The sequence below is a fragment of the Aedes albopictus genome, chromosome 2 (genome assembly GCF_035046485.1).
Source record: "Aedes albopictus strain Foshan chromosome 2, AalbF5, whole genome shotgun sequence".
NCBI lineage: Eukaryota > Metazoa > Arthropoda > Insecta > Diptera > Culicidae > Aedes > Aedes albopictus.
This window is the reverse complement of record NC_085137.1, coordinates 282,030,241-282,153,832: the sequence shown is the minus strand read 5'-3', so window position 1 is coordinate 282,153,832 and position 123,592 is coordinate 282,030,241. Positions and strand designations below refer to the sequence as shown.

Sequence of the window (123,592 nt, the reverse complement as noted above, 5' to 3'; positions counted from 1 at the left end):
ATTCTTGGGAAAAAATAAAAATTTTCAATGTTGTACGTTATATCGAAGCAAAATGTACGTTATATCGAATTCGCTATATCGAGGGTACGCTATATCGAGGGTACGTTATATCGAAGAATACCTGTAATATGCTCAACAGACACCCGGACAGAAGGTCCTGGTAGTGTGGGGTTAAAATCGTCTTTAACAAATAAAAGAAGTGAAAGCGTGAAAGCCAGGGCTACTTTTTTATCGACTCACTGAACTTAACGTCCTTGCATATTTTGCGCACTCAATTCTTCAATTTTTTTCAAATTTTTGATGAAAATTTGACAAAACAACCGGAAATTACTATACCGTTTTATAGAATGCACGGGTTGGTCAAGTTGGGTGACCAGTTCCGGATTTATACGGAAACCCCGTGGGGAAGTCGGTTGGCCAAAATTGACGCTACCTACTGGCTTACTGGGTAGATCGATCTTGTTAGAATCAAAATATGGTCTTGAATCTCTTAACGAAGCGTGTAAATGTATGCAATGTCTTGTAATTACCGGTCTTATTAGCGTTTTGTATATGGTGCATATGGTGCGTGGGTGAATCTTTTTCAACCGCAGTTTCTTCTGGAGCCCGTAGTAGGCCCGACTTCCGCTGATGATGCGCCTCCGGATTTCACGGCTCACGTTGTTGTCAGCCGCACAGTGGGAAAAATCGACCGAAAAAACGGATCTTTTAACGCCGCTGGTTTCAGTACGTGAAGTTGACCATTTCTGACGTAAAAAAATACGAGAAATCGATTGGTGCTAAATTCATTCACCGCACGGCACGGGAAGTGGTCCATTTTGCCCTATTTTCCCCTTTTTTCATACAAAAAGAGAATCAAAATGTATTTTTAAACAGCTAACGCAACTGTAGATCATTGAAAATAGCTGCAGGTGTAATTAGAGGTTAATAGAAATCATAAACATACATGAAAGATTCTTTTAAATGCTTATTTTGCCCCAACACCTGCTGGAAATTCTGAATTTTACATGATTATGAATGGATTTTTAATGTTACTGATTTGAATTTCATTTTTGTTGCATTAACAAAAAGCGCTAGATCTATTATCACCATAATCATCTTCGGGAGTTGTCCAATTTGCCCCATTGTGCCCTATTATCATAGAAAAATGAGATTTAAAATGTATTTATAAGAAACAGATACTGTAATGGAACGTTGAAATTAGTTTTAGTTGCAATTGGAAGCTAACAGCTATCATGCGCATAAATGAAAGATATTTTCCCTATTTTGCCTTACATGCCCCTAAAATTGCTGGATGATAACATTTTTCTATTGTTTTGCAATGTCACTGGTTGCAATACATGAAGTCCTAGATCATTTTTTATATGTACAAATACGGTTTATCGATAAGCTTTAGAATCATCCACGGGAGGGTATAAATAGCTGTCCATTTTACCCCAATTTGCCCTGATTTGTTGTCGCCTCATGAATGAATCGATTTCCGCCATTTGCTTATGTCCGAATTGATGGACTTTTGTTACCAATCGGAATCGAAAGGACAGTTAAAACATATGACTCTGGTGGGGAATGAAGGGTGTAATAAGCATTAACCTTTATCTTAATTTGTGGCAAATATGCACGCAACTGATTAAATGAGGCATCTTAAATATCAATAATTTGATGCTTTGAGACGCCCTATTTAGTTAGTTTAGCGCATATTTGACATATTTTATAAAATGCTTATTATGCCCTTAATTCCCCATCAAAAGCTGAAATTATAGAAAAAGTCATATATATGTCTTTTTGATAACATTGGTTTCAGTACCAATGCTAATAAGGGAAATTTATTTATTCATTACTTGACAAAAAATCAGGGCAAATTGATTTGTTCATTACATGACAAAAATCAGGGCGAATTCTGGTGAAATGGACAGCTATTTATACCATTCCGAGAATGATTGTAGTATTAATCGATAAACCGCATTTGTATACATCAAAAATGGACCAGGGCTTCGTGTTTTGCATCCAGCGACATTACAAAACCATACAAAATATGTTATTATCCAGCAGTTTTTGGGGAATGTGGGGTAAAATAGGGAAACTATATTTCTTATATGCGCATGATAACTGTTAGTTTTCAATTGCACCTAAAACTAATTTCAACGTTCCATAGCAATATATAGCTTTCATAAATACATGTCGGATGAAAATTTATAATGAACAACCCTACACACTAAGATTCAGATGTTCCAGCTCAGTAATTTTTTCACCGAATTCAGTAATTTTTCCACCTTTTTACTGAGTTTTCAACAGCAGATTTATCTCGGTACACTCGGTAATCGTATTTACCGTTCACCAGTAACGTTATTTACCGTGTTTCAGTAATTTTTGACAGTTTCTTAGCTGAGCTCGGTAACACATTTACAGAATATCCGCAAAATAAACAACCGAGCGTACCGAGTTAAATCTGCTGTTGAGAACTCAGTAAAAAGATGGGGAAAATACCGAGCTGATCTTAGTGTGTAGTGTATTTTTTTGAATCCTCTCTCTTGAATTCTCATATAGAATTCTCATATAGATTTAACGAAGTTAGTGCCCATTTGATACTGTAAGAGATCGGTTGTTACGGCGCGATCGCGATACACTTGAATTACAGTTAATTGAATTTGTATAAACCGCCTTTTTTGTCGATAGCCAGATCCGAAAAGTGTTCGATGGTGGTCAATTGTGGTTCGCGGTAGAAATCCTTCGAAAACTCACAAAATTGGGGGCTCAACCGGGATCCGCAACGCACATGATCCACATGTGGCCGAAGTAGTGCATGGCCAACGTAGCTTAGTGATTGTGAAAGCATTCTTTATAACAGCAGATGGGTTACCATTGAAGTGAAAAGTGATAACTATTGTCGAAACCATGGTGACAATCACCGCTATATTTTTGTCGTAGTTAAGAAAAGATACGGCAAAGCAAGTTAATTCGCATTGGGTTGAGTCGAGTCTAGTGAAAAGTACATGCAACTCCAACAAGTGCTGATCGCATAAAAACAAAGAAGACCAGTGGTGTGATCAAATCTAAACTACAATAGTGGGTTCGGTGAGCTTGTTTGTGCTTCGACCGTTGTGGCTGTATTGAATTGATCGAAAACCAATACTTCCTGCTAGAAAACATCGCAGAGAGATCCACACGTCTACAATCTCGTTTTACAACAACTAGCAATAATGAATCCCCCTCACAGTAATACTCCTCCTCCCAATACTCAACCACAGTATGTTAACCCAAACGATAATACTTTCGCGCGATTAGTGGATCAACTCAATTTCTCCAATATGTCATTGGTGAACGTCACTACTCAATTGGAGGGAATGCGGAGTGAAATGAATTTGTTGCGAGCGGAAAACTATAGACTTCGTAGTGTAATTGGCGAACTTCAGGCCCATCCTCCACACGTTTCGAGCACACCGCATCGTAATGCTCCTACGCACGGAGATGGTTCGCGCGGTCACCGGTATAGTGAAACCGAGAACTTTGAGAACAGTAATGAACGTGAATCGATCGTACAATATCGTAGTACCCCACCTCGCGGAGACGGGATACGAGGTCATCGCTTCGATGAAGTCGAAGATCATTTGGATGGTGTCAGTGAACATAGTCTAGAAGCGACCCGATATCGTCGGGGCCAAGGACGGGGCAGTGATGTTGGAAGTGTCCGTGGTGAAGCGAATATGTTGGGAACAACTAATCTAACAGTTTCTGAGGTTGAATCGGCATTCAATGAGTTCTCCGGAACTGACTTTTATCCGGTCTTAAAGTGGGTACATGAAGAGATATGTTCCTGGCGAAGATGACGAGTACATCGAAGAGGCGGAAGACGTCGGTATGGACTCATCCGGATCGTATGATTGTCAGGGAGGCCGAATGTCGGATGAAAATTTATAATGAACAACCCTAGTGTATTTTTTTGAATCCTCTCTCTTGAATTCTCATATAGAATTCTCATATAGATTTAACGAAGTTAGTGCCCATTTGATACTGTAAGAGATCGGTTGTTACGGCGCGATCGCGATACACTTGAATTACAGTTAATTGAATTTGTATAAACCGCCTTTTTTGTCGATAGCCAGATCCGAAAAGTGTTCGATGGTGGTCAATTGTGGTTCGCGGTAGAAATCCTTCGAAAACTCACATACATTTTAAATCTCATTTTTCATAAAAATAGGGCAAAATGGGGCAAATTGGACAACCCCCGAAGATGATTCTGGTGATGAAAGCTCTAGCGCTTTTTGTTTATGCCAAACAAATCAACTTCAAGTCAGTAACATTAAAAATCCATTCATAATTAGGAAAATTGTGAATATCCGAAAGTTGTTGGGGCATATGGGGCAAAATAAGCATTTAAAAGGATCTTTCATGTATGTTTATGATTTCTATTAACCTCTAATTACACCTGCAGCTATTTTCAATGATCTACAGTCGCGTAAGCTGTTTAAAAGTACATTTTGATTCTCTTTTTGTATGAAAAAAGGGGAAAATAGGGCAAAATGGACCACTTCCCGTGCCGTGCGGTGAATGAATTTAGCACCAATCGATTTCTCGTAATTTTTTACGTCAGAAATGGTCAACTTCACGTACCGAAACCAGCGGCGTTAAAAGATCCGTTTTTTGGGTCGATTTTTCCCACTGTGCAGTGAGTGTGTTGCTGCCTCATTGAGGAGTGGAGCTTTGGCGGAGCCAGTCGCCTGTATTGCGAGGTCCCGTATCATGCCAAGTGATTCTACTGCAGTTTGCTAAGAATGTCGGAAACGGATTGTTATAGTAAGTTGCGTAATATTCACACTTCAGACGATAAGTAGGTTTTTATAACTTTTGTCACAAGACTCGGATCGCTTCGCGGTCCTCGACAAAGTTTCTAAGGGCATCCTAGGCTATACTTTAACTTTAAGCTGGAAGATCTGATTACACCCTATGTACTCTATATTGTTATATCACTATATACATATAAGTTGAAAATTCGCTATTTTCAACATCCTTTCATCTATTGGAAGCTGCTTCAGTTCTGGGCTCTTACTAAGTTGTTGAAACGATTTATAAAAGGTTGCAAAGACTTGGCCAGGTTTGTGGAGCTGAGTGGGTCTATGACATTGCAGATAGTAGCGACATAAGCAATGTCAATGGATATATTCAACTTTGCAACTTCATCCAAGATTTGTGCAAGTATTCATGCTATACTATGCTATGCTATCCTAGGCTATATACTTTAACACTCCAAATACCGTGATAAAAAAACTCCACGGAATACCGTGATAGGAAAAAAGTTGGAACTTTTACTTTGAGCAGCTTGATCCCAGCTGTCTGTGGTCCGATTCAAAAAAAAATCAGGGATCTTCTACCCAACTCTTCTATTTTTGTGTTCTGTAAAAAATATGTTTCTAGGGATGCTCATTTTTTCCCCACACTTGCGTGAGTAAGGAACATTTTTAAAAAACTTCGCTATTTTTGATTAGCGTTCCAAATCTTGAGAGTGATCACGAAAAATGACTAGAAATCGGTATACTTGGCAAAATGGCATGATATAGAGGTAGTAAACTATTTGCGTAGCTATCTTGAACATCCCTAGCTACAAATGATCACGGCTCCCGACCGGCAAGTATTCTAGTGCTCTTGATAAGCATCCTAGAAGGTTCGAGTCTTCAGCAAAGTGTTTTATATTGATTGGTACTACACTTTCACGTATTCTATATTGATCTAGATCCGCTATAACTGATCTAGATAAGTTTAATTATTTATATGACTCTCTAGAATACTCGATATGCATTCTGGAAAGTTGCAGTCTTCGGCAAAGTTCTTTGGATTGGTTAGTACTTCACTTTGACGTCTTCAGTTTTGATCTAGATCTGCTGTAATTGATCTAGATAGGTTTTTTTTCTGCATTAACGAGATTTTTGAGCCCTTGGCTAGTTCATCTCGGGACCCACGCTTTACTTCCCTTCCGAAGGAAAAACTCACATTTTCATTGTGAGTTTGTCGGGAGTGGGATTCGATCCCAGGTCCTCGGCGTGATAGTCACGTGCTTTAACCATCACACCAGGTCCGCTCCACACCAGATAGGTTTTATTTTTCTATATGATTTTCTAGAATCCTCGACAGGCATCTTATAGAGTTGCAGTCTTCGGCAAAGTTCTTTGGATTGGTTATTACTTCATGTTTTCATCTGTTCAACCTAACCGCAGAATTTCCACTATAATCACACAACCATTTATTTTACCAAACATGTTCTAGCCGGGTACCGTAGTTCCACCGATCAAATTAAATTATACAGGACAACATCTAAAACACGCAACTCGAAAAGTTCTTGCTATCAACCACGTGTGCGCATCCTGCTATGATTCTCTGACACTTCTCTGAAGACTCTGAACTTCCAGGATGCATGTTTAGAGCCTCATAGTATCGTATTGAAAGATAAAATTGATCTAGATCAAATATTTCAGATCAATATCAAAACTATACCATACTTCTAGATACCAGCCAATTTAGTGCTGAATTTGTGCATGATTGCAACCCTTGGCATACCGTCAAGTCGCCATTCGCAGTGGGCCTTCGAATATTATTTCATTATTTCTATATTACAATGGAATGGTATGACAATTTCACTTTAATTTCACCAATACAACACTAATGGATTGTTACCACGTCAAAACGCGGGTTAGAAACATTTTACAGTACCATTTTGACACTAAAATGTGTTTACATGAAGCCATATTTTGTTCAGTCACTGCATTCGTAGTAAAAAAACAAAAACTGCGCTTACGTGATTTAAGCGATTAACTAAATTTAGTAACGAAAATATTTCACCAAGAAGCAATTAAATTTATCTCTCAGGTATCTATTTAACATTATCGAAGCAAGTTTACCAAGAAAGTACGATTCCACTTATTATTTTATTGAAACAAAAGGGCACGGTAAATGGGTACCCTAAAAATTAATGGTCTCCATTCACCCATATAAGTAGAAAAAATTGAAAATTGAAAAAAAAATCGTTTTTCTAAATAAATCTTGCAAGTTATTACTTAAAATGAACATAAACGAAGAAAATTGATTTTGCTAGGTGGTTTTGATCATTTTAAAACAAAAGAATAAAAATCTTCTGATACACGGTGAATGGGTACCTACAGGGGATAGACAAAATGATCGGGACAGGCAAAATTTTCACTTTTCAAAAAATGTTCAACTAGCTGTAACTTTTCGATAAGTTTGATGCACTCTCAAATTTTTACTGTTCATCAACTAGTTGTGTATCAGTGGTCTAAATTTGGAATAGATCGGGCCATTCTCCACGAAGTTATAAATATTCTTGAAAAAGGTAAAATTATTCGATAGCCAACTTTGAGCTGTTATATCTCCGGATTCAATGAAGCAAATGCAATGAAATTTTGACCATTTATGACTTATATAACGAGCTATGAAAAACCGTTGACTTAACTTTAAATTCTTAACACGGAAGAAAATTATAACGATTAGATTAGTTTTCTAATAAAACTCCAAATTATCCAAAACTTCAACATCGATTCAAAATTCAAGATGCAAATTATAGTTCAATTAATTTCCCTCTAAATGACTAATATATAAATATGTTTTGAAGTAACAACATAGCCGCCAACAAATTGAAAAAGTAATGGAATACATATTAAAAATAGACCAATTTGCTAAAAAATCGGGAAAAAAATAAATCGCTATAACTTTTTCTCATGTTGAAAAGTTCAAAAATGATCGGGACAGGCAAAATTTTCACTTTTCAAAAAATGTTCAACTAGCTGTAACTTTTCGATAAGTTTGATGCACTCTCAAATTTTTACTGTAAGTTCATCAACTAGTTGTGTATCAGTGGTTTAAATTTGGAATAGATCGGGCCATTCTCCACGAAGTTATAAATATTCTTGAAAAAGGTAAAATTATTCGATAGCCAACTTTGAGCTGTTATATCTCCGGATTCAATGAAGCAAATGCAATGAAATTTTGACCATTTATGACTTATATAACGAGCTATGAAAAACCGTTGACTTAACTTTAAATTCTTAACACGGAAGAAAATTATAACGATTAGATTAGTTTTCTAATAAAACTCCAAATTATCCAAAACTTCAACATCGATTCAAAATTCAAGATGCAAATTATAGTTCAATTAATTTCCCTCTAAATGACTAATATATAAATATGTTTTGAAGTAACAACATAGCCGCCAACAAATTGAAAAAGTAATGGAATACATATTAAAAATAGACCAATTTGCTAAAAAATCGTGAAAAAAATAAATCGCTATAACTTTTTCTCATGTTGAAAAGTTCAAGTGGAGTCAAATGTTTTCTAGAGTTCATAATATAAGTCATGAATGGTCAAAATTTCATTGCAATCGGTTCATTAAATCCGGAGATATAACAGCTCAAAGTTGGCTATCGGATAATTTTACCTTTTACAAGAATCCTTATAACTTCGTGGAAAATGGCCCAAATTTGGACCACTGATACATAACTAGTTGATGAACTTACGGTAAAAATTTGAGAATATTCGATGCACTTTTTGAAAAGTTACAGCTAGTTAAACATTTTATGAAAAGCGAAAATTTTGCCTGTCCCGATCATTTTGTCTATCCCCTGTACTACCACGGTGAATGATGACCTACCACGGAATCAGGCGACCTTCCCAACCTTTACTAAATGTACTATATCATCATTTTTTGTGAAATTTTGTCTACTTTTGTGGTTATAACTTTAATTCTAACCTATAATGAAGGCAATTAACAGCGGTACCAACAATGTTTATAAGATTGGTGTAAAACGACAGCCTTTATTCGCCTCAGATTTTCTTAGATCCACGGTGAATGGTGACTTGGCGGTATAAAGAATTCTAGAAAATCATATAGAAAAATAACATATTTTCTTCGATTATAGCAGATCTAGATCAAAATCGAATGCGTGAAACTTTTGTACCAACCAATCAAGTGAACTTTTTCGATTGGATGGTTCTAGGATGCATATCGAGAATTTCAGAGAGTCATAATCGAAAATTAAACTTATCTAGATCATTAACAGCAGATCTAGACCAAAACAGGAGACGTGAAAGTATAGTAACAATCGGTCACGAAAACTTTGCCGAAGACAGAAACTCTCTAGGATGCATGTAGAGAATTGTAGAAGATGAGTTAAAAAAATATTACTTATCTAGTTAAAATACAGCAGATCTAGATCAAAACCGATGAGGTAAAAGTGAAGTACTAACCAATGTAGAGGACTTTGCCGAAGACTGCAACCCTCTAGGATGCATAGCTAGAACTCCAGAAAGTCATGTAAACAAAAATTTCTAGATAAATTATAGCAAATCTAGGTCAAAACCACAGAGGAAAAAAATGAAGTAATAATCAATCCAGAAACTTTGCCGAAGACTGCAGCTCTATAGGATGCATATCAAGGATTCTAGAATGTCATATAGAAAAATAAAACTTATCTAGCTCAATTACAGCAGATCTAGATCAACACTGAAGACGTAAAAGTGAAGTTCTAACCAATTCAAAGAACTTTGCCGAAGACTGCAACCTTTTGGATGCATTTCGAGTATTCTAGAGAGTCATACATATAATTAAACTTATCTAGATCAGTTACAGCAGATCTAGATAAGTTTAATTATATCGTGAAAGTGCAATACCAATCAATATAAAACACTTTGCTGAAAACTCGAACCTTCTAGGATGCTTATCAAGAGCACTAGCATACTTGCCGGTCGGGAACCGAGTTAATTTGTAACTAGGGAGGTTCAAGATAGCTACACAAATCATATACTACCTCTACAGTAGGCATTTCAATCAAATATACCGATTTCTAGTCATTTTTGGTGGCCTAGCATACTAGCATACTTGCCGATCGGGAACCGAGTTAATTTGTAACTAGGGATGTTCAAGATAGCTACACAAATCATATACTACCTCTAAAGTAGGCATTTTAATCTAATATACCGATTCCTAGTCATTTTTGGTGGCCATCACTAAAACTAGGCATGCAAATAAAAATACGGTTAAAAAAAACGTTCTTGACTCACGCTAGTCTGGGGGAAAATGGGCATCCCTAAAAATATTTTTTTTTGCACAACATAAAAGTAGAAGAGTTGGGCAGAAGATCCCTGAAAAAAAAAATTAAATCGGATTACAGACGGCTGAGAACGAGCTGTTCAAACTTTTAGTTCCCACTTTTTTTCCTATCACGGTATTTGGAGTGTTAACATAATCGGTTATGATCTTTCAGAATGATTTTAACCTAACACAAGAAAAATTCAAAGTCAGTTTTCCCATATACAATCTCATACAAACAAAACAAAATTTTATTTAAATTGTAAATGGTCGCGTTTATGCCATTCATGCGTTGGGCTGGAAATGCTCAATAGCAAGATTCACTATAAAATTTGGTATCTATTATTTTTTAAGGTAACCAAATGAAACATAGAAACAAAACTTGAAATACATATGTTGGCATCATAAATAACGTTAATAATAAAAAGCACAAATAGCACAGAAAATGTTGACTCCGTGGATATAAAATGCAAATTCGCATATATGTCACACATGGAGCGCATATGTATGGCAGTCCGGAAATCTGTTCGCCTCTCATGTAAGCATTGAAATCTTTTGAATGGACTCGAAGAAAGCAGTCAATTGGTGTGAACATTTTTCCACAACTGCTCAGAATGCTGGAAATTAGGTTAATGAAAATGATGTCAATGACAGGTGATCTTTTCTATTGTAACGTTTATTCCACATCCAACCGACCGTGCATGACCGGAAAAAAAGTGATAGCCGAGCTCTCTGAATTTGATTGGGAATCTTACGCTTTAAATCTGTTGATGTTCTAGTCATTAGCGTGGCAATAATCGGTCCTCTAAATATTTCACGAGAGGGTGCTGGGTGCTGCTGAGCAAACTTAACAGTTGCTACTTCTTAAGCTATACGGTAAAATTATAAGAAATTGAGACTGCAGTGGCCGACGAGAAACGAGAACTCTTGGAGTGAATTTAACCATTTCTCTTCTCTCCACCTCGTTTAGCGTATCTTCCTTCGCCGGTGTTGGTGTTGACTGCAGAGGAAAGAGAAAAGAAATGCTGGAAGTGGGTCATCATATATAAAGACAAGTTCAAGGCAAATACGGTTTCAGATATTTCTTATTAGCCGAGTGGATAACAGGTACCTGTGCATCGTATCAATTTAAAGAAATTGTAGGATACTATTAGTAAAACAGGTGAGAAGGATATTTTTTTGGAAATGTAATATTTAAGGTGTAATCAGATTACTGGAGATCATCTAGAATCATAAGAAAAGCGGCAAATAGTTCAAGATTCAGAATATGTAAAATACTACTGCAGTAGTTCAAGCGTGAAAAATTATCGATTTCAAACTCAAAGTTCGATCGAACAATAGACAGTGCATGGAAACGAACGAAGATTGCAATGAAAAGTGAATTGATCAAATCATCATTGAGTGATAGCTGTTGAAACTAACGAATTGCGTGCGGTGGCATTGATTGAGCGCAACGTGACACTTTTGAATCGACGGGGAAAGTAATGTACAGTTAGCGCGAGATTTGGGTTAAAAATCGAAGCAGTGAAGCGATGTGTGTGCTGTTAACGTTATAATAACCTACATCAACGTTTCTCGCTTGCATATGGAAAAGATTTTCGATCCGGCATTCCTTGCGTTTGTGAATTGATCCCGTTCGCAGCTTACAGTGTGTATGTGTCGGTTTCATCTCCCTTGTGATAGTGAATCTCTATGGTGGTGAGATGAAAAACCTGATTTACAGCATTGCTGAACCAAAAAGAAAGGACGCAAAATTCTAAGAAAGGTGAAATGAAAGCTGAACTTTTACTTTTACCCAAAGTGACGTAAACTTGACTCACGCAGAGCGGATTTTGGAGCGGTGGGCGAATGATACTGCATGTGTATTAATGCAAAAATGCAACAACTTCTCAAAATAGGCCAAGGAACCCGTTAATTGCAGATTAGCTAGTTTTGAACACGGGTAACGACCCTCTAATTGCTCTAATGATTGCTTTTTTATATTTTCACGTGTTTTTTTTTTACTTTACATGACACGTGTAGTGTAATGCCTGATCGTTTTGGTATGACATTATTTTTTCCGTCTGTCAAATATATTTCGATAGAAGGCAACTTTTCTTTATTTCTATATTTTTTTAATTACATGTTCTTACTTGTTTTATTTGCGATCAAATGTGAGGTTAGGTAGAAAGAATTTCCAATTTTGGAAGTAAAAATAACATATTTCTGGTCAATTCATTGTATGACACTTATCAGAATCTGCAATAATTGCACTTTTCTTCCGTTTGCATCATTAGTAATTGATTCTAGGTAGCATGAATGACTTTTATAGGAAAGCGCTTTCGCAGCTTCTTAGGTTTTCGTAAGATTGTCAATATTTCTTTCTGTCCTACTTATAGGGGAGACTGAGGAGACTTGATCCCTGGGGAGACTTGTTCCCCCCATATTTGCTCGGAATCAAAAACATTTTTCTTCTAGCATAATTTTTCCAAAACTACTCCTGGACAAACGACTATGTTTTAACTATAAGTGATTTCGATTGTACATTGCATTATTTTCTAACGGCTGATGGTTTGTTTTCAGTCCTTTAGAATTTTTTTAGGCGATTCCGAAAAATCTCAATAACTTTGTGAAAATTGAACCAAATCGTGTCAAAATTTCACAGTACATAGCTTGAATAAAATACTTTCAAACTTATTTATCCAAATGAGGCTGTTGTTAACACATTTCAATTCTTTCAGCTTAGTATACACAACAGTGACATGGAGAGACTTGATCCCTCGTGGATTACACACACATTATACATGTGAAAAATAAAATTCTATTCGGAAGCCTCTATTTAATTGGAATTCTGGTCTATTCAACGATAAAATGTGTAAGATAATTATAACTTTAGTACAAACCAAGAAAAGGGGGATCAAGTCTCCCCATTTTGAAAATACGGCATGTCCCTAAAAATTTAAGGAAGTATTACAATTTCAAACACTCCATATTCGTCGAAAATACAAGAAAACTCGAATAGAAAATGAATAGGAAGACTCTGGGATTATTTTCCCTTTAAATAAACCATGTGCTCAAAGGGGGATCAAGTGTCACCCATTTTTGAAAAATGCATCATAAGACATGCCTTCATAAAAACACAGTTTTGAAAACTTTAACAATAATTTAAAGGCCTTCTGTTGTGTATTAACTTGCAATAGATGTTTACCTGCCATTTTGTACGGAAATCGGATCTAGTTTTGTGTTTTTCTTAAAGTTTCAGGTAAGTTAAGAAAAAGGGATCAAGTCTCCCCAGTCTCCCCTATTGAGTAAAGCGCATTGACTCATCACATTTCGAAACAAATACCTCTTAATCTCAATGAATGACTCACAGAAATACAATGTTTGCAATCATTTATTGATAATAGTACTTTAAAAATATCTTTAAAGTGAATAATTAGTTTAATAGTGGATAACTGACACTGAGGAAGATTACAAGTGGTAGTCGAAATACGCGTATCTGTCAAAGGATAAGCAACATAGGGCGGAATTAAAAGGTACGAAACTGATTACACTCATTCAAAGAGGGTATTGTGCTTAGAGGGTTCGAAAAGTCGGAGCACCCCCCCCCCACCCACCGGAAAAGTCTATGAGCGGCCCCAAAGTGGTGTAAGTGACAATTTTGTCGATTTTGAGCTGAGTATTTCAAAATTATTCAGATTTCAAGCTTCCAGGAACTTTTTAAGATTGTTTCAACGATGATTGAAAAAGTTGCAATAAATCAGAGAAAATTGGGTTGATTTTGAAACTCCATACATTTTGTATGGGACGAAAAATCGGTCAAAAACCTCATTTACTCGAAAGTGGGTTTTTGTCACTTACATCCCTTTGCTTCTGACCCTCTCAATTCATTTCCAAAATTTACTTGTTTATTTAACTTTATGTCTTTATTGACTTGAGCATGAGCATGAGCATGAGATGACCGTACAATTCGTAGTTGCTACTCCGTTACTGACCAGAACAGTCAACATTGCACAGGGAACCAAATGGATGGGGCCTGGGTGTAGCTTTCCATCCTCAATGTGCAATTTTGAAGATTCAAAACTTTATATTGTCAGTACCGGCGCCGGCCACGTCCTTACGGTCATCGGGGAAGGGAAGGAATGTTGGTGTGACATCCGTTGCTACTAGAGACCGTGTGTACCTCCGCATCCCCACGGTTGTCACAGGAAGGAAGTTTGTTACAAAGGAAGGGAAGGGATAGAAAGTTACATAGATCTGGATTCACATTGGTAAATGATGTGAGCTATGCAACCCTTGATATGGTTTAGTCTTCCGCCAGCCGGCTGTCGGAAGAATACAATAATTTTATTGTATGTTTGTGTATTAAATTTAATTGTATACCGGGTATGAATATTTTTTAAACCACGCTTATGTCGGATCCACTCGTAATAACGCACGTTTTAAGCTTATCGTTTCTCAGTCAGAAAATAAACTGTATGCAACTCCGTTTAGTGTTACTGCCAATGCTGAAAAACCAAAACCCGCGCCGTAGCTTTACGAGTAAACTGGACAACTAAACAACTAGAATCCTTGATTTTGAGTTTTATCTATGTTCTTGTATTACTTTTTTCGCGTTCCCGTGTTAATAAGATTGGGGATAATAAAACCGTTGTACATATTTATTATCCGCGAATGTTCGCAACGCGTAATATAAGTTGAAGGTGTGATGAACAGAAATACATTATCGTAAATGTTCGAAAAAGATATCGAAATTATGGAACTCGGCACGAATAAATCGACGCGGAAAACGTGGTCTACTTGTCACTGTATCATACGGTAATCTTGACCTTTCTAAAGAAAGAGATACTTCGCCGTTTTGATCGCTGATTGCCTGCTTGTAAATCTGAAATAGAAAAAAAGTATTAAATTGTGATACGTTCTCCACTGTTATATTTTTGTAAATTGTTATTTATATATAGTTTAAATTTACCTCCATCCCTCTGAAACAAACAGTATATTAGCAATGAAAAATAAATAGAATAAAATAAATAAATAAATAAATAAATAAATAGTGTAAAAAAGTACACCAAATCTTGATCCTGGAATGTTCCTGCATTTAAATAAACCAGGCTGGAAAATAGCAAGATCAAAACTTGAAATGGTAGATCTTACACCGTAACGCACCATTCCAAGGTGATCTACCCACGTTACGGGTTCTAACTTTATGTCTTTATTGACTTTTATCTAAACTGGAACAGTAGAACTGTTTTGATCAGTGACGGCAATTGTCAAATTACGGTCGTCTGCACCGACGCCCAGCGGCGCCAGCGTCGTTGATTTGTTTTTGTTTATATAGTCGTCTTGACAACCCGAGCGGAATTCTCAGAAATGTATGCTTTCGAAATTCTATTGACCGCTGTCTGCTGAACTTCAACCACCTACTGATACTCAAAATCAGTATTTTCAATTTCAACTGATTGGTTTTAATTAAGCACGATGCAGAAGCAAAATATGCAGTTGTTTTGCATCACTCACCAAAAGTAACTATAATGCATTGAATTAAGGTAACATATCGGTATTTGCATGCCTAAAACCATAATAAATCAATTACAAATTGAAATATTCATATTCGAATTCGTCGAGCTGAAGTTCAGCTGAACTGAACTTCAACTGCAGTGCATGACACCACAAGACGCCGCTTTCATTGTCTCGTCTCTTCATTGTCATGTTCATTCTCGGCCTCGTGTCAATGGGTAACTGTGTTTGTTTATTTGTGTTCGTTTTCGCACAAATTGAACATCTTTGTGCTGATTTTTTTCGACACTGGTTTTGATAGTATCGGTAAACGATTGTAGAGAGTTTCGGTACAATGGATCATTGAAGCTGACTGTTCCGCTACTCACCGCATCAAAACAAAAGCGCCACCGTATATGGACGGTAACACAGTGACAGCAGTCGAGTTACGTCAAACACACAAGGCTACGGTGGCGCTATCTGTTCATTTCATAGCGGCCGTTTTAGTTATTTTAGTGATCCATTGGCTTCTTTAGCGGTGTTGAGATAATTCCATATTCGGAATCTGCATGCCAAACTGAGCCGAAATCCAAATTTTCATGAATTTTGGTACCCGGGAACCTATTTAAAAATCAATTTGAAGTTTGTATGGGAGCGATTTGTCGGATCACCCCTCGTCGCATTCTGTACTGGGCGGAGCTGTCAAGCAGTTGCCCAGCTGTCAAAAGCTGTCAAACTCTCTTTGAAATTGATTTTAGGCACCAAAACAAAGTTCTAAAAATCTGAAAAAAAATCATAGTGACTCAGAAAAAGATGCTCTTTCGTATAAAATCGAAAAAACAATACATTTTTCTAAATTTAAAAACCCAATTGTCAAAAATGAGTGGAAAAGGTAAACAATTCATTGTTTCTAAACAAGTTCGCTGTTTAGCTCTTATGTATAATATCGTTTGCGGGTTCGACTGTTTTACGAAGCTGTTTCGTGGTGGCTATGCCAGTCTTGACAAAAATAAAATACTATTTATTTCATTTTGTCCCAATAATGTTTTATTTTTGTCAAGACTGGCAAGCCACCACGAAACACTTATGTATAATTTCTTCAGAAAATTCGGTAGTGGAGTCCGGGTAGACTTGATATTAGTAGGTTTTTACAATAACCTTATTCAAGCAAATCTGTTTGATATTATTTTCTACAAGCTATGTGCTGCGAAATTTTGACATTGTTTGGGACAGTTTTCACAAAATTATTAGGATTTTTTGGACTCGCCTAAAAGATTTCTGAAGGATAGAAAACAAACCATTAGCCGTTAAAAAATGCAATGCACAATTGTAGACTCAACGTAGTCGTTCGTCCAAATTGGATAAATATGCTTGAGGAGTTGCTTAGGATATTAGTTGCTAGAGAATATGCTTCGGAGTTATATTTTTTTTTATAAAATAGATTACCTGAAAAATCAGTTTTTTTTCATATGTTCACCGCGTGCTTAGAAAAATCTACTTTACACCGCTAAGAGGCCATTCATTTACCACTTGGTCTCTTAGAGGGGGGGGTTATTGGTTTAGTCAAAGAGCATGGGTCCATTCAATTTTTTGTATGAACAAAAGACCATCCAGGGAGAGGGGGGTTTCGCAATATCCAGAAAAATGACCACGTGGTTTATAGACTAATTCGATTCGTAACCAAGGTTGCAACCATTCATTTGCAAAAATTTACATTCATTTGCTATTATCTCAGTTCAGAAGCATGCTATCGAAAAACAATGTATGGATGAATTTAACCTTGTAGTTTTATCTGAAAGTTTGCCGAATAACATTGGGGTCGCACACGCATTCCAAAGTCGTGAGCGAGCTGTGAAGGCAACTTTCCACAGCGTGAATGAAATTTATATTCACCGCGTGGAGAGTTGCCTTCACAGCTCGCTCACGACTTGGGTATACGTTTGCGACCCCAATGTTATTCGGCAAACTTTCAGATAAAACTACAAGGTTAAATTCATCCATACATTGTTTTTCGATAGCATGCTTCTGAACTGAGATAATAGCAAATGAATGTAATTTTTTGCAAATGAATGGTTGCAACCTTGTTCGTAACCAGAATCTACGCCTTCTCATAGTAGCCATGATTTCTGTGTGCTATCTTTGGCGCCATATGCAATGTTGACTGCTGAGAAGCTGATGGATCACTGTTAAAGCACAGACAAACAGACGTAACACTTTGAACATTTTTCGATTCAAATCATAGTCACGGAAACACATTCGCCCAATACTAAAATCACTGAGTTTGGCCGACCATGAACTAGATGGCGGTAGTGGGCAAACGTCAAACTCGAACAAAAACGATGCGAGCGCCACGGATGGACAGTTGGCCAACTATATTTTTTGAAATAGCCCGTTAAATCGGTGTAGGATGGGAATTATTAGAGTGTTACGTCTGTTTGTCTGTGGTTAAAGTTTCTTCAGTTGGATAAAAATCGATAACTAAATAATAAGACGTCCAATTTGAATGCGGTCTGCGGTGAAGTTGCAGCTGATAGAGTAAGTCTAGAAGTACTAAGGGTCAACAAATCCTTCAGGGCGGTTAGGGAAATGATACGGTTGATTGAATGAAAATCAACGTTTTCACAATTGATTCCCATAAAAACATTGTACAGTCTCAATTTTAAACCAAATAAGCTCACATTTTTATAGAAAGCGGTATAGAGAAAAAATTTTTTTTTGAAGTTAGTCAAGGATTGAATAAACGTCCTTAACATACTATGGTTTGGAATTAGTTTGTTAACGTTCGTTAAAGTGGAGAAATTGAGCTACGTAAAAAAGAAATTGAAAACAGAGTCCAACAGACGACTCGCTCAATTCACTTCCCATCGTTCCTCTTTTAACGGTCAGTTCAATGATTATGTAGTTCGCAAATCGCTTGCTCACAACAAGGATGTTTTCGATCACCTGGCAATCGTTTGGCTCATTTGTCCATAACTCAGTTCAGAAACCTAATATTGAAATGTTGTGTTTGGCAAAGTTGTAGATTAGTGTTTTTTCTACATTTATCACCAAGAACGCCATTTTCTAACTCTGATGTTTACGTCGTAAAAGTGTGAGTACCACCTACTCATACTAAACGATCGGAGTTTTCGATCGTTTAGTATGAGTAGGTGATAGGGTATCGGGATGCTTCGTTGGCATAGTCCCCTCGTTCGGCCTATCTTAACGTTAACCAAAAACTCAAACAAACACGCATAACTGGAGATCGGAAAAGCTATGCGCCAAACAACTGTAACATTTCGTTTCAATTTTAACACTTTGGAGCATTAAAATTGAATGAAAATGTCACTTTGTTTAGCTTTTGTAGACGCCATGATTCTTCGGCTTAGTGCGTAGTCTATACACATGATCATAAATGGCATGATTCTGGAACATTTCGAATAGACTTTTCGATAACTGAACATTTGATGCGACGGTCAAAGACACTATTTTGAATGTGTATATTTGTTTTCAACGAAAACTAACTATTTTACAAATTCAATGTGGGCCGAATATTGAGGACATTTTTTTCACTATGTACCCAAATCTTGGCCCATCAGTAAAGTGACGTCAAAAACACCAAAAAGAGACGTCAATAACATTTCTTGCGAATTAACCAGAAAGAACGAACAGGAAGAAAGATTTTATGTGCGGTGATTATAAAAATATAACACATTAATAGGGTTGTGATGTTTTCGTTACTAAATTAAGAAAGAACTTAAGTTTAGATGATTTATTTATAGTTATGTGAAAATTTGGCTCCGAAAATGTAATTTGAAAGCAAGATTGGTGAACAAACAGTGATAATACTTCAGCAGAAATATTAAAAAATGAGATAAATAGTGGTTTTAGCGCTTGGGAAGCAATAGGCCAACGTTGTATCCACTAATAGGCCAATTTTTGTACCGTAGACCAACGTTGCATACCATCGCATCGAATCTTTTCAATGTTATTAAGTAAGTTCTTGAATATTTATGCTAGTTTACTTCCAATTTGAGAAACATGCACTGCCTAGAGTGCGTGATAGGGTCAACACATCATTTCTAGTGCTATTAATTCACGAGTTATGGTCAAAATTGTAAAGGTAGCTGGCATATTAGGCCAAGGAATGGTACACATACCCTACTAGCGCTCTAGCGCTGTATATATAAGAGGTAGAATATGACATTCTTACACTGAGGATACTGTTCGTATGCTTTTCATAGTTTGCATCTTATGAATCAGTAATTTTTATTTTTTTCATCATTTCATAGTTCTCGTATGCTTTTCATACATTGAAAAGCGAAATCCATAAGACTTGTCGTATGAAAAATCTCATAAGAAGCATCGTATGAAAATCATAAGATGTGTTATGAAACACCATTGCTAAAAAACAACAAAACCTTTTATTGGCTTCTAACCACTTCTACTTCCGAAGCGTCGATGGGCGTATGAGTAAAGCACGCACTCGCCAACCTTGACGTTCCTGGTTCGATTCCAGGTTGCGATTTTTTTTAATTTGGGCAAAATATTTCATAAAAGTATGTATGATAGTCATACGAAATAATTTCAGATTTTATACGTTATCGGTATGGTTTTCATACGTGAGTGTTATGAAATTTATACAGTAACAGTATGACAATAATAGTTGGCGCTTTGAATCCAAAATCATAGTTCGTAACTATGATTTTCGCAAGAAATTCTTGTGGCAAAAAATCATAGTTAATTCGTATGATTTTCGGAGTTGCAGTATCCTCAGTGTAGTGATAATTGTAGGAAAAACTCTAATCTACAACTTTGTCGAACACCACATTTCAATATTAGATTTCTGAACTGAGTTATGGACAAATGAGTCAAACGATTGGCAGGTGATCGAAAACATCTCTAGCTCACAACGCTCGCATCACAGAGAACAGACATTTAAGGACAGACTTGTTAGAATCCCAAGATGGCCGCCACAATGGCCGACTTTGGCACCTACTCACGTTTTCGAGGGCACAAATCTCTTCGTAAACAAAACCACCGCATTTGATCTTCTTATTTTAAGCTTATTACGAGTGAGCAAGAACAGAATAATAAAATGCACTGTTGTTTGAAGCTTACTTCTTGAGATTTGTGCGTTTTAAGTTCTCATGCACTCTTGAAGCGGGATTTCAAGACGTTTGTCCTTAAGCTCGAACAAAAATACGTCGAAATCGTGTGTAAAGGATTTAAGTGTACCTCAACGCCACCAACGGAGACTGCCCCACTTATAAAGTTGATTTGACCTCACGATGGCAGTGTTCATCGTTAAAATACACTAGCCCACAAAGCTACACGAGCGCCAAACGGCCAAAAACGGCGAGCACTGGAAACAAATTTGACAACACAACAGTGTAAGTGATGGGACGCTAGCGCCGCGCAACGGGGGCATAACCACATACTCTGAAATGACCGTTACAAAGTTTTACACAAGGCAGAAAGCGAAGATAGACGTCTGTTCTCTGTGCTCGCATTGTTTTTGCCAGGGGGATGACAAAGGGCCAGAATCAGCATCCCAGCAATCGATTCAACATGGCGTCCAATGTTTTTGTTTTTATTGCTTTGTTCATGGCAAAAATGCGCTTAAAACATCGACACTGATTCTCTGCTACATATAATATCGTGCAAAGTGATATACAAAGAGAAACAATCATGAAAACCAAAAGCAACAGTTTCGTTTTGAATGTGTAGTTACTGAAATAAACCCTAGCAACACACGAGCCACACACCTGAAATCAGGAGCTAGTTAGGGTAAACCGAACCGAAAGTGGGTAGGTACCAAGGCGCGTCATACCTAAAACGATGATGGTTAGGGCAGCGATGTACCTAGTTTGATAGCTATGTCATCCCACTGGTCTTTGCCCTGTTTGACGTTTGCTTACTACCTTACTACTGACACCAGGCTTGTGGTTTACGAAATACAGTGTGATTGGCATTGGGGTGATTGTACCGTCTACCCCCGTTGGTTTGAACGACACCTCATGCAACCCGTTCCATAAGCAGAATGACGTTTGAACCACAGACAAACAGACGTAACACTCTAATAATTCCCATCGTACACCGATTTAACGGACTATTTAAAAAAATATAGTTGGCCAACTGTCCATCCGTGGCGCTCGCATCGTTTTTGTTCGAGTTTGACGTTTGCCCACTACCGCCATCTAGTTCATGGCCGGCCAAACTCAGTGATTTTAGTATTGGGCGAATGTGTTTCCGTGACTATGATTTGAATCGAAAAATGTTCAAAGTGTTACGTCTGTTTGTCTGTGTTTGAACCATTTTTAGTTTGAACGATGTGCAGATAAAAGGGAGTCAAATTAAAAAGTGTTCAGATTAGATGAGGTCAAACCAACGGGGGTAGACGGTATTTTCGTGTCGATGGGTTGAATCACAATTCCTGCCCTAGCAACCTTTTCTTGCAAAAACTAGCTATTCCCAAATAGTTCGGATCTGATCCTCGTCAGCCATTTATGATGGGCCACATCCATCTATTCTTCTAATCCTTTCAGTCTGCCATCCCTGCTGATTTTTTGTTGCTCCCGTTTCGTTACAAAGTTGTTTATACGGCTGGCTCGTAGAGCCTGACACCAACAGCCCACTTTCCGAATAACCAAATTGCACAGTTGCGCTTAAAGTCCTTCCTGGAATCGGACGTCGATCAGCCTCCCCTAACATCCCTACTAGGAATAGTCATATCTACCACACAAAGTTATAGCGGAAAGTAGTCAAAATAAGACTCCTTTCCAAATGGTCCCACACCCTATGTGTGCCAATAGATAAAGAAAAACGTAAGTGCTGTGAATTTGTGATACATTTCGTCGAACGACATGTGCGATTTACATAATCACGGTCGAAAACCGCGCGGTCGACGCAGGTGACTACGATTGCATATAAAATCCCGCTTCACCGAAATGCGTGACACATGCTTCGATCTCAAATACTTACTCAAAGCATTCGATTTTAGTGACCTACTTGGATCAACGAACTCTTCAAGCTAAAGAAGATTATTGGATGAAGTGCAATGACTGTACCATTTTTGTCGCTTGCAAGTTAGATTAGAAATGTTTGCATATATTTGTTGATATTTATACAAAAAAATATAAAATATTATTTTCAACCTAATTTAAGTTCGATATCTATGCAACGTCAAGGAAATTTACAACGCTACTAAAATCTGGTTACCAATCTTCGATTGCGATTTTCGTTGGAAACCGAAAGGACCTATAAGCATACATAAAGCTTAAAAATAAGGTCGAATGGCAAAACTTTAGCCGGTTATTCCCAAAGAGTGAATGCGGTCGTTGTGCTTTTATCCGCGTATTTTGCGCTCAAAACCGGATTTCCATCATGCTGCTGCGTCAGTCGTTGTGCGCCGATATGATGATATTTCAACTGCAGGTTGAATCATCCTGACTCGCGTCCGGCAAGAGAAAGTCGTCGGCCACTGTTTTGGTTATACCTATTGATGCTCGGGGTCTATTAAATGCGGTTTATCGCTGGTGATCACAGAAAGCCTTAGATAGACATAATGTGTGATGTCGGTTATGATTTTGTTTTTTTTTTTTATAAAATATCATGTTGCAGCTGAACAATTTTGAAGATATTTACTTAAATATACAGCAATTAATGGTATAATGAGTTCTAATGACATATTTATCGTAATATGAAAATTACTTTAAAGTAAAAAAAAAATCAAGTACTTTTCACTGCAAATGATTCCCTCGGGCTCACATAGTCAAATTGGTAAAGGTGCGATATTTAGCAAGACAATGCTAAGGGTGACGGGTTCGATTCTCAGCAAATTCTCAGATTCTCAATTAATTACTGTGAATAGAATGCTAAACAAAGAAGGAGGCTTTGTCGTTTCTGAGACGTTACACCAAGAATAAGGAAATTCTTTAAAAAAACGTCACTATTCAAGCAAAATAGCAATCTTAAGCACAGCAATTACGAGATCAGTCGCCCACATTTCTTACTGGTTTTCTCCTCGTTATTGCAATTCACTATGCTTCATCCGTAGCAGACGTTCCACCGCTTGCTGTCCGTTATCAAGCTTTAGCAGAATTTAAATAGGCATTGTTTGAAAGCAATTATGCTATTCTTAGCCTGGAGAGCTCTGCTTTTTTTTTTCTGACATGTTAAGTATCTCACGCAAAGTAACGGAGTCTGCATTCTTTTGGTCTCATAGCTAGACAGATCGTTCCCTACTGAACCCACTCCACAATTACATAATTTTAAAGTGCAGATCAATTAGAGAACTGATAAATGCAACCGCAACCATTCCAGAGCCGTATTTATGTGGGGTAAACAGGTATAATGTGTCCCCTCCTAAGTAAAAACCACAATATCTAAGTTCTAAAAGTTAGTGAGTATGTTTCATTCAGATTAGAAATCAATACATTACACCTACAGATCTGTTAGAGAATTGGGTTCTTTAGGGGTATCCAGATTATTAAATAATCATAATCTCCGTCCAAAAATTAGTCGTAATACAAAATTTCATCATTTTTGGTGCCCGGGAACTATTTTAAAAATGCATTTAAAGTTATGGTTTTTTTTTTGTTCGGGGTGAACTGTCATTTTATCGATTGAACTGTCATCACAGACAAACAGACATTTTTTTTTTCCTTGTTGGGTACATTTCCACTGCGACCAATTGTTGATCTATTGTGGCGGGCCCCTATTTAATATATATGCCATATGCCAGTTTGTAATATCACTATGAGTTAAGTGATTCCACTTGCTGACTGTAGGCATTATCCCAGTAAGGTATTACAGATCGAATAAAATGTATAACCTTGCTAGGAGAAGTCATCCATACGTCTGATGGTTGTATTACGCTCTTATCAAAATATATGCACTAGTATGGGACACGCTTGTATGGAAAAAATAAATTCTCGCTCCGGTCGACTTTTTCGATTCCATTTAGGTCCCATATGAACTGTGCAAAATTTTAGCGCAATCGGTGAAACTATAATTTAGCGCAAGCGGTTCAAAGTTTTCATAGGATTTACTATGGGAAAAGTTACACTTTCAAACAAAAAATCCCAGAGGTCGCCCCTTGTCTCCTTAATTCAAATCGATCAACGCTTCTTGTAGAAAAAGCATTTATGAAACTTTTCTTCGAAGACCGCAAAACGATTGGATGCTTGTGAAAAAAGTTATTGATTTATTACCGATTAGTGATCCAACGAACGGCTTTTTGTTTTGTCTTATCAGCAGCACTGCTGCTGCTGTTATAGCATGAGGTGGCGGGTAGCATCACCACCCCCAGAAACAGCAGCAGCCAAGGCAGCAGCTACAGTGCTGCTAATAAAACAAAACAAAAAGCCGTTCGTTGGATTACTAATCGGTAATAAATCAATAACTTTTTCCACAAGCATCCAATCGTTTTGCGGTCTTCGAAGAAAAGTTTCATAAATGCTTTTTCTACAAGAAGCGTTGATCGATTTGAATTAAGGAGACAAGGGGCGATCTCTGGGATTTTTTGTTTGAAAGTGTAACTTTTCCCATAGTAAATCCTATGAAAACTTTGAACCACTTGCGCTAAATTATAGTTTCACCGATTGCGCTGAAATTTTGCACAGTTCATATGGGACCTAAATGGAATCGAAAAAGTCGACTGGAGCGAGAATTTGATGTTTGTCCCATACTAATATGCACCTCTTATGGAAAAGTGCATCACAGTTACACAATAAATGCTCCGAATCTTCCTTGCAACTTCTACAGAATCGACAAGTGACATCTTCCAATATTCCTAGTAGTTTTAAAAAGTATTTGCTTGAGCAGTGACCTGTTACTAAACCACAAAAAGTATTCAGATCTTTTTTAGACAAACTCAGAAGGTTTCGAGTAATGTTTTTGTTTGGAGATATAAATCTTTTAGATTGTCGTGCTATTACCGTGTTTTTCCAAACTTCTTCTATCATATTCTTTTCCCAGTTTTCAGTTCCAGTTTGAGGGTACATTCTGAGGCCCCACAAATTGGTTCTGGACCTAGGAAAGGTTTTGAAGATCCAAGTCTTGCTAACAAATCCGCCTTTTCGTTTCCTTGAATCCCACAGTGCCCAGGTACCCAGAATAGATTAACTGTGCTATTTTTAGCCACCTCGTGTAGTGATTGAATGCACAAACAGACATACTACTTAGAAGAAATTTGTTTCAAAATCATCGTTTGGCATCTCACTAGCACCCTCTATAATGCTCAATCCGAAGCATTCATTTGCAGGTGTTGTTTCCCTCGGTTCGATGTAACAATTTAGCAGGTGATGACTCCCTCGTGGCGTTACCCATTCATAAAACATGAATGAAGGTTCATGATTGAGTCATTTTATGTAAACATTGCACTAAGGGCCAGAATCGCAATCTAGCGGAACAAAATTAATTACTCCAAAACGAAGCATTTCCGACACATGGTGTATTCGACAAAGTTGTTTGACATTAGCAGGGGCATCTATTGCTATGAACGTAGTAGTTCGCAACTCGTCCGCATAGGTGGCGCCACCATCTAACTTCTTTGTTTTACGTCCTAGAGATTTGGCGTCTTCGGTAAAGTTGTTTATTTTTGCAAAATAAACAACTCTTTCTCAGACGTCAAAATTCCACAGCCTACTGTTTTCGAGTTATTTAAAAAATAAAAACCAATCAATGAAAAAACAGTTTTTTAAGCTTATTTTGACATTTTTACTAGAAACCATGTGAGTTTTTATTTTTTCCTAATGCATATGTGTCAAACCAAACACAATGTACGGGAAAATGTTGAATATTATCATTAAAAATTAAAAATAAAAATACAAATTCGAAAAAATAGTGTGAATTTCAAGGCCTAATATCTCACAAAGCGCAAAAAATCGCAACTTCAAATTTTCAGCAAATACGGAGCAATACTATGTGAACATACTGCCAAAAATTTGGAGAGGTATTTTTTGGTGTTTTTGAGATAATAGCTTTTTAGTAACAGTATAAATATAAGTATTGCCGGCATGTAACTATTTACTGTTACACATTAGAGAGTTTATGTATTCGAAAAAGTTGTTCATTTTGACTAAATAAACAACTATTTCTTAGACGTCAAAATTTCACGGCCTACTGTTTTCGAGTTATTGCATATAAACTAAATAATATTGATAAAAATGACAATAAAACACATTTTGATGCAATAGTATGAAGTATTTTTTATTGTTTTTACTTTTACGATACATAGTAAGTCATGAAAATATCAGCTTACTATTGTCAGCATGGATCAAGATATCTTTTAATCTTTTGCAAGTCATAACAATAAAAATAGTTCATACTACTGCATCAAAAGGTATTTAATTGTAATTTTTTATCAATATTATTTAGTTTATATGCAATAACTCGAAAACAGTAGGCCGTGGAATTTTGACGTCTAAGAAATAGTTGTTTATTTAGTCAAAATGAACAACTTTTTCGAATACATAAACTCTCTAATGTGTAACAGTTAATAGTTACATGCCGGCAATACTTATATTTATACTGTTACTAAAAAGCTATTATCTCAAAAACACCAAAAAATACCTCTCCAAATTTTTGGCAGTATGTTCACATAGTATTGCTCCGTATTTGCTGAAAATTTGAAGTTGCGATTTTTTTGCGCTTTGTGAGATATTAGGCCTTGAAATTCACACTATTTTTTCGAATTTGTATTTTTATTTTTAATTTTTAATGATAATATTCAACATTTTCCCGTACATTGTGTTTGGTTTGACACATATGCATTAGGAAAAAATAAAAACTCACATGGTTTCTAGTAAAAATGTCAAAATAAGCTTAAAAAACTGTTTTTTCATTGATTGGTTTTTATTTTTTAAATAACTCGAAAACAGTAGGCTGTGGAATTTTGACGTCTGAGAAAGAGTTGTTTATTTTGCAAAAATAAACAACTTTACCGAAGACGCCAAATCTCTAGGACGTAAAACAAAGAAGTTAGATGGTGGCGCCACCTATGCGGACGAGTTGCGAACTACTACATTCATAGCAATAGATGCCCCTGCTAATGTCAAACAACTTTGTCGAAGACACCATGTATCGGAAATGCTTCGTTTTGGAGTAATTAATTTTGTTCCGCTAGATTGCGATTCTGGCCCTTAGTGCATTGATTGGCGTCGCGTTCATTTCTTTCGAAAATTGAGAGGTGGTGTAGGCACAGCAGCGCCACCATGACACATGCGAGCACAGTCCGAACCACACTGCAGTTTCAAAATGACCGTTAAAACGTGCGACGATTGCGATTTGAGTAGTATGTCTGTTTGTCTGTGCTGTCATTCTCTCTCTCTCTCTTCTTGGCGTAACGTCCTCATTGGGACAAAGCCTGCTTCTCAGCTTAGTGTTCTATGAGCACTTCCACAGTTATTAACTGAGAGCTTCCTCTGCCAATGACCATTTTGCATGCGTATATCGTGTGGCAGGCACGAAGATACTCTATGCCCAAGGAAGTCAAGGAAGTGCTGTCATTATATCCACGAAAATAAAAACTGTTTTGTTTATTTAACCATCAAAACAAAGGTATTGGAACGCAATAAAATCACGTTTTACTCAGAAAAATGAGCTCTTTCTATCAGGATATAGAAAGTCGGCGTCGGTGGTGTAGTGGTAAGCGTGGTTGCCTCTCACCCCAGTCGGTCGGGGTCCAATTCCCGTCGACGCCGATGGGATTTTCTGAGACATAAAATCCGTGATCACGCCTTCCCTCGGATAGGAAGTAAAACCGTAGGTCCCGGCCCATGTGTTGATGGGGTCGATATGTAGGGTCCTCAGGTGTGGTGGCTGTCTCCCTGGGGCGTCGGAACCATGGCCGGATCTTGTCAAAAATGCATAAAATCAAAAGGTCAAAAAATGACTCTGGATTTTTTTTTACATTTTATTTACAGAATGTCATCCCAAAAGGCAGCTGGTTGGACTTTAGTGTCAATTCTAATTTGCAATTTTGTTTTGATACATGCTTATCCACAAAATCACCCCTCACATACCCAAATCCAGCCCCACCAACAACAACCATCATACTACACTAACCCGCAACTGAACAGGAAATTCGCAGAAAAACCAAATGCCATCAAGAAAGTAGCCCTGGACGACATTGACGACATCCAAACGAACCAGATTCAGGATGGCGGATTCTCGTGGTCCAACATGCTGGGAATGCTCATGCAAATGGTGTTCAACAACAACAACAACGCCCCTACCAAGTCCGATGATATTGATAACGGTGGTAGCTTTGCCCAATCGCCTTGGGCGAATGTGATTTCAGTTGGACTTAAGATTATCACTGCATTGCTTGGCGGAGGTGCCAACGACGGTATCGATAAGGTGGACAACGGTGGATCGCCAATGCAGGTAACTATCAACGGAGCATTAGGGTTACGTACGATCTAGTACAGTGTAATTACTGTTGTATACAGGTGGTTGGCTTATCAAAATGTGTAGCTTTAGTAGTGATTGTAATAATGTTTGAGCATTGTATCAAGCTTGATAGTAACGTAGTATCCCAATGTATAGTCCAGTAATGACTGCTTAAATAGAGTTTTAAAACCCCCAGTAGGAATTATTAGACCGTAGATATTGGTTATCAGCACAAACTTTTGGATTATCTTTCTTCGCAGAATGTGCTCGCAGCTGTATTCACAGCCATGTTCGGCGCAAAGGACCCTGATCAAGTGAACACTATGGCAAAACAAGCTGGTGAGGTATGTAACGAAAGCTATGATACATGAATTGCACTGAATATTTTTATGATTGGAAATGGAGACAAACAATCCCTTATATTTTATTGATTAAACATATAATTAAAATGTCCTTTATGTATCTGTGGCGCACAGTTAATCCGCAAAATTGTACTAACAGCATAATAACAGATGCAATCCTCAAAGTGAAACTAAAGCCGTAGGGCGCTGAGCATCACTGAAATATTACATGTACATAAATACACAAATCACATCTACGCTTCTATTTGCACATTTTATTTAGTTAAATAATTGCATTATAACAATATTCTAATCATACTATCGGATCAAGTTAACGCCCAATGAGAATTTCTGAAGATTTGTGTTTGATCTACAAAAGGTAAGGACGGTGATAAATTTGAGATTTTTTTTGTAATTATGCAGTCATTCTAAAATATTTTTGGTATCGCAAAGTTGAGTAACTTTGATAATGCGGAAAACCTTCCATATTTTGATTTTAATTGTTATTTCCCATTCTCATTTTTATGATACCATGATACGTTAGTGCTTTTTGGTTATAGGGTAAAAGTACTCAATATTGCTAGGTAGAGATATGCTATCTGCTATCTAACTGTAAGTGTAATAATGGTAAAATTGAGCGAAAACAGTTGGATTTGCACCCACAATTCCCCTGTAGTATACGAGCAGCACCCCCTGCCTGCAAGATCAATTGGGAATATTTTAACATATTTAAACTCTTATCATAACTCTATCAACCTGCATAGAGTACTCTCAGTTTTCATGCTTATTGGAAATTGGACTTGATAAATTGGAATTGACGGAAATTTATGGGTAATTTTTCTAATTTTGGTAAATTTCACGGTATCTCGCAGATTTTGCGTACCGTAAAAAGGGGTATCTTTGATAATGCGGGTAACTTTGATAGTGCGACAGGCATTGTATAGTTTATCTTATAACTATGATTCCTTCAACCAGTTAAGAAAAAGGCAAACGTAAATCGATACAATACATATGAAAGTTTATCTTACACGTATTTTCATTAAAACCTAGTTTATATACAACTTTTTGGACAAAAATTAAAAATTGTTGATATTTTTGTCATTTGTCAACCTTTTCAAACAATCTACGACTTCTTTTCAACTAATATTTTAATTAATGGACTCTTGTTATCGATAGATTCATCATAGTAGATTCCAAATATGGCCTTGAATCGCTTAACGAAGTGTGGTTTTACGAAATGGAAGCAATTTTGTAAATTAGGACAAAAATCTCCATACATCGATAAACGCCTAAAAGTATGCAATGTCCTTGTAATTTCATGAAGATAAATCTGTGTTGTACAAAATTTGTTAATAAAACATTCAAAAACTACAAAAAACAGAAAACTCACTCATTACTTCGCAAATACGAAGAATTTAGTAGTGCTGATATAAAAAATCTATCTGATACACTCCACAAGACTTCTCTCATCATGTTCATACTCCTAAGCTTTCAATCTGTGATTATGTTTCATGATTTGATGTGTTTTCAGGGCACTATCAAAGTTACCCCAAAATAAAAATCTGATTCTCGCTCATATGGAGAACTAAACATCACCTAAAATATTTAGGATTATAGAATTTTTCAATTGCAATTGATAACTGATACCCCAGTACTTGTTTCAAAAATATAAAACTAGGGGGAATACTTTTACATGGAAAAATATTGAGAAAAATCGCTGAAAAACTACGGTACGGTACGGTATTGACATATCGCATTGTTTCCAGTTTTTTTTTATTCCTGTTCGGGTTTGTCACTGAGACCAGTTTTTAGATCTATTGTAACATTACCCGTATCCTTAGTGTAGTGCATGTCCTCCTCCTCTTCTTGGCGTAACGTCCTCACTGGGACAAAGCCTGCTTCTCAGCTTAGTGTTCAATGAGCACTTCCACAGTTTTTAACTGAGAGCTTCCTCTGCCAATGACCATTTTGCATGTGTATATCGTGTGGCAGGCACGAAGATACTCTATGCCCAAGGAAGTCAAGGAAATTTCCTTTACGAAAAGATCCTAGACCGACCGGGAATCGAACCCGTCACCCTCAGCATGGTCATGCTGAATACCCGTGCGTTTACCGCCTCGGCTATATGGGCCCTGTAGTGCATGTCGCATTACCCAAGTAACCACGAAGCCGTATATAAGTGCATCAATTTTGCCGTATATTTATATTTAAAATTGTGTAAATAATGCTGCATTACTTTAAATACCTCATTGAAGCAATATTAAAGTCGAAAAGGGCCCCACTAAAATTAAATTAGTGCCACATATTGCTGCACGTTGACAGCCATTGCTAAAGTGACATAAATGCATGTGCTGTACATTTGCATTTGCACATGCTTAATACGTGCAACACGAAAAACCAAAACAAAAATCTATTTTTAGCACCGTTTCGTTATCGACGGTACTAATGCCCCCCACATGAATGTTTTAACCATTTTTTTTTTGTTGCCAGGTCGGGAGTCGAACCAGAAGTGTTGAAGACCGCTTGATGAGTTCCATTCGCGCTGGTGCTGTGGACCGTTTCTGCTGCTGTGATAACAGCCGATATTTCATTAACTAAAAGAAAACTGTTCTTCTGCCTCAACCATTTCAGTAGAGGGCAAAACGACTATGGCATATGTAATTACAGGAATTCGTAATCAGATTCTGATAAATCTATATATATAAAAATGAGTTTGAAGTTCCTTTGAGGCAACAAAACTCAAGAACGGGTGGACCGATCAGCATGAGTCTTGCATGGTTCGATTCGTATTCGTGCTGGCTGTGTTTATATGTACAAAAAGTTATGAAAATCAAATTAGAAGAAGAGAAATTGTAAAATTACTGAAATTCTTATGGGCGGGGAAGAAATTCGAAGCGATTGCAATAAAACCAATCTAGAGTGCGGTGCCAAAATTAGCGCACAGCAGTTGTCAAACAATCACAACCAAAATGGCAGTACAACGTCTGCTGGGACAGCTAGTCGCTGATAAATGCATAATGCATTCTATAGAAGATATTAAATCAATATAAGAAAAATAAAACACCTTTCGTACAATGCTCATAATATTATGCTAATTGTGGTTTCCAACATAATTGGCATGCGATAGCAGTCAACAGAAAAGAGAAAAGGTCATCTCTAAAAAGGGTTTTCCGAAGAAAGTCGTCGATCGGTGGTTCAAACGAGGATTAAGTTGGTCGGGAGTCGAACCAGAAGTGTTAAAGACCGCTATAGTTGACCATGAAGTTGTTAACTTTTCTTGATTTCATTTGTTTACCATTAGAGTCAAGCTTTTATAATTGTATTGTTAGAGCTGTTAGAATCCCAGCGAACGGTCTCACAACAGAATCGATCGAACTGAACCCGTCCCGGGATTATTCTTAATTCACGAAATAAATCAACTACTAGGATTGCGTTTTGGACAACATCTCTTTCTTATAACGAAGTAGTACGGACTAAAAATACAATTGTAAACAAAACACAATTCATCGGCAAAATGCCTCGTCGCTAACTCACACAAACACACTTAAACAGCCAGTCAACTGTCAGTTACCCAGGGGGTTGACACTACCTCACTTTTCCATATGCTACCAGGGGGCTGCCATTACTCAATCTCAACACTCCTCCTTAATGGCAGCCCACTGAATCTCTACATGCCACTGATTACCTCCTCCTCCATCGATACGAAAACGAAGCGTTGCACCTACTGCTGCAGGTAATACAAACCACCGCCCTTCTTACCTACAGCTATCACCGTTCTGCCATTCATGATTTGACAACTTCTTGGTCCAAAAATCACTGTATACCCATCTTCTGTAATTTTGCTAACTGACAGTACGCTCCGGGACAATCCTGGCACAAACAATAGCTCCTTTAGATGCACTTCAACTTGCGCCGGTGTCAATAATCCATTTTTCATCAAGCACATCACTCCCAGTGGCCATATTAAAGCACACTCCACGATCTTCACAATCACGTCCACGATCCGTTTGTTGCAGAGTTGTTGATCTCGCTTCCTCTCTCTTCTTCATGTTATCCCTCGTTTGCTCCAACAAAACCGGGCAATTCCTCTGGAAATGACCAATCCGTCCACAGTAGTAGCACGTTTGAACGGAAACGGAACTTCTACGGCTTTCATGCTGCACGGTTGATTTCATCACTTTATCATGCATGTCCTCCTGTTTTCGGTTTTCACTTTTCCTTCTCCATTCATCTAGCAGCTTGCCCTTCACATAATCCACTTTTAGGTCTTCTTCTGGCCGTCCTTCCAGAGCGGTCACAAGTGGACTGTAAGACTCCGGCAGGCTTGACAACAGAATCGCCACAACCAGATGCTCTTTTAGCGATTCTCCCAACCTGGCCAAACGGTGCACCAACTCCGACGCCTCCATCAGGTGATCGGACAAGTTTCCATTTTCTTCCAAGCGCATGGAGCAAAGCTTTCGAAGTACGTGAATCTTGTTGGACAATGATCCTCTCTCGTGATAAGACTTCAGCTTTTCCCACATTTCCTTTGCTGTAGTGGCTTCCATGACGTGAACCAGCTGACTGTCGTCCAAGGCCAACCCAATCACTGCTCGAGCTTTTTCATCTTTTCTAGTCCACGCTGATGTTATGTCCACTTGCTCCGGTTTCGGGTCCCTCACCATCAACCATAAATCCTCCTTCATTAACAGCAGCTCCATCCTAAACCTCCATGTCGACCAGTTGACATCGTTCAACCGATCGAACGTAATTTTCGCTTCTGCCATTTCACAACTGGTTACAATACGTCACACAATCTTTGCCTTTTGGACCACTGTGCACTACGGCTTTTCTGTTTTCACACAGGCAAGTGTTTCAATACACAACCGTTCATACAGTCAAACTGAATGTTCTGACAGGTAGGAGGAAAGACAAAATGAATCCCGCGGCAAATTGTTTTCGTTCTACTTTCGGCGCAATTGCCGGCTGCTCCTCCTCAATCAAACTCACTTGCTTCTTTTACACTGTCTGTACTACACTATTTCGTTTTAGCTGATATGCATACCCGCCAGCGGCTCTTCTCCCGACAACAGCAATTCCAAATCTGCATTAGCACTTCGACTGCAGCATTTAGACACACCCGGGGGAGGCAAAATCACTTTTCAGAACGTCCACTGAACGTTAAACTAATCATCTGAAAACGCAATTCCTTCGCGATGTCTGGGCCCAGAACCTGTTAGAATCCCAGCGAACGGTCTCACAACAGAATCGATCGAACTGAACCCGTCCCGGGATTATTCTTAATTCACGAAATAAATCAACTACTAGGATTGCGTTTTGGACAACATCTCTTTCTTATAACGAAGTAGTACGGACTAAAAATACAATTGTAAACAAAACACAATTCATCGGCAAAATGCCTCGTCGCTAACTCACACAAACACACTTAAACAGCCAGTCAACTGTCAGTTACCCAGGGGGTTGACACTACCTCACTTTTCCATATGCTACCAGGGGGCTGCCATTACTCAATCTCAACAAGAGCAACCTTTGCTAGTTTGTACATTGCATTTATACAGTTTTTGCAGTGTTGAATTATTGAATTATCGTATATCACCTTTTAATGCACCCTAATGTAAAGAAAAAATGTAATGCATCAATACATTGATAATGCCAATCTAAAGGTATATTGCATGAGAAGTGTGGAATTACTGCATTTCGCATTGCAAAGGTTGATATGCAGTCTAATTCGTGCAATGATATAATGCTTGTGGTTACTTGGGATATATACCAAGCGATATATATAAATTTATTATATATCGCTTATTTCAAAAGATAGAGCGCAAAAGTGTCTTCGGCGACATTTTTCTGCATGATATTATCTACAACTTTGTCGACGAAACCATTTAGTTTTCTTGGCTTATTTGGAAAATAGATTTTTTATCTAACTTTTGAGTAAACTTATCAAAAAACACAGTTTATTAAAAGTTGCTCCTAAAAATATGTAACAACTTTGCAGAACATCACATTATATTATTTTAACATTTTCACATTTAAAATTGAGAATCATAGGTACGGTTATAAGTTTTACTATGGAATGGGTAGTTTCGTGCACAGTTGTCGATTGTAAATCATTGATTAAATTGATCAGTGAGGTGAAATTGATTGACGAGAGGGCCTTTTTAGGGCCCATATAGCCGAGGCGGTAAACGCACGGGTATTCAGCATGACCATGCTGAGGGTGACGGGTTCGATTCCCGGTCGGTCCAGGATCTTTTCGTAAAGGAAATTTCCTTGACTTCCTTGGGCATAGAGTATCTTCGTGCCTGCCACACGATATACACATGCAAAATGGTCATTGGCAGAGGAAGCTCTCAGTTAATAACTGTGGAAGTGCTCATAGAACACTAAGCTGAGAAGCAGGCTTTGTCCCAGTGAGGACGTTACGCTAAGAAGAGAGAGAGAGGGCCATTTTTATTTGTTGAAAATAACGCTTTAAACTTAAAACAATTTGTGGAAAATGACTATCATATGGCTCAAGGGCTATTGAATGATGAGTTTACATGTTTTACAGCCAATTAGTCACATATGTATTTCTGTATTAAATTCATATTTTCCAAAACTGCGTGTTAGGCGAACTTCAAAGACACTTACAAACTTTTGTTAAGCAATGGTAACACATGTATGGGAGACTGAGGAGAATTGATCCCTGGGGAGACTTGTTCCCCCCATATTTTCTCGGAATCAAAAACAGTTTTCTTCTAGCATATTTTTTCCAAAACGACATCTGGACAGAGGACAATGTTTTGGCTACAATTGATTTTAATTGTGTATTAAGCTATTTTTTAATGGCTGATGGTTTGTTTTCAGTCTTTCAGAAATTTTTTAGGCGATTCCGAAAAATCTCAATAACTTTGTGAAAATTGAACCAAATCGTGTCAAAATTTCACAGCACTTAGTATAAATAAAGTACTATCAAACGTATTTGTCTAAATAAGGCTGTTATATAAATATTTGAATTAATGTAGCTTAGTGTATACAACAGTGACATGGGGAGACTTGATCCCTCGAGGATTACACACACATTATACAAGTGAAAAATAAAATTCTATTTGGAAGCCTCTATTTACTCAGAATTCTAGTATATTCAGCGATAAAACGTGTCATTTTGGTACAAACCATGAAAAGGGGGATCAAGTCTCCCCATTTTCAGGATACGGCATATCCCTAGGCATATCCTTAACAATTTAAGGAAATCTTATAATTTCAAATACACCGTATGGTTGATGCAAGAAAACTTGAAAAGAAAATGAATAGGAAGCTTCTGCAGCTATTTTCCCTTTAAATTAACCATGTGCTCAAAAGGGGATCAATTTTGACCCATTTTTGAAAAATACATCATAAGACATGCCTCCATAAAAACACAGTTTTGACAACTTTAACAATAATTTAAAGTCTTTCTGTTGTGTATAAAATTGCAATAGATGTTTACCTGTCATTCTGTATAAAAAATGGATCAAGTTTTGTGTTTTTTCTTAAAGTTACAGGCAAATTAAGAAAAAGGGATCAAGTCTCCCCAGTCTCCCCTAATGAATATTCGAATAAATGTTTCTAGCTGCCAAGTATTCGCTTAATCCGATTTCGTCATCAAAAGTTCTATAAATATTGAAATTTATGCATAAAATTGTACTTTTCTGGAAGTTGTAACATATTTAGTATGGAAATTGCATACTTTCAGGCGTTTTCTTGGGATTCATTAAACTTTAAACTTAAATAATTAAAAATTTAGTAAAATTGTGAAACTTTTGCATAGCTTTTTGCATTCTGGGGTGGTTATCCAGGCGAAAAAAAATATTTTCAGCATTTACAAAAGGCATTCCACTGACTGATCAATTTCACCCCGAAAGTATTTTTTTTTTATTTCGAAGGATATTTATTACAATAAAACGGTTTAGAGCAGAGGTTCCCAAACTTTTTGCTCTCGCGGCGCCCTTTAAAATTTCCAAAAATGTCGCGGCGCACCAAAGTATTTAACAAAGTTTTTTTTTTAATTTTAAACAACTTTCACTTCAAAAACTCAAAAGCAAAATCGTGAAACTCTTCTTTTAACATGTTTTCTTAGAATCCAGAAAAAAATAGGAAAACTAAATATTTTTCTAAATAAATTTCGCAAAGATAATTTAAATATTATGTTGATTTCATCATAGAAGCTTCATAAATAAGAAAAAAAATGATTTACAGGTTAAGGCTCAAGCACCCGTCATCATTTTCCGGAAACCGAAAAGCAGCTTTTTTCATTGTAAATCAAAACAATGACCATGAAAATATATTCGCTGTATTCCATTCCTCATGTGTATTCACTGCACATTTTCATGGCAAAATCTTTTGTTTTGAACGAGAAAACTGCTTTCAAATCCTTGATGATGGCAATGATTTCAATGACGAATTGTTCAATGACCAATTGTTCAACGTTGCTGATTTTTAATAGTTCAGCAAAAATTTGTAAAGCGTACAATCGAAGACTCAGGGAAAGATTTAAAAAAAATGTGAAGCGACATTAGTTTCACTGAACAAAAAAAATAAAAGTTGTTCCAAAATTCAAATAAAGAGTTTGTTCTTTTTGTTACGTCATTAGCATTAGCATTAGCATTAGCATTAAGCGAGTCGCACAAATTCGTAGGTGGTACAGTCCTAGACCGCTGTTATGAGGGTTGCCTCCTTCCCGTCCGAACCAAAGCACAAAGATTTGGGACTAATCTCTGACTCTTAGACAAGACTGACGCAACCTTCCAATGGTCGAGCACTGTCCTGGCCACGTCCTTGCGACTGCTGAGGAATGGGAAAGGATGGTTAGTTTTGGACACCTATGAAAAATGTAGACAACTCTACGATCTCTCAGGCCTAGGTGTCACGGGAATTTGGGTGTTGTTAGTGGAAGGGTAAACTCCAAAGGATACGCTTGGTTAACGTTCAAGCACACCATTGTTAGACTGCTTCGAATCAGTTGTCTGCCCAATTCATCCGTCATCTTGTTGGCATTTGGTTGAATTACTAGATTCTTCGGTTGATAATCTGAAATATAAAATAATATTAACATCGTACGTCAAATAAGCTACATATTAGTGATACGCTCGCCACAGTTACATATTTTTAAAATATTATTTATATCGTACGATACATTTACCTGAATCCTGCTGAAATTAAATGTTAATTAGCAGTACATTGAAACACAAATACTACAAAACACAACGGAAAGAGCATCAAACTTTGATCTTGAAATATTTAAAAATACGGTAAATATCAAGATCAAAATTTGATTTGGTAGATCTTACACCGCAATGCACCATTCTTAGGTGATCTACCCACATTACGGGTTAGGTTTGTTCTTTTTGTTACGTCATAACACAATAGCCTGCGGCGCACCTGGAAAAGGTTCGCGGCGCACCAGGGCGCCGCGGCGCACAGTTTAGGAAGCGCTGGTTTAGAGTAAAAGTTTTAACCACGATGACTGATGAAAACCATGGTCGTACTTGTTTTAGAGCACTGAGTTTAACCACATCGATAAATATTGCGAAAAGTGATCAATTTCACCCGAAATCACGGTACCTGACTGTGCATAAAAATCAACCACATTTCGAATTCTCTTCATCAAAAATAAAAATAATGCTGGGACTGCTATCGATCGATAAAAAAAAAACTTTCAACAGTTCAAACATTTCAATAGTAGTTCTATAGCAGGTATTAAGACTAGCCATCTAGTCTTAGTATAACCCGGAATGTTCATGTACTTTCTCGCAAAAATCTTTCAGTTTTTGAACTCTGACGCTAAAAGTATGGTCAAAGTATTGCGGAGATTCCACCTGTTTAGACTCCTGCGCGAAAATTAGTTGCGTGGATTTTTCTTGCGTGGGCCCACGGATATAAAACCAGACCTCGTACAGGTGAATATTTTACGCTGTGTTGTTAGATACACATTTGGTGATAGTTTTGCATTATAAAGAAACATTCATAACGCACCTACGCTGAAAATGAGTCTAATAATTTATTTGCGTCGGAATCTATAAATCTTCGCAACGAGCAATATTCGTCAATATGTTTGATGTGATTTGTGCTTTGTACAAAACCGGTTTGACTGTTTTAGCACTGAAGTGATTACAATAGTTTGTACGCTTATTGAGATTTTCAAACGCGGGACATTTTTACAATTTAAAACGAATGCGGGACATTTCGCAGGACATAATTTGTCGCGGGACATTAGGTCAAAATACGGGACTGTCCCGCGTAACGCCATCTGGTTCCTTTACTCCAATAGGACGCAATTAGTGAAGTACTAGATTTGACGTAGTAAGCTGGATTTTTGTATGGTAAGATGATCGATTTCCATTTCAGCACTGAAATGGTGCAAACAGCGTTGGCATTATAAGTTCTTGCATAATTTGATGCTATTTGAGCAAAAGTTTGGGTGACTGCGTTGTTGTATTATTTATACCATGCAACTTCAACAACACAGTTATTCAAACTTTGCTCAAACAGCATCAAATTAGGCAAGAAATCATAATACCCACGCTGTTTGCATCATTTCATTGCAGAAATGGATAGTCGATCATCCCGCCATACAAAAATCCACTGGCAATCTAGTACTTCACTGATTGCATCCTATTTGTACAAATCATCACAACTCCACAAAATAGTTTTAATTGAATCGGATCTCTTGTTAATACCAAGCTTATTTATCTGCACAAGGATTGAACACTTTATGTACATATTGCTATTTTATTTGATATTTCCTCCTAAAATTGATTATACTACTAACTTTGTAAATGATATTTTTATTCTTGACACCTTTAGGATGAATTTCGCAAGAGTGACGTATGGTTCAGTTCGAAAACTTGTAATACGTAAACACTTAAGGACAGACTTGTTAGAATCCCAAAATGGCCGTCACAATGGCTGACATTGGCACCTACTCACGATTTCGAACGCACAAATTTCTTCGTAAACAAAACCAGCGCACCTGAGCTTCTTATTTTAAGCTTATTACAAGTGAGCAAAAACAGAATAATAAAATGCACTTTTGTTTGAAGCCTGCTTCTTGAGATTTGTGCGTCTGAAGTTCTGATGCACTGCTAAAGCGGGATTTCAAGACGTTTGTCCTTAAATACGCTTTAAGTACACTAGAATAAATTAACATTACGCGTATGCTTGATGTTTTTTTGTAGTATGTATAAATGGGTATAATATGGTGTGTTGCATTTTAGCGAGAAACCGCAGTTTGCTGAGATATTGAGCTGCGCAGCTGTTAATGAGTGGAATAAAAAAACCGCTAAAAAGATGTTTAGTATAAATGAATAGAATGTAAAACAAAGTACAATTCAGAAAACGGTACTTCTTTAGGATACTAAATAATTAAAAAAAAAAGAAGAGAAGTTAAATAAACAAACACTTCTGAAAAATGATAAATTACAGATAGTCAACATTGAAAAATGGTTAGGCTGTTGAAAATAGAAATTTAACTATTGAAAATAAAGCAGTGAGTTGTCAAGTTTTTTTTTGCACATCTTCAATATTTTCGAATTTTTGGGAGATATAAAGTAGTCAACAAAATATGATTCATACCAAATTACGACCCATTAAAGTCAAGGTCAACCAATATTTTATTCTTAGCGTGAAGTCAATAATTTTATTTTTTTTCGGTACTTCTAACAAATAAGCCGGCAAAATTCATTAGCCTCTGGGGCCAGCCTTCGGATACCTGAAGGCCTTTCCTTATTTTTTTAAAAAAAAAAGGAAATGTTATGTGTTCTACATTGAAAAATGCTTGTTTTATCTAAAAAGGATCATGTTATAATTTGAAGTCCGTATCTCATGGCAAAGGGTTCTCGGGACCGGGGCCTAAACTTTTCGAACGGAAAAAATATCTTAGCGCTAAAACTGTTCTCAGAAATGAGATATCTTCACTCAATTTTGAGTTTTAGACAAAAAATTACCGAAAAGTTAGCTTATTTTTTACCTTTTTAACATCCTAAAGAAAGCGTACCCTATTTTCCCAATAACTTACAAACTTGTGAATATATTGTAATTTTGAGCACATTTTCTGGTCCATAACCTTTGCCTCCTGACGTATTTTGCGCACTCGAATTTTGATGTTCATTTGGCTCTATTTTTTTCAATTTTTACCCGTTTTTGATGAAAATTAGACAGACGGAACAATCGAAAATTACTGCCGTTTCATAGAATGCACCGGTTGACCAAGTTGGATGACCGGTTCCGGATGTATACGGAAACCCAGAGGGGTAAGTCGGTTGGCCAAAGGAGACAGCCTTTAAACAATCTACTCTACAATAACGTTTGGGTCTGTCCATAAACTATTGTTCGTGTAGTTAAAAATCGGAATTTTTGACACGCGAAAATTGATTTGACTCCCAAACCGTGCGTCGGACGTATGTCGGGCAAAATGCGCTGGATAGAGGACCAGATTTGCTGCCCAGCGCACTACGTCCGACGTTAGGTTTTACGTATGGATTTGGAGAAAACTCGGTTGTCGCGTGTGAGGAAACTTCGGGTTTCAACCGCAACGACAACACTTAGACAATTAGAGGGAGGGTCTGACCAAAGTCTACGCTGCATACAAATTTAAAAAAAATGTGTGAACAAAAGTCTACGAAGGGGGAGGGGAGTCTGAGATGGCCATAATAAAAGTCTACGTAGCTTATGGATAACTCCTTTTGGCTGTTTTTTTCAATTAACTCTCACGTACCCGACCCCCGACAACTCACTTTCAAAATACTGGCATTTCGTCAATTTTCATCCGATTTTTTTTGAGTCGCCCTCAATTGATCATAAATTGGTGCTAGTTTATTACCAAATTTCAAGTGACCGTGCAATATCCGGAACCGCTCCGGGGATATTCCGGATTGTGCTGGGGTCAGGTGGTTGCCAAAATGGCTAAATGGCATATTTGAATAAGCTGATCCATCCGGATCCCCGTGATAGTTTTCGGCGGGCTTCATTGGGGACACTTCTGGTTTTCAACCTAAACATGCCGTGCGACATATCAATCTTCATGATTTCGAATGACTGAGTCAGAAACGGCCACCGCGGAACAGGTTCCACGGGGGTGTCATTGGGGACATTTCTGGTTTGCAACCAAAACATGCCGTGCGACGTATAAATCGTCATTATTTCGAGAGAATGGGGCAGACAAAATCAACTGAAGTATGTATCAACTGATGTGGCCGTTCCAGAACACCTGGAACAGGTTCCACGAGGGCCTCTCAAACACAATAAATAATCACTTTTAGCCATTTGGCATAACAGACTCTTTCTCCACCTCCTGACCCCAGTACAATCCGCAATATCTCCGGAATAGTTCCGGATATTACATGACCATTTGACTATAATAATTTTTGCACCAATTTATGATCGATTGAGGGTGACTTAAAAAAAATCGGATTAAAATTGACGTAATGCCAGTAGGACCTAAATGCTCCTCAAAGAACGTTACGAAATGTAAGTTTTATTCGATCGGAGTTCCACCGCACCGATTACGGCTTAATTAGCCAATTAAGGCAATGTGTAACGTTTTCAATGTTAATTACCATTTGTTTGATTTTAATATCTCGATAAATATTTTTAAAAGTCGATATTAATATTTTTAAAAGTCGATTAATTACTTCTGGTAATATATAGTACATAAGGTTTTCTTGTAGACATAATGCTGTCCGATGGAAGTAATACAAAGACAAATTTTGAAAATGAGTTGTCGGGGGTCGGGTACGTGGTTAATGGCTTATTCTCGCTAGATCAATCATTATTGTGCGTTTAGCACTAAATTGATTTCCGAAAAAACTTCATTGACTTCCGCTGCCTTTCCGTTGCGCTAAACGTGAACGGAAGTAGTGCGCTGTACAGTAAATCTGGTTTTCTAGACAGCGCACTACTTCCGACGTAATGTTTAACGCATAGGAAAGGCAGCGGAAGTCAATGAAGTTTTTTCGGAAACCAATTTAGTGCTAACACCACAATATAGAATCTAAATATGTTCTTGAATCTATTAACGAAACGTGTTTTTACAAATTGAAATCAATTTTGAAAATTAAGACGGAAATCGGTAAACGCCTAAGTGTCTATAATGTTTTGTAATTTCATGTAGTTAGAACTCTAGTGCTCAAAATTTGTTAACGGAGCGGACCTGGTGTGATGGTTGACACTTGACTATCACGCCCGCCAAGGACCCGGGGTTTGAATCCCACTCCTGACAAACTCGCAAAATGTGAGTTCTTCCTTCGGAAGGGAAGTAAAGCGTGAGTCCCAAGATGAACTAGCCAAGGGCTAAAAATCTCGTTAATACAGATAAAAAAATGTTAATGTAAATTTCTAATACAACTCAAAAAAAGAACTCAATATGCGTAGCTAGCATATAATAATATGTTGATGTAGGGGAGATTGGGTAGACTTGATCCCTTTTTCTTAATTTGCCTGTGCTGTAACTTAAGGGTGAAGATGTGACGATGCTACTCCTCGAAATTTCAAAAGCATAAATCTGAAGAACCGAATGTAGGTTTGCGCTGAAAAGTTGATCGACGGGCCACCATCAGCGGTTGACCAAATGATCAACTTTTCAGCGCAAACCGACATTCGGTTCTTCAGATTTGTGCTTTTGAAATTTTGAGGTGTGGCTTCGTCATATCTTAACACATACAAAACTACATACAAACCGCAGATTTGTGCTTTTGATATTTCGAGGAGTGGCTTCGTCATATCTTCACCTTAAAAGGAAAATAACTCCAGAGGCTTCCTATTAATTTTCTGTTCAAGTTTTCTTGTATTTTTGATGGTTTGTAAGAATATGCTATATTAAAATAGGGAGGCTTGATCCCCCTTTTCATAATGTGTAGGTACTAAAATAGTAATTATTTGACGAATTTTATCATGGACTATAATAGAATTTCAAGCAAATAGAGGCTTTCGAATGGAATTTATTTGTCGTACATATAATGTGTGTTTAATCCTCTAGGGATCAAGTCTCCCCATGTCACTGTTGTGTACACTAAGCAGTATTAATCAAGATAACACAGCACAACACTTTTTTCTCTCAAGAGCAAACTTACAGGGGATAGACAAAATGATCGGGACAGGCAAAATTTTCACTTTTCAAAAAATGTTCAATTAGCTGTAACTTTTTGAAAAGTGCATTAAATATTCTCAAATTTTTACTGTAAGTTCTTCAACTAGTTGTGTATCAGTGGACAAAATTTGGAAAAGATCGAAAAATTCTTCACGAAGTTATAAATATTTTTGAAAATGGTAAAATTATCCGATAGCCAACTTTGAGCTGTTATATCTCCGGATTCAATGAACCGAATGTAATGAAATTTTGACCATTTATGACTTAGGCGCCGTCCACAAATTACGTAACGCTCTAGGGGGAGGGGGGGGAGTACGACCGAGCGTTACGGCCCATACAAAAATTTTGGGGTTTTCATACAAAAAAGCGTTACGGAGGGGGGAGGGGGGGTCGAAAAATGTCAATTTTAGCGTTACGTAATAAATGGATGCTGCCTATAATGAGCTACGAAAAACCATTGACTTAACTTAATATTCATAACACGGAAGAAAATTATAACGATTATATTATTTTTCTAATAAAAAACCAAATTATTCAAAACATCAACATCGTTTCAAAATTCAAGATGCAAATTATAGTTCATTTAGTTTCCCTCTAATTGACTTATATATAAATGCGTTTTGAAGGAAAGTAACAACATAGCCGTCAATAAATTGAAAAAGTAATGGGATGCATATTAAAAACAGACCAATTTACTAAAAAATCGTGAAAAAATAAAATCGCAATAACTTTCTCGCTTGTTAAAAATTTCAAGTTAAGTCAAATGTTTTTCAGAGTTCATTATATAAGTCATGAATGGTCAAAATTTCACCGCAATCGGTTCATTAAATCCGGAGGTAGAACAGCTCAAAGTTGGCTATCGGATAATTATATCTTTTTCAAAATTTTTTATAACTTCGTGAAGAATTGTCCGATCTTTTCCAAATTCTGTCCACTGATACACAATAGTTGAAGAACTTGCAGTAAAAATTTGAGAATATTCGATGCACTTTTCGAAAAGTTACAGCTAGTTGAACATTTTTTGGAAAGTGAAAATTGTGCCTGTCCCGATCATTTTGTCTATCCCCTGTATGTGTCTCTGACAGATTTTGGGCCGCTGAATCTGAATTCGGGCTCAAATTTTCTCCAGCACGTCACAATTTTGAGCTATACTCCAATTTATATTTCGTTTTACCAAATCGAAACCAGTTTTGCAAAATAAGAAACGACCTGAAGCGAATCTGAAAATGGGATAATGTGTGGCAAAACAGGGCAAAACTAGCGTTTTAACACTACAAAGTTTGAGAAAGAATCAAAACGTTCGTCATTTCAAACTACCAATACTATTTTTCTCCATGAAGCTCAGACATAAATTACAGTACAGTATGTAAGTAACCATTTTTATTTAATGTCGACTGTATCACATGTTTCTAAAACATGTTTATATGTGTTTTTAATTGATTGTATATTATTCGACCTCTTCTAATTCATTATAGTTCATCAACATCGTAGTCAACTTGCTTGATGCTCTGAAGACGTCGTTCTCGCACCGTTCTATGTCGGCAAGAAGTTTGGGCAAGAAAGACTCGTTCAGCGACGCAGCCGTTGCCGGAATCACCGTTATGAAGACTTACGCAAGGGCTTATCACAACTCGGAAGATAAATGCCTGCTGAAGTACATTTGCGAGGCGAACAATGACTGCATGAACTCAATTGGAGGATCCAGCATTTTCTGCCAAGTTGGAAAGTAAGTTTCTTTTATTCCCTAGGCAGTTAAAAGAGTTTCCATAATTAAAAGGTCTTCGACAGATTGGGAACCCGTTACTCAGTTTATCGTTTTCAAATTATTTCAAATTTGACATTATTACATTCACACATATTTTTCATTTCAGCTACGCCACCAGCTACATCCTTGAACGGCAAACCTCCAAGTCGTTTGAAACTCTATATGAAGCAGGACGAAATGGCCGATTAGGTTTGGACTGTCGGCAGCTTTATCTGGAGTGCAACGAAGTTTAGATCCTCACCGTACACATCAGAACTGTAGAATGAAATCTCAATAACTGGCATATCAACAATCTTACAAATCATGTGCCCTTAGCATTGATCTGAAATCATCAAAAGTGAAAAAAGAGCGCATTTTACCATCATCGAGATACGTTACCGTTTCGATAAAATAGAGGCCTTCTAAAAAAGAGTAAGGTCCGCAACGGCATAAGTACATCGAGCATGAAGCAAAAATTCCGATACATTTCGTATGCGGACCATGTGATTCCGTCCAACATCAGTTTTGAGTTTCAGATAGCATTTATTACATTTTCTGTCTATGATTTACTGTGCACCAAAGCAACTCTTTCCACACTTTTGCCGCAAACCACGTTTTCGCAAACTTCCGAAAATGATTTTTTTTTCTGAATCGCAGATAATTGCTGAATTGTGAAGCGGTAAATTTGATTCAATACAAAAGTAAGTTTCCGATAATCAAAATTATCACCGCGTCAAACGAATGTTAAGCAAAAACGGAAATTATTACATACATTAAGGTTCGTAACTCTGTTCCCGAAAGTGCGTTCGAATTTGTATATGTATGTTTATTTATTTATTTATGTTATTTATTAATTTATCTTTACACTTTTCTAAATAATATTTAATGATTGAACACATTTATTTGTGTTTAGGATTTTCCACTGCATGTCAATCATTTTTCTACCCTTAATAAATAAAAAAAAACACTTTATTTTGAAGACTCTTACAGTTTTTGTATCACATATGTCCCACGAATTGGTTGTCCCCGTAGTTTTCGTAAAATATCATCTTGTTTAATTCTTTTTCTCTAAACACACGCTCTTTCTCTCGAATCTTGAGCAACCCTACGGGTACATAGGACGGAAGATCACCATCATGGTGAGTGCTCGCTTTTGGTCTTGACCTGCACCAAGGATAGTCTTCCATCGACATCCGACAAACAGACGCAACATCTAGAACAGTTTTCCTTAAGGACTGTGGTACTTGTTCAGTTGACAGTTCTGATAATAATGCCCTCCAGATAAGCAAAGCCTACTCAGTTATTTACAACACATCTCCTTTTGTGTAAGAACGAAGACTACTTTATCAAGAAGACATGCAACTCTGATATTTTCCCATACTAACGGCAAGCTTCACCGACGGCACCGCCGCCTGTTGATCTAAGGTGGTACCTTTGTGAAAAATTGTAAGAGTGTATTGGTGCGACTGAAAAATTACACATAATATCATAAATATTGCCACCTTTATCCGGGGTGGCGCTGCCAGCAGTGACTCCAGATTTTCAGCAGTGCTGCAAGTCTTCTTGATAATGTGGTCTTCGGTAAGAAGTAATTAACTTTCAGTTGACATTAAATGCATTTAGAGCTCCTTCCAACGTTTACTGCAAAATTTATTCAGACACATTTCTAGAAATTGTTTTTTTTATTGTGTGATCACCGTAAAGTTCTTTCATTATTTCATACCCGTAATCTACCCTTCACTAATTCTGAAAGAATTTTAACTCGAAACACCTCCTTCTTGAAGATATGATCATTCCAAAGGCTTTCTTTCGGCTTAGAAAATTTCTACCAGGGATCGGTCAAGAAATCCATCGATCGATTCTTTCTGAACACTAATCAGGCCTAACTCGTATTAAATTTTCAATAATTATCCGAAAGTTAAGCAAATCATTATTACCTAGCCATCATCTTTTGATCCACTTCTTCGATATCGCCATCCTCTGAGAGGAGATCTTATTGCCAGCTCCGGCCGGAATTCCATCCGCCGCTTTGGCGTCTCCCTTCTTTGAGGCGAGACATTATTGCCAGCCCCGGCCGGAATTCCATCCGCCGCTTTGGCGTTTCCCTCCTTTGAGGCGAGACATTATTGCCTGCTTCGGTAGGATTTTCATCCACCGCTAAGGCATCTCCCTCTTTCGAGGCGAGATTTTTCGAATTCCCTCAAAGTCTGACCCGATCAGATGCTATTGTTCGTGCAGTTGAAAATCGGAATTTTTGACACGCGAAAATCGATGTTTCTCCTAAACCGTGTGTCGGACGTACGTCGGGCACAGTGCGCTGGATACAGGGCCAGGTCCGCTGTCCAGCGCACTACGTCCGACGTTAGCTTTCACGAACGGATTTTGAGAAAATTCGATTGTCGGGTGTGGGGAAACTTCGGGTTTCAACCGCGACGACAATATCCGTCGGAAAGTCAGACTGTTCATATTTACCTTCAACGCTTCAACTGTTTGCTCAATTTATCTTGCATTCTGTAGACTGCACCAGCAAACCTTGCACCAATTGCTTGCTTCAGATCTTCAGTTCTGAAGTGTGGAGGACTCCATTTTTCAATTCGGCTCACACCGACCATCTTTCGAATAATAATTATTGTTCATTCGTTGCTGCCACCAGGAATTTATTCCGCTTCTGAAATTCTTCGCAATGGATCCCATCCTCGTCGCCAATGTGGTACTTGTTCAGTTGACAGTTCTGATAATAATGCCCTCCAGATAAGCAAAGCCTACTCAGTTATTTACAAAACTATCACAAGGACAAACGTACATATATAACCAATCAGCATCCTTTGTGCATGGAATTTTCCTCCGTTACAAAATCCGTCACCGTCCTTCTTTCACCTCATTGAGTATGTTGAGTGCGCTCAACGCCGCCACCGAACAAGAGTCACGCCACAACACACCAAATTTTGAATTTCTCATCCAGCAAAACGTATTGCTGGAACCATATCAGCAAATTAAATTTTACTGAACAATCAGTAATGGTAACTGAAAAATCAGCAAATACTTAAATTGCTGGATAATCAGTTAAACACTTGTCAAACACTTACAATTTTCCAAAAATACTTTTGCACGTTTCCTCGCATCAACGCGAGCTAACAGGAATCAACAAGGGGTTGGTCACTCGGCACATTGTGCCCGGCACACATGCCGGCACATCTCGGCACACATGCCGGCACAATCCGGCACACATGGGCACAACGTAGAAATCCAACTTTGCGGTATGGAATCAAACTGTCATTATACTTACGATTGCAAAAAATCCCTTCATACAGATTCTAGACAAGTGTTCTGGGTGGAATTTTGTCGGTAAACACCGACTAGACCAATAACATTCGCCAAAAATAGACAGGATTATAATTAGCGCAAAAACATTCTAAGAAAATATTCCACTGGGCACATTCGGCACACCTCCGGCACGTTCGGCACACTTCGGCACACACTGAAAAACAACCGGCACAGTTTAGGCACATATTGGCACACGCTCAAAAATCACGGCACAAATGAAGTGTGCTGAATGACCAACCCCTTGGGAATCAATGAAAATTCCACCCAAAAAGGTACTCGGCCGGCAGCATCAAATGTAATGCGCCTCGTCCACGATGGACATTCCTAGCATTGTAGCGCTGCTTTGGAGCTAGATTTGGTCACACCAAATTTCGATTTTTCCATCCAGCAAAATAAACTGCTGGAAGGGTATCAGCAAACTATAGGTTGCCGTAAATGCAGCAACGATAACTGAAGAGCCAGCAAAATAAGACACTGCTGAAACACCAGCAAAAGTGCTGTCAAACACTTAACATATTCATGATCACTTTTTGCGCGTCTTTGTCCGAAACACTTCGCAAACAGAAGGACCTGAGAATTCCCCTCCAAAAAAGTTAAAAATTTCATCATATTTACCATTAAGATTCAATGAGCCACTTCTTCGATGAGCCTTCTTTCTGTTTGTGGTAAAGAAACACGTAAATCTAGTTATAAAGAACATTTTTTATCAATGTTTGTTTCAATTGAAAAGAAAAAAGAAAAAAAATCCGGCTGGACTCCACCTCGGACAAAATTGCTGAACGATCAGCAAAACAAGCTGTCAAAACGCATTGCTGAAAACTCAGCAAGAATTATTTGGTTGGTTGGTTGGATTACTGGTTTTACAGCTTGTCAAAAACCAGCAAAATATTGCTGGTTTCCAGCGAAATAAAAATAGTGTGTGGGTTTAATATTCATTATTGAACTTTGTTTTTTCTTCGAAAAGAAAAAAAAAAAACAAAAAATACGGCCGAAGTCGAGCGCGGACAAAATTACTGGCGAACCAGCAAAAAAATCGCATTACTGTTGGATAGGCAGCAAAGTTATTATTGCTGGATATGGATTGCTGGATCCTGAGACGAGACTCGCGAAGAGGAAAAAAAGCAACGTCAAATGCAGCCCAACTGAGCTGTCAGTTGTAGCCCGTTTGATTACGTTACCTAAAACGAGGAAAGTATTGCTATCCGAGATAAATTCAGAAGCCAAAATTCACTCCGAGCAGCATTTTCTTCTCCTGTACTGTCCAAAATAAATTGAAAACAAAATATTCCAATGATTACTTTGCTTGGCGATGCAAAATTTCACCTCAACATGATTTTGTGCGTGAATGGGATTCAGTCACACTGCATGTGAGGTGATGCGGTCACGTACGTGTTTGAACCACCAGCTCAAAACATAATGTCAACACAAATAGGAAGAAGAAAAAAATAACAAACTGGAGAAAAAGAAGACCGTCTTCGCGAGTCTCGTCTCATGCTGGATCCACAGCATGTCAAAAACCAGCAAAATTTTGCTGGTTTCCAGCGAAATAAAAATAGTGTGCAGGCAACATCGCGACGCGTTTAGACAAGTTTGTTTAAATAAAGTTAAGTTTAAATGTGAGCATTTCCGACCGCGATCAATCCCGAATTCCAATTATCCGCCCGACAAGAACCGTACCCCGGAAGTCCCAAAAATACAGTCTACCGATCTTTGAGTTTTTTCCGACCGAACATATTTAAATTCGCGAAATGGAACAGAGCCTCAATGGGGTTAGGTCATCTTCAAAATGAGTGTTTTTTTTTATCGTGTAGTGTTTATAAACAAATAAAGTAGTCTCACAAATGCATCGAGGCGTCGAAAAATACATCTGTCATGTCTTTTAAGTTCGATTACCAGTCTCCTGTGTGTGGATACTTGGTAGCAAAACATGATAAACGTCGTTCAAACATGGGAAGCTTTCTCAACAACATCGACTTTATATCGAGTTGAGGTGTTTCGAGGGCAAACTATTTTGCCACCTTTGCACCACTTTGCAATTCGGGATTCTTGCGCACGTGTGACGATTTTGGATCCGCTGCTTATCTGTTGACATTCTCTCCGGTGTTTTCTATTTTAATTTTACCTTATTGAATGTGCTAGCACAGAAATTGCAAATTACTTTTTTCTAACGTATATTAAAGAGGTACGTAATACCATCTCTTTAATTTTATTAGCTCACATCAGTTTTTATTTCTTAGATATTTACCGGGAATGGCGGCTTGTACGGAGATAATCGATGACATTGAAGACCTCATCCAGTCGCAGGACATCACTCCCAAAGAAAGATATGCTAACAAATCTAACGTAACCGTCCGAGCGAAACGAGTAAAAAAGGCCCTTGAAGCCAAGGAGAAGGATGCTGCATCAGTTACGGAGAAAAGCATTCTGGAGAGTGTTATTCCGGGAACTCAGTCGATCTACCTCAAGACGTGGGGCTGCGCGCACAACAATTCCGACAGTGAATACATGGCTGGTCAGCTTGCTTCCTATGGTTACAATATTACTTCCGATAAATCGAACGCGGATTTATGGCTACTGAACAGTTGCACGGTAAAGAACCCGTCGGAAGATACCTTTCGAAATGAAATTCAATCGGCCAACAAAATGGGCAAACACGTCGTCCTGGCCGGATGTGTGCCTCAAGCTGCTCCCAAGTCGGACTACATGCACGGATTAAGCATTGTAGGCGTTCACCAGATCGACCGGGTAACGGAAGTGGTGGAGGAAACATTGAAAGGACATTCCGTCCGTCTGCTGCAGGCAAAGAAGCTCAACGGAAAGAGAGTAGCAGGCCCTCAGCTAGCTCTGCCGAAAGTGAGGAAAAATCCGCTGATTGAGATAATTCCCATTAATTCCGGTTGTCTTAATGCCTGCACGTACTGCAAAACGAAATTTGCCAGGGCTGATCTGGTCAGTTATCCCGTGGAGGAAATTGTGCAAAGGGCAGCTCACGTGTTCACTGAAGGAGTTTGCGAAATTTGGCTCACTTCCGAAGATACCGGTAAGTAATGAATAATGATATTGTATGAAAGCGGGACATTTGGCGTAAAGACGTTCGATAGAACACCTTTTCGTGTTGCTTTAACCCTAGAAAATCGCAATACAAGGCATAAGAATCTCAACTAGTGGTGCACAATCTTTATCCTATTGGGTGGGTTGTGCCAACAAATGCAGACAACAGATGTAACAACGGTCTGCGAAAAAAAAGTATGGTAGGGGACTAAGGGTGTTATCGTCAGGTTTGTTCTCTTCATCATGAGGGGTTTCTGCGGGACACATTGACTGAATTTGGGTATACAGGGTGTTAGGTTCCTGAGTGCAAACTTTTTAAAGGGTGATAGAGGACCACAAATGGTGAAAACAATTGTTCTACGCATATGGTCAAATCTCAACCGTTACGTAGTTATTGAGCTTCCCGTGTTATTGACTCTTATTGCCTTAACTGGCTATAACTTGAAAATGGTCAAACTTATCGCAGTTTTCTAAACCATATTCGAAAGATTATTGAATTGTCTATCAAATGGCATCTTCGAATCGATTGGTTTAGTTAAATAATTAAGTTTTCTAGTGCAAATAACTCAAAAGTAGTGTGTTTTAATTTGTTTTTGTCAATTATCTTTGAAAAAATGCGTAATAATTTAAAGTGCTTTCTTTGGCAAAGTTGCAAAGTTTTACTCTATAATTCGTTCTTTAACATCAAACTTCTATCTCTTATCGTTTTCTTGCCATTTCGATTTAAACATCGAATTTTAGTTCATAAATTTGCAACTGTCATGGTAAGCACATTTTTGCGCACTGTGCCGCACATTTAAATTAAAATTGCAAGAAAACGATAAAAGCTGGAAGTTTGATGCCGTAGAACCAATTGTTGAGTAGAACAGGGGCCACAACTTTCCCAAAGAAAGAATTTTAATTAATTACGCATTTTTCAAAGATAATTGACAAAAAACAAATTAAAACACACTATTTTTAGCTATATTTCTGAACAAAACATACCGTGACCGGCCCTAGTTCTAATTCGGCTTCCGGTTCCTAATTCGGCGCACTTTCTCGAATATACCACAAAATCAGGGACACTAGTTCAATATTAGCTTCAAATATATTTTTTGAATATTGTTTCAATAGTAATGAAGAAAAAATTTTACCCTGTCTAAGAGTGATGGGATTGACGATGGCTTATCAAGCGTCGTCATATAGAGAAAATCTGTATTAATAGTTTGTAATTCATTCGTTAGAAGGCTTTTTCAAGTTTGAGTCTTATATAATTCTTGATAGGATAGATTAATTATAGTAATTAAAATTATTGAAATAGTAAATGGAATAGTGCTTAAACACAACTCTGATTAGAGTTAGCGCATATAGCTATTAAATTAAACTAAAATCGAATCCTAGTAATCATACCGTTGCCTATTGCATTATATATATACGCTTGATTTGCCGTGCCTCCAGCATACGTTTAGTCGCTGTCGCATGATCTAACAACAGTTGTCTACGCGCAGTGCTGGGGGAGCCGACAGGGCCCACTACCAGCCTATACTAACCCTCTAATTACTAACAAGGCTGGGAAGCTAACAATCACTCATTGCACTGTTGATTTTAATCAGTGGCAGTCACAATTTTAGCAGATGTGATCTGCTGTAGTTAATCATAAGTAGGTGTTATAGTAAGTACCAGTAGTAGTAGAAGTAGTAGTACATAGTAGTTAATACTAACAAGTAGATTTGTGCTATTCTATTTCATTTCCCTGAAACTATTTTTTTTTTTTTAACTAAGCATAAACTCAGGAGTGGATAGCATGACGACATTGATTGGAGAAGGGTCCAACTTTATTATGTAATGCAAGAGTGAGTGTGGGAGGTATAACTGCATTACACATACCGTGACATCACCTAATTCCGGCACTTTTTTTTCGGTTCCTAGTTCCGTTCACGCCATCCAAAGAAATGGGGTGAGCGGAATTGGGAGCCGAGGGGGAGTGATTGGGGTTGGGTGATGTCACGGTATGTATCTTCTAGTTTAGACAGGGCAGGGTGATAACAAATTCGCGTTAGAGAATTAATAATTTAGATGTTGAATGCTATTCTCTCAAGAGGCTTGTTGGTGAAGGTAAAAACTAATAAAAGTAGATTCCAAAACACTTTTTAATCTTTGCTACTTTGTTGTACCTATATGAATAACCTTATTAGCTAGGTGTTGACCAACAACGGTAATCTTATCCTTATAAATGTTACAAAAAAACAGAGATTCAGAAGTTATCACACATAATCTGCATGAATAATCTCTAATATTGCATTCCTAACTCTCTTTCTTCCCTTTCTGATCATGGTACGCCGAGGATCTAACCGGATAAGCGGAGAATTATCTTCGAAAACGGACGACATAGGTTGAGTATAAAACAATAAGCACTCTTCAAGTGGGTAAGTCAAACAACACAAAACAGCACGAAAAGGTTTCTGGGGGTGATAGATCGATTAGGTTCTCAGCGCCGTCTGCAAAGCAAAGATGACCGTACACATCGTGGTTGCTGCTCCGTGATTGACCGGAGTAGTCGTAATCGAGGTTTGCTACCAGTGAATAAGAGGCTTGGGACATTTGAAAGTCGATAACGGCGTCCTTGTGATCGGCGGTAGGGGAAGAGAGTGTTGGTTCGGCAACCATTGCTACTGGAAGCCGTGGAGTCTACGGCGTACCCACAGCTGTCTCGCGGGGATATACGGAAAATACGCGTCGCGATCTCTATTACAATAGCGATTTGTTTTGTCCCGCGCATCTTGTGTAGTGGTTCCGCGCGTTATAGAGGCGAACGCGATCGATAATGCTGTACGATAGTTACCCCATATAGAAGCATGTACAGCAAAGAACAACACGATAATAAACTAAACACCCGCGCATCTATTGTCTGTTTTTTTTTTCCGCGCGAGGCAATGGCGAACGCGATTGATTATGCTACGATGCTCACCACATACAGAAGCGATACAGGTACAGCAGGGAGCAACACAATACAATACAGTACACAAATTGATAGTGAAACACAATATGTACTCTCGATTAGTTTCTCAGCGCAGTTCGACATACAAAAACACATAGTGAAACGGCAACAATGGGAAACTTTTATTAAAACTATTTTTGTTCAACGCAGGCCAAAACAGTGTCGACTTGGGCCACGATATGCCTACGTACTTCTGTGTGTTGAAACAAAAATAGAGGCTCATAGAAGCAAACGTAGGGAAAGGGTGCGGTGTTAGAACATAAGCACAGTGTGCTACCGCCGTAATCACTATGAAAAAAAAAAAAAAAAAAAAAATAGTAATGAAGAAAAAATTTTCAAATCAACGACCATTATTTTGTAAAAAATAAAATGATGTTGCAAGTGCTGAAAATTGCCTGAAATCTGTGTGCGTTAGCGAAGCTGCTAAAAAGTCATGAGCTGAAGCATTTTGCGACATAAATAATGAAGAGAATGTCTGCTTTTCCATGCGCATCCTGTACATCTGTCTTCGAGGAATCAGAATCGGCAAAAAACAATTGAATTTTCTTCTTCTTTTCTTAATCTTCTTGTTCTTCTTAGGTGCGCAGAATTAGGAACCGATATTGAATAGTGGTCCTAATTCTGCGCAGACATTTCAACACTATGTTTTGAACATATAACTAGTAAACAAACATCATATAAATGCCACCAAAGTTATAACTAGGATATTCTATGTTTCTAGCAATCCGGTGAATGTAATTACGTCTCAACAAGTTAGTTTATAAACTTCGAAGGTTAATTTACGATTCTTCCATTTTTGATCTGATAGTTCGACCAGACTAACTACTTGTTTTAAACATTTGCTATCAACCTCAGGGGAAATTTTATGTATTCATGCAAGCAGTCATCAAATGCGATCTTTGATGTGAGTTTGCATGCAATTTTCTTAAACAGTGGAAACCCTGGAGTTAGACAAGAAAGAAGTCTCAGTTTGCAAACAAAGTTTGTGTCACCTTGTCATGACGAAAAAGTTTGAGTTGCCTTTAGAAATTAAAGTAAATTTGACTAATATGTGCATATGCGGATAACTCCCTGGGCTTTGGATCAATATTGTCTAGGGAAGAGTGTCTTCTGAGGGCCCTCTTGTTTCAATTGTTGCTAGTGTTGTTAAAACATATTTACTTATTACTTTATTGTATTTTTTTCTGATATAACAACATTAGATTAATGGGTGCGACAGGAGTGACCATCAAAGCCACTTATGTCCCTGGATAATTCGATCTAATAGCCAACGGCTTCCTCAATGGCCGACTGGGTGCGTGCTTTGGGTGGCGGATTTAAGCAAAGGAAGGGAAATCATACTTCGATTGACTTCATCGGATAAAGTGCCATCCGATAAGCGTTCTTGTGTGAATCACCTTCCATCGTCTCGCAGTCAAAATTGAATTAAATAAAGCGAATGAAGATTAAAAAAAACTTAATTATTAAATCAATTGTATTAAGATTTGTCCTCATTTCAACTCTTAACATTATTTTCATTACTGTATAAGTTTCAATATTTAGTTATAAAGTTTAAGAAAAAGTATAGCTACACATGACTGCGAGACGACGTGGACCACATTGAGGAAATAATTAGTCGATACAGGGTAGTTGGACCATTAGGGAGGGGCCTCTATTTTGGGAATTTTTCTGCTGTTGCTCGGCCGGTTGGACTGGTTGACCGTATTTCTTTTGCGCGGTGAGATATTTGCATTATCTACCCAAGCACGGGAATTTGGGTCAGTTTGTTCGATGTTGATTGGGTTGTGACAGGGGGATGTCCGAGATGGTTGCCACTGCCCAGATGGTTCGGCATCCTAATCTAATGTTGAAATTTTTAAAGGCCCAGCTATGCTGCAAATACAAAATATTTAATTTTTTTTTGGAAATATAATTAATATTGTTCATCAAATACATTAAATTATGATTGATATTTGTGACAATTTTTTTTCCTGTTAAATCACATACATACTAATACTAGAACAGTTACTGCTATTATTCATAACTAAACACTATACACATAAAAATTACTAATCAATTTTTCCTTATTTGTTTTTCCCTATAAAATGTTGCTTGGTTCGGATCCTTGCGGAACATGAACGGTGCATGAGCACAATCTTTTTCAGATTAACATATGGAAGATCTTCGAAAGACAACCAGAAGCTAACAAACACAATCTATGGGGGAAGTATCATCGACATATGTAAGTAAACAAATGTAAAATACTATCCATGGAACCTGAATTCTAAGCGTGCAAAGGTAAATAACTAACATACGGCGGGAAACAAGAATTATCAGGAAACTAAGTGGATGGGAAATTGTACTTCGCTTTTTCGCATTGAAAATGAAAATTTAACTAACGTTACGCGTACGAACGAATAACTAGTTTTCAAGTAGGGTAAGAAATCAAACTTTGAACTAGTCAAATTGTAATCTTAATTTGAACCATTTCAAAATTCATTAAAACGACGTACTTTTCAGGCAAATATTGTCCCGAAAAAGATGTTGAACAGCTTTCCGTAATATAACCTGATAACATGGACTTTAAAAGCATTGAAAAAAGCGTTTTTGTCATGGAAAACAGGCAATTGAAAAATCACTGTGATTTCACCCATTTCCCCCAAGAGAAAGCACATTTTCGGTGCACTCGTACAGCTCATGCATTGTACCACACGCAATATGTGAACACGTCAAATGAAAGCTTATTTATCATAGAATCGACCAACCGAATAATATTCCGCATTATTTGTCATAAAATTATCAAATTTAAGTGGTTCTTACTTGGAGAATGTTATCTTAAGTTGAACCATTTGTAATCTAAATTTGAACTAGTAAACGGGGGTGAGCTTCTAGTGTTGGCCTGTAGATTGCGCTAGTGGTTGCATTGTTTACTGTTGGGGGATGAAAAAATCCAAATTTAGTTTCTAAATTCCTAAAGAATTTCGAACATTCTGAGTTGAGATTCCACTGCCTAATGAAAAATAGGTATGATAATTAGCAGATTCATGTGATTTTTCATTGTTTAGCATGGAATTGGCTGTTTTGTGAGTTGCTCGAGCTGTTGCCGCCAGTAGTTCAAATTAAGATTAAAATTGGTTCAAATTATGATTACGATGGTTCAAATTAAGATTAAAATCATTATTGATGAAAAATCAAATATTTTAATGAAATTCGGTGCAAATACAAACTTTTTACCATTTAACAGAAAGCTTATACCCGTGGCTTTCATGTACATACGATTTTGCCGTAGTAAATTATTTCCATGTGGGAGAAAAAATCACTTAAAATTTGCACTGCTTCAGAAAGCCGCAATTTGGTTCAAATTTTGATTACCTACCCTAGTTTTCTTCTTTTCAAAAGCTCTAATTCTCTTTTTTTTGCAAATTTGTGGAACTATTTCATCACGTCGAATTTTGCAGCCGAATAGCATTGATATTTTAAAGTCCATACTAACTCCCGGCGTGAGTTGCAACACTTAATTTTGCTTATAGTTCGGAAGCTAACGCGTGATCAATAACTTAAAATGCTTTGTTGACTTCAATGCGTCTCGACTCGACGAAAACTGATTACCTACTTCTTTGACTAAGCTGGACAACATTACTTATGCATGACAAGGAAGATAATTTATCGTTTTTAAATGTTGGTATTATATGAAAAGTGAGGGAGTGACATGTTTTCTACAAGAAAAACTAGTAGGACTGACAGAACAATTCGAAGATTTAGTCGTCCATTGCCAGGACCTAGGAGCGAATCCTGTTAGGTGCAAATGATTATTAGTAATGAAGCTAATGCGTTATCAATGAGACCAATTAGTCTGGTCATTTTGGACGAAAATTACTACTTCTCTTAAATAACATTCTGCAATAAATGACGCAAAAACATTATGACCAGAAATTACTGACATAATGAACATAACAACTTAATATAACACTTCAATAGAGTAGAGACTACATATATGATATGGGGCAAAACAGTAACGCTACTTAAGTTTGGGAATCTAAGGCAACTAACTGACAAATTGACAAGGACCTAACATACAACATGAACCTTACTACAGAAACCAATTTCACACTTTCTACCGTATTTGCATTATTATGTCTCAAATCTAGTCCAATACCTTTCCCCAGCCTATACCATTACCCTTCCGATGGTGTTCATGTGGTCCGCACGGACTATTACGGCCATTACCCCTCCTTGATCTTCGGCATTGGATTGACTTGCGCTCTTATTGCCCCACCAACTGCTGCAAAATGAAATGAAAATGAAATAGGGTCTGGGACCATTTGGGCAGGAGCACCTATTTTGGGCACTTGCTGCTATAAAACAGTCAATTTCAAATCGATTGACTTGAATTTTTGAACATGACTAGATACTGTGCGTATCTGATCGTGTTTCAAAAATCAAGCCAATCGGTTTAAAATTGACTGAGTTATAGAAGCAAGTGCCCAAAATAGGTGCTCCTTCCTGTGGTGTCCGAGCACTCTTTTTCGGCTGATCCGCCATCAGCCGATTTTTTTTCCACTGCCTTCACCACAAACCAACACGGACGTCCGTCCGTCACAACAACGTTCACTAAACTGAAGTACATCTAAATTTCCATCCAGCACATGCTTACGCATGATTGACGTTTCTGTTACATCTCGCACGCAAGGTGTCAAGTTAGCGTTAGCGTTCCGAGAGCACGTTCACAAGCATTCATTCGTGCACGCTAAAATAATGATAATCGCACACGGTATGATAAGACTTTCAAATTGTCCAAACTCTCAAAATATACAACTCATAAGCTGACACCTCTGGCTACTACATCCGCCTTCTTCTCCACTCTTGTCCTGAATAAAAAAAAATCCTCATCACATCGTCTGTTTGTCTGTGATCATCATCACATCGTCTGTTTGTCTGTGATCATCATCACATCATCTGTTTGTCTGTGATCATCATCACATCGTCTATTTGTCTGTGATCATCATCACATCATCTGTTTGTCCATGATCATCGTCATCATCTGTTTGTATGTGATTATCATCACTTGATCATTATCACATCGTATGTTTTTGATCATCATCACATCATCTGTTTGTCTGTGATCATCATCACATCGTCTGTTTGTCTGTGACCATCATCACATCATTTGTTTGTTTGTGATCATCACATCGTCTGTTTGTCTGTGATAATCATCACATCGTCTGTTTGTCTGTGATCATCATCACATTGTCTGTTTGACTGTGATCATCATCACATCATCTGTTTGTCTGTGATCATCATCACATTGTCTGTTTGTCTGTGATCATCATCACATTGTTTGTCTGTGATCATCATCACATCGTCTGTTTGTCTGTGATCTTCATCACATCGTCTGTTTGTCTGTGACCATCATCACATTATCTATTTGTCTGTGATCATTATCACATCATCTGTTTGTCCATGATCATCGTCATCATCTGTTTGTCTGTGATCATCATCACGTGATCATTATCCCACCGTCTGTTTTTGATCATCATCACATTATCTGTTTGTCTATGATCATCATCACATCGTCTGTTTGTTTGTGATCATCATCACATCGTCTGTTTGTCTGTGATCATCATCACATCGTCTGTTTGTCTGTGATTATCATCACATTGTTTGTCTGTGATCATCATCACATCATCTGTTTGTCTGTGATCATCATCACATTGTCTGTTTGTCTGTGATCATCATCACATCGTCTGTTTGACTGTGATCATCATCACATTGTCTGTTTGTCTGTGATCACCATCACATTGTCTGTTTGTCTCTGATCATCATCACATCATCTGTTTGTCTGTGATCATCATCACATCGTCTGTTTGTCTGTGATCATCATCACATCATCTGTTTGTCTGTGATCATCATCACATCGTCTGTTTGTCTGTGATCATCATCTCATTGTCTGTTTGTCTGTGATTATCATCACATCATCTGTTTGTCTGTGATCATCATCACATCGTCTGCTTGTCTGTGATCATCATCACATCGTCTGTTCGTCTATGATCATTTTCGTGTCATCTGTTTGTCTGTGATCATCATCACATCATCTGTTTGTCTGTGATCATCATCTGTTTGTCTGTGATCATCATCACATCGTCTGTTTGTCTGTGATCATCATCATATCGTCTGTTTGTCTGTGATCATCATCACATTGTCTGTTTGTCTGTGATCACCATCACATCATCTGTTTGTCTGTGATCATCATCACATCTTCTGTTTGTCTGTGATCATCATCACATTGTCTGTTTGTCTGTGATCATCGTCATCGTCTGTTTGTCTGTGATCATTATCACATCATCTGTGTTTGATCATCATCACATCATCTGTTTGTCTGTGATCATCATCACATCGTCTGTTTGTCTGTGATCATCATCACATCATCTGTTTGTCTGTGATCATCATCACATCGTCTGCTTGTCTGTGATCATCATCACATCATCTGTTTGTCTGTGATCATCATCACATCGTCTGTTTGTCTGTGATCATCATCACATCGTCTGTTTGTCTGTGATCATCATCACATTGTCTGTTTGTCTGTGATTATCGTCATCATCTGTTTGTCTGTGATTATCGTCATCGTCTGTTTGTCTGTGATCATTATCACATCGTCTGTGTTTGATCATCATCACATTGTCTGTTTGTCTGTGATCATCATCACATCGTCTGTTTGTCTGTGATCATCATCACATTGTCTGTTTGTCTGTGATCACCATCACATCATCTGTTTGTCTGTGATCATCACCACATCGTCTGTTTGTCTATGATCATCATCACATCGTCTGTTTGTCTATGCTCATCATCAGATTGTCTGTTTGTCTGTGATCATCATCACATTGTCTGTTTGTCTGCGATCATCATCACATCATCTGTTTGTCTGTGATCATCATCACATCGTCTGTTTGTCTGTGATCATCATCACATTGTCTGTTTGTCTGTGATCACCATCACATCATCTGTTTGTCTGTGATCATCATCACACCATCTGTTTGTCTGTAATCATCATCACATCGTCTGTTTGTCTGTGGTCATCATCACATCGTCTATTTGTCTGTGATCATCATCACATTGTCTGTTTGTCTGTGATCACCATCACATCCTCTGTTTGTCTGTGATCATCATCACATCATCTGTTTGTCTGTAATCATCATCACATCGTCTGTTTGTCTGTGATCACCATCACATCGTCTGTTTGTCTGTGATCATCATCACATTGTCTGTTTGTCTGTGATCATCATCACATTGTCTGTGATCATCATCTGTTTGTCTGTGATCATCATCACATCGTCTGTGTTTGATCATCATCACATCATCTGTTTGTCTGTGATCATCATCACATCGTCTGTTTGTCTGTGATCATCATCACATCATCTGTTTGTCTGTGATCATCATCACATCGTCTGCTTGTCTGTGATCATCATCACATCATCTGTTTGTCTGTGATCATCATCACATCGTCTGTTTGTCTGTGATCATCATCACATTGTCTGTTTGTCTGTGATTATCGTCATCATCTGTTTGTCTGTGATCATCGTCATCGTCTGTTTGTCTGTGATCATTATCACATCGTCTGTGTTTGATCATCATCACATTGTCTGTTTGTCTGTGATCATCATCACATTGTCTGTTTGTCTGTGATCATCATCACATCGTCTGTTTGTCTATGATCATCATCACATCGTCTGTTTGTCTATGCTCATCATCAGATTGTCTGTTTGTCTGTGATCATCATCACATTGTCTGTTTGTCTGCGATCATCATCACATCATCTGTTTGTCTGTGATCATCATCATCATCACATCGTCTGTTTGTCTGTGATCATCATCACATCGTCTGTTTGTCTGTGATCATCATCACATTGTCTGTTTGTCTGTGATTATCGTCATCATCTGTTTGTCTGTGATCATCGTCATCGTCTGTTTGTCTGTGATCATTATCACATCGTCTGTGTTTGATCATCATCACATTGTCTGTTTGTCTGTGATCATCATCACATTGTCTGTTTGTCTGTGATCATCATCACATCGTCTGTTTGTCTATGATCATCATCACATCGTCTGTTTGTCTATGCTCATCATCAGATTGTCTGTTTGTCTGTGATCATCATCACATTGTCTGTTTGTCTGCGATCATCATCACATCATCTGTTTGTCTGTGATCATCATCACATTGTCTGTTTGTCTGTGATCATCATCACATTGTCTGTTTGTCTGTGATCATCATCACATCGTCTGTTTGTCTGTGATCATTCATCACATTGTCTGTTTGTCTGTGATCATCATCACATCATCTGTTTGTCTGTGATCACCATCACATCGTCTGTTTGTCTGTGATCATCATCACATCATCTGTTTGTCTGTGATCATCATCACATCGTCTGTTTGTCTGTGATCATCATCACATCGACTGTTTGTCTGTGATCATCATCACATTGTCTGTTTGTCTGTGATCATCATCACATCACCTGTTTGTCTGTGATCATCATCACATCATCTGTTTGTCTGTGATCATCATCACATTATCTGTTTGTCTGTGATCTCCCGGTCTACTCCATTGCCGTTTTGGCAGGAAGTCTAACGGGGGAATCTGTTATTCCACGTTCCGGCCTACTCTGCTGCTGTTCAGGCAGGGAGTCTTACCGGGGGATTCGTTTTCAACTTCCGGCCTACTCCACTACTTTTCAGGCAGGGAGTCTTACCGGAGGATCCGTTTTTCACCTTCCGGCCTACTCCACTGCTTTTCAGGCGGGAGTCTTGCCGGGGGATCCTTTTTTTTTTCTTCCGGCCTACTCTGCTGCTGCTGAGGCAGGGAGTCTTTCCGGGGGATCCTTTTTTTTCCTTCCGGCCCACTCTGCTGTTGATCAGGCAGGGAGTCTTACCGGGGGATCCGTTTTTCTCCTTCCGGCCTACTCCACTGCTTTTCAGGCAGGGAGTCTTACCGGGGGATCCGTTTTTCTCCTTCCGGCCTACTCCACTGCTTTTCAGGCAGGGAGTCTTACCGGGGGATCCGTTTTTCTCCTTCCGGCCTACTCCACTGCTTTTCAGGCAGGGAGTCTTACCGGAGGATCCGTTTTTCCAAACCAACTTAAATATTCCATTGTTACAGCCTTCCCGTGAGAGCGCAATGTTTCCACACCAGCTGCGCCATTGTGGTGTCCGAGCACTCTTTTTCGGCTGATCCGCCATCAGCCGATTTTTTTTCCACTGCCTTCACCACAAACCAACACGGACGTCCGTCCGTCACAACAACGTTCACTAAACTGAAGTACATCTAAATTTCCATCCAGCACATGCTTACGCATGATTGACGTTTCTGTTACATCTCGCACGCAAGGTGTCAAGTTAGCGTTAGCGTTTCGAGAGCACGTTCACAAGCATTCATTCGTGCACGCTAAAATAATAATAATCGCACACGGTATGATAAGACTTTCAAATTGTCCAAACTCTCAAAATATACAACTCATAAGCTGACACCTCTGGCTACTACACTTCCCAATTGGTCCCAGACCCTATGTGCATATGCGGATAACTACAAAGCTTTTCGTAGTAGTATTCGATAATGCTAATGCTACGAAATCCTTTTGTGTATTATGATTAAAATCCCTTTTGCTTAGTAAATAGTAGGTAGTATCAATGTTGGGGACATGCAAAGTTCCAATATGGTCGTAATTTCGTATAAAAGTCGAAAATGAAGAATTCAATTGAATTTCATCTATGAATCATGTTCTCATTACAATATATTATCTTTTAAAAGTTTTCCCCATGTGCGCAGAATTAGGAACGTTAGTGCGCAGAATAAGGAACATTCCAAAAAAGAGTGCGCAGAATTAGGAACAAAGACACACTTTAGAATTTTTATGATTTTACATATAAATTGAGTGTTTTGTATAAGAATTATATTTTTCCCTTATTTACAAAGCTAATAACTATGTGCAGTCAAAAATTCAGCCAAATCGGTTTGATTTGTAATTTGTTACAGCTGATTGAAATCGAAAAAGTCTTAGGTGCGCAGGTGGACCCTCCACGGTATTTTAAAAGTTATTAAAAAAAAGACAGCTTCAGCTAGAGGCTGCACAGACTGAACATTACATACACGAGACAACGGATAACACACATAACACCCAGTGGCCCATATAGCCGAGGCGGTAAACGCACGGGTATTCAGCATGACCATGCTGAGGGTGACGGGTTCGATTCCCGGTCGGTCCAGGATCTTTTCGTAAAGGAAATTTCCTTGACTTCCTTGGGCATAGAGTATCTTCGTGCCTGCCACACGATATACGCATGCAAAATGGTCATTGGCAGAGGAAGCTCTCAGTTAAAAACTGTGGAAGTGCTCATAGAACACTAAGCTGAGAAGCAGGCTTTGTCCCAGTGAGGACGTTACGCCAAGAAGAGAGAGAGAGAGAGAGACCCAGTGGCCCAATGGAGAATTTTTCGTTTGACGAAAAGTTTTCCCCGACTGGAGCGGGAATCGAACCCGCACTCCGAGGCTTACGAAACGCCTTGACGACTGACGCCGCTAACCGCACGGCCACGAAGCCCACATTGAGGATCTATCCTTAGGTGACCCTTCATGCCCTGCCCTAACCTACATTTTTTCTATAATTTTATTTTTCAGGAACCTACGGTCGAGATATTGGAACATCGCTTCCGGAACTGTTATGGAAATTGGTTGCCGTCATACCCGATGGATGTATGCTGCGTTTGGGCATGACAAACCCTCCCTATATACTGGAACATCTAGAGGAAATGGCCAAGATACTCGCACACCCCAAAGTTTACAGTTTTCTCCATGTGCCCATCCAGAGCGGTTCGGACTCTGTGCTAGCAGACATGAAGCGAGAATATTGTCGTTCCGACTTTGAACAAATTGCTGATTTTCTGATGGACAAAGTGCCTGGCATAACGATTGCAACGGACATAATTTGTGGTTTTCCGACTGAAACGAAGGATGACTTCGAGCATACAATGAAGCTATGCGAGAAGTACAAATTCCCGAGTTTGTTCATCAACCAGTTCTATCCCAGACCGGGAACGCCGGCTGCGAAAATGCAACGGATACCAGCAGATCAGGTAAAAGTGCGCACCAAGCGTTTGACGGATCTGTTCTACAGTTACGAGCCCTACGTAGGAAAATACGTAGCTGGAGATCGCCAAAAAGTGCTCGTTACCGAAATCTCTCACGACAAAAAACATTATGTTGGCCATAACAAGTGCTACGAACAAGTACTTTTGCCCATGGATAAGAATTTGCTGGGAAAGCTTGTAGAGGTAAGTTTCATGATTTGAGGGTGTAGCGTGTTCGTAACACGAACTTTACTTTGTTTTGTACTCTTTGGAGCACACTATGCTATGTAGAGTAGATTGTGTTTTGAAAGTAAACATTGAGCGACCACCTGACGTGGGTTGTCGATTGTTTGCTTCACGCGAACAATAGCCAATTAGTTTGCATGCCCTCTCGTCTGCCTGTTATTGCATATCAGTCCCATATTTGCTGGGTTTCCTATAGTCCATTTTACGGGCCGATTTTATGAATGAAATTTTGACAGGAGCATGCGTCCTAACCCGTGAAAATCAATATCATCATTACCATTGTTGTCACTTCGTAAAATGGCTCATTCACATGGGATAGTTATGGGATCATAGACAGTCGTGTCGTTTGTAGTAAATATTGCACGATTATCTGATGATGCTTTCCATGTTAAGCAATTAATAATGGTATGCAGTATGAGTTGATCAAAATCAAAAGTTTATATCACTTATTAAACTAAAAATCCCGATCTAAAGATTCTTCCCTACACCGAGAAAATCTCTCATTTCTTCTATGTGTCATGAATATTTACAATGGGGTAAACAAATGTTTTCCTTTAGTGCGATTCATACACGTGCGACTCATTTGCAACACATACATTCAATGCGCTAATTGCTTGCGTTGGCGGGCATTATGCCTGGTTTAGACAGTGCAAGTGACTTGATTCAATTCAATGGAAAATGCCCAAGTGAATGCGAATTGAACGTGTAAACACCACCATTCATCTCACATGAGCAAGTCACTTGACTTGAACGAAAGTTGAACATGTTGAACTTTTTCATTCAAGTCAAACGAAATCGTCTCACTTGCCCCGTCTAAACCCGCGATTCATGTGAGTTGAATTCAAGTCATCTGTCAGTGAGATAAATTCAATTCAGTTTGCTTACGCTCCACACGAGTTGAACAATGTAAACACTTGCTTCAACTGAGATGCATTCAAGAGCATTCAAGTGAACACTCAAGTCACTTGCTCAGTCTAAACACATCATTCCATTGGATTGAACATCTTTAAGAAGTTACCAAGTGAAATGCTTGTTTTAGTTGAACAATGTAAACCAGGCATTAGTTACAGATACTTCGGAATGGATGTGGTTTTGTTGTTTGGTACATAGATATTTGCCAATAAGAATGAGGCGATTTTCCTGAGTGTACTAACAAGAGTTCCGAACAGTGCTAATCGTCAGTTCATTTATGTGTGAAATGGAATAGTGATAATCACGTTCAAATGTATGCGTGTTTTTTTTGTAGATGTGGTTATGAAACTGTGAAGAAAACATTTGCAATCTTAAACCGGACGTTAGTTTTAAAATTATTTACTGAAAGTAAGGAAAATGCATTTGGTTACTAAAATTGATGGACCCCCCGTTAGTTAGAGCCACAACAATTTCTGCAGACCCCTTGATTTTGGTCAAATAGTGGCTCATTTAAACCGTTATAACTCGAAAGTTTCTCCGCAAACCACCTCAAAACGAAATGTTGCTGAAAAGAGGAAAGATAGAGCTACTATTTACAATAATAAATAGTTGGGTCGGCCATATTTTCACCATGATGGCAACCACCGATTTTCAAAATTTTTGCATCAATACATAACATATCAAAAATTTAGAGATGTCTTTTTTTCCTATCAAAAGTTACCTGCAGTTTTGTACATCAAGCCACGTTTTCTCCATATATTTCCATGTGCACCGGCAACGACGTGCAACAGCATCCGAGTTTACGCCTGCATGTATATTGTATACACAAAGGCACCTGCCGTAAAATTTGGGCAAATCGGAGGTTCGTTTCAGGTTTTGACTGTTTCTCAATGATGCGGGGGCATTGCTTTTATAAGTTTTTTTTAGTGTTTTGAAAAGCTTAAACCTTCAGCGCTTTCCATTAGTGGGTTCAGATTTTAAATTCGTGTTCGTATAACTGCAAAATAACGCTACATTTATGTAAACGGCCGGCACCGGGCCCAGTGCGCAAAAGTGGAATGGTTTACAAAACGGCAGATAACTTTTGAAAGGGAAAAAGACATCCCTAATTTTTTTTATATGTTATGTATAAATGTCTAAGCTTTCAATTGATGCAAACATTTTGAAAATCGGTGGTTGCCATCATGGTGAAAACAATGGGCCTTTTCATTTGACGTCTTAAATCAGCTGATTGTTCGGGCGTTTGACAGTTCTTCTATGAAGATGACACGTTCTTGTTAGCAGCTGTTGTTCAAGCTTTGTAAACAAATGCATGCACGGATCTGTCACATGAAAAGGCCTATGGTTTGGTATAAAAATCCAAGATGGCGGCCAAAATCAATATGGCCGACCCAACTTTTTATTATTGTAAATAGTAGCTCTATCCTTCCTCGTTTTAACAACAATTCGTTTTCTGAGAATCTTTGGAGTTATAACGGTGAGCCACCATTTGATCAAAATCAAGGAGTCTGCAAAAACTTTTGTGGCTCTAACTAACGGGGGTCCATCAATTTGAGTAACCCAATGCATTTTCCTTACTTTTTTAGCAAGGACTTTCAGAAAACTGCCACCTTAAACATTTTTAAAGACAAGGTGTAAATAGTGGGCCGCTCTCAGCGAGAATTACCCCAATTAAAATTAATTATAATAAACTAAACTTTGTTTAAAAAGTAATTTAATGTGGCTAAATTCGCTTATTTTAAAAGAAATTGCCTACCTTAAGTGTCAATTTCAAAAGTTATTTAAGCTTTTTAACAGCCGAATTCACAAGTTGTAAGAATTTTGACGCGTTAATAGTGTTCAGAAGGTCAAAATTAGGTGGAGTGGCAATTTTCAATTTTAACTGATGTGTAGGTATTAAACTTTATGTTAAAACTGGTTGAACCGAAACTGTGTCACGTAGTTTAATAGAGGTAAATCCAGTCCTGATTTTTCAGAAATTATTTTGACAATATTTGAATTGATACTTGCGTTATCAGCAAAAATTGTGTTAAAGACAGACTTGTTAGAATCCCAAAATGGCCGCCACAATGGCCAACTATGGCACCTACTCACGATTTCGAAAGCACAAATCTCTTCGTAAACAAAACCAGCACACCTGAGAGCTTTATATTTAAAGCTTTTTACAAGTGAGCAAGAACAGAATAATAAAATGCACTGTTGTTTGAAGCTTGCTTCTTGAGATTTGTGCGTCTGAAGTTCTGATGCACTGCTGAACCGGGATTTCAAGGAGTTTGTCCTTAAGTAATCAATTTGACCCCGGTTTACGGTAATATTTATTTTTTTGCTTGTTCTCGAGTGGAAAATTGATTGATTATGCGCGGTAGTTTATTAATTGATCCATTGTCAGATCAAATCACCAGCCATAGGTGGCTCCTAGATCGGCAACGATCATTCGAGATCGAGACCATCGTTTAGTTGCAGAAATTCTCGGTCTCAACCTTTCTCCCTCCCCTGGATATTCGATCTTGACGCGATGGGAGGGCTTAACTCATTAGCACTTTAGCGCCAGTTCATTCACCACCGCTTGGACTTTGAGCTAGATATATCTAGTTTACGAGTTGAGCGCAAGTGAAGGAATCGCCGTAAGTGCTAATGGGAACCAAAGGAGTATCCGTCGTGCATTTATCACAAGTCAAAAACAAATTATAATTCAGCTTGCATAGACCTAATCTTTGCATTCTTTAAATTTAACGTAACGCAAGAGTTGGTAGAGGAGGTCTCTGCGTTACACTCATCATTCATTACTCGAATTCGTTAGTACACAGGACAGGGGACGCTAGGATAAGTTGACTTACAGCCTTACAGATTAGATTCATTACAATTAGAAAATTATGGACTGATTAGGTAAAGATAAAACTGTTGATTATAGGAGTTTGTATTTGTATTTCTTATTTTTATGGGTTTTGTGAATTTATAAAAGTTGACAAATAATCATTATTATTTTTATTTTTGACATAAATCAGTTGACTGAACTTTTTTGTTTTTATATCTTAGACGGTATTATTTCACTGATCAAAAAAACAGGAATTTAGTTAGGACTTAGGACGGTTGACATTGTAAAGGGTTACGATGGATATAATATTACTTTGGACTGAGATGATCACAGATATGCAGAAGACGACTAGCGAAATTAGAAACACAATTTGATACATTATTGACTATATTTTGACAAATAGGGTTTGACAAATTTCTTTACAATATCGAATGGAAGCTTAAAAAGTATTATCTAACACTAATATGAGAGTTATTTGGAGATGATGCTGGTGCTGTCAATGACTAACATCGGTTATTGACACTATTGGTAATCAGCTTGAAATAATTTTCAGAATGTATTAGGGAAGATTCATTTATTACGTCCATCGTTTTTCGGGATTTCTAGAACCCCCCTCCCCCCTCTGTCACGCTATTTTCCTATACCTAATACACGTACTGTCACACTTTCTTAGACCCCCCTCCCCCCAAAATGTTGGACGTAATTTTTGAACGTCCCCTTATAAAATAACTGAGGATATTATCTGATTATTGTTTGGGGAAGCTGTCAGAAAAACTAGTTGCCCATATCGGCTAAAAACGCTAGTTCTGGTAGCTGTCTTCGAATAATTTTCAGAAATATCAAATCTTTAAAAATTAGCTACGACACATTTTTTTTTCTTTTTGCTCTTTGTATATTTCTTAAGAATAGTACTCTGAAGGCGTTAACATAGACATTGACACCTTTTTTTTATCTCTGAATGTTGTCCAGTGACCTCGGAGATTTTCGATGGTTGAAATATTGTTCAATTATCAAATCATCTTTGGAGCTTCCATTCGATCAAAACACTAGTGCGATGGGAAAAGTTAAAAACAGTATTTTTAAAAACTACTACGACCTAATGCTAATTACTACACACTTTGCTCAAGTTGACGACATCGTCTAGTCCATCGTGAGTATTAGTCATAGTAGGGGGAAAGTTGGGAAAGGGTCCAGGCTTTGCTATCAGCTGTCCTGCAGCTCCACCTGGTCACTCTTAAAAAAAAAAAAAAAAAAAAAAGAAATTCTCGGTCTCAACCTTTCTATAACTAACATTCCTTCCCATTCTCCATGACCGAAGGGACGAGACCGCACCATCATTGAACTTATTATAGTTGGGAGTTCTCGAACCGTGTACATTGACAATACAACCGTTTTTTTTTTCGCAAGGGTCGTTTTTTTCATTATAACTCAGTCGGTTTATAGACTGTTTAAGAAATTATAAATACACTTTATTAAATTAAATGAACTATGCTAATGATTTTTACCAACTTGTTTCAGAGTATAGCATATTGTACTCGATATTTTTATATTACCTTTGCATTTGCACAAAGGTGTTTTTTAATGATTTCAGCATTATTTATCACTAAATACCAACAATTATCTAAGTTTTTATCACATTCGCTTTCTTAACAAGTTGTCTAAGTTATGCCTTCATCAAAATTTGGGAGAAATCGATAAAGGCATTCCCACATCATTTTTTCGGAGATCAAGTTTCTTATTTTTTAAGGTTTTCTACGGAACATAAGAATTACCACACACTTTCTTAGCTTTCCTGAACGCATTTTATATAAACAAACTTATTTTTTCAGCTCATTCGATCCTTCAGATGGCAAAGCTTGTCATACCATAAAAACGAATACAGTAAGCAGTAATTAAGACATTCGTTTGCTTAACGTTTGTTGCTACTGGTGTTGTTGAGAAATTTTAAACAAACAAATGTGTATTGAGAAGGCCCGTAATGGTGGTTCTTGATTAAATATTCCAGTAAAAATTACTCTTACCAATCGAGAAATATCTTTTATTATCGATACAGCCATTTTTATTGTGTTTGGAAATTAAATATTTTATCTGTGAGATTTTTTTCTTTTCTACTATGCTACATTTTTTTACCACTTTGTGCAACTTCAAATTTTAATCATCTAGGGTAAAAGCTCCCTTAGTGGAGGTAGTACCAACAGTGGTGGTGGTGGTGGCAATTTAGCACTATTTCGACCAACAAGCTGGCAAATGATATTTTTAATAGATGGATCATACCTAATTATTAACATTAATTAAGTTTTGTGTTCAGCATTTGCCGAAAAAACCATTTTAAACAATTATTTTCCTTATTTTTTTTTTCTTAATTTTTATAATTTCTGAAACACTCTATATCCGTTCGTGAGTTTTGTTGCCTCAAAGGAACTCAAAACTCATTTATATTGCGACATTTACAACCATTTAGACTCGGCTCGAATTCATTATTATCACAGAACAGGCCAAACATTTCAATAGGTTCTATCTGCATTTGAGAGGCTCTCTTTGTTCACTTTCTCTTTCAATTATTGCAATGTAATGGTACACTTTTCAACTATGTTTGCAGTACAAATCTAAAGACGATTGTTTTGACCATCGTTCAATGCAAGGAGACAATCATAATACAAGTAAAGCTGAGATATTAACGAAAGAGAGGGAAACCAAAGAGAGCCTCTCTTCTGCAGATAGGACCTTTAGACATGTTCGGCCTGAGTAGCATTTCGCACATGACTTCGCAGCAGCTAGTGTACACAAGTTCGGTTGAGTTCATCACAAAGGCGTCGGATGCACAACAGATAAACAAAATATGTTTGATTAGTGTAAAATATCGCTGGGAAATGATGATTCAGAACCAAGTCAGTACATTCTCAAATTATCGCAGTAGTCTAAACATTCCTAGAGTTAAATGGGTTAACTCAACCTCCTTCCCAAATAACGATGAAAAATATGCCACCAAGAGCGAAAACAAGCGATATAAGCGATAGTCTTTTTATATGTCAGGTTTGTGTATGCCATTGTTTATTATTATCCAGCACAAGTCTGTCATTTTCATAGAAGAACGGGAACCGCAATACATAAAACATAATATGTTTCATAATAATTTCAACCAAAAAATCTTTGGAAAACTCAATACACATTCTGTAATAACACAGAGAGAATCGATGAAGAGAAATTGTCAACCCAAGAAACAGAACTAGGTGAATAACAGTTTCTTAAGCTAAAGTTTGCTTAAGAGCGGTTTGTTCCACTCTTGTACAGCAAAAATATTTGTTGGGAATATCTACATTATTGCATGGCATAGTTTGTGTATCACCTCGAGTTATATGTTTAACTGTTTAAGCTTTCCAGCACTCAACATATATTGTTTATTGTAGGTTGAAATCGTCAGCATTACGAAATTCAGCATGCTTGCTAAGGTGGTCCAAGAGGAGAAAGATTGGGTAAGATGCACGACCTTGGAGAACAGCAAGCAAGCGTTGGAGGTGGACGGCAGTGTCATTAAGGTCGTATCAAAGGACGATAAGACACAGTCCTACGTCGTGTTGCTATTTTTTGCTTTCGTGTCCTGCGGCATTGCACTCGTGTGTCGCTATTTTATGCTTTCGATTTAGAAATGAATAAAATCACATATAAAAGAAAACGTTCTCAACGATTTTATTGCGTCCGTCAATTTATCACTATATTTCCATAAATCCAGCACTGTTCGACAGGTGAACGTTATCCTTCTTAGTGTTTGCAGACACAGTATAATTGGAACCGATCAAGCAATTGCGCAGACTAGAATTGGACTTGATGACAGACTTCTCACAAATAATGCAATTTTCAAGAGCCACGCTATAAAAATGCAAGAAAACATACATTTAGTTAGAACTAACGCATATAAGTCCAATACTTACTTTTCTTCAATGATTACATGGTCCATAAGTGTACAATTGGTTAACCGCACCTTCGGGTTGATTACACAGTTCGCCCCTATGATTGATGAATTGATCGACGTCTTTTCAGAGATAACGGTTTGATCTCCAACGGTAGTTGATGCTATCTGAGTAGATTTTATAACGCTGTTAGTTGCAATTAAGGCAGCTACCGGAAGATCAGTTAGTGCTGGGAAAGTCTTGTAGATCTTGAAAAAGAGAAGTAATAAAAAATAACGGGGAAAAACTACAACAGCCTCAATGCTATACCTGCTGATTGGCGTAGCAGAATGATGGAAGTGTATTGATACGTATCCCGAATGTACTGGCGGGAGTGATCACTGCGTAGCATCGAATTATATCATTCAGTGTAGATGCTACTTTGTTGAATATCGAAGAATCGTGAATTTTTGTGTCAAGCGGACTCGTTGGTGCAAACTGAAAGTGGAATGGAAACGAAAATGGATATTTCACTGGGGGAAGAACTAGCACAAAGTTAAAATTCACTAAGGATATTTTACATTTCTTCCCTTTCATTAGAAAATTAAATAGGTAGGGGGATTAGGGGCATAATGGACACCCGGGGCGAAATGGACACCCCTGTTTTTGGCGAAACCGTTGACTTTTATGTTCAACTTTTAATGCATAAGTGAAAAGGAACAAGTCATTGTTCTATTGTTCAAAAGTACCATTTATATTCCTTCAAAATGATTAAATTATCAATGAAATTGAAGTATGTTTTTCAAATGGTGGAATTCTTATAATTTGGAAGCAACAGCAAATAAGGTATTACGAGAGTTTGAGTGTGTCCACCATTAAAACAAGTGAATTGTTAGCTTATCTACATGTATACACAAATTGAGCAATGGATGAAGTATTATATTGTTGATCAGAATTTACTCAAAATAGCAATTTCAATGTTGTAGTCGATTCGAGGCTAAATGAACACTGGAAATTATAAATGGATGTACGCGCGTTGCATACTGTTAGGCGTTTTAGAGTTTGGAAAAAATCAATCCTATTATTTTTGCCTTAAGTTTATTTAATTAACTTTGATGATATGTAAACTCGTCTAACATGGATATTGATCTCCGTAGGCAAATTACTTAACTGTTCGATTTAATCAAAGATACAGCATTAAATATGCAGGGGTGTCCATTTCGCCCCGTACCTTTCCTGCCATCCCCAAAAAACACACGATTTACAATTCATTATTTCTTCACAATAATGTAATTCTGCCTGCTGTAAATGATTGAAATACGTAGGGAACAAGTTAAAGTTGTAAGCCAACTGATTTTTTGTCTGTTATACGGGCCTAACATACTCATTTGCTTAGGGTGTCCATTATGCCCCTAATCCTCCTATAGTGGCATCTGTAGAGTGCGTCATGCTAATAGACCACCTCACGGCAAAATTCTATCTCTTTCGCTCTTTCAGAGAGTTTGAAAACAACAGGACCAGTACCCGTCAAATTTGACAGGTGTTGGTCCTGTTGTTTTCTAATTTCCCTTAGGGGAGAAAGAGAACGATTTCTTGATGACGTCACCGTGCAATGGAGTATAGAGTTAATAAACTATAGAGGACAAATGTCGCTGATGTTCCCTTTGTTCTCGTTCGGAAACATGTCGGGTACCTATCTGTCAAACTGCATACTTTTTCTCTTTGACACTTATTGCCCGGCCTATCTCCGCCAGCAAGAGATGTTTCGGCAACGACGCCAGCGACATTCGTCCTCTATAGTTTATTAACTCTATTGTCATGCTAAATTAAAGTGTTTTTAATGAAAAGAAGGAACATGTGAAGATGATCGTTTTTATGCGGAACGGTGTTTGTTATGTCATGACGGATTTTGCTGTCATTGGCTGTCTTCCAGCTAATCAATATTGGTGTTTATAATCATGCTGCACATACCTCCAAAATGTGTTTGCCCTTAATATCAACATTCACTTCAGAAATAGGTTTTTCTGAATGTGATTGAGGTTGTGATACTGCACTTAGTTGCTTTTTAACGATAAAAGGCAGTAGTTCTCCCTTCAGCGTTGAAAAACCGGCATTCTATGGAAGAAAAAAAGATGAAACAAAATAATAATAAGAATAAAAATATACCCTTTCATACTTTCTTTCATACTTACAGATTCCAGATAATCTATCACCCATTTCCTGACAATATACACGTGGGCATCAAGCAGACCGCTACGGATGTCAATTTTCCCATTCTGGCGCAAAAGATGTCCGGGTATTTGAAAATCGTTCTCGAAGTCGCTCACAGAACCCATGAACAGTAACCGATTCGACTCGGGGCAGATCCCAAAAAGATCCTGTTCGATTTTATATTTCATCTTCGGTCCCGGTACCACAACATTGTTCATTTCGCTTTGGACGAGCAGACCTACAACGGAAGCGTTGTGTTCGCGAAATTGCTTGAAGGCAGCATACAAGCTGAAATCCACTAGGGTATCGCACGACAGAAGCACTACGTCCGTTTTAATCCTGAAAGATTCCGTTTGTTTTATTTTGCTGATCGAATAGTACGATGATAGAATTGGTTACCTATCGGAGATTTGACGTAATGCGTCAGCTGTACCAACATCTGAATCCCCGGAAAGGGTGACGTATTCAAGTTTTAGCTTGAGAGGGTGTTTCTCTAGTTTCTGTTGGATTTCCGATTTTTCGTTTTCGAGAACAATTACTATGACATCTAGTGTGCGAGAAAAACAAGTGATATTTTGAACTTTAATAATATTATAAGGTGACTAACGGTAAACTTAAGATAAATCTAATCTATCCACAACAAACCAACATCGTTTTCCAAAGATTTTTTTTATGAAAATTCAACAAATGGGACCGTAATCTGTGGGGGAAGGTAATAACTATAAGATCCACGTGCTTCAACCGCTACAATTTTGATTTAATGGAAGAACTTTTCCGTAAATCAATTCAAGCATAATTTTTTCAAATCGACGTATCTGAACTCGCAAAAGTTGCTATGTAGGGTCTTGTACCATTTGGGCAGTTGATCCTATTTTGGGCACTTGCCGCTATAACTAAGTCAATTTCAAACGGATTTATTTGATTTTTTGTATAGAGTTAGGCACGTACAGTATCTTACTCTATACAAAACTCAAATCAATCGGTTTAAAATTGACTTAGTTATAGCGGCAAGTGCCCAAAACAGGTACACCTGCCAAAATGGTGCAAGACTCTACTTAAATAATTTCTATCAATATGTAATAACTTGTGTCTGCTTCCTTGACCTAATGAAAAGTTTGTAACTATAGGCTAACATTAAACTGAATAAATACAAATCTAACTTTTTCACTGATCTGAGTAAATAATTTACTCATGGTCAATGTTGACGACCATTTCACTAAAATAGTTTTTATGTATATAAAAAAAAATTCATGAGTCTTTTCGTGCTTCACATCACCAGGGATATAGCATGCATTAGGTAAGAAACAAAACCTACTCATTCCATATCATTTTTACAATGAATTTTGACGAAAACACTTTTGCGGGTTTTAGCGACTTTTTTGAGGTTTTTTTGTTTTTTCAAAACTAGTGTCGCTCCCCCAGTATTCACCCAAGGTTGATTGATCCTTCACATAACATACCTTGAAACCCGTGTCTTTGCAGCATCTTCAGAGGATACCAAATCAAAGGATAAGATCCAATCGGAAGTAAACATTTTGGTCGCCCTTCGAGAATTTCAGGGAATCGGCTTCCTTTTCCTGCGGCAAACACAACTGCCTGGAACTCGTTTATTGTATTGATTGTAGCCATGATCAATAACTGTGATTGATTGTTTAAGTGGAATAAAATTGCAAAAATAAAAGCACTTGCGAAATTTATTTACTACACGCAGACCGTCACTACACCGAACCACCGAACCGACGACAAAAGACGTCGCGACGCCAAGCGCTAGCCATCAAAATGACAGCTTGACGTTGACACGCACGATCGTTCGAGCGTTCAAGCTCAAGATTGTTTAAAAACGGTGATACGCATCAAGAGCGCGTATAAGCCAGCGCACAACGCACAAGCTGTCGCGCCCGGTACGCCTATGGGAACGTTCAAAAATTACGTCCATGATTTGGGGGAGGGGGGGGGTCTAGAAAAGTGTGACAGTACGTGTATTGGGTATAGGAAAAGTGCGTGACAGAGGGGGGAGGGGGGGTCTAGAAATCCCGAAAAACGATGGACGTAATATTTGAATCTTCCCTATACGCTCATGGCGGACAAGGTTTGAAGCGAAGGTTGATATATGTATATTTAAAGTATAAGGGAACGTTCAAAAATTACGTCCATGATTTGGGGGAGGGGGGGGGGGTCTAGAAAAGTGTGACAGTACGTGTATTGGGTATAGGAAAAGTGCGTGACAGAGGGGGGAGGGGGGGTCTAGAAATCCCGAAAAACGATGGACGTAATATTTGAATCTTCCCAAGCCATTTTACGAGACGTTTCAGAACAGCTGATCGCAGCAGCGGCGTCAACTGACAGAATTCCACGCACGTTTGTTTTGCTGGAATATCGTGTAATTTTTGAAAAGGTACTTGTTCGATAAATTGGAGATATCAAGCATAATTTTTCAAATCGACGTATCTAACTTTTTCACTGATCTGAGTTAATTCATGGTCAATATTGACGACCATTTCACTAAAATAGTTTTTTATACAAAGACTTTTCATAAGTTTTTTCGTGCTTAACAACACCAGGGATATTGGACGCACTAGGTAAGGAACATAACCTACTCATTCCATATCATTTTCACAATGAATTTTGACAAAAATACACATACACCGGGTTGGTTCGAGATACGTCATGCCAGATACGTCGCTTTTGTATGGTGGCAGTTTGGTGTATATGTTACTTTTGATTTTGGCTAGATACGTCGTTTGGTTTTCTCATATATCAAAACGGTGTATCTATCAGTAAAGTTGTAAACATCAAAATAGTTAGATACGTCGTTTCGAAAAACATGCTTAGTTAAACAAATTAAGCAATAAATCATCAAACAGTGATGTGGATTCTTCAATTTGCTTTATGAATCATGCATGCAGCAGCAAACCCGGATTTGTTTACATTCTCGAGTTACGTCGGATTGAAAAGTTATGCTTGATATGAGAAATTTGGGCCAAAATAGGCTCAAAAGCTGTCGTAAAAGCAACACGAAACTCAATAATTAATAAGGTATTTTTTTCGTTGCGATTCACTCGTTAACTTGCGAAAAAAAATTAATAAAAAAATCTAATTATGGTTTTAGCGAGGGTTTTAGCCAGTTTCAAAAACTACGCTTGACTTGCGCACAGTCATTAACCATCATCAACCGTATGATGATTGAAAACGTAAACATCAGAGCGCGTACTTCTGTCGTTTGACTAGCCTCATAAAATAGACTATTGCAAAGTTAATCAAACACCAATCAAAGGTATTGTCGGGCCACCACCAAACCGGACGTCGCACAATCAAGTCGCGACGCGACCCGACTCGTGACGTTTTTGAATCATGTCAAAAGTAGTGCGCATCCTTCTCGTTGTTGTCAGCAACACAGCGCACTAGATGCGAAACAGTTGCGACACTTGTGGCCCAAGAAAATGGCCATTTTTGATTGAATGTCTGTCTTGATTCCAACCGGATAGACAATACTTGTTTTAGGCTTTCAAATCACACAATCGCATCGCTGGCACGCAACGGCGTAGCCAGCTTTTTCTTTTTTCTAGCTCACTCTCCAAACACGAGAAAGAGTGGGATGAAGAGAGAGGCAGTGTTCCACACTGAAAAACAAGAGAACCCAAAATTGAGTGTTTTTGAACCCACTTTTGAGTTCTTTTTTGCATCCCCTTTCATTCGCTCCCTTCATTGTTGTCAGAGAGTGAATAGCAAAACAACCCAACTATGAGAGCTCGATGCGGGAAGCCAAAATTGAGTAACTGACATAGTACCGAAAGTTGAGTAATTATAACTGACGGTTGAGTAAAAACAGAACTTCGACTCTAGGTACACAGCTAATCGCGTTCGGTAATTTTTACCGAACTCTCAACCGCTGAGCGTTCGGTAATGGATTTTTAACGAAATTCTGTAAAAAAATAACAAATTTCGGTAAAATGTTATCGTTTATCTGTCAAACTCTAACGAACTTCGGTAAAAGTTGCTACCTTTACCGATTTTTTCCTGTAAAACAAACTTAACGGTTGAGATTTCGCGAAGACGGCTAATAACAAGACAGACAGCTCCTACCCTGTCGCTGGCGACATGGTTGAAACGCCCTCAACGATTGACAGGAACATTAAATCATGATTGTGTGCGTGTACATGCTAATACGTACACGGAAATTGTAGCATCGCACGCACACTCATTCATGATGTTGTTCCCTGAAGTCGTTTGCGGCGCTAGTGTGCTTGTAGCTCCCAAAGTATATGGAGCAAGAGGGTAGATGTCTGTCTTGTTATTAGCCGTCTTCGGATTTCGGTAAAACATTGCCGAAGTCGGTGATTTTTTCTAACTGTGTACTTTGGCCGTATACGCCAAAATGTAAACTACCTACCTCAACATCGACTCCATCAACTCAAAATTGGCTTCCCGTACGCAACCTCGAAGTTGGGTGGAACGAGGGGTGGAATGAACTCACTTTTGGGTACTTTTGTTTCTCCGTGCAGGGGCAGTTCATAAAACAACAAAGTTTGTTTAACGTATTTTGTTATTTCAAGTTCAACCCACACTGTTTTTTTCTCCGTAATGAAACCATGAAAGCACAGATAAACAGACGAAACACTCTGATAATTCCCATCGTACATAAATTTAACGGTCTATATAAAAAATTGATATTTGACCGAATGATGGCCATCCGCCCGAATAGAAAATTATGATTCATGGTTGCATATTATAAGATGTTCATTTGGGGAATAATAACGATAGATACAATAAATAATACATTTCTGGAGCTCGATTTGAATTGGTCGTATGTGCTTTCGTCGATATAAAATTCGATCAGTTGGATTCGCTTCTTATAGCGAAGACTGTTGAAATTCAACAAAATTGATACATACAACCGATTCCTTACAAAACAGGCTTTCGGTTTTATCATTAAAATCCATCGAAATATCATCCATATCGCTACTATCACTAAAATATACTGATCGAATTTTATATCGACAAAAGCACATTAGTATGGGACACGCTTGTATGGAAAAAATAAATCCTCGCTCCAGTCAACTTTTTAGATCCCATTTAGGTCCCATATGATCTGTACAAAATTTCAGCGCAATCGGTGAAACTATAATTTAGCGCAAGCGGCTCAAAGTTTTCATATGATTTACTATGGGAAAAGTTACACTTTCAATCAAAAAATCCCAGAGGTCGCCCTTTGTCTCCTTAATTCAAATCGATCAACGTTTCTTGTAGAAAAATCATTTGTGAAACTTTTCTTCGAAGGCCGCAAAACGATAGGATGCTTGTGGAAAAAGTTATTGATTTATTACCGATTAGTGATCCAACGAACGGCTTTTTGTTTTGTTTTATCAGCAGCACTGCTGCTGCCGTTGTTACAAGGGGTGGCGGGAGGCATCACCACCCCCAGAAACAGCAGCAGCCAAGGCAGCAGCTACAGTGCTGCTAATAAAACAAAACAAAAAGCCGTTCGTTGGATCACTAATCGGTAATAAATCAATAACTTTTTCCACAAGCATCCTATCGTTTTGCGGTCTTCGAAGGGAAGTTTCACAAATGATTTTTCTACAAGAAACGTTGATCGATTTGAATTAAGGAGGCAAAGGGCGACCTCTGGGATTTTATGATTGAAAGTGTAACTTTTCCCATAGTAAATCATATGAAAACTTTGAACCGCTTGCGCTAAATTATAGTTTCACCGATTGCGCTGAAATTTTGCACAGTTCATATGGGACCTACATGGAATCAAAAAAGTCGACTGGAGCGAGAATTTGATGTTTGTCCCATACTAAAGCACATACGACCTATTCAAATCGAGCCGAGCTCCAGATTTATGATAAGGCAATCCATGACGACTTTTCGCGATGGGAGTGTCAGCCAAAAAATGTAAACATAGTGTGAGAACAACTTAACAAAGTTTCGTCAAGTGTCGTCGGTGCTTAACAAATTCCTTTGTGTTCAACTGTCACCCCGATCATCTGATGTCAAATATACATGGTAAACAAAAAAAAATCAGATGATCGCATCTGTCTCATGGATTGCCTTATTGAATGATTCATGTCTTTGAAATTAGATCATTCAATACTTTTTACTTATCATAGTGTTGATAATAAGGATTCCTTCTATGATTCATGAATAATTTTTAATAATCCGTTTTTACTGATCGCTATCAACTCTTAATGCACACTTTGACCGCAGGGCTTGCCGCAGGGTAATTATTTATCTAAAACTAACCCTGATAAAAAAGATCATAGAGATACAACAGAATGGATTGTTACAACACGCTGAATTGAATGGTACTTACCATTAATTCAATTGTTTAAAACGATAGAGTAACAACAGATCTTATGGTTTTCCACCATAGCATGTATTGTAAATGTCACTTTTACAATAGAAAATGGGGGTTGTTATGTATCTTTACCATAAAAAAATCCAAATTTTCTGGAAAAAAAATCAAGTCAACTACCATTCAACTTATGGTGTTTTTATTATTGAAATCTCTAGTGCCATTGATTTTATTGTACACGTATTGTAGTTCCAATACACCATTTTCAGCAGGAAAATACGTACACAATATAATTTGTTGTTGAATAGTCAAATTTATCATTATTCAATGGTAGTTTATGGTGATTTTATTGGAATTTTTTATCAGGGAAATAGTGTAGCCTACGAAAACGTACCTTGTGATCCAGAAAGGTTTCTGTCGACCGATTCCAAAACACAAAAATTGAGTAGCTTCCGCGGCAAGTCACTACACCACAAAACTGCACTGTTCATGAATATCAGCATCTTTTACACGATTTACACACCAAAAATCGATTGAGGGTTTCAGCAAAATTTTGCTGAATTTTGCCGAGCTGAAGCCTTCAGCAAAAATTTTGCTGGAATTCAGCAAAATTTTGCTGATTTTTTCAGTACACGCTAACCTGAAACTACCCATCGACTGGGTCGATTCGACCCGGATTTTCATGTTGTTAGCAGTTGTCAAAATCCGGGTAACGTGAAAACCCAGATCCGTTGAATCTGGGTAAAGATCTGGGTAATCGGCACTTTGTCATTTTCCGGTTTGAGAAAATGGCAGCAGTTAGGAGAACGCTGCAAATTATGAATGTTTTCGCGAAAAATATGCCGATAAATGGCGGGAAAACACTCGAATTATTCCGGGGAACTGTTTTCCTGCATCAGGTAAGTGAACAGCACATGGAAGTTGGGAGCTTTTTATTTAAAATCTAAATTGGAAATAAATTAACAAAATAAAGGCCCCGGAGGAGCTGGGTACCGTTTACCCAGATTTTGCCACCAACATCGGTAACCCAGATTTGAGTAAACGTGCCTTTACTCAGATTAGAGTAACTGCAGTTTTGCTCAATCTGGGTCGCTTCGACACCAATCTGGGTAACTGAGGGTTAGCGTGTAAACTCTGTTGATCGCCAGTAACGTTTCACTGAAATTCAGCAAACTTTGCTGAAAGTTCAGCAAAAAAATTTGCTGGACCCTTCAGCTCGGCAAAATTCAGCAAAATATTGCTGAAAGCGTTTAGTGCTTCTCGGCTTTCCTACATTAAAGAGTTTCGGTCAACCGCGAGCACTGATTCGATTTGGTGTTGTACGTAAAAAACACCCGAGAAACTACCAAGTCACCTTGATCACGGTTCGATTCCCGATCCCCTAAACATAAAAACACCGTGAAAACAAACAACGAGTCATGCAATTAGCTAAACGTGTCCGACAAGTCCCCGCAGGGGTGTGCTATTTTTTTCGGTCGATAAAGCAGATCCTACGAAATATTTCCGTTTTGTTTTGATTATTCACTGTATCATATAGCTGATGATAGAGTGATTATAACACTTATAATACTGCAAAATTTTTGTTCGAGAAATCCGGCGTTTTTGGATGATAACGATACTTAACGACCTCCCAAAATGATAACTGCTATCATTAAAACGATTTGTCCTATCATCAACGTATGGTCCAGTTTATGATAGCACGAATAATAACTAAATCATATGCTGTACAATTGATGTATGATACCGTTTTATTCGGGCGTGGAGCTCGCTGGAGTTGATGGTTAGCCAAACTCAGTCCTTTTAGCATTCGACGAACATGTTTTCGTGACTGATTTGAAACGAAAAATGTTCGAAGTTTTATGTCTGTTGGTCCGTGATTATTATGCCTCTCAAGAAAAATCAGAATATGGCGATTATCTGCCTCTCTCTTCTGATATCAGCGCGACAGTCACTAATCATAACAGCGTCACCAGATTTAAAAGTATATAATTCCACTATATGGGGTTTGACAGCAAGAACACTCATTCCACTGAGCTACTCTTGCCGTTCGTCACAAATACATTCGAAAACATCTGTCACTTCGCGAAACCCACGTGCTTTTGTTTTTGGCGGGAACACTTTTTCTTCTGTTTTGCCTTGCGACTGTCATGCGGCGGTATGCCTTGCGAGCGTACGACCGCCGCAGGACTCTAATAAAAGATAAGCGCGACAATAAAACGTACTTTTGATATAACTTTTTCAATGAATTTTCCAGGAGGACGACAAATAAAAGCTTTCACAACCTAAAACAGTCGAAATATCCCGCATAAACGATAACCATAAGACGTGTTTAACAACCCATTCGGGATACAATTCAAACAGTATGTGGTATTGTTGAACCGTCTACATTCCGGTCCGTGTATGGTATTGGTTTATTATTAGGGATGTCCCCCAAAGGTAAGACAGTTCTCCCACAGACAACAGACGTAACACTTGCAAAATTTCCATCGACCACGCTAATTTTCATAGTTGTGGCTTTTACAACCAGAGGCGCGCGCATCGTTTTTCTATGTGTTTGACGTTTCACACTAGCGCCTTCTGTTGACGATATTGCACAACACAGTGATTCCTGCAACTTTTCCACCAGGTGATGGTAGTGTGAACTGGGCGATGAATTTCCATGAAAATCGTTCAAGGTGTTACGTCTGTTTGTCTGTGGTTCTCCTATGAAAATGACAGCTTAGCGTTTTCGCCTTTGTTCGGCTGTTGTGAACAGTCAAAGTATCTAAATACCAAGGTAAGAGATTCCCGCTAAAATCCATGGATTAGTGAGAAAAGGAAAAAAGCAAAAAAGAGTTATAAAGTTTCGCTGATTTGTATGGGCGCATAACTATTTAGTCTGCTATTTAGCAAACTTTCTTAAGAAATTAAGCACTCCCATCATAGAAGCAATTATTTCATTGCATCTCACTGGATTAAAAATGACCTCCATGCTATAAAACAGAAAATATCGTTATTTGAAAATCGATGACAATTTTTTTTTAATTTGTTCTAAACATATATAGTTTTTCAGCATTTAGAATTATCCAAACCAATTAAACTTTGCTGAAATGATGACATTTTAGTGTAAAAACGCCAACTTTTCATAACTAAAGCAGGTGAGTCTCGTTATTGACATTCTCTTACCTTGGTATTTAGATACTTTGGTGAACAGTAGCATACACGGACCTGTCAGCTAAAGAGGCCTGTTGTATAAAGTGGTATAGGGCAGTGCATGAAATTATCTCCTTCTTTTTCACTCTCACAGAAATTTTGTAAACAACAAGGCCACGAAACGTCAAAATCCCATACAAAATCAAAACAGTGCAGTGCCCTATACATACACGGACCTGTCAACTGAAAAGGCCTATTCAATGGAAGTATTTCAAGTGTGGCATCCTATAGGGCACTGCATGAAATTGTCTCCATCTCTTTCACTCTTACAGAACTTTTGTAAACAACAAGGCCAAGAAACGTCAAAATCCCATACAAAATCAAAACAGTGAAGTGCCCTATTGCGGAGATTCAACCTGTTTAGACTACTGCGCGAAAATTAGTTGCGAGGATTTTTCTTGCGTGGGCCCACAGATATAAAAACAGACCGCGTCCTGGTGAATATTTTACGTTGCGTTGATAAGCACACATTTGGTGATAGTTTTGCATTGTAAACAAACATTTATAATGCACCTACGCTGAAAATGAGCCTAATCATATTTGCGTTGGAATCTTTAAATCTTCGCAACGGGCAATAACACGTGAATATCAATATCATCATCAACAATGTTGTCGTTTCGTAAAATGGCTCGTTGAGAGCAGGTTTGGGAGTCTCTGACTTTGTTGTTCCTCATCATGAGCGAGTGTCATTTATGAAAAGGGTGTTCCCACCTCAGCTTAGACGTCGTGGACTACTAGTCGAAGATTTTGCGAGCACAGTGAATTTAATGCTGTTGCACTAATATTTATTTTAGTAATAACCATTCGTTCTACTAGGGACCTGTGTTAGCAAAAAAACATTTCTTGCCCCTGATATAGATGTGAAACTCATCGAGGAGAGAGGCATTTGTCGCTAGGACGAACATGTTTTGTGACAAAAATAATTGTTGATTTTAATAGCCTGACACTGCAGCATTCCAGATCGCAACTGTATTGCTTAGTTTTAATATAAATGTTCGCCGTTTGTCCGAATTATCTAGTAAAGTCTTCATATTCAATAGGTACGTATTTCTTATGGCATAAAATGATTATCGATTATCTGTTCTTGTCTGAAAAGCTGTGACCTTATGGTGATGAAATGTGATAATTCAAGTCGAAAGTTTATGGCACGTGAACTATATAGTAGGTAGTGACGGGAAGCAACAGGAGATTTTTTTGCAGTACTATCAAAATACTCCAAGGGCTGTGACCTGCCCAGGCTAGAGGCTCGAGACAGAGAACACGTACCATAACGTAGTGGGCACGGGTACATCGAATCTTGCCCGTCTCTTTGGAGCTGTATAGTTAGTATAGTGATGACGTCAGCAGGAGTGCGAAAAATTGCAAAAACATTTATGTTTGGTATTTCATTATCTCTACGTTGATTATTGGTTGATCAAACTTGTTTATACACCCAATTCCTGTGCTGAACATCTTTCGATCGACGATTTAAGCTTACGCATTTTTCTGTAAAGCATTTGATGAGCTTTGGCTGATAAAGATTAATACTGTCGAATGCAAGCAGGCTACGACTCTTTTCCATGTTTGACCTTAGTCAAGATTTATTGCATGTACGAGTGCCTCCACTATTTCTAAGAGAAAGGAACACAAGAATGCGAGGAAATTTTAGCACATTTGCTTTACAGGCACGTGTTGGATTTTTACAAGAATAGCTTTATTGATTTGTTAAAATATCGCACTTTAAGCATATTTATTTCATAAGACATTTATGGAGACTTTTTTGGGAAAAAAATATATTACATATTTGTGTTTGTTATTTAATACAGTCTCTTTATTGTTATATTTATATTTGAATTTACACAACGAAACATTCAAATAATGTTTGTTGATTGATAAATATCGCAAAACAAAGACTTTTTTTAGAATGAGAAAATCTGCTGATCATATACACGAGAGGTGGTTCCTCGGGTTATGTGGGGATTGACCCACTAAAACTCATTCTATCTCTTCCGTACCTTCGCGGTACGCCCGTTAGGGATGACTTCGAGAAGGGGAGTTACCGTAAACAGGGCCGAATCTGAGCACTCCTAAACAAACACGAGAAAAAGCGGAATGAAAGGGAGGATTAATGGCCTCTACCTTCATCTTTCTCTTATTCCCGGCGTGTTTGTTTAAAAGAGTGAGCAAGTAAAAAGAAAAACTGGCTACGCTGGTGCGCCTTAACGAAATTAGAGTGCTTAATTTATAAAACATAAATTTTGCGATTACTTGACATACGAAGACAAACAGATTTGATTTTGTTTCCATATTTCCATGATAAAAATGTCAAATACTACATACCTTCGTTCGGGGTGACATTGGTCCATCGATCCCACGCATTCAATATAAGTCAGAGAATCCGATGGTGGATGCAAAGTATCTTAGAATTACGTATTCTAGTAGTTTACACACAATATGCATTCTCGTAGTATTCTAAACGCGCGGAATAGTGGCCAAAAATATATGTTATTACCTTCACGCTCGCGTCAGAATACCCATTTTTTCATTGCTATCTCTGTCGCTCTTCAAGAGGCCCCATTTAAAAATACCCATTTTCAAGTTGGGCAGCCCAATTCATAAATGGGTATTTTTAAATGGAGCCTCTTGAAGAGCGACAGAGATAGCAATGAAAAAATGGGTATTCTGACGCGAGCGTGTTTGTTCTGAAATATGAATCAATACCGACAACAGGAACAAGGGAAATTGTCCTGTGAGGTTCAAACACTTCAAACACTGAATTAAGAACCTTCTCTGGCCCCAAAATACCCACACATCAATTTTCTCACCGATCAGTTAAGGAATTTTCGAGCCTAAGGGTCATACACACTTCCTTCATTGTAAATTTACTACCATTTTTCTACAATTGAACTAAATGTATGCATTTTTTGTAATTAAGAATCTATTTTATATTCCACAATTCAACGCATTCGTTAACCCATATGCGTTTATTCAAACCGCGTGCCAAAATCACTCAAATCGTCCTCACCGTGTTGCGTGCGCACGTGCTGAAATTCGCACCTTCAGTTTTTTTTTTCGCTGGAAGTTACAATGCCGCTGGCTGTTGCCCCGCACCAATCATTGATCAGGCGGCGCGAGGAAACTCAAAGGCAGCAACCAATCCCAGTAGTGCATTTGGCACGACGATGTCCACGGTCGGAGCATCGATGCCAACCAGGAGAGAGCGGAGAGCAATGTCAAACCAATCGGATCACTCCATTCGTCCCAAAACCCGGGCGCCAACGCCCCGGAAGACTGGTTGCTCCCCGAGTTTCCCCGCGCTTGTGCATCCCTTCGCTGATTGGTTCTGCCGGCGTCGTCTGCAGAGAGATCTGCCAGGGTGTCGATGTCAACGTCGAATAGATGAGTGGCGCACGTTATCATGCACCTTAAAACGAAAGTACACAACCGCGTATGTACGAATTCTTACTTTTGGCGGCTCCTTGCTGGTGCAGCTGGTGTGTTCTATAGAAATCTTCTACACTAAATCCTATTTTTACACGACTTTTTTTACGCGATGTTATTTTGCACGATTTTTTTACGCGATTTTCTCGAAGTTATGCGACTTTTTTACGCGATTTTCGTTATTTGCGGAGGGCAAATCGCGTAAAAAAAGATTTCCCTTTGATTTTTTTATGCGATGTCACGAAGTTACGCGAACTTCTTTTACATGGTCTTTTTTTGCGCGGACACATCCTTCGCGTAAAAAAACGATTTAGTGTACAGAAAACAGACATCCAAGTCCAGTATTATCGGTGCTAAGTCAGGCCGGACCAACTTTCTTCTGTTCTCTGTGGTATAATGTAGAATTACTAGTGTGACCAAGCTCTTAGCTGCATCGTGCTGAGGAGCGCGGGTTCGATTCTCGCGAAATCGCGAAAAACACGATCGTGGGCATTTTGAGTGTGAAAATGTGAAGATAATATAATGTCATGTTCTGCAAAGTTGTTTCAACTTTGATAAGTTTTGTTTTTTGATAAGCTCACTAAAATAAGATAAAAAATCTATTTTCTTCATAAGCCACAATAAGTAAATGATGTTTTCGGCAAAGTTGTAGATAATATCACCCAAAAAATGTTGCTGAAGATACTTTTGCTCTATCTTTTGAAATAAGCGATATATAGTAAATTTAGTACAAACAACCCCTTCAAACCTTGAAAAAAAAAGAGCACCAAAGCCTTTATATCTTTCTTGGATGAAGTTTTCATGGCTTCTGATGTTTTGCACATTTTTTTCAGTATGTTATTATGCATCTTTTTTCGGAAGACAGTGTTGCCATATGGTTATTGTTTCTATGTGATTTCATAGTTTTCCTGAGAAAAATTACCATTTTTATGTGATTTGTTTCTTCGATCGAATTGTGCGGTTTCGGTGACAATTCGGCTGGTGCTTTACCACAGAGAACAGACATCCAAGTCTAGTTCCAAAACTGTGTAAAGAATTTAACGGTCATTTGAAATGGCAACACAAGTGGCAACATCGTGGTGGCGCTGCTATCGCGAAGTTCCCACGCTGTTGTCGGTGGTGAATATAAAACTTATCTAGATATGCGAACTCACCACTGACTGTAGCAATTTGCGCATAGGTGACGGTAGTGTTGTCAACGCTAAAACAATTAAATCCTTACAATAGAGTTAATAAACTATAGAGGACGAATGTCGCTGCTGTTCCCTTTGTTCTCTTTCGCAAACATTCCGGGTGTCTATCTGTCAAACTGCATGCTTTTTCGCCTTGACACTTATATACCTCCCTATCTTCGCCAGCAAGAGATGTTGCGGCGGCGACGCCAGCGACATTCTCCCTCTATAGTTTATTACCTCTATTATCCTTACACAGCTCTCGTGAAAAATTTCTATATGCATGGATGTTTGTTCTCTGTGGCTATACTATCCGGAAGCAGACCGCGAGTGGTTACCGAAATTTATTGGGTATTTTGCATTAGCGTAACCGCAGACAGACGTTCTAGCTCGAACAAATTTATTCAAATTTTCTATGTAAATTTTCACTAGTGCCACCTAGGCAATCGATTGCCACAGTGCAGTCGCATGCAGTTGACAGTTTGAGAAACCACGTGCTTCCAGCCGCTTACTTACCACCCAATTCACCACCCACCGAAAAATAAAATCAAAACAAACACTGTCAAAATCATTCCTACATTTGCGTCACATTCACAAAGATTTCCCAATGCGAGTGAAGTTTATCCAAATGCAGATTTATTCAAGCAAATCTATATAAAATAAAAGTAATAATGTGTTAAATATTTTACAAGAGTCCTGCGCTAATTTCTGCTAAAGCTTTAAGACATTAAATAAAAGACATTTACTCTGCACAAATTATGTGGAAACATTATTAGCGTGCAACATGTGCGGTCTTTTCCCGCCATCCGGCTGGAAGACGACCGTGGTGACAGTTGTTGGTTGCAACGCACATGTGAGGCAGCGATTGAATATGAACGTCGCTAACGCCATCTGTTCGCTGATTGCCACTTGGCAATTTGTGGCGGCCATGTTTTTTACACAAGCTGCTGAGTCAAACTTGAACGTCTGTCTGCGGCGTAACTATTCGTTCCGCAAACAGTGCCCTTATGTGTTTGAGACCTGAAGAAGAATTAAAAGGACTCTTTTTCACTGGTGACTTATTTGTTGATACGCCGCTAGCAGGCGGACAACAGTTTTCGTCGTCTCCGCGTGTGATCAAGTAAAAAAGCCTTTTTGGTACGGAAGACAGGAGAAAAGTTTATCACGAATGGTATCGTTTTCCATCTGAACATATTTCATGTGTAGTGGATTCGGATTAAATCGGAAACGAGGCCGGAGAGCTCCACAGTCATTATGGCATAGCCGGTGTCGCATTAATTCAGAATGGCGCTACATTAAAAACCTGAATCCGGTGATATCTTTCTAATTTTTTCTTTATTTTTTTATACAATTTTTCATTATTTTAAAAGTATTAAGGTTGTACAGGGGTGGGAGCTTTCGTGCTGTTCTGTTCTCGTTTCAGGAACGAGTACTGGCGCTTAAGCTTAGGCTTTCGAGCCTAAATACCTGTGTTTAATCCCAGGAGTAGACATAATAACGGAGTGCGTATAGACCTTCCTAGCTACAGCTTGTTTAGTTTCTTGAAATACATCTTTTGGTTTGAGACAGTGATCAAAGAGGTGGGTCTGATGTTTCCGCTTCTGTTTGTAGCGTTCCACGTTTTGCCGGGTTCCTTACTTCCTACATAACCGCCCGTGCTGCGTTCTTCACCTTCAAAATTGCTCTTACTCCTCGTCGAACCATTCGATTCATCGACCCCTTTCCTGTTGAAAAATATGAGAGTGGGGTGAGTGGATGCCCGGACCGTCCGACCTAAACTTCTTGTAATTATTACTGTAGAAATCTCCACCAGACGTAATCATTACAAGTGCCTTTCTAGGCAACCAAGGTGGACATCAATAATGCAAGAATGGAACAAATGTTGTGGAAATCTCCACCGGAAATATTTGTCCCAGGACCCTTTGGAAGAAGAGAGTTCTTTCAGAGAGTAAACTCTCAAAACAAAAACTGTTCTCTCTCAAGAACATTTATTGAACTTACCAATAGTAAGCTGGCATAACAGCGTGAGCGCCTGAATGAATCAATCGATCAAACAATCTGAAAGTTGCATCAGCCATGCCCTGCCACTAAATGCATGGCGACCTAACTACTCTATCGATGCATAAGCCTGGTCGCACATCAGTGCATTTGTGTGCGTGAGCACTCCTAACACTCCCGCCACCTCTCTGTCAATTGGCTCTTTAACTCCTGTAAACAACCCGGGCCACGTGGCCACTGCCAGCATGGCACTGACAGCATTTTCCTACACTGAGAGTAAAACGGTTTTGAAATTAAGAAATGCTAATTTCAACATTTCCACGTACCCAATGGTGCTCTCGACTTTGTCGTTGATGGCTGCTTTTACTGTTCCAGCAGTCCTCTAGAGGGGCCACATTGAGCTCGCCCTTGTCTGGCAACGCTGCCTCAAGATTCTGCGTGTATGTTGAGGCGACATCCGGTTGCTTCAGTCGCTCAAGGTTGTAGGTGGCCGTTTTCGTTCGTCAGCTGGTGAGCGCTGAACTTTCCAATCGTCGGTCTGAATTCCTCCTCCTGGCCTAGCTGAGCGTTTAGGTCAGATGATCGTGGCTTGAACAGCGATAGTACTCGCGTTCGAGTTGCGTGTAAAATGCGTCTTTGTCATCATCAGTGCTTCCGGAGTAAGTGCTGTGCACGTTTATTGTGCTGAAGTTGAAGAATCGGCTATTGATTCTGAACCTGTACATTCTTTCGTTGATCGGGTACCAACCGATCACGCACTCCTGCAAATCGCCCATCAATATTAAAGCTGACAGACGCTCAGGTTTGCAGAAGCAACCCCTCCCCTTCCCTGTCAGCCTAAGACCACCGGGGTTGGTTTGGTAATCTCATATCTTCTTCTTCTCCATAGACAAAAGTTTCGAAATTTGTATATGCCGTAGACTTTGTCTTGAAGACAAGTCAGGCCAAACATTTCAATAGGTCCTATCTGCATTTGAGAGACTCTCTTTGTTCACTTTCTCTTTCAATTATTGCAATGTAATGGTACACTTTTCAACTATTTTTGCAGTACAATTCAAAAGACGATTGTTTTGACCATCGTTCAATGCAAGGAGACAATCATAATACAAATAAACAGCTGAGATATTAACGAAAGAGAGCCTCTCTTCTGCAGATAGGACCTTTAGACATGTTCGGCCTGAAGTAACCACCTTTACAAACCCCCAGCACCTCCCCCCCACGCCCGTTGCTTTATTTTGAAGCTATAGTCAGAGCACAGCTAGAAACCTAGAAAACAAAATATTTTCTGTGGGTATTGTGGAAAAACTGGCCTTATTGAAGAATACTATTTATAAATTCATCATTGAGCTAAAAGTATGTTTCGATCATTTCTTCTTACAGATTCGACTACTCAGCGTAATTCAATAGCCACTTAAAAGTGCATATCCTAAGGACCATCCAGATAGCCGTCGTTTGTTGTACAAAACTTGTTACCAGATTTTAAATTTCATCGCTGTTGCACAAGGTTAGGAGGCCTGTGCTTGGTTGCATAATTGTAACTAATTTTATATGTACATTGTGCATCGTAGACGTACTTAGTGTGTGTTGCTCGTGAAAGTATCGACAAAGAATTTCTAACAAGATGCCATTATTCGGAAAGAAAGATTCCGGCAAGAAAGTGCGGAAAGATACTAAGGAAATCGAAAAGCAACCAAGCATCGAAGACAAGTATGTTATAAAGGAGTTACTTGGGACAGGAGCGTTCTCGGAAGTACGTCTTTGCGAACACCGCGAAACGGGTCAGGCGTTTGCCGTCAAAATTATTGACAAAAAAGCCTTGAAAGGTAAGGAGGACTCGTTGGAAAATGAAATTCGTGTGCTGAAGCGATTTAGCGCCAAACGGCAAGAAAATGATCCGGATAAAACGTGGTTTACTCATCCAAACATAGTTCAACTGTTTGAAACGTATGAAGATAAATCAAAAGTCTACTTAATTATGGAGCTGGTTACCGGCGGGGAGCTTTTCGACCGCATTGTAGAAAAGGGATCTTACTCAGAAAGAGATGCGTCTTACTTGATTCGTCAAGTGCTAGAAGCTGTAGACTATATGCATGAACAAGGCGTAGTACATAGAGACTTGAAACCTGAAAATTTGCTGTACTATAACCCTGCGGAGGATAGTAAAATCATGATAAGTGACTTTGGGCTATCCAAGATGGAGGATTCCGGATTTATGGCTACGGCCTGTGGGACTCCCGGATATGTAGCACCTGAGGTGTTAGCGCAAAAGCCGTATGGAAAAGCAGTAGATGTTTGGAGTATAGGAGTAATATCGTACATTTTACTGTGTGGATATCCACCATTTTATGACGAGAATGATGCCAACCTATTTGCACAAATTTTAAAAGGCGAATTTGAGTTTGACTCCCCCTATTGGGATGAGATTGGCGAATCGGCAAAAGATTTTATCCGGAACCTAATGTGTGTTAATGTGGAGAAAAGGTTTACGTGTAAACAGGCGCTTGCGCACCCTTGGATTTCCGGAAACGCAGCTAGTAGTAAGAATATCCACGGAACCGTTTCCGAGCAGCTTAAGAAAAATTTCGCCAAGTCGCGATGGAAGCAGGCCTATCACGCAGCAACTGTTATACGTCAAATGCAACGAATGGCTCTGAGTAGTAGTGGTGGTGCATACGGACGCAGTTCTTCTCAACTTAACGCTTCAGCTGCTGACGAAACGGCGGCGCAGGATACTGCTTCGGGCAGCAAGTAAAATATTGGAACCGCTTCAAATTGTTGCAACAGTTACATCGCAGAAATACAGCTATATCATGACATAAAGGTGGTCATACACTGTTTGTGGCTAAGTAACTCTTAAGAAATCGATGTTGTGCTTAAAGATCTGTTTATTTGTAATTTCTGTAAACCTTGCTCTCTCTCTTTTTTATCTCTGTTACATTCTAGCGTACATAAATGTATGTTCTTACTCAATAAAACCATTTATTTTTGTTATGTTCAAAGCAATACTTTTTAACGTTGAAAATAGATTCGGGATTTTATCTAAAATTGATTGTTTTATTTTATTACTTAGTTATGCGCTGTTGTTTGTTACTTTTGGTGTTAATATTTGTCGCATGCTTCAAGCGGTGTACCATTCTGACACCGTTGTATATATCTGGAACGGTGATATTTTCGACGATCATTTGAAGAATGTTCAAATGAGATGACAAGTTGACCACAGCTAAAGTTTCCAAATACTTAAACAGAATAGGCATTGTTTGGGTTCTTAAATTTTAACTTTTCTCTTGCTTTTCTCACAGACGTCGGATCACTTTACGGTCTTCGACTATGTTGTTTGGTATGTAGCCACTTACAATAATACCAAAGAGTTTTATCATTTAACGCTTACAGCGCCACCTAACGGCAAAAATTGAAATCTTGAGATTTCTGTATACATTTGGCCACGTTTTCAAGCTTGTTCAGCGCCCCCTTAGGCTTAATCGATTTTGCTCAAACTTTGAATGCAGCTTCTGGGAGTCCATAAAATACTTGGCATTTTTCAAAATTTTTGTTTTTCATATAATGAATTAACTACATCGGCTGTTTTCCTACTCTCCGCATCGACCAATGTGGCGCTAGTCTATGCGCGAAAAATCGCTAAAAGTAAATCGCAAAAATATTGTATGGCGAATAGCATTCAAAGGCAAATTTATCGAAGTGGAATACATTATTCGAAAAAATATTTGGTAGTGGTTGTGCACAATGGTGACTACTATTAAAACTACCAAATATTTTTTCAGTAACAGCTTTCTATTTCAAGTAATTCAAGTTTAGATGCTTTTCACCATACAAAATAAAATGGATTTACTCCTGCTGATCAACTGTGGGTGTGCGTCAAGCGGGTTGTCCATTGTAGGCCACCCTAGTATTCAACCTACTTTCGGTGGCTTAATCGATGATCTTCGAATTCGCCAGGTATTTGGCGAATTTGTTGTTATGTGTCTGGTTCCCCGCCGTTAGATCTCGGTTAAGTTTCAAGTACGTCATCGTCGATCATGTGTGGCATTTTCCTTTCGAATTCGTCCCGTTTCATCATCTCTACTGTGTTTTCCCCTTGACCACCTGGGCTAATACCAGTTCGGGGTGTTGTTTCAGAAACGTTGAAAGTGTTCATATTTCTACCTACACTCAGCGGACTAGTGTGCTCTATAGGTGCCCTTAGAGTTTGTCAGCGCTGATCCTAGCACACTCAGGTCGAGCCGTTTCAACATACTGAGTACATACGATTTTCAGTCGGTCTAGGAGCTTTTCGTAAGTTTATGGTATTTATCACATAATCTCTACTAAATCTTGGTAAATTTATATTGGAACACGAAAAGTATTCAACTATGTGATGAACTTCATTTTGGATCTCAGGTAAATATGCTGTTCAGTATCAAAAGTAGAGAAAATGTTTCCACTTCCAATGAAACGCACGGAAAAGCACCAAAAACAAAGAAGGTGACAAATTTGTAGTCAGCTTCGAAAAGGTATCAAATTTTACAAATAAATATTTTTTATGAAGCATCATACTACATTTACCGCTTTGGTTATGGGCCCGTCGTTAAATAAAAAAAAAAACAAATTCGACCGTAATGAAGCATGTTCGCATTCGCATACGTAAGCCCTACTCGAGATCTGTAATGGATCCAAAAATGCTTTGATCTGCGAAAACGGAGAAAACGATCGTGATGACCCACCCTAATATATACTTGTTAAGTCTGTTTATCACATTTAAATGCACCATTCGTAAGTAGAAATTTTGCAATGCATCACTTTATTTGATCTTATGCATTATTTATTGCTCGGCAGGTGTGGAAATGCTGCATTATGCATTCCAGTATATTGTGCAACAATACAATGCTTGTGGACACTTACGAATTAAATGTGTGAGCAATGAAAGAATTTTTTTTTTCTCTTCGAAAAAACTGTGCGCCGCAATTCGGCCACTGGTAGAACGAACAAGTATAAATTGTAACCAACTTACTGAAAATGACGGTATTTTTTCCATCCTCATTATTGCTAGTTCAAAGATGGTCATGCAAATAACTAGTATAATAAAACTTTCAGATTTATTTTGTTTCCAAGAGTCTGTAAATTATTTATTTTCAGAAATTCTATCTGGAAATGTCCGAATTTTTTTATTTTTAGAAAAAATAATCATAACTCATTATTCTCACAAAGGTATCCCAGGTCAAACACGTTTTATAGACCTGCATTATTGATGCACTTCCCTATACCAAAAAAATATATATTGCTGCTTTATCACAAAACCGGAAGTCGAATAATTGAGTTTCATCTCGAAAGTAGTGCATATCTTTCAACATAACACACTAGTCGCAGAAACGTTGCGACACTTGAGAAACAAAAAATAGTTACTTTTGGTTGCCCAGGGCTGAAAATCTCGTAAATAAAGATAATAATAATAATAATAATTACTTTTGGTTGAAGTCTGTCTTGAAGAAGAAGATACAGGTAGTTTCTCGCAGTGTATTGGAAATCAAATAATCACAAAGGAAGTTCTTGCCTTTTTTGAAATTTTGAACCCCTGGAGGCATTTATGGAATAAGATCTTTTTTTTTTATTCCGTGTTCGGTATTTCCAATAGAATTAATAAACTATAGAGGACGAATGTCGCTGCTGTTCCCTTTGTTCGCGTTCGCAAACAACCCGGGTATCTATAGACCGCCCCAGAAAGTATGGACGCAGAAAGAAAATACTGGCATTTAAAGATTATTATTGACTAGTTCTTTGTGAAGGCTGCATCCTGCTGATCAACATATTCTCTTAGCATTTGTGCAGCGGTTTATTTGATTCAATCAGTTTGTTTCAAAATACATTAACTTTCAGTGGAATACCTTCGAAGAACAATGCACAAATGATGTACAACGCTTAAAACGTCACTTAGGAAATTAGGAAACTATAGAGGGAGTAAGTTAAATTTACTTATAAGCAAGCTTATAAGCAAAAAAATGGGTCAAAAGTTAAAATCCTGCTAATCCTCGTTTGAGTAGACGTGTAATGAAGGCACAAGCAAAACCTTCTAACATACACAAAGCGGGATATGCAAACATTTAGTATTCCAATGTTCATCGTGGCAAAGAACTTTTTAATAATTGATCAAATAGTAAAGGTCCCATTAGACATGACAAATATTTGGCCAAACAAGCCCAACAAATGACCAACACAACGTAAATCATGGCAACCTCGGATGAATGTCGGACTACAATGACAAATATTTGTCATTATGACAAACAGTCTAATGGCCCCTTAAGTAGGAACAGACAAAACGAAGCCCGAAACAAGAACCATCGATCAGGCCCAGACATCCGAAAACTAGGTGCGTCCATACTTTCTGAGGCAGTCTTTATCTGTCAAACTGCATATTTGTTCGCTTTGACTCTTGACACATTCCAGCGTAACGGGACACCGCGAGGAACTAACTTTCGTGAACAAATGACGTCTGCAATCAATTTTAATGTTCATGATCATATGGTTTAACAGGTTTTATAACAAGCTTATTAGATGTACTTGCTGATGCAATACTTGTTCTACAGATAAAGGGGAACCTGTTTCGAGTTTTATTTAACCTTCACGTCTCCGACCATCTGCAACTCATTTTCAAAATGCTGGCATTTCGCCAATTTTCATCCGATTTTTTTTAAATCACCCTCAATTGATCTTAAATTGAAGCTAGTTTATTATACAGTCCAGATTCGCTGGTTGGGTCACGACTGCGCCCCGATTAGCGAATCGTGTTCGTTCGTTGGGGCAACTGACAACTGATCAAAATGCTCTAGACACACGAAAGTGACGAGAAATACGTCACGGAACACTCACATACTTGCGTAAACGTTCTGTATACAGGAGCTGTGATGCGACGGCGGTCAGACGTCAAACTCGTTTTGACATCTATTTTGACATTGACAGTGCCTTTTAGTTGGGTTTTGCCCCAACCAGTGAACATTCAACCATCGAGACAGCCCATCTAACGAGCTCTCAACGAACGAATCGTCACTGTATTTAAATACGTAACCAGTCAAATTTTAAGTAAAACAAATGGTTTTCCTAAGATTTAATCTACCCTTTTTCATATGCTGGAAAGCTTGGGGCGAAACAATCACTTTGATATTTCACACCCTTGGCGTAGAGGTGCGTGGAATGTGTCTTATATCCCTCCCTATCTTCGTCAGCAAGAGATGTTGCGGCGGCAACGCCAGCGACATTTTCCCTCTGTAGTTTATTACCTCCATTGTATTTCCATCACTGCGACCATTGTTTTGATATATTGTGATATATTTCATATGACATTGCACTATCTCAAGTGATTATCAATGTTGGACTTGTAGCATTACTCCAGCACGGTATTGCGTTATGAATGTGGTGCACTATCGTACTGGGATTTGTTCTCCATATTTCACAGGGCTCTAACAGCTATTTACGTCAAAGAACCTAAGTATTGGAAATTGCCGGACAGTGACAAAATAACCCAGTCAACCAGTGATCGTATAAGATGTTGCATAAGATGTTAAAGTGGAGGCACAGACAAACAGACGTAACACTTCGAACAATTTTCGATTCAAATCATAGTCACGGAAACATATTCGCCCAATGCTAAAGGGACTAAGTTTGGCCGACCACCAACTAGGTGGCGGTAGTGAGCAAACGTCGAACTCGAACAAAAACTATGCGAGCGCCACGGTTGGGCAGTTGGCCAACTATCAAATTTTGAAAAAGACCGTTAAATCGGTGTACGATGAGAATTATCAGAGTGTTACGTCTGTTTGTCTGTGGTTGAGGCGATATGCGTACATTTAACATGCATCTAAATGGAGGCATGCACGCATATGGCCTCCACTTTATCATCTTATGCAACATCTTTTACGATTCCTGGTTGTCTGGGAAGTGCTCTCAGTAGCCTTTCTCTGATTCAAAGAAGCGACAAAAATCATCTTGATGTTAGAAAGTAAAAACATGTCCATAGCTAATATACAACGTTTGTCTGCGGCATTTTACGTCGAAAACAGTTATGGGTATTTCTCACTTAAGGACAAACGTCTTGAAGTACCGCTTCAACAGTGCATCAGGGCTTCAGACGCACAAATCTCAAGAAGCAGAACTCAAACAACAGTGCATTTTATTATCCTGTTCTTGCTCACCTGTAATAAGCTTAAGAGAAGAAGCTCAGGTGCGCTGCAGCGCTGGTTTTGTTTACGAAGAGATTTGTGCTTTCGAAATCGTGAGTAGGTGCCAAAGTCGGCCATTGTGGCGGGCATTTTGGGATTCTAACAAGTCTGTCCTTAACCTAAACCTGATAGAAAAGGATGAATATTATATACTTTGGCTAGATTAAACAGATGGATCGTCATGGACAAAATGACGATTTTGCATCAAATCGTACACTGAAAAAAATTTTCATCAATATTGTTTGTAAGGCCTTGTTTGGGCCTTGTCCATTTATAATCGGGACGGACAAAATCACGTATATCTCAGGGATGGAATAACAAACATAACATGTGAAAAGATTTTTAGTTGTACTTTCATTGAAAAGTATCATTGAAATTATTTATTTTTCATACATTTTCGCATTTTTTCGCTTTAACCTCATTAAAAATCTGCACAACGGTAGTAAATTGGTTTTTAGCATCAACCTCTACGACATGTTTGTCCTATAATCGGGTCATCTATGCAATGTCCCGAGTCCTATGACTAATCTTATGAGGATTCCAGAGAAAAATTGCCAAATATATTTCTTATTGCTAAATTAGGGGCCAGAGAACATCTCCGGCTATCGTGGCAGCTCACTAAAATAGTTCAAACCTCTGTGGGCTGGAGGCATAGCAAGAGCTCTTCAAACTAACCGTTTAATTTGTTCCCAAGTATCTGCCGGATTTAAGCACATATGAAAGAGAATTTAATTTTCTATCCGGAAATGGTCGTTTGTTTCTCTATGATGCGGAATTCGATATGAAAAAATGCCATGGCACTTTTTCATGGAGTCACTCCTTTCACAAGGCTCTCCATTCCAGCCAAATTCAGAACACGGGTTCGGAACCTTACCATGATCCAATGTTACAAAGACAACTTTTACAGCCAACTGAATGCTGTCGTAGAGAAGATTCCAAAAGGTGATATCAAGATCCTCATGGGCGACTTCAACGCGAAGGTTGGTTCCGACAACTCGGACTATGAGCACGTCATGGGACGCATGGTCTCGGAGAAATGAACGAAAACGGTGAGCTGTTTGCAGTTTGGTGGCAACAATGATATGGTGAATGGGGAATCGCTCTTTCCTCATCAACCAGAGAACAAAGTGAAATGAGTTTCCCATGATGGCGTCACGGAAAACCTTATCGATCACATCTGCATCAGCTGAAAATGGAGACGGAGCCTTCTTGATGTGCGGAACAAACGTAGCGCCGACATTGCGTCCGATCATCATCTCCTAATCGGCGAGATCCGGCTGAGCATTGCTCGGATCCATCGACAGGGGGAGAAAATCGGGTTACCTACGTTTTAACACACACCGACTGGAAGACGCTGCAGTGAAAAGGTCCTTCGTCTATGAGCTGGAGAACACAAAAGCATAGAAGATCGATGGAGTGCCATCAAGAACGCCACTGCACAGTGGCTGATTTCGTCATTTTAGCGCGCTTAATTAATAACTTTTTAACTATGACGTTTAGCGTCATGGTGTCTTCGAGAAAGTTTTTTGCTATAATAAGGAGCTTCTTTTGAACTATAGTAAAAAATGATCAATCCCCCTAAAAGTAAGATAGAAAATTTAGTTTTTGCATTTTTTAAGATACAAGGTTGGTGTCTTCACAAAAGTTGTAGATAATGTTATTTGGAGCAACTTTGTCAAAGACGCCAAGTTTGTAACTCCGTTACTTTTTAAGATACGTTACGTTTTTTTATCATCAGCCCCTTGAAAAGGGTTTTTGCGCAATAACTTTCGAAGGATTGATTCTACATTTTTCTGATGTTCTACAAAGTTATAGATAATGGTAAAACACATAACTTCGCCGAACACGACATCCTTCTAATTTCAAAAATAAAATAGTTATAACGGTTTTTATAGTTTTTTGGGCCATATTTCAAGCATATATAACCTAGCTATAGGCAATTATATGCAAATTTCCTTTCAAGCATGTGAATATACAAGTAATTGCCTCTCTGAGAAAGCCAAAAGCATCAAACTGTAAGAAACTGTAAGATGGTTTTTGTACAGAAACTTTCAACCATCTATGTTACTTTTATATAGGATTTATTCATATCTTCAACATATTTATTTGACAGTTCATGGCAGCTTGCATTTTTATTGTTATTGTACGTGTGTGTGAATATATAGAATGAATTGTGATGCATTCTGGAGCATTCATGAAGTACGTTACACGAAAACTTATCATCTATTTATATTTTCTTACTAACTCACAGTGCTGCATGTAGTCCACGAAAAGAGCGAATGAAGTCCCATTTTTTTTTCTCAAATTCTAAACTTGCACGTGACATATTTTGTGAAGGCTCCCTCTAGTACATGTCTACAATAGTTATAGCTAATTATAAATCTTATTGTACTTTACAGTAAGGTGCTGTTCAATCGTGATCTGACAAAAAAAGTAACACTTTATGCGTTCTTTTCGTGGACTACGTGCAGCACTGCCAGTTAGTCAGAAAATAGAAGTAGATAGTAAGTTTTCATGTAACGTACTTCATGAATGTTGCAGAATGCACCACAATCCTTTCTATATATTCACACACACGTACAATAACAATACAAATGCAAGCTGGAATGAACTCTCAAAAAAATATGGTGAAGATACGGATAAATCCCATATAAAAGTAGCATAGATGGTTGAAAGTTTCTGTACAAAAACCATCTTACAGTCTCTTACAGTTTGATGGTTTTGGCATTCTAAGAGAGGCAATTACTTGTATATTTACATGCGTAAAAGGAAATTTGCATATAATTGCCTATAGCTTGTTTATATATGCTTGAAATATGCCCCAAAAAACTACAAAAACCGTAATAACTATTTTATTTTTGAAATACGCAGGATGTCGTGTTCGGCAAAGTTATGTGTTTTACCATTATCTATAACTTTGTAGAACATCAGAAAAATGTAGGATCAATCCTTCGAAAGTTATTGCGCAAAAACCCTTTTCAAGGGGCTGATGATAAAAAACGTAACGTATCTTGAAAAGTAACGGAGTTACAAACTTGGCGTCTTTGACAAAGTTGCTCCAAATAACATTATCTACAAATTTTGTGAAGACACCAACCTTGTATCTTGAAAAATGCAAAAAATAACTTTTCTATCTCACTTTTAGGGAGATTGATCATTTCTTACAATAGTTCATAAGAAGCTCCTTATTATAGCGAAAAACTTTCTCGAAGACACCATGATGCTAAACGTCATAGTTTAAAAGTTATTAATTAAGCGCGCTAAAATGACGAAATCAGCCACTGTGCACTGGTGAGAATAATTTGGTTGAGCTACGCACCCAGAGAAAACAATGGCAAAACATAGATGACACCTGGAGGAAGATGAAGGAGTGAAGTAACGCCAAAGTCGCAATAGAGCGAGCGAAAAAAACGAGGAGCCAAAACCGTAGCCCCTAAGCACTATTCGGCTCTCGAGAAGGAAGTGAAGCGCTCATGTAGGCGAACTCCCTAGCCGACGAAGGCGAGAAAGCCACAAATACTGGCGACATTCGTCTTCTCTACGACGTCTCACATCGCCTTTGGGACTAAGATGAATGCTACGATGCCCGTGAATGACACATCTGGACAGCTATTGACCGATTGAGCTAACTAGCTGAACCGCTGGTTCGAAAGCTTTGGAAGTGTCGGCCACGCCACCAACACCTTAGCATGATCCACCAAGGGTTCGACGAATTACCCATTTCAACACCAAGGCCCCATTATTGCCGGACATAGAAACAACCATCCGTAGTATGAAATCGAACAGGGCTCCGGGAATCGATCGCATATCAGCCGGAACGCTCAAAGCTGACTCAAATGGATGTATTCTATTCCTCATCGTAATTGACGAGATCCTGGTACCTTACCTAGTACGATTGATCGTGAACCAAATCGTGGTTTGTAGTGGCAACCCATTTCCCATGCAGCACGTAAATGACTTAGAACTGGCTGATGACGTAATCTCTTAGCTCAACAGCACTTTGATATGCAGAGTAAGCTCGACGATCTTGCCGATCGCTCTTCGGCAACAGGTCTTACCATCAACTTTAACAAGATCCAATCGTTGTATGCAAACATGATCAATCTTTTCAGCTTTGCGGTAGCTGGGCAATCAGTGGATAATGTTAAAGCTTCCAATATCTTGGTAGCCAAATAGCGGCTATCATGGAGCTCCATCGTCGATGTCATCATGTGGCTTCGTGGTCGTGCGGCTAAGGTCACCAAGCCTATAGTCGCATTGTGCTAAGGAGCGCGGGTTCGATTCCCGCCGCAGCTGTCAGGAAAAGTTTTCGGCTGTGCCACTGGGCGTTGCATGCTAGTCCGTTGTCTAGTGTCGTGCTTCCTTCAAAGAGCAAATAGCTCACTGGAAGCATTAAACGTGTCCGTTGTAGCAAGTACGCTTGCATATTAATGTATTTAGTTAGTTAATTCAAGTTGTTATGTATATATGGATAATTAGTATATTTATTTTCGTCAAGTATTTATCAAATCTCGGTTATGTGTTGGTCAGTTTGTTTTTGTCAATAAATCCTAAAATTAATCACCGCACTTCAAATCCAACACAAAATGCGTATAAGAGTTACCCAAGCTACAATGAGCACTATGAGTCCCCATCACGCTGAACTGCAAAGATCAAACACATGGCCTAAAATCGGCAGCGCGTCATGATGCTATTTTCAACCGCGTTAATTAGCGGACATCGACCCGAGGTTCAGAAACAAAAAGGATACATTGACCTCAACCCATTCGGCATTTTTATTCCCGAATCTCGGAGAGGAACTGGCTGAGGTATTTGGATCGGCTGTCTGAATGAGATGCCACTATTTCTATAAAGATTTAGCATGATCAAATATGAGATTCGTTTCGCGAAATGGACTTCGTCTATTTCGCGATCTTCGGGGACTTTAACCACCATGAGCCTATCTGAGGACATTCCCAGGCTCAACTCGTCCACTTTGTAACGATACGTGGAAGAGGCGAGAGTGGTCTAGTAGTGTTTCCGTGCCGTGGTGTGTTGTAAAAGGTGGATATAGTGACATGAAGATCTTAAGTAGTTTGCTAAATTTAATATTCTTTCCCCATAGTAAAACGCGATAGTATCAAGCGTAATTAGCTCAGTGGTGTAAGCTGTGTGTGCAGAAACCAGATTAGAAAGGTAATAGTTAGAATGGGAAGCGTGAAGTTAAATTCTAATGTGGGCGTTGTGCGTGATCAATTTTCTTAAATGTATAGATTCGTGGCAGCGTAGGCCAATTGCCGACACACCACCATCTCGTTTTGTCGACCGCTCTTTGACCCCACCTATCGGCTACAAAGATTTCCCGGGGTACACGTGGCCGGAAGAAGGCTGCAGTCGTTAATTTGCGCCTTAGGCAGGCAGGCCAACATAGTTCACGTCGCCGAACATCCCAGGTGTTCATCCGTCGCATCAGCGTCCAGCGTCCAGCGCCCAAACCTCCGTCCCGACGACGTCTTTCCGGGCGTCGAAAGAGTTTGGCGCGCCGACGGACGCGTGGCGTTTGTACCACGCCCAGCATAAGCCCGCGAATCCTTGAGGAGCACCACGCGGTAACAGGATCCCATCCACGATCGCCCACCGTGCGCTGAGCAACGATCGAAGCCACCCCGCGAGTCACCGCTTCCTCCTCATCGTAAATCCTAGGTCGTGAGTAAACAATTTGCATGCTATTTGTTGTGTCGTCCATGGCCATGTGACCGTATAGGCACACAAATGAACTCGCTCTCCCGATACCGCTACCGTTTATGAATGTACGGGAGGAGCACACGTAGGTACCTAACAAATTTGGCGCGCCCGCAGTAAGCGTTCATCGAGCACCGCTGCCGCCGGTTCGAATGTTGTGAGAAGGGGAGAAAGAGATCCACGCACACGTAAAAGAGTAGAAGAAGGAAATGTGTAATGAACTAGGCCTAGTAGGAATATGGGGAACTAATAAATGTATGCGTTAGAGTTGAGATACGGAGCTTTTTATGTCGAACGGTATAAATGTTCTAGCTAGAATAAATTTAAATTCCCACACTGAAAGTAAATAGTTGGTGAGATTTGTTGAATGTTGGTTTAGTAGATGTTCTTGGGGTTTTCATGTGATTCGCGTTTGGCTTTAGATATTTTGTTGAATGTAGTATTTGAGATACTTTCTATTCGGAAACGTGTCGTTGCTCAGTGGCAAAGTTAAACCTGGGCCTATGATGATAACCCGCTCATTTCTATTAGGTTCTCGAGCGTTTCTTTTATTTGGTCATGTTAAATCTTTGTATGAAGTAGTGTATTTCGCTCGTACCTCGTGAAGTACGGCAGCCGTGATAAGTCGACCAGTCAGCTTCCTCCCGTAGAACGGGTATACCCTAGCCTCCCCCTTCAGGAAGGTCTCTAAGCCGGGCAAGCTTACATCTGGTAGATGGTCTCCTCACGGAGTGGCGCTTAAGCCATCTCACTAAAACCGGAAGCTGACAGGTAGGGTCGTTATATTTGGCGCCCAACAAAACAAGGCTTTTTTGATATTTATTGTAGCTGATTTTGTAGAGTAATATTAAATTTATGTTGTTTTTGAGTCGCTGATTTTTGTTTGGTAAGTGTGAATTTACAATTGGGGTCTCAATCTCAATTTACATTATTTAGTGTAACGGTTTCTGTTTCAATGTGCATTGGTCATTTCGTTTATTCAATAAACATTTATTTGTACGTTTCATATTTGTTATATATATATACGTTATTTCTTGTAGATAATTTAATTATTAGTTACATAGTTTGGGAACTCTTATGTGTTATTTGAGTTGGAACTTGAACATATATACATACACTTTTGCTTATCTTGCTTCTGCGGTTGGTTCTTAGTATCTATACCTATTGATTGTTTAGTTTTCAGAAAATATATATCAACATGAATCAATTATTTCCGAGAGCAGAAGATCTCACTTCTGAAGAGATCGATTATGAATTCATAATAAGGCAACAACCTGAACATGTTTTCAAACTCGAATTGTCTGGGAAACAGAGGCATTTAAGAAGTCTTTTTAAGGAAGATCAAAAAGAAGCACGCAATTACCGTTCACCCTTCTCGATTAGTGAAGAAGCACCACACATTGAAGGTCGAATCGAAAATTTGGAGAGGGCTTTGGACAAAAAGGTGGAATCGAAGTATGAATCTCGGGTTATTCATTATTGGTATAGGGTTAAAAGATCAGTGGCTAGGAATGATGAAGAGAAAAAGATGCGCAGAGAACTAACCAGGAAAATTGAAGCTGTGATGCAGAACTATCAATTTGGACCTTCCCTATCACCATACAAATTTCGAATCAATAAAATCATTCAAGGGAATGAAGCAGTAGGGGGAGATCTTCCTCATACGGTTGTAAGACAGAATCAGACTGTAAGACAGGGCAGTAATGAGGCAGAGATCGCAACGAGCTACGGTAACGATAGTTGGGGCAAGCAGGATGACTTGCCACGTACGGGAACCGGGGCCATACCCAAGGATTCGAAGAGAAGTGACCATGGTATGGAGGGAAGTCAGAGCCCAGAATTTGTGGTATCGCGGCAGGAGTGGGAGGAAATGAAAACAATGATGATGACCTTGATGAGTAGGATGAGCGGCAATGATCACGAAAACGTCAGTAGGAACTCGGACAATAACCAAGGAAGGGAAAATTGGAGAAGTCAAAGTCAGGGACAACCAAGGGAAATGGCAACACAGAACATAATTCACAATAGGGTGTTTGGAGAAAGGCCAGATTCAAGGAGCTCTAGTGAGGACAATCGTAGTTACAGAACGCATCAGCCACCGAGATGTAGGCTCGATTCTAGTGATGATGATAGGTGTGTGGAAGATGGCTCGGAACAACGATACGGTGTACCGTACCAGATTCAACCACATCGGGGAACAAGGCAGCTTCGCGATCGGGCTCTGAACCATAACCGGATTGAAAAATGGAAGCTACGATTTACGGGTGAGCCAAGGTCCATGCCGATAGAAAACTTCCTGTATAAGGCAAAAAAGTTGGCAGATCGCGAAGGAGTGTCTAGAGAAGTTTTACTCAGGGATATCCACATGCTTCTCGAGGGTGCTGCTTCAGATTGGTTTTTTACGTTCGTTGATGACCTCGATACATGGGAGGTTTTCGAGACGAATATTGTTTACCGTTTCGGAAACCCTAATAAAGATCAAGGGATTCGTACAAAGATTCACGAACGCAAACAACTGAGAGGCGAACCCTTTATAGCATTCGTAACCGAAATCGAAAAGCTGAATAAGATGTTGTCCCGGCCATTATCAACCAGGAGGAAATTTGAGGTCATTTGGGACAATATGCGTCAGCATTACCGTTCCAAAATATCGATAGTAGAGGTAAAGGACTTGCAACACCTAACACGACTAAACTATCGGATTGACGCAGCAGACCCTCAACTGCAGTACCAACAAACCGAATTACCAGCCAGACGCTCTATAAACCAGATCGAAGCCGAAGGCTCTGATTATGACAGTGACCAATCCGCGCCAATAAATGCAATTAGGGGACGTTTTGGTAGAGAAAACCGTCAAAATCAGAGAGAAGGACATGAAGGAAGGAGTAATCAGCCTAGCAGCCAATTGCAACAACCAGAAAGAGCAGCACATCAACCAGTAGCAGCAACGACCTGCTGGAACTGTCAAGGGCAGGGCCATGGATGGAGGCAGTGCAACAGACCGAAAATTGTATTCTGTTACGGTTGTGGTAATTTGGGTCGAACGACTCGTAATTGCGAACGGTGTGCCCGTAATTATGCTGTTCCACAGGCTCAGCAACAGGGAAACGAATAAAAGGGTGTGAGTCTGGGAATGCCAGCATCCAGCCAAACGAAATTCCCAAATTGCCTGGACAAGATTTAACCTACGATCCATTGCGCCAGATTTACCAAATTAAAGTTCGAATTAGCAAATGTCCACACATAAAGGTTAGAATATTCGATTCAGACTGGGAAGCTTTATTGGATTCAGGAGCCGGTATAAGCGTGCTCAATTCTGTAGAAGTAATTGAAAAGTACGGGTTGAAGATTCAGCCTGCAGCGATAAGGATATCGACAGCGGACGGATCGGACTATGGGTGTCTGGGATACGTGAACATTCCGTTTACGTTCCGGAATATGACGAAGGTAATCCCAACCGTAGTGGTACCGCAAATCTCCCGAAATTTGATCCTAGGAGCTGATTTTTGGGAAGCTTTCGGTATTAGACCGATGATAGATGTTGGTAGGGGACCCGAGGCGTTGGAAGTCATTAATACCGGCGAAAAAAATACCCTTTGTTTTACCATAGAGCCCTCAGCAAACCTACCCGTGATCAATGAAGAAGAACCGGACGAAACACTAGATATTCCAGTTTACGAAGGGCCAACAGAGTCAGATGCAAACCCAGACTGTATCGAAACCGAACACGAGCTGACCGACGAGCAAAGGACGCAACTGTTGGAGGCAATAAGGACATTTCCGATGACGTCAGAGGGGAAGTTAGGCCGTACCCATTTGATAGAACATGAGATTGTTCTTAAAGAAGGAGTAAAACCTCGAAATCCCCCAATGTACAAATGTTCACCCTATGTTCAGGAAGCGATTAACGCCGAAGTCGAGAGGTTTAAGAAGCTGGACGCCATCGAAGAATGTTACAGCGAGTGGACGAACCCGCTCGTTCCTGTGCCAAAAAAGAATGGTAAAGTTCGAGTATGCCTGGACTCGAGAAGAATAAATAAGCTAACGGTTAAGGACTCTTACCCAATGCGAAATATGCAGGACATATTTCGACGATTGGGTAAGGCCAAGTACTTCTCAGTCATCGATTTAAAGGACGCCTACTTTCAGATCCCGCTGAAAGAAGGCTGTCGTAATTACACGGCATTTCGTACGGCAAAAGGAGTGTTCAGATTCAAGGTCTTACCGTTCGGAGTGATGAACGCGCCGTTTACTATGTCACGTCTGATGGATAAGGCAATAGGGTTCGACCTTGAGCCATTTGTGTTCGTTTACCTGGACGACATAGTAATTGCGTCCGAAACCTTCGAGGAGCATTTACGGTTGTTAAAAATCGTGGGAGAACGCTTGACTCGAGCAGGGTTGACAATATCGATAGAGAAATCAAGGTTCTGTCGCAAGCAGGTTATGTATCTAGGCTATCTGCTCAACAAGAACGGCGTAGCAATAGACTCCAGTAGAATCCAGCCTATTTTGGACTATAAACGACCTCAGAACCAAGAAGACATTCGTCGCTTGATGGGCCTAGCCGGATTCTATCAGCGATTCATTCGGGACTATAGTCGGATAACAGTGCCCATCACCGATCTTCTGACCAAAGAACATAAGAAGGTTGTTTGGACTAAAGAGGCCGAAACTGCGTTTAACGAACTAAAATCAGTTCTAACGTCAGCCCCGATCTTAGGGAACCCGGACTTTTCAAAGACCTTTACCATTGAGTCGGACGCGTCAGACCGAGCAGTGGGAGCAGCCCTAGTACAAGAGCAAGAAGGAGAGACTCGAGTAATTGGATATTTTAGTAAAAAATTAAATAGGACTCAGCGTCGCTATTCGGCAGTGGAGAAAGAGTGCCTGGGGGTACTCTCCGCTATCCACCATTTCAGGCACTATGTCGAGGGGACGAAATTTCGGGTGGTGACGGACGCACGCAGCCTGTTATGGCTATTCAACGTAGGCGCCGAGACTGGAAACGCTAAGCTTTTGAGATGGGCTCTCCGCATCCAAGCTTACGACTTTGATCTAATTTATCGTAAGGGAAAGGCCAATATCACGGCTGACTGTTTGTCCCGGTCAGTCGAAGTAGATGTCGTCTCGACTTCGCAACCCGATGCGGAATACGAAGAACTAGTAGAAGATGTCCTTGCAAACCCATGGAAGCGAAAGAATTGGCGTGTTGTAGATGGGAAAGTCTTTCGGTTCGTTAAGGTTGGAGACCGATTAACGGATCCAAGATTTGAATGGAAGGAAATACCTACCGATTCCCAGAAAATGGACATTATCAAAAACGAACATGATAAAGCGCATTTCGGCTATGAGAAAACCCTTGCAGCTGTGAAACAGCGATATTACTGGCCAAGGATGAACTCCGAAGTGAAAAGGTTCTGCCGTAATTGTATGAAGTGCCAAGTAAGCAAATCAGGAAACGTGAACGTAACACCACCGATGGGCTCACAAAAACCAGTAGAGTATCCGTGGCAGTTTGTGACCCTGGACTACGTTGGGCCCCTACCTCCATCTGGGAAAAACAGAAGCACCTGCTTGTTGGTGGCGACTGATGTATTCAGCAAATTTGTTTTAGTATTTATTTATTTATTTATTTGATCTACATCAACAGGCTTACTAGAGCCCCAATGATGGTTTAAAAATAATAATAATAATAGTTATGATAACAATAATATTAGAAAACAAATTCAAAGGTCAAACACAAACAAGTTGGAACATAATAGCGCAGTCAAGGTATTGAAACTTAAACTAAGGTACATAACAATGAATTCGTCAGTTATTTCTGTTGCTAAAAAAAGACAAAAAACTACGACGTAGTGCGTTGCGTGTCAAGTGGAAGTCGAAGAATGACGCCACCCTATTGAAAACGCGCATCAAGCCCCCAAAAGCTCCATGTAGTCCATAGTTAGTTCGTCGAAGTGGTAGTCTCAGCATGATGCTATTGCGGAGTGATCGCGGCTGGACATTTACGTCGATTTGTTCCAGCAACGCTCCGCAATCTATTCGTCCCTGTAACGTATCAGCGATCGTCAATGCTCTGGCGGCATCCCTCCTTGTACGCAGTAGATCTAGATCGATCAGTTGGCATCTGCTCTCGTAACTGGGTAATCGGAACGGGTCTCTCCAAGGCAGCCGTCGTAATGCAAACCGGAGAAAGCGTCGCTGGACAGATTCAATCCTCTCGACGCCATTGTTGTACCCGGGACTCCAAACTGTAGAGCAGTACTCTAACGTAGAGCGCACGAGGGAGCAGTACAACGATTTCAGGCAATAGACATCAGAAAAGTTTTTGGCTATTCTGAAGATGAACCCTAGGGTCTTGGACGATTTTTCTACAATGTACGAGATATGTTGCCTAAATGTCAACGTCGAATCCAAAATGACTCCCAAGTCCTTGACATGGTGCACACGTTCGAGAGCTGTGCCTAGCATGCTGTATACGAAGATAATCGGCTGCTTCTTTCGTGAGAACGTAATAATAGAGCACTTCGTTGGATTTACAATCATTCGGTTCAATGAGCACCAGTTAGCAAAACGCGTGACCTGCTGTTGCAAGAAGACGCAATCATCAGTTGAGTGAATCCGAAGAAAGATCTTCATGTCATCGGCATACGACAACCGAGGGCCTTCAATCACGAAATTGACGTCGTTGAAATAGAGCAGGAAGATTAATGGACCAAGATGACTTCCTTGTGGTATGCCGGAGGTAGCGTTAAAGCAGTTCGATTTGCAGTCACCTATGGTCACAATCAGCTGACGGTCGGTTAGATATGAGCGGAACCAAGCTAGGAGACTCCCGCCAATGCCGTACCTATCGAGTTTTGCGATCGCAATGGCGTGGTTCAGCTTGTCGAAGGCTGCTGACAAGTCAGTGTAGATAACATCGGTCTGAGCACGTTCGATCATACTCTGAGTGATGTGTGAAGTGAGGCAAAGCAGATTCGTGGAAGTGGAGCGACCAGCAGTGAACCCGTGTTGGTCAGGGCTCAAAACATGCTTGCAATGTGAGAGCAAAGGCTCCATGATGATGAGCTCGAACAGCTTGGAGATGGCAGTCAATGAGGTAATTCCACGATAGTTATCCACGTCACGTTTGCTTCCTTTTTTGTGTACAGGATACATATGAGCGAGTTTCCAGCAGGAAGGGAATACGCCGCTGGAGAGTGACATGCGGTAGAGGCGTTGAAGTGGATCTAGTAAGCAGGAGATGTGTTTTTTTAGGAATGCCGATGGAATGCCGTCCGGTCCAGGATTATTGGATGATTTGAGTTGCGATGCGGCCCTGGAGATCATACCATCGTTGACATGAATGGAACTGAACATTTGGCCATTTGGAGGAACATTTCTAGCGGCGATAGAAACTTCGTCGGCGTTTAAGCTCTCTTCATTGAACACGCTAGCAAATTTCTCGGCAAACAACTGACAAATGTCCCGAGGAGTGGAAGCTGATACTCCATTCAACTGCATTGTTGCGGGAAGTCCGGATTCCTTACGTTGTTGGTTGACATACTTCCAGAAAGATTTCGGATGAGATTTGAATTTGAGCTGAATATCACGCTGGTACCTTGAGAAGCATTGGCGACTGGTTCGCTGGTATTCATGGTTGAGCCTCACGTAGTGGTTTCTCAGAGCAAGCGTGCGGTGTTTGGTGAGCTGTCTCAGGGCTGCTCTCTTAATCGTCTTCATCTTTCGTAGTTCGCTAGTCTGCCAGGGAGACCGAGAAGCTTTGCTTTGTATCCTTTTAGGGACGTGCCTGTCTACGACGTATGCCAGGATATTTGAAAAGGTGAGTGCGGCTGTCTCAACATCGCCCGTGTCGAGAACGTGTTCCCAGTCAATACTTGTCAACACCTCAGCAATGCTACGATGATCGGCCCTCCGGAAGTCGTAAGATACGGAGGCAACGGCATCTTCGAAGTCATGGACAAGCGAATTTTCCACGTTGATAATCAAGGGAGGATGATGAGGAACGTCTTTGACCAGCGCACAGGGTGCAACTGCAGTGTAAGGTGCCTGATCTCGAGTGCTCACGAAACATAGATCCAAGGTTCGTCCATTTTCATTCAACACGTGATTGAATTGAGTGAGCGTAGCTGCGTTATAATTGTCTAAAATGCTTATTGCGCCAGAATGAAGCTGCGAGTGTTCCGAATCGACACAGAGGAAGCCGCTATGCGATGGCCTCCAAGAGATTCCAGCAAGATTGAAGTCGCCCACTACAAGGACATCGTCAGTAGGAAGGGCGGTATCCAGAATGGTGAACACAGACTGGCAGTGAGTTTCGATAAGTTCAGTGTCCCGAACCCTATCAGGAGGTATGTACAGCGAGCATAGAAATAATGTACGGTCGATCATCTTGACGGAGATCCATACTTGCTCCAAGCAGGTCCAGGAGTCGTTGAGGATCGCTTTGGCCTTCAGTCCGGAACGAACAGCTACCAGCACGCCACCTCCGGAAGATTTACTGCTATTATTAGAGTTGCGATCGCAGCGAAACACCTCATAGTCGGATCCGAATACTTGACTTGAAAGCGTACGAGAGTCCAGCCAGGTCTCGATGAGCACAATAATGTCGTAGCAGCCGTCCGAAACGGCCAAGCGGTAATCTTCGACACTTGTATTCAAGCCGCCGACATTCTGGTAGTACACAACCATGTCCTCTTTTCGCGTCGTAACAGCATCTCCGGGTGTCCTGGAAGTTGTTTGTACAGTAGCCAGTGACTGGTAACTTTCTGATAGACAAGGATACTCGCCGTAGTCAGGTTGTTGGAAGACCCTCTCGCCGCATCCGACCACAGGACCGGAACGACTATGATGAACGAGGGCAGCGCATGGCAGGACTGGGTCGGAGGGATTGAGGGCTTCCATGAGGCTTTCTACGGTGCGTTCCGGGTAGCCGAGAAAGGAGAGCTGATCATCGTCGTCGGGATTGGAGTTAGCAGGGTCCACAGTACTGGAAATCGATCCAGCATCAGATAATGGAGAGACTAAAACGTGTTCATACTTGCCGGAGGTCGCAGCTCGGAAGACCCCTAATCCACATCTAGCTGCAGGACCAGGACGGCTGTGATGAACGCTGGCAGGATAGAACGCGACTGAGCTAGAGGAATCAGGGGCTTCCAAAAGACTGTCTACGATGCGTCCTGGCTGTAGAGTCAGTGGGATGGTGCAGTTGAAACGTTGCTGGATGAGAGAGGAGGGTAGTTGCTCGCTGTTGGTTCGACCGACGGAGCCGAGATCCTCAACAGGTTCGGGGGAATCAAGTACAAACCTTCAGAGAAGCTAAGGCGAACTCACTGGCAGATTTTGTGGAGAATATGATTTTCCAACTCTTTGGCGTTCCCGAAGTTATCCTTACGGATAATGGATCTCAGTTCATTTCAAAACGATTCAAAACACTACTAGAGACGTACCACGTGAACCACTGGCTAACTCCATCGTATCATCCGCAAGTCAATAATACAGAAAGGGTCAACCGAGTAATAACGACTGCCATCCGCGCGACCCTGAAGAAGGGCCACAATCACTGGGCGGACGACGTGCAGCTTATCGCTAATGCCATCCGAACAGCGGTACACGATTCGACCAAATATAGTCCTTATTTTGTGGTGTTTGGCCGGAATCAAGTCTCAGACGGCAGAGAGTATGGACGGATCCGCGATCATTACGAATCCAAGGAAAACGAGGTGGAAAACACGGTATCGGACAGACGGCAAAAGCTGTTCACTGAAATTCGGAACAATCTGTCGGCAGCGTACAAAAGGCACGCCAAAACATATAACTTGCGATCAAACCCTAGCTGCCCTTCCTACGTCGTAGGGGAAAAGGTCCTAAAACAGACTTTCGACCTTTCGGATAAAGGTAAAGGTTTTTGTAAAAAACTAGCACCGAAATTTGAACCAGCCGTGGTACGAAAAGTTCTGGGTACAAATACATACGAACTCGAAGACGAAACGGGAAAGCGAATTGGAGTTTACTTTGCTAATCGTTTGAAAAAGTTGCATTCAGCTTGAAGAAAGAGGTTTTTTAAGCTATGTACCTCTTTAGAGTAACAACCAATCTCAAAGATCAAAACGCCTACGGGTTAGAAAACTTACGGACAGATCGACGGACTCGTGTGAAGGAAGTTCTTGAACCGACTAGCACTGAGGGTACCGACTGAGCCTAACACAACGACATTCACGAAATTCAGCTATGTAACTTTCCAAAAAGTGACTACGAACAACAAATTTCATAAAAACACCATAAGTTGGGTAAAGTTTCCTAAACGAACCACTACGAAGCACCAAGTTACCGATTTCGAGTGGACCATACTCACTTACAGTGAGATGTAAATATGTACATATGTATTAGTAGTTTAGTTTGCCTAATTCCCTATCACTTAAAATGTAGATTAGTACTTAACCTAGATTAGTAATTTATTAAGCTTCACTCACGGTTTCCTTTTGAGCCGAGTGTAGTCTTGCCTTCGTCTAGGAGGGGGAGACTGTGTTTTTCGTAGTCCTTTTTGTAGTCGATAGCGGTAGGTTACTCCACGTTCTCTTAATTTTCTTGTTCTTTTTCGTTTCCTCAGCATCCTGTAGTCCACTGAATCGTCCTTTCATCCTTGGTATAGTTTGTTTCCAAAAGTCCTCTCAATCCAATATATTCCATGTCCGCATCCGTCTAATTTGTCATTGTAGTCCATTTCGTTCATCCGTTACGTCCTCATATATATCCTTTCGTCCGCACCATATTTGTCCATCCGAGTCGTATTTATTTGTATCCGTCTGTACCACAACATAGGTGTACATCATTTAGCTCGTCTTGGTTAGTGTAGCACTTTTTCTCCTTTTTCTCATCTTCTGGTTGGCCGGGAAAACCTGTAAATAAACCCAAACCAAACAACTTACATCCAATAATTTGGAACAATTTTTTGTTCACTCTCCTTAAACTTGACATCGCGGGGGTTTTCCTCTCGTGGTGAGCCGTTGCCGTCCGGTTTTTCAACAAAATTCCGCGATTTCTGCCGGGAAATTAGTTTTTCTCTGCGCGAATTTTTTTTTATGTTTACGTTCTCTGCGTTTGACAGTTCAATCTAGGTATTGATATTGTATGTATGATAGACCGGTCATAAGAGTGTGTGAGTTCTTGTGTCGGAGTTCAGTCGTAGTTGGATTCTGGTGCAAGTTTGTATGCAAGATATGGATGAATGCGGTGTGTTAGTGTGGATGAATGTTTTTCTTGGAGAGCTTTTGGTAGTCAGAAATTCTCGGCGTAATAAAGTTCTCTTAAGAAGAAATTTGAGTTCAAGATGTTGGTGAGCGTAAATCGCGGATGAATCCGTGGCTGCGAACCGCACTCATGAATGGTTTGTTTTGGAGTAAGCAAGCTGGTGTCTCGCGTTGCTCGCTACGTGTTGGGTGAGAGGCAACCATGCTTGATTACTCGTGTGTTCACAAGTAGGTGAATGTTTTTTTGGGAATGTTATTCATGTATCGGCGTGGTCCTGGTGTGGAATAATGTTCCCGTTCTTTGTGAGCTTGCTCAGAGTCAGTGCACGACTCTTGAGTGGAAGCGGTTTTATTTGTTATGTTTGAGAAATTTGTGTGAATGAACGAGATTAATTACGTAATTGTTCTGTCAAACTGATTGCTTCCATAGACCCGGTTACCCATAGACATTCGAGTATTTAGTTTGTTGTTCTGGCCAACCCCAATTTGTTTTCTTTGTTATAGTAAGTGTGCTAATGATAAAATGAGTAAATTTTTGCTGGAGACCGGAGACCTAGGTCGCTGATGGTCAGTGGCAGGCGAGTACTGTGATGGTATTTGCGCTGTAAATAGAGAAGGAGCTGACGTAAGTCAGCGATGAACTTATATGACCCCAAAAGTCGAAAGTTTTTGAATTAGCGCGTCTTGCTTGGCCTACGAAAATTTGATTGGCTACTTGTACTTTCTTTTCCCAAGGCCAATCAAATTTTCGTAATTTTAGTGGGGAATGTTGTAGCAAGTACGCTTGCATATTAATGTATTTAGTTAGTTAATTCAAGTTGTTATGTATATATGGATAATTAGTATATTTATTTTCGTCAAGTATTTATCAAATCTCGGTTATGTGTTGGTCAGTTTGTTTTTGTCAATAAATCCTAAAATTAATCACCGCACTTCAAATCCAACACAAAATGCGTATAAGAGTTACCCAAGCTACAATGAGCACTATGAGTCCCCATCACGCTGAACTGCAAAGATCAAACACATGGCCTAAAATCGGCAGCGCGTCATGATGCTATTTTCAACCGCGTTAATTAGCGGACATCGACCCGAGGTTCAGAAACAAAAAGGATACATTGACCTCAACCCATTCGGCATTTTTATTCCCGAATCTCGGAGAGGAACTGGCTGAGGTATTTGGATCGGCTGTCTGAATGAGATGCCACTATTTCTATAAAGATTTAGCATGATCAAATATGAGATTCGTTTCGCGAAATGGACTTCGTCTATTTCGCGATCTTCGGGGACTTTAACCACCATGAGCCTATCTGAGGACATTCCCAGGCTCAACTCGTCCACTTTGTAACGATACGTGGAAGAGGCGAGAGTGGTCTAGTAGTGTTTCCGTGCCGTGGTGTGTTGTAAAAGGTGGATATAGTGACATGAAGATCTTAAGTAGTTTGCTAAATTTAATATTCTTTCCCCATAGTAAAACGCGATAGTATCAAGCGTAATTAGCTCAGTGGTGTAAGCTGTGTGTGCAGAAACCAGATTAGAAAGGTAATAGTTAGAATGGGAAGCGTGAAGTTAAATTCTAATGTGGGCGTTGTGCGTGATCAATTTTCTTAAATGTATAGATTCGTGGCAGCGTAGGCCAATTGCCGACACACCACCATCTCGTTTTGTCGACCGCTCTTTGACCCCACCTATCGGCTACAAAGATTTCCCGGGGTACACGTGGCCGGAAGAAGGCTGCAGTCGTTAATTTGCGCCTTAGGCAGGCAGGCCAACATAGTTCACGTCGCCGAACATCCCAGGTGTTCATCCGTCGCATCAGCGTCCAGCGTCCAGCGCCCAAACCTCCGTCCCGACGACGTCTTTCCGGGCGTCGAAAGAGTTTGGCGCGCCGACGGACGCGTGGCGTTTGTACCACGCCCAGCATAAGCCCGCGAATCCTTGAGGAGCACCACGCGGTAACAGGATCCCATCCACGATCGCCCACCGTGCGCTGAGCAACGATCGAAGCCACCCCGCGAGTCACCGCTTCCTCCTCATCGTAAATCCTAGGTCGTGAGTAAACAATTTGCATGCTATTTGTTGTGTCGTCCATGGCCATGTGACCGTATAGGCACACAAATGAACTCGCTCTCCCGATACCGCTACCGTTTATGAATGTACGGGAGGAGCACACGTAGGTACCTAACAAATTTGGCGCGCCCGCAGTAAGCGTTCATCGAGCACCGCTGCCGCCGGTTCGAATGTTGTGAGAAGGGGAGAAAGAGATCCACGCACACGTAAAAGAGTAGAAGAAGGAAATGTGTAATGAACTAGGCCTAGTAGGAATATGGGGAACTAATAAATGTATGCGTTAGAGTTGAGATACGGAGCTTTTTATGTCGAACGGTATAAATGTTCTAGCTAGAATAAATTTAAATTCCCACACTGAAAGTAAATAGTTGGTGAGATTTGTTGAATGTTGGTTTAGTAGATGTTCTTGGGGTTTTCATGTGATTCGCGTTTGGCTTTAGATATTTTGTTGAATGTAGTATTTGAGATACTTTCTATTCGGAAACGTGTCGTTGCTCAGTGGCAAAGTTAAACCTGGGCCTATGATGATAACCCGCTCATTTCTATTAGGTTCTCGAGCGTTTCTTTTATTTGGTCATGTTAAATCTTTGTATGAAGTAGTGTATTTCGCTCGTACCTCGTGAAGTACGGCAGCCGTGATAAGTCGACCAGTCAGCTTCCTCCCGTAGAACGGGTATACCCTAGCCTCCCCCTTCAGGAAGGTCTCTAAGCCGGGCAAGCTTACATCTGGTAGATGGTCTCCTCACGGAGTGGCGCTTAAGCCATCTCACTAAAACCGGAAGCTGACAGGTAGGGTCGTTATACCGTGTCATCGAAAGCCGATAGCGACATAAATTCGGGAGCGAAAGTGGCGGTGGGTCAGCCACACTCAACGCAGTGGCGAGAACGAAATCTGCAAGCAAGCGTTAGATTGGAAACTAGTAGGACATCGCAGCAGAGGCACCCCCAGAGGCTCATGGCAGCATAGCCTCAACAAAAAATAAAGAAATTAGACAGAAATTTGACCTGGCCACAGATCAAGGCGATGGCATCCTCCCAGCTAACAAAAACTCGTAAAAGATGTTGCATAGGATGCTAAAGTGGAGGCCATATGCGTACATGCTTCCATTTACCCGCATGTACACGGTGTTCATTAAGTTCGGATACACCAACTTGAATTAATTTCACATCTGTAATTTAGATTTTCAAAGTAAATGTATTTATTGAAAGGTCATATAACACTGATCAAATATAGCATATGGTTTTGAATAAAGTATTTTTCTACTTTTTTCATAAGCCTTAGATGTATCTAAAGTTTGTTAGCTCCGGCGCGCTGGAATAATTTTCGATAAGTTGCTCAAGCTACAGAAGTCTAAAACGTTAACTTTTGAGTTTACATCTCACTATACTAAATTAAAATAACTAAATTAATAGACAAAAGCTTTACACTGCTATTTCAGTGATGATATGGTGATAAATTTGCAAGTTTAGTCAAAATGTGCTTAAATCTATGAAAAAGGCATAATTACTTTGCTACAACAGTTTCTCGGTTTAATTTTCATTATTTATAAGTGATTGAACATCGTGACGCTTCACACAAAAAATGAGCAAAGGTACGATTTTGTTTTACTTGGATTCAATACAACACTTCACCACAATTTTCCATTTCAGCTCACTTTGCCGTCGTTCAAACGCAAGAAGCCCAGGGCCCAATGCTGTCGGTCGTGCCGCATCAGTGGGTTCAGAAGGATGGATTGCTGTGGCCAAACAAAAATGCGCATACGCTCTCCAAGGATGCATCATCAAAGCCATCACATACTTGGACAAAAATCCCTTGTGTTATGAAGAAAAAGAACATTGCTACCTACGAGAAAGCGCAGCAGGAAGCAGCAGAACTTTCAGGGTTGTCGACGGACACATCGGATTTTGCTCCGCGGAAAAAGCAGAAAAGGGTACACAAAAGTCAACCTGCCCAAGGATATGATTTTAATGATATGCTCAGCCAAGGTTTGTATTTGCTCTTACTTACTTAGCTGCGAATTACTAAAAAAAAGTTTGTTTTTTTTTCTCTAGCTGGTCCATCCTCTGCCAGCCAGCCGCAACCAGGCGTCAAACATTTGGTCATCAGCAGAAAGTCGATGGTCCCGAGGCAAACGCCCCCTTCTTTTGTCATGAAGGCTGTGACTAGTAAACCAGCACCCGGACCGACTCAACTGGCAATGGGACAGAGCCCTGCTCAGCTGGAACAAGCTCCGGCCACTCATGCGATGGCTCATTCTGCATCAATCATCCCAGTTGCTCCGTCTGTTCCAGTTGCAGCGGCTGTCGACATGCATCAAATCGTCGAACAATCTGAAGTGTCGCTGCTCAGCGCATCAGAGGTCGAAGTTTTACTACAGAATTCTCAAGAAGTGGGACTTGAATCGCAGGTTGCAGAGGAGGAGGTCAGCTATCATGAGGAATACATGGAAAATTATGATGAGGTAAGAACATCCTTGCATATACCATTTTATTGGAAATTTGTTTTGCTACAGAAAACTACAAATTAAGAGGATTAGTTTAACCATTACTGATCATGTTGCTGTTTATCTTCCCGAAGTCAGTGGGCGATTTGCATTTTGGCGAAGACAGTGGACAAAATGCATAGATAAACAGAAGTAACACTAAATTATTATCGCACAACGATCTAACGCTGAATTAAAAAAAAGTTAGGCCGACGGTCTACCCACGGCGTTTGCATAGTTTTTGTGTGAGTTTTATATGTATACACTACCGCCACTTAGTCACAGTTGATCAAACACACCCTTCCGCGACTTTATTTCCAACCAAAACACATGCAATATGCTACGCCTGTTTGTCTGTGATGAATATATGATTTAGAATAGCTGCTTGCTAATACTATGAATAAAAATTAGGTAAGGGAACGTTCAAAAATTACATAGCGCAGAAATTGTCCATGTACAACCCCCTAGCCCATCCCTCAGGTTACACTTTTCGAATAAGGAAAAAACCTAAAATAATTTTAATTTTTATAATGCTTTTTACTTTTAGGAACAAAATTCGGAAAAAAGGATCGTTCAGGCGATCGAGCAAGCGAGTGATCGAATTATTGAAGCTGTCGCAAGAAAGATGGACGAATCTTTCACAAAATCCGTTGCTGCAATAAAAAGCGACTTCGACTTGAAGATAGAAGCCGCCCTGCGTGTTCGCCGGCATGACAACGACACAACTGACCAAAACTTCAAATTTTCGCCTGCGTCGACTGTACAGGAAATTGAGCAACTCGAAACGGAGTTGGCAAATACATCTTATCAGGAGAAGCTTGTGAGTATATCTAGTAAATGTATGAATGATAAAGTGTATATGGGATTTGACATAAGTCGGTACCCACGACCACCCCCTCAGGAGGCAAATTTTAATAAAAGTGTATTGTTGACTGCACCCCAAATTGGACTGACACAATAGTGTGCACACACCTTCAAAGTATGATTGCAGCACAGGGCCACGTCTGATCGAGTTGAGGTCTTCGGTGAACTTATTCCTTGTAAATGGAGGAATAAGTGCACCGAAGACGTCGAGACGATCCGAGGCAAATGTGCACTTTTATCACACTTTTTAGGCGTACCAATAAAAGTGC

At 39.3% G+C, this 123,592-nt stretch overlaps 5 protein-coding genes across 10 annotated transcripts in view; 4 read left to right on the top strand and 1 right to left on the bottom strand.

The window, feature by feature from the left end:
* The first annotated feature begins 11,108 nt into the window (after positions 1-11,108).
* On the top strand, positions 11,109-46,830 carry LOC109415148 (uncharacterized). 2 transcript variants are annotated; one of them, XM_019689032.3, is made up of 5 exons: positions 11,109-11,252; positions 28,474-28,936; positions 29,203-29,286; positions 45,868-46,118; positions 46,264-46,830. In XM_019689032.3, the coding sequence occupies exons 2-5, from the start codon at positions 28,475-28,477 to the stop codon at positions 46,388-46,390; spliced, it is 924 nt and encodes a 307-aa protein (XP_019544577.3). In that variant the 5' UTR covers positions 11,109-11,252; position 28,474; the 3' UTR covers positions 46,391-46,830. The 2 variants fall into 2 exon arrangements, with proteins under 2 accessions (XP_019544577.3, XP_019544578.3); XM_019689033.3 differs by lacking the exon at positions 29,203-29,286.
* A 4,507-nt stretch (positions 46,831-51,337) lies between these two features.
* Positions 51,338-74,225, top strand: LOC109414974 (threonylcarbamoyladenosine tRNA methylthiotransferase). Of its 2 annotated transcripts, none has more exons than XM_062851948.1 (4): positions 51,338-51,629; positions 51,698-52,500; positions 66,130-66,782; positions 73,959-74,225. In XM_062851948.1, exons 2-4 carry the CDS (start codon positions 51,711-51,713, stop codon positions 74,193-74,195), a joined length of 1,680 nt encoding a protein of 559 aa, XP_062707932.1. In that variant the 5' UTR covers positions 51,338-51,629; positions 51,698-51,710; the 3' UTR covers positions 74,196-74,225. The 2 variants fall into 2 exon arrangements, with proteins under 2 accessions (XP_062707932.1, XP_019544363.2); XM_019688818.3 differs by having other exon boundaries at positions 51,350-51,642.
* LOC109414976 (translation initiation factor eIF-2B subunit gamma) lies at positions 74,215-78,398 on the bottom strand. The gene is made up of 7 exons (XM_019688819.3): positions 78,110-78,398; positions 77,049-77,196; positions 76,631-76,988; positions 76,410-76,553; positions 74,769-74,936; positions 74,481-74,707; positions 74,215-74,418 (listed from the first exon to the last, which is right to left on the bottom strand). The coding sequence occupies exons 1-7, from the start codon at positions 78,276-78,278 to the stop codon at positions 74,262-74,264; spliced, it is 1,371 nt and encodes a 456-aa protein (XP_019544364.3). The 5' UTR covers positions 78,279-78,398; the 3' UTR covers positions 74,215-74,261.
* Positions 78,399-86,783: 8,385 nt separating this feature from the next.
* The window catches only part of LOC109415144 (calcium/calmodulin-dependent protein kinase type 1), a 45,941-nt gene continuing 9,132 nt past the window's right edge, over positions 86,784-123,592 (top strand). For 2 of the 3 annotated variants that reach the window (XR_002131301.3, XR_002131300.3), the window contains exons 1-2: positions 86,784-87,179; positions 94,110-95,550. Coding sequence is in view for 1 of the 3 variants with exons in the window: in XM_019689028.3 (XP_019544573.1) it covers positions 94,351-95,481 (1,131 nt within the window). In the remaining 2 variants the exon portion in view is untranslated. Of the gene's footprint in view, positions 87,180-94,109; positions 95,775-123,592 lie in introns of those variants that run through there. The other variant, XM_019689028.3, reaches the window with a different exon arrangement.
* The window catches only part of LOC134288143 (uncharacterized), a 4,465-nt gene continuing 2,361 nt past the window's right edge, over positions 121,489-123,592 (top strand). Inside the window, exons 1-4 of one of the 2 annotated variants that reach the window (XM_062851931.1) lie at positions 121,489-121,568; positions 121,627-121,962; positions 122,029-122,438; positions 123,007-123,279. In XM_062851931.1, the coding sequence (XP_062707915.1) occupies positions 121,559-121,568; positions 121,627-121,962; positions 122,029-122,438; positions 123,007-123,279 (1,029 nt within the window). In that variant the 5' untranslated portion in view covers positions 121,489-121,558. The remainder of the gene's footprint in view (positions 121,569-121,626; positions 121,963-122,028; positions 122,439-123,006; positions 123,280-123,592) is intronic. The other variant, XM_062851932.1, reaches the window with a different exon arrangement.

Bases quoted from the DNA above. Each gene is read 5' to 3' on its own strand.
- LOC109414976 (XM_019688819.3), bottom strand. From the start codon at position 78,278: ATGGCTACAATCAATACAATAAACGAGTTCCAGGCAGTTGTGTTTGCC. The intron at 74,937-76,409 runs GTATGTGCAGCA...TTCCACTTTCAG, and splicing joins AGGGCAAACACATTTTGGAG to TTTGCACCAACGAGTCCGCT. The intron at 74,419-74,480 runs GTAAGTATTGGA...GCATTTTTATAG, and splicing joins CATGTAATCATTGAAGAAAA to CGTGGCTCTTGAAAATTGCA.
- LOC109415148 (XM_019689032.3), top strand. From the start codon at position 28,475: ATGTCATCCCAAAAGGCAGCTGGTTGGACTTTAGTGTCAATTCTAATT. The intron at 28,937-29,202 runs GTAACTATCAAC...CTTTCTTCGCAG, and splicing joins ACGGTGGATCGCCAATGCAG to AATGTGCTCGCAGCTGTATT. The intron at 46,119-46,263 runs GTAAGTTTCTTT...TTTTCATTTCAG, and splicing joins ATTTTCTGCCAAGTTGGAAA to CTACGCCACCAGCTACATCC.
- LOC109414974 (XM_062851948.1), top strand. From the start codon at position 51,711: ATGGCGGCTTGTACGGAGATAATCGATGACATTGAAGACCTCATCCAG. The intron at 52,501-66,129 runs GTAAGTAATGAA...TTTATTTTTCAG, and splicing joins GCTCACTTCCGAAGATACCG to GAACCTACGGTCGAGATATT. The intron at 66,783-73,958 runs GTAAGTTTCATG...TGTTTATTGTAG, and splicing joins TGCTGGGAAAGCTTGTAGAG to GTTGAAATCGTCAGCATTAC.